Consider the following 144,179-nt stretch of genomic DNA (forward strand, 5'->3'; position numbering starts at 1 on the left):
TTTTTAAATTCTTCTTTTCATTTCCCATGTGGTCTTGTTGTTTTACAACTTCTGGGTTGCACTTGGCAAACATTTATTAAAGACGAAAAAACATTAACCAATTACATTTAAAACTTTCATTTTCATGTTCAAGAATTATGTTCACTGTTATAGTTTAGCACTTATGAAATTCTGCATTTTATTTTTGAACTTCCCTTCATTTGGTTTCCTAGTCATATCTATTCCAAAAAATGCAAACTATTCATTCCTGCATTTACTACTCATTTTCTTAAAATCATCAAACTTCCTTAAATCTCCAACAAACTCATGTTAAACATGATTTAAAATTGTCATCCTGTCTGAAAATATTTAAAAAATTGATATTACCTCTGACTAACTGTTGTAGTATCTTTACACAAGTCTGAGCTAAGTAAAAACAATCTATTCCTTTATGTCTAGCTGTAGTAAAACATTCTTTAGTTATTTCTTAATTTTCAAGAATGAAATCGTCAAAAATAACCACAGAATTATCTTCACATTCATCATTATTTTCAATAAAAGTAGCAATCTCATTATGCTTATCCTCAATTTTTCACAGATTTTTTATAAATCCTCGATTTTTCAATTGATCTAAAGTTTTTGAATAAACATACAAATGAATTTTTTATCCCGGTTTAACCATCTTGGATCTAGAATATAACAGTCAATTATTGAAGTCTTTTTCCACAACTGTTTGGTCCTATGATTGCACATTGAATAGAATTTGGATACTGTGATTATATTGTGACTTCCCAGGAAGTCTTAGTTTGGTTCCCAATCGATTTTCATTTATTTATATAAATTTTATTAGTATAAATGAGTTGCCCTTTTCAGTTAAGTGGTAAGCCATCTGTTCTCAAAAAAGTTTGATTGTACGTATATGAGATGGCTATAATAATGTTACACTAGTCAGTTTTTATACAGCTTTGTAAACTCCAAATATTACATAAAATTAATAATAAACTTTAGTGCTCTGGAGAAATAATATAAATTACTATTGGTCAATATAGCTTGAAAAATTTGAAAAAATTAATTAATTCAAAAAGGCTAATATAAACATTAAAGCAGATGAAATTTTGAACAGAATAATTAATTAGAGTGATGTAAAATTATACATGGATATAAATGATAGTAGTAGAAACATTTTTTAATTTAATGATCAAATTGCTGAATCTAAAAAAAAGTGTCACTAATGATGTTTGCAAAATTATTCTATTCGAATTAATCAACTTATAGCATAGCTGATTTAATGCCAGTAAAACATACTGATCATTTTCATCTAGAAAGAATTATTATTGCTTCATTCAAGCCTAATGCAGAATTTGCTGGACCACTAATTCATGAACCACATTACCCTGTACATACACCAATTTTTGATGCTATACAGGATTTAGAACTGATGAAAATGATAGACTGATTGACTGCAATGGAGCTACTGTGACCATTGTTTTATAAATGTCATAATAAATTTTTTGCTTATTAAATCATGAACAAAATCGAGAGTTTTCAGTTTTAATCATTCTTTGTGAATGAAAAGACTAGAAATAACTTAAATCTCCCCAACAAGAGCATGGAGATTAATATAGATGTTGGAGATGGTTGGATGCATGCTAATCATGCTCAACTGCACATGAGCTTTAGTATTATTGGAAATGATAGTTCAGATTATCCAACTTGTGATAGAATATACAATAATTGACAACTTTGTAACAAGTTGTCACCATAAAGAAAGGAAAAAATATTTTATCTACAATGGAACATCGATTTATTTCTTCCTCACCTCTTATGCAGTTAACTTTCTCTCTAGCAAATGAATTAACTACAGTAGCACATATTTTTAATACTGGGAAAATAAAGAAGTAAAAAAGAATGAAGTACTTTATCCATTAGAATTATTCAGTGGATTTTTTAAAGATTGCAAATAAGTACTGGGGGAAGGAGATTGGACTATAATATATATGTGGTCATTGAGTGCTGGAGTTGCTATTTTTAGATGGGCTGATCGTAATCAAGCTAGAGTTGAAGATGCAACCACACTTCCTAAGGAACGAAAAACTGTTGTAGAATAGATGGAAGCTCATGTTCCAGTCGTTAAATTAAAACTAGAATCTTTACTCGAAATAGAACAAGAAAGAGTGAAAATCTGAAAATTCCCATTTCTTTCTTTGGACTACAAACCAAATAGGTTGCTGGATTACATGGAAAAAAATTTTCAGTTATACACTCCTGGAAATTGAAATAAGAACACCGTGAATTCATTGTCCCAGGAAGGGGAAACTTTATTGACACATTCCTGGGGTCAGATACATCACATGATCACACTGACAGAACCACAGGCACATAGACACAGGCAACAGAGCATGCACAATGTCGGCACTAGTACAGTGTATATCCACCTTTCGCAGCAATGCAGGCTGCTATTCTCCCATGGAGACGATCGTAGAGATGCTGGATGTAGTCCTGTGGAACGGCTTGCCATGCCATTTCCACCTGGCGCCTCAGTTGGACCAGCGTTCGTGCTGGACGTGCAGACCGCGTGAGACGACGCTTCATCCAGTCCCAAACATGCTCAATGGGGGACAGATCCGGAGATCTTGCTGGCCAGGGTAGTTGACTTACACCTTCTAGAGCACGTTGGGTGGCACGGGATACATGCGGACGTGCATTGTCCTGTTGGAACAGCAAGTTCCCTTGCCGGTCTAGGAATGGTAGAACGATGGGTTCGATGACGGTTTGGATGTACCGTGCACTATTCAGTGTCCCCTCGACGATCACCAGTGGTGTACGGCCAGTGTAGGAGATCGCTCCCCACACCATGATGCCGGGTGTTGGCCCTGTGTGCCTCGGTCGTATGCAGTCCTGATTGTGGCGCTCACCTGCATGGCGCCAAACACGCATACGACCATCATTGGCACCAAGGCAGAAGCGACTCTCATCGCTGAAGACGACACGTCTCCATTCGTCCCTCCATTCACGCCTGTCGCGACACCACTGGAGGCGGGCTGCACGATGTTGGGGCGTGAGCGGAAGACAGCCTAACGGTGTGTGGGACCGTAGCCCAGCTTCATGGAGACGGTTGCGAATGGTCCTCGCCGATACCCCAGGAGCAACAGTGTCCCTAATTTGCTGGGAAGTGGCGGTGCGGTCCCCTACGGCACTGCGTAGGATCCTACGGTCTTGGCGTGCATCCGTGCGTCACTGCGGTCCGGTCCCAGGTCGACGGGCACGTGCACCTTCCGCCGACCACTGGCGACAACATCGATGTACTGTGGAGACCTCACGCCTCACGTGTTGAGCAATTCGGCGGTACGTCCACCCGGCCTCCCGCATGCCCACTATACGCCCTCGCTCAAAGTCCGTCAACTGCACATACGGTTCACGTCCACGCTGTCGCGGCATGCTACCAGTGTTAAAGACTGCGATGGAGCTTCGTATGCCACGGCAAACTGGCTGACACTGACGGCGGCGGTGCACAAATGCTGCGCAGCTAGCGCCATTCGACGGCCAACACCGCGGTTCCTGGTGTGTCCGCTGTGCCGCGCGTGTGATCATTGCTTGTACAGCCCTCTTGCAGTGTCCGTAGCAAGTATGGTGGGTCTGACACACCGGTGTCAATGTGTTCTTTTTTCCATTTCCAGGAGTGTATATCATTAATTTATTGATTGATTTATTTGATTGATTTATTGATCCACCTTTAAACATTTTTCATGCAATTGACATTGACATTTTACATACATTACATAATTACAAAATAAGTCATACATTTTTAACATTCTGAATGAGTAAATATGTTTTATACTGCACATGTTTAGTAGTCATTAAACATAAATGTGTCGTGCAGAATGACAAAAGGAGATACTGTATGTGTAACAGAATACACATGCTAATAAAAACATGTTAACAAATATAAATGAGACAGGCTTAATAATGTTAACCATTGGGGAAAATGCATTATCTAAATAAAGCACAACACCATGGTACAATAACATTTTCAGAAGAACTTATGTAATAGGGTGGTCATGTCATACAGTACATTATGTAAATAAAGCACAACCGCATGATACAATAACATTTTCAGAAGTGTTCATGTAATATGGTGGTCATGTCATACAGCAGTTTTAATAGATTAGATCACTTTTATTACATACTTTAAATTCTTCTATTGTATAGAATGCTTTTTGTCCAAGCCACCTTGTTGTAATATTTTTGAAGACATTCAGTGATACACTGTGTGCTATAGGTGGTAGCATGTTAAATAACTGTATCCCTGTGTATGTGTAACTGTTTTGGTTTTTTTAGGCCTAGTAACTGGGATGTCCATCATCTGCCTTTGGCGTGTGTCATGGCTATGTACAGACTTGTGCAGTTTGTAGCTTTCTTGGCTTTCCTTTATGTGCACTAAGCAACTGAGAATAAACAGTGATGTAAGTGTCAGTATTTTTAACTCTTTGAAATAGTCTCTACATGATACATGTTTTCTCATTCCAGCAATACACCTAATGGCCTTTTTCTGCCAAAGAAAAATTCTTTTTGCCCCAGAGGCATTGCCCCATAACAGCACTGCATACGTGAGGTGGATATGAAAAAAGTCAAATATCTTCTGCTCTTGAACTTCTTAATTTTGAAATTGATCTCATGATATCACTTAACTGGATCTCTTTTCATTCACATACAGGAGAAATGTGTTCCATGTGTTGTAGGAAAGATACAGCTTCCTTTAGTTCCTGTTGATGTTTATTACTTGACTCAGCTGCAGCAGAGGAACTTACGTCACAAGCTTTAACGAAATAGGCATTGAATTCATCTGGTGTGATATTCACATTACAGTAATCACTTTTACAGTTCTTACCTCTCCCCAGTTCAGTCTTTACAACGTTCCATGCAGCTTTACATTTGTTGCCAGAATTATTAATGTAATTGTCATTGTCACACTTTGCTAACCTGATTTCTGGTCTGTATTTACTCTTTAACTTAATATAACTAGCTTTGTCTGCATCATGATTTTTATATTTATCATAATAAATCATAACCAATGCTCTTAACCAATTACTACAATTCTGCTGAATTTGATATGCCTTACTTTATTTTCGTTGTTTTCCAAACTAAACGAAATAATTGTCAGTTGATTGATTCTTCTTTATCTGATCATGTTAAACTACAGAATATATACTTTAAAAAATGGGCATAAACACGTTTTTCCTCAAGAAATGTGGAATCTAGATCCACTAAATAATTTCCTAAATGCATAAGGCGCTTTCCTAAATTTTTGGAGTCACTCAATTGATTATTGGTGGTAATGTAACACTCTTCAATTTCATTGAAAATTATTCTATATATGTCGTAAATATGTCTACAAGAAAGACTGTGTTAACCACTCAGAAAACAACAATGAAACTGTCTATCACTTTTAATGATAAAATTCCGAATGACACACTTGCATATATTGTAATGTATGGTAAAAAGAATTTGACATTTGATGCACAGTGCAGAATTTTAACTGAGGATTTGTAATAGCATTTTGAATTTTTAAAATCAGTTGAAAAATAAACAAAAAACAATCTATTAAACTGCTTCTCGATGCCCACAAGCGAGAGTTGTTGCTTAACTCCACTCTGTATGAAGCCTCAAGGCTGACTGAATGCTCGAGCTGGGAGCATCGAGTTTCATCTAAGTTTGAAGGTCGCACTCCTTGCTATCAAACCGCACCTTCCTGCAGAACGTGCCTGTTATCTCTCTCTCCATCTTATTCATGTGTATTTTGTGTACTGGACAACAGAAGCCTCTGATGTAAGTTCTATTTATATTAATACAGGAACATACTTCATTTCAAATGTAAATTATTCTTTTTTAATACTAATTTCAGTATTGTCACTGGCTTTTACATGTTGTTTGCAATTCGTCTCTTCCAAAAAAGAGATAATCTGAAAGAAAATAATTTATGTTTCATCCAAAATAAACAGATGAAAATGAGGAAATTAGAATCAACTTTGTCTCTTGAAAACTGACCATATATACAAACTGTTGATCTTTACTCTCTGAAACTCTGCATGAGTAAGTTGACTGAAGGCTGTGGCCATAGATGTGATGAAGTCTTAAATAAGCCAAATGTGGAAAGGGCTAGCCATTTGACAAAGCGTTTTCTTTCCTTGCCTGTGTACTTAATAACGACATGAAAAATACTGATGATCTTGCTGTTTGGTCACCTGCCCCAAATCAACCAACCAACCATCCAACGACCAAAAAAATGAAGAGGTTCAGTTAATTCTGAACTTAGTCTTTGTGATGCGTTGTGTAGACAGGGTCAGAGGCCTGAAACTCGGAAACGACCGGAAGGTGTTCGACAGGAAATGTTTTGCACATTTTAATTTGACTGTGTTAAGTGTAACAAGAAAAAAATGCTGTATAAAAGTTTTGAGTGAGTGTGTAAATATTAAACTGGATTCTTCAAATGCTTGTTCATGGAAAAGACTCCTAGTGCGATCAACCTGCCCATATACTACTACTATGAGTGTTGTACAATGCCTTTTGGACTGAATATTGCACCTGCCACTCTCCAGTGGTTATTTAATGGAGTTCTCCAGAGTCTAAAACCCAAAAAGTACATAGTCTGTTTCCAAGATGGTGTTTTCTAAAGACTGGATTAAGGATGCAGAATGACTAGAAAAGCGTTTGACAGGTTAAAAGCTGCATGCCTCACACTTAGCACCAACAGGTGTCATTTTGCTCACACACAGTTGAATTGCATGGAGCATATTATCTGCCAGAAGAGATTGAGGACCAATCACCATCGCACTTCTGCTGTACATGACTTTGCAGCTCCACAGACAGTTAAACAATTGCACTCATTAATTGGGTTGGTTAATTATTACCAAAAATTTGTGCAGGGGTTTGTGGGTAGTGAAAAACCACTGACTGCATAATTAAAGAAAGGTGTAACTTAGAGAAATTATTCAGCAACTGAGAAGGAATTACTATCAGAAAATACCTCATTAAATGAGCTTATACATCCTATGATTACTACTAACAATAATAAATTTAGCATTATCAGTTTCATGTGTCATCTCAGCCTTGCTTTATTTTTGTATAGTATGGTTAGAGTGATAAATCTACTTTTTATTCGTCATACATAGATTTTAGTGTCACAGAGTTTCATTAAAATATGTTGATGCTAATCATTTAGGTCCCAGTGATCTGTTTTCTTTTAATAAGCATGAGAAGATGAAACAATGAAAACAAAACGTGGAAGCAAGAAAATATACACTAGAAAAAGCAGTAAGCAATTTATAATCAAAGAAATACACCAGTTATACAGTTAAGTAACTGATTTTCAAATTCTGATATTTGAAGCCTCATGGTTATGGGGCATATATGTTATGAGTCACTTTGCTTTTAATGGCTTCAGCGATTTCCTTCAATCCTTCCTTATTCTCCTCTTCAAAGTGGGGTATGTTACTGTTACATCGTTGCAACCACTCCTTTATCTTTGGGTATGCATCAAGTACTACTCCCATTGCCTGCAAAACAGAAAGTAGCTATGTCACTATGCCTTAACAACCAACATATTGTTATAATATTTGTAAAATTGAAACAAAAATGTTACAGTGGTTTTTTGTTGCAGAAAATCTTTACAATACATTTCCAAGCTGTTGCAATGGTTTATTAATTCCGATGCACTGACTAATAATTCATTTAGAGAAGAAACTAAAATTTCATTTTCTTCTCAACTGAATTAGATTTACTAAATGAAATCAATGGAGATGAAATCAGTGAATTGTGAGTACATGAGACAATAGCAGTGAAATAGAATCAGAAATCTTTCAGTAATTAAAAGTAAATTGCTTTCCTTTTTTCAAATTTTGCTTTATGTTACACTGAGGTTGCTGAAAGTCATTTCTTAAATAACCAAGTTTCATTTACAGCCAGTCATTTGTTTAACTAGCAACTTAATTTAAATTTAATTTCGAAATTTTGTATTTCAGATTTTTTTGTCGTGAACTGTAGTGTTGTGGAAAATCATGAATACCTATGGCTGCCACGTGAGTGATTATTTGCTTAATTTTGTTTGCCACTACCTTTCCTAGGATTTTGGATAGTCATTGCCCTAGTGGGCTGGCGATCATTTCATTATCCTTTCTTCTGCTAATCAGAATTTTTTATATTAAATATTATGTTGTACCCATTTTTCCCCTCTGTGTGGTTGGTGAGCAATTGCAAAATTATCAGTAGTTAAATTAGGTTTAGAATACATTCTTCCTTCAATAGGATCTGTTGTACGCCTTCCTCCTACTAATCGGCGTTACTTTCCTTCGGTAACGATAGCCTCACTCATTGTGAAATGTCATTAGGTATATGCGATCAGGGTCATTTATATTGCAATCCGAGAAGCCGATTAGGAAGGGGGAGGTTACAGACGCAGTGTTCTCAGCAGCAACTGGGGCAATTTTCATTAAGTGAACAAACAATTACAGAATCAACACATCCTCTGAAAAAGGAGAAACTAACACTGAACTTTATTTATTGGTTGTAGCCCTTTCTGTGGAACTGCAGCAGTGTTCTGTAACATTGTGCTCAAAATCTTTCACAGCAATATTGATTGTGAATTACGTAATGTGACTGACTTTCAGAGCCAGACGGGGTGGCCGAGCGGTTCTAGGCGCTACAGTCTGGAACCGCGCGACCGCTTCGGTCGCAGGTTCTAATCCTGCCTCGGGCATGGATGTGTGTGATGTCCTTAGGTTGGTTAGGTTTAAGTAGTTCTAAGTTCTACAGGGACTGATGACCTCAGCAGTTAAGTCCCATAGTGCTCAGAGCCATTTGAACCATTTTTTTGGCTTTCAGATTCACTTCACTCCACTCGATTTCGTGTCGCTAATTGAAAGTGTACAAGGGTGTGCTGAAAAGCAATGCCTCCTTATTTCTTATTCGTCTCTCAATTCGGTTGAGATATTACGTATCATGCTTGGTCAAGTTTACCGCTTCGCTGCCTCAAATTGCAACTTTCTGCCGCAAGGGGGATACGAACTGTAGCATGTAACATGGCGGTGCGTGACGAACAATGACGGTGTGTAAGAAACAGCGTGCTGTAACCTAGTTGCTATCCGCAGAAAACGGGTCTCTGACTGAGAAGGATGGAATCAGTGTAAGGCGGTGATTGTATCGACATTAGTGATGTGTGAAGTTCGGTTCTTACATGCTTGTAATGAAGGAATCGGTGGAGCTAACCGCAATGTCTGTGACAGAGCTCGGAGTAATAATAGACGACCGCGTACGGCAGTTAGCGAGGCTCTTCGGAATCAGGTTGATGAACTAATCAGAGAAAATCATGGAATAACAGAGTTCTCAGGGAAGTGTGGCATATCACGAGACCATGTACAGAACTGCGGTACACAAAACATGCACGCATGGATATCCGGACATTGTATTGTTTTCCTTAACAACATAGGCACTGCAATATCGTATTTATCCGCCGATTCCAGGCAGCGACTCTGAATTAAAACGTCCTACCCTGTACGGGAGTTACATAACGAGTGTAGGAGTGCAGGTGATGTTGCAGGAACGACGATATATGGCACTTTTGAGTCGGGCCGTGAGTCGTGTGTGGATAGCCAAAGCGTAAAGCGGGAAATGCGGGTCCGAAACCCGGCAGGGCACAAATTTTCGTTGTTGTCATTCCCTTATATAGCAGATGGTTCTTCGTATTTGCAACTGCAAATACATTTCATGAATCTCTTTTGAATTTTTAGCGTGAGGCTGATGGGTTCTCTGACAAGAATGTGACAGATGATGAAAGCTGCATTCACCATTTTGACCCCGCAAACAAGAGAGCTCCTCCATAAAGGATCACCGACGCACATGAAATGTTTTCGCCTCCAGGATGACTATGTTGAGAAATAAATACGTAGACATGAAGAACGAGGATATAGAACGGCAATAAAGTTTGTTTTATTTAAAAAGCATTCAGAGATTTCACATAAAAAATTCAGAAGCATTACTGTTTAACACGACCTCGTAGTAATTGGGGAGTTGCACAGAAACAAGTTACTGCTGAAGCTAACAATAGCGATAAATTTAGTGTCCACGAATTCTAGAGTCACATACGAGGTGTATGAGAAAAATTATTAGACTGATCTCTTTTCTACCAAAGTTTTTATTTTTTCAAACAACAATGTTGTTCTCTCAAAGAAGCTCAGTTCGGCAGCTATACGCCGGTGGAGTCGTCTTTCCCCGTCTTGGTAGCAGCACTGAAAGGCTTCAGCTGGTAGAGCCTTTGACATGCAGGTCATAGTCTTTTGAATGTTCTCCAGAGTCCCACAATGATATCCTTTTACGACTTTTTCAATTTCTGGAAAAGAAGAACGTCACAATGACTCAGATCACGTGAATAGGGGGGCAGTGGTACAACAGCAGTGTCTTTTGACGCCAAAAATTCCTTGATGGAAGGACCCTGTGACAATGGGCGTTCTCATGATACAGCACCCACTTGCCTGCAATGTACTCATTTCATCCTTTTCTTGAGCCTATGAAGGACAGTTTTGTAAAACATTTGGTTGACAGGTTGTCCTGGAGGAACGAATTATGTATGCACGATACCCCTACAGTCAAAACAGCAAATGAACATTTGCTTTCATCTTTGATTTGCTCATTCGAGCTAATCCTCAATTCACCACTTTGTCTCAGGATCGTATTCAAAAATCCAGGTTTCATCACTTTTGATCACACGACTGAAGCATTCATGGCCATTGGTACTCCTCTCAAGAAGATCAACGTACACATTTCTTCAACTGTCCATCTGCTCAGTGAGGTTTTACTGCAGCTTTTTGGCATAAACCTTTCGTATGTGCGAAACTTCCATCAAAATTTGATGTACGGCGAAAGTGTTTAACTGGTCACCCATCATCCTTTTTCTTAAACGTCGGTCTGATCTCACAAGAGCTCGCATACATTCGACGTTTTCGTCGCTTTTTGAAGTTGAAGGTCTCCCTGAGAGAGGTTCATCTTCATCGTGTTCTCGGCCTTCCAAATTGATTTCAAACGTCGCACTCGCGGATTCCCCAAGTTTAACACAAAACTTGATAGCATAACGTTGCTCTAAATTCCGCAGTCCCTTTTTCGTAACACGCAACAAAAACACAGCTTCCCTGATGGCGCTCTCAAAAATCACGTGATGGCTATACAGAGCTGAAACTCGGACTGAACATTTAGAAGGGATGAACACACAGATGTAAGCAAGTAGATCAACACAGCGTTGCCAGATCGCTCGCAGTGGTTCTGAATCTCATTACTTCTCTCACACACCTCTTATTTTGTATCATTATACGATGGTTGCCCTGAAAGTAAGGCATTGCATTTTTTTTTCTGAGCTGAAAACAATGCTACGAATGCGAAACATCACGTAGGTATCATTTGAAGTCTCCTGAGTGAGCGCGCCAAGTTTCCGTCACTTCCGACAGATAGCGTAGCTGCAGGACAGTTTCAAAATGGTGTCTGTAGGTGATGTACGTTACAAGCAATCTCTCACTGCAGAGAAAGAAACTGTGGGGAATATTCACAAACGCTGGTGCAAAGTCTATGGAGCGTCTGCTGTTGACAGAAGTACAGTTAGTCGCTGGTCACGGCGGGTGAGATCATCAGAAGGCGGTTCGGCGGACCTCCACGGTTTGCAGCAGTCGGGGAGACCATCCGGGGCTCTCGCACCTGATATGTTGCAGCGAGATGATATTGTCATTCGCCATTAAGGGACGCCATTCCTTGAAGACATCTTGAGGACGATGAGGAGGTGATTCACTCAGTGAAGCACTGGCTCCGCCACTAGGACAAGGGTTGGCACCGTCAGGGCATACACGCCGTTGTTTCGCGCTGGAGGAAGGCCATAGAACGGGATGAAGATTACGTGGAAAAATAGTGTGTGTAGACAAAGCATAATTTTTTCGTGTGTATAATTCCCATTATGTTCAATAAAGATTGTTGAAGGAAGAACATGCGGTGCATTACTTTCTGGGCGACCCTCGTACTTGCAAAAGAAATAAATGCAAGCTCACTGATAATGCTACTACAGTGGTGAAACATATTTGGGTTCCAACAAACAAAATTGTGTTCTTTCAAAAGAACGGTCCCTCCAAATCATTAGTTATCTTTCTCCGCTAATGTGTCGACTTTCCAGGCGCACCGCCATGGTTTTATCACCACAGATCAACGCCCGTAGGAAACCAGAATCAGCTCACCTGCAGAGTGGCCGTAGTCACAGCGCAGGCGATGTCGGCCACCGTGACGTGGTCTCCAGCCACCCATCCAGTGGGCTCCAGGTACTTCTCCAGGATACCCAGTGCCTCGTATATTGCAGCTTTCTTGTCCGGTTCCACGTCAGTTTTTCCCAGGAACATCAAAGGGGCCTGCAAAACACGACATGATGACATTTGAGGAAATCTTATTAACTGCAAGATGCGTTAAGAAATACAGAATACTGCGTTTGGCAAAACGGGGGAACAGTTAGTAATTTCTTTGCCGTAACATCAAAAATCTACCGACAGGTTATTATGAATCCATTTCTGACAACTGAACTGCTGACTTGATAACTATGATGTCTGGTGATACGTTTGCACTGTAAATCATTTTGAAATAACGTGTCTTAAAAACTTCGAGCATCAAACGACTAGTTATGTCATTCCACTTGAAGTTTTCTTATTTATATAACAGCTATATGTGTAAACTGAAACTGAGTGCTCGAATGCTACGTTGTTTACAGCGTAACACTGTGCTTTTGCGTCATCGTGCAATTTCTCTAATTGCGTGTGTAACTTTTCTGTGTACGTCTATTATGACGAAGGTTCCCAACAATATATTTAAACCGGTTCATTTCGTATTGTATCAGTTTCTTCTTCTCCTGTTTTCGCAGTTCTTGCGTTGTAGTACAACGCACTCCTGTTCCCAAAAGTTACAGTATCAAACATTTCCTCCAAAATTCTGGAGAAATTTTTGTCATCAGTGGATCTTTTTAGTTAAAAAGAACTTCTGTGTTGACTTTTATGGGTACATTAGTTTACATCTTGCGTAAACTTAGTTCCTTAAGAAAATAATTATTTTAAATAGTTTTTATCTCATCTAGCCTCCAGGTGAGATTGTGTATTTTAATGCGTGTTCCTGTTTTGCCGCATGTCGTAGTGGTATTATTTTGTAAATTTCTGCAAATGTTTTATTAGTCTGCATGAATCGATAAATGCTAATATGAATGTTTTGTATGAAAATTTTGTACCTGTATGCTACCATGTCCAGAGTTAACCGCACAAGTCATTCGAAAGAGTTTTCAGCGAAATAGTTGAAAGACTTTTTTATCGTGTCTGGCTCTCTCGGAAGTGTGGAATCTTTTTTTAGAGAAAATTTAAATACACACATCAAAAAAAGCTTTGTGCCACCCCAGTTCCCAGAACTCCTGAAGATAGACGTTAACTGTGGATATTGTTTCACAGACGCATTCCCTTTGACTGTTCAGAGATGTCACTAAGCCCGCCCGAAGGTGTGAACAACCATGCATAAGCAGCGCCTATTAGACGGAGTGGGTCCGACAGCCGATCAGTTCCTGTCATTCCACCAGGAAGGAGGTACACGGCTCGTGTTGTCTGTAGTTCAAAAATGCTTAGATGACCAATACCGTGGTTCGGTCGCGTCCACATTGTTACATTGTGCCACGAAGGGCTCTCAACAAGGGATGTGTCCAAGCGTCTCGGAGTGAAATGAAACGCGTACGTTTCATGGGCAGCGATGGCGAGCCACAGAATCTCTGACCAGAGAGCATGTAGTTAGTGCAGTTGCGCTCGACTCGCAGTAGCGAACAGGTCTGTCGGTAGTGGTAGCCCAGTGCAGTTGCGAGCTGGTGGTTGCGAGTAGCGCGTCGGAGATGACGCAGTCGCGGTCAAGATGCGAGAGAGTTTAGTTGTGTGTGAGGAGTCGACGGGCGTCGACATCGCACTCTGGTCATGATTCAGGACGAGGTATATTTTTATTAAATAACGTATTCAAGCAGCATTGCGCTCATCAGATAAACTAATGTATATTTATTGTAATTAACTTTCAAGAATCGCCCCAATAATAATTTTGATTTCAAAGCAATTTTAAAAAAAAAATCATTTGATTCCCTTGCATTTCCTTAAAGAAAATTTTCAGTTAAATTAAAAAAAAATTATTATTGCGATGCATTTCCTCCAAGCTGTGGCGCAGAATAAGAGCAGATACAGTTTTACTAAGGTAAGAAATCAGTTTAATTAATGAACAGGGCCTAAAGATCGACATTTCGGTCTATTTGTGTTTTCATTGTCACTGAGATTTTATTATCATTGAAATGACTTTCATTTTTTGTGCGCAAGTTACATTTGGGTCAGATTGCTAGTTCAGATTTATTGCCACTTCTATTAATATGTTTCTGGGGAGCTTACACTTAGCTCTAGGTCCATTTACATTTGAAAACCATCTTATAAAATATTGCGGGGAGGTTACACTTGGCGACCCTGCCAGGATCGTATTTCGTTGAGAATCTTCTGAAACGTAGCCAGATATCTGCTCTTATTTGCTTAAATATAATTAGAACTTGGCGCAACGCTTTTACTAATTTTGTGACCTTCTTTCCTCAGATCATCGGCAATTCGTTGCTCTGTTGTATTTGTGTGTTGCTTTTGCATTGTGCTTATTTCTTTAGTGAATAATTGTGACTATTGTAAAAATGCCGCGAAAGACTGTGAATAGTGTATCGCGAGGTATTTTGAACGAAATAACCGACTTAAACAACTTTACCGATAGTACTTGTGACACGCAGTATAATGATGACAATCCTGCGTTCACTGACAATCAGTGCGTTCCGACCATTAATAATGATGTAGACCTTAATGATGAACGAACGAACTCGGTTATGTCCTCTGTTGATTTGACGACAATTGATGACGCGGGGCGCACTATTGTAATGAGCGCTGCCCAGCACAATACACCCGGTTTGGAAAGTTCAAGTAACGTACAGACAAATTTGTCTAATGAAAATGAACAGGATACACAAAGTACGACGGATTTATTTAATTCCGAAATAGTGTCTGACAGTGTACATCCGACTGACAAACCTTTTTGTAAATCTCAGAATAACCAAATGGTTACTGAAAGCGAGACAATTCCAGATTCACCATTAAACAGCACAGAGAATAGAAATGCTAATTTTGTGTCGGATCCAATTAGGGCATTATTGCTACAAATTCTTGAATCTAACAAACAACAGAGTGAAGATTTCAAACAACAACTTAGTGAACAGGCCAGACAACAGAATGAAAAATTAGACAATCTTAATGAAAAACAAGACAAACAGAGTAAAAAATTATATAATAATAATGAAGATCTCAAACAACTTAGTGAGCAGAACAAACAGTTAAATGAGAAATTAGACAACAATTCCAGGCAGCTTAGTGAACAAATTAGAGCCGTTGCTGCGCAGTGCCATGACACTAAGGAACAGTTACGCGAGGAAATTGAAGCTTGTTCAAGAAAAAGTAGCGAAGAAATTAGGTCTGTTGCTCAAGAATTAAGGGAAATGCAAACAGCCACAACAGAAACACTTAGAGCGGAAATCAGTACAGTCGCTAAACAATGCTCTGAAAAAGCTACACAATTACGCGACGAGTTTAAAGCGATGACAGCAGAACTTTCGCGCACAATGGATGAAAAGATTGATGCGAAATTCGACCAACAGAACACACAGATTAACGAACGTCTTAGTTTTCACATACAAAACAGTGATACGCGTTTCCGCAAATTTATTGAGGATCAAAATAAAGTCAAACGTCAAGTCATGGAAACAATCACTGCACAGAGACAAGAAGACAAACGTAAGTTGTTTGCGAAAGCAAAAACATACGTGGACAACAATATTGCTACAGTATCGGACAAAATTAATACCATTGAACAATTGAACACCGAATTACGTGATGAGATTTCTGACCTTAAATCGAAAACAGACACATACACAACCGATTTTCAAACAGTGACCGACAGACTCGAACAATTAGAACTAACACAGGATTCCGATGTAATTCAAGCTGACGTTAAAAAACTGAACGAAACTACACGTAAATTGCAAAAACAGATTAATGCTACTGACACTAAAACTGATGATCAGGTAAAAATACTGACTGAAAAATGTGATGAACTGGCCAGTCGTATTGACGTCATCGAAAGTACTAATGACAATAAATCAGACGATACTTCACCGGTTTCATTTAAGCAAACACCTGAATTTCAAAATTTACAGCAGACAATTAATGAGATTGATTCATCTAATAACACGTTGCGTAGAAAATTGTCAAGTTTACAGCAAGAAGTAAAAGAGATAAAAAATATTTCAGTTAATAACACATTACAGCAGACGCCACTTTTCCAACATTTGCCAGACTCACGCAGCGCATATAATTTGGGTAATCTACAGAGAGTACGGGACTTAGATTCCGAACAACCACAGTTCAACAGATTTTCTTGCAATCCTGATCCTGTTCCATCACACAGACGATAATTTTGATTACAAACATTTTCTGTCAGAAAGAAAGTTTAAAGTGTTTAAAAACGACAGAACACAGATTCACCCACTGGATTGGATACAACAATTTAGCTTTGCTTTTCCACCGGCTTGGCCCGTAACACACAAACTTGAATTTATTTGCAGTTTTTTGGAAGGCGAACCGGCAACTCGTATGAGGCCGATAGCGAGACAATGTTATTCAGTAGAAGAGTTTCAGAATGCGTTTCTGTCAGCGTACTGGTCGAAGACGACACAGCGCGGAATTAAAGATCAATTAATTAGTTTGCCAAATTATGAGAATTCAAATTTTCCGACTGTAACGCAGTTTTTTGAGCACATGGTCCAACAAAACCAGTACCTAAGTGAACCGTACAGTGAATCTGCACTTATTCAATTATGTATCTCTAAGTTACCACGATCATTAAGAGTGTCACTTTTAACCGGTCAGCAAAAAGAAAATATTTCAGCATTCAGAGATCTGTTACAGCTCTTGGAAGTACAACAATCTGATTATTCCTTTGTAAACAAAAACTTTTCGTATAATAACCAAGGTCAACAAACTTACAGTAATTATGATCAGGGACGTAATTTCAATAGGCAAAGTAACAGACGCTTTAGGAACGACAACTACCAGAACTTAAATCACAGACAAAATTTTGACTATCAATATCGTCAAAATTTTCAGCAACAGGAACCACCTTTTAGTAACAATAGACGTTTTCCACCGCAACAGCATGAAAGTCATCCGGTTAGCATACCTAACCAACAATGTAATGCACAAGGTCAACCAGACTTTAATGTTTCGCCGCGTGCACGCATAGTCCCAGATCCAACAAACAGTAACGCACGGCAGCAAAGGAACAACTACGTACAGAAAACACAGTATTTCAATTCCTATCGCAATGCACCGTATAGGAATGACTATAACGACAGACGTAAAAATAATGAGGACAATTTTCAGCGTACATCTAACAACAGTCGGTCATACCAACAGCAGAATTATCCACAAGAACCTATTCTCATGAATGAACCCGACAGTAGGTATCATCCAGAGCGTAATACGTCTGGAAGAAGTAATAGAACGGTCCAAATAGTAGAAATGCCACAACATCCTCCTGATAATAATAACACGTCAGATAGAATCTGACTAGATACTGTACAGGTCGCATCTTCCAATAATACAAGCACTAGTTTTGACACTCAAAATGTTATTCACGAAAATGTTATTACTTCCGACGACATCCGAGACACACTCTTGCAGGAAAGACCAGTTATTCAGAAAACTATTTCACATCCTGTCATCGAAATTAAAATTGGTTCATCGAAATTTTCAGCAGTAATTGATTCCGGATCACCTATGTCAGTAATAAATGAAGAAACTTTTAACGAGTGTAACAAAGAGAATACCTATCCCACATTACCATTAGGCAAAACGAAAGTGAAAGGAGCAGTATCAAGTAAAGGAGTAGACGTTAAATTACAGACTCATTTATCATTTTGTATTGCAGGTCATACTTTTCACTCAAATTTTTGGATTGTTCCTTTATTGACAACAGACGTAATTTTAGGTACTAATTTTCTCGTACAACACGACGCAGTGGTTGATTTTCAAAATTCTTATTTAATGTTGAAGGACGAAAATGTACAATTGGCTTTAGAATTTCAGCATTCCTTATCTGCAGAAGAACAAACAATTAATCGCACAGAGGTCATTTCCGCAACACGTAACATAGACTGTAATTCCGCATTGTTCACGGATACGTACGTACATAACTATAATACTCCTGACGAAGCTGACTACGACGTAATGCAGATGATTTCCGATAAAGTTAAACAAAGCAGTGCAAATACAGATGACGAACGAACGCAATTGCACAAAATTCTTTTACAGCAAGCTCCAGTTTTTGACAACATTCCTGGTACTATGTCCGGCTTTATGTATGAATTTCAAGTCAAACAGCACGACACATTTAAATCTAAGCATTATCCTATTCCGTATATTCATAGAGAACAAGTTAAAAAAGAGTTGCAGGATATGCTTGACCAAGGTATTATTGAACCGGCAGTTAGTCCGTACATAAACCCGCTACATATTGTTAAGAAAAAAGATGGCTCACTTCGCCTTGTACTTGATTCACGCCACATTAATGGCATTATTATTAATGAAACAGATCGACCACAGACTTTAGAGGAATTTTGGCAAATTCAACTTCATCCGAATTGCAGAAAGTACACAGCTTTTCTCTGTTTTGGTGACTGTTATCAATTTTGTAAATTACCGTTCGGCTTAACTATTTCCTCTGCAGCTTTTATTCACGGTTTGAACACAATACTTCCGACAGAACTTAAAGACAGAATTACGACGTACGTAGATGACATTCTTATTGCAGAAGCTAACTGGTCTGAACACAATATGATTCCTGAACGACTGTTGCAAACTTTTCGTGCACAAGGACTTACAGTTAATCTCAGTAAATCGCATTTTGGTAAAACTTCTATAAAATTTCTTGGACACGTAATTTCAGCAGAAGGCATTGCGCCTGATCCAGAAAAACTTCAAGCTCTACGTGACATTACTGTTCCTACTACAAAGAAACAATTACGCAGTTTTTTGGGCTTAATTAACTTTTTTCGCAAATTTATTCATCACTCTGCTTTAGACACACCTAGATTATGCCAATTAACAGGTAAAAATACTATTTGGTCATGGGATAAGCAAGCACATTCTGAATTTATGAACCTGAAACATGCTTTGTTGAATGCTCCACTTTTATCGCACCCAGATCTTACTCGAAATTTCTCCCTTGCCACCGACAGTTCTAACACCGCTTTAGGCGTACACATTTTTCAGGAAATTGAAGAAGATGGCTCTACAGTAATCAAAAACATCGCATTTGCAAGTCGCATTTTGTCACCTGTTGAACGAAATTATTCCGTCACAGAATTGGAAACGTTATGTGTTGTATGGGCTTTTACGAGATTTCGACACTTTCTTTATGGCAGACACACGACCGTTTACACGGATCATAGAGCTATACAATTTTTACTTTCGGCTAAATTTACACACGACAGGTTAAGTAGATTGAAACTTTATTTACAGGAATTTAATTTTACGATTGTTCACATTCCCGGCACACAAAATGTTATAGCAGACGCACTATCTCGTTCTCTCAGCAACAATCAGCAAGACGTCGCAACCAACTTCTGCAAAGCAAATTTCAGCGTAATGTACATCCAACAAGTTGCATTTGAAAATTTTATTTCATCGTCATTACAGGACATAGCACAAGAGCAAAGTAAAGACAATGTGTGGAAAGAAATTAAACACCTTTGGCAAGATAAGAATAATGTTACGATTAGGAACCACTACTCTGTACGCAATGACATTCTATTTCGCCGCTCTCATCCAGACAGCAACAATTGGTTACTATGCATTCCTGACGAACTGGTTAATAAATTAATATGGTACAGTCATTTAAGTTACGCACATTACGGAGCCAGCAAATGTTTTCTTATACTGAGACAGAACTGTTATTTTGCCAACATGGAAAAACGTATACGACGAGTTTTAGCGTCATGTAAAATTTGCCAGAAAGCTAAGTCAGACGCAACTTCACATATTCCTCCATTATATCCCATTGTACCTGTTAAATTAAGACATATGGCCGCAGTAGACATTTTTGGTCCAATTCCGAGAACTAACAGAGGTTTTTGCTACATCTTTGTCGCTGTTGAACTCACTTCAAAATTTGTTACTTTCACTCCGTTACGCAAAGCTACTGCCAAAACTGTTTCGAAAGCATTTGTAAAACATTTTCTATTTCATGTAGGGCATGTGATGAGAGTAATTTCCGATAATGGATCACAATTTCGTTCTGCTATATGGACACGCATGTTACGGGCTAGAAACATTTCTCCGATCTATATATCCAAGTACCATGCTTCTTCGAACCCTTGTGAACGACTAATGAAAGAAATTGGTAAACTGTGTAAAATATACTGCCACAAAAGACACATTAATTGGGACACACACATATTCTCATTCCAAGAGGTAATTAATTCCATTCCAAATGAATCCACTATGCTATCTCCGTATGTTATACTGAAAAACGTTGAACCACCTAACAAAATCACAGAATTAGTAAACTTCCCGACATCTCGTCGACTAAGACACCACGAAATAATTGACATTGCGCTGAACAACATCAAACGTGCCGCAGAGCGCCGGAGAAGACAGCAAAAACAGGTTTGTAGACGCCGAGACTTTCACATTGGACAGAAGATATTAGTACGTACACACTATTTATCCAGCAAATTAAAAGGTAAGTGTAGTAAATTTGAACTTCTATACGCAGGTCCATATCGGATTCGCAGTATTCCTCACCCCAATGTTGTACACGTCGAAACTCTTAAGAACCAGAAAATCGAAAGGAAACCACCACTTATCCAACATAAAACCCTTTATTGAGTGAACATACTTTACGATTTATCACGCTGTAATGCTATTTGGTAATTTTTATGAACATTTCTGCAATTATATTCACATGACTAATTATTGATGATTATCATATTTTTTCTTAGCAAGTGCCCGCAAGGTAAGGTTAGCAGGTCGCTTTTCTTGTCGTTACACATCAGACCGTGCACATTTTTTCAGATGAACTTACACATTTTATGACCACTTATGCAATTATAATTATATGACTAATTACTGATGATGATTATCGTATTTTTTCTTGGCAAGTGCCCGGCAAGGTAAGATTAGCAGGTCGCTTTTCTTGTCGTTACATATCTGACTGTGCACATTTTTTTCAGAGACACTTACGTATTTTATGAATAATTATGCAATGTTATCTAATGACATGTTAATTTCGTTACATTTTTTCTCCATTAAAAGTCTTTAATTCTCGCCTCTATTAACTAAACTACATACAAGCTGAACACAACGAACGTCACATTTTGTCTTACTTATATATGTATGACTGTTTTTCTGTTCTGTTTGTATGCACTGTGAAACAGTTAAAGTATAACACACCAGCTGACTTTGACATTTTTTGCCCTATGATATCTCAAAATCGTGACTATTTTACATTTCTTTTTTTCTGCTGCATTGTGATATTCTCTGTACATTCTTGCCTTTGAACACTGTCTATGCTTTTGACATATTACGTTTTTCTGTCATATTATGCTGTATGCTTAATTGTGTCACCATTAACCAGTCATTATTTAATCGGTATATGATTTAAATGCAAGACATTAATCTTTGTTCATCAATTTCAGAAAGAAATGATGCGTAAAGCAAATAAATCAAACAGAAAAGAGAATTTCACCTACGGAATAAATGAAAGAAGATGCAATAACTTTATGAGGGAGAGTAAATGGATCAGGATTAACAAGCATTAACAAGAATATACTATACACATCGTAGAATAGCAGTCTTAATTAATTTTTTCTTTCAGAATACAAGGCGATTGATGCAAGCTGTCAGACAGAACTACACATCTTAGTTTTTAGTGATGAAATATGCTAGAGATAAGGAATAGTTGTGTAATGAATAATGAAGTGGTTTTTGCAGATAATAATGAATGCTGATGAATAATGATGAAGAATATGCTACTATGAATAATGAAGGTTTTTCTTTACAGGTGATGAAGATAATGGAATTATGATGATATGGCTAATGAAGTTTTTCTTTACAGATGAGGATAATGTTGAAGTTATGTATTTATGCTATGTAGTTATTTAAGTATTTGTTGCAGTTTGCTTTGACAGCAGGTGTTATATTGCATAGTAGGATGACTGAAGGTTTTGGAAAGGACAGCTATGGAACACATTTTTATACACATTTCACTACCTGTTAATTCGAAGTTCACTACTTTTCAGCATAGTCTGCGTTTCTTCTTTCAGCTCAATAATCCATTTTGTATTTTTTCCAGGAGAAGCCTTTCATGATACTTACTAAACTTGTTACTTATTAAGCCTATACTAGTACTTGCATTTTATTTTACCCATTTGTGTCTATCATTTACAAATATGATCACATATACTGCCTTGTGTCACAACCTTGCTACAGCTGACTCATGACGAATGATGTTACACATTTTTCATTTACAGGAACAACCTAGAAGCAATTTTTTCTTTTTTTCTTCTTGCTTTCCCTTATAATTACCCAAAGCAATGCATTGCTAGCACAAAAACAAAATGTATTACCAGTCCCAAATAATGATACCAGTTTCAGAAAATTCTGAATAATACTGATCAGCTCTGAATAGTATGTCACTTCGTTAATGACTTCTTAATGATACAAAAAAAATAATAATAATAATGCTTTGTAACCGGCTAATAACTGCCACTGTTTATTGTAATGAGACTACTTATAATGCCCATGATTATTAATGCTATGATTGTAATTAACTGATTTTTAATAATGACTTCTTAATGATCTGAATAATACTGAATGATGAACAATGTTTTATACTATTCGATACTTGCTGGCCACTGAGTGCCAATAATTAATGTAACTAACTAAATTAGCTCTTGTTTTCAATAATGACTTTTCATGTTTTAGTAACTGGCCACTGAGTGCCAATAATTAATGTAACTAAATGAATTAGCTCTTGTTTTCAATAATGACTTCATGTTTTAGTAACTGGCCACTGAGTGCCAATAATTAATATAACTAAATGATTTATGACCTTTCATGTTCTGTAAATGGCCAATGAGTGCCAATAATTAGTGTCACTAAACGAATTATGTTATTAATTATGACATTAATTAGCTCTTGTTTGCAATAATGATTTTTCATGTTTTAGTAACTGGCCACTGAGTGCCGATAAATAATGTAATTAAATGAATTATGAGTTTTCATATTTTGGTAACTGGCCAATGAGTGCCAATAATTTATATAATACAATGTATTATGTTAATGCTAGGCCAATAATTGACACTCCTTTTCAATGAAGACTTCTGATGAACATTATTCTGTCATACTAAATATGGTTTGTAACTGGCCAAGGACTGCCGCTGTTTATTGTAATACGACTACCCATGATGGCAATAATTTAATTTTATGAACATTACTCTGTAATACTAAATACATGGTACAGAAATGTTCAATAACTAGGCTATGAATGCCGCAAACTACTAATGTAACTACTAATCAAGACTTGTCTGTTACTTAATGTCCTTCACCTTCTGACCTAACTACCTGGAATTACTGTAATATCCATTTGTCTTGTCCATCCTCATGATCATGGAGCACTATATTTGGTTTTTGCACTAATTCTACGTTGGTGTTGCCTTGTAAGAGCGTGGTGTTGACACGACATGCTGTCCACCACCGTGAGCGATGGAGACGTTATTATGGTACCACTGTTTGGTGTACCTGATGTACTGCCTAAATGATAACATGGAAGATTACTACGACATTTCAGTGTCTTGGTTACGCTGATAAATACTTCTGGGAAAAGAACTTCAAATTGTGTCACTTGGTGTTGCACTTTGTGGAAAGATATGGACTTTCAGTGCAGCCACGTGCAATCTAAAGTGCTACAACCATGATGCAATCCTTCCCTTTCCTATCCTAATAGTGAAAATCATTTTTCAGCTAACATCATTTATGTTCACGGACTATACGTTTTTTTTTTCGATTTGTTGAACTCCAGTGCAAGTACACTTATGTCACTTGTCGACATGATTTTTTTGCCATTATGTTTATTTGTTGTGAAAATACTAAAGACATTTTTCGATTTGTTCTGAAGTGCAGTATATGTGCACTCTTGTCATCTATATTGTATATACTTTTTGTGATGTGATGATTTTTTTACCCTTGCGTTTATTTGTTATGAAAATGTTCAAAAGTTTTCAGTGCATGTGCACTTATGTGTTAATATGTTTTCTACTGAACTTCAGTGCCTGTGCACTTTTCTCATTTTTTCAATATGATTTGTGCTTATTCTGTATACCTTTTATGATTTCGTACTTCAGTGCGTATGCACTTATGTCATTTGTTACTCATTGTATATACATTTCGCCATATGCTGATATGTTCTGAACTGCAGTGCATGTGCACTCATGTCACTTGTCAACATGCTATTTTGCCATTCTATTTATTTGTTCTGAAAATGCTACAGAATCTTACAGTGCGTGTGCACTTTGTTATCTATCAAATAATTTGTATATACATTTTTCTGATTTACTAATATGTTTTGTACTTATATTTTGTCTTGTCTGAAATGTTTTGTACTCGGTGCATGTGCACCACATTTAACTCATATACTATATCTGAATATTCTGTAAATTGTAAAGTTGATTAATTAAAGGAAAAATTTTGCCGCGATTGGCAAGTCCAAATGACTCACCATCGCTGCCAAATTTTTGCCCCCCCAGTGGAGGGTTATGAAACGCGTACGTTTCATGGGCAGCGATGGCGAGCCACAGAATCTCTGACCAGAGAGCATGTAGTTAGTGCAGTTGCGCTCGACTCGCAGTAGCGAACAGCAGTCTGTCGTTAGTGGTAGCCCAGTGCAGTTGCGAGCTGGTGGTTGCAAGTAGCGCGTCGGAGATGACGCAGTCGCGGTCAAGATGCGAGAGAGTTTAGTTGTGTGTGAGGAGTCGACGGGCGTCGACATCGCACTCTGGTCATGATTCAGGACGAGGTATATTTTTATTAAATAACGTATTCAAGCAGCATTGCGCTCATCAGATAATCTAATGTATATTTATTGTAATTAACTTTCAAGAATCGCCCCAATAATAATTTTGATTTCAAAGCAATTTTTTACAAAAAAAAAATCATTTGATTCCCTTGCATTTCCTTAAAGAAAATTTTCAGTTAAATTAAAAAAAAAATTATTATTGCGATGCATTTCCTCCAAGCTGTGGCGCAGAATAAGAGCAGATAGTTTTACTAAGGTAAGGATTTCAGTTTAATTAATGAACAGGGCCTAAAGATCGACATTTCGGTCTATTTGTGTTTTCATTGTCACTGAGATTTTATTATCATTGAAATGACTTTCATTTTTTGTGCGCAAGTTACATTTGGGTCAGATTGCTAGTTAAGATTTATTGCCACTTCTATTAATATGTTTCTGGGGAGCTTACACTTAGCTCTAGGTCCATTTACATTTGAAAACCATCTTATAAAATATTGCGGGGAGGTTACAGAAACAAAGCGACTTTGTTCGGACGTGGAGGAGATACAGAGAGACAGGAACTGTGATGACATGCCTCGCTCAGGTCGCCCAAGGGCTACTACTGCAGTGGAGGACCGTTACCTACAGATTATGGCTCGGAGGAACCCTGACAGCAACGCCATCATGTTGAATAATGCCGTTCGTGCAGCCACAGGACGTCGTGTTACGACTAAAAATTCACTCCCTACGTCCAAGGCTGAGGTCCATCTTTGCAACCACGATACCATGTAGCGCCGTACAGTTGGACCCAACAACATGCCGAATGGGCCGCTCAGGATTGGCACCACGTTCTCTTCACCAATGAGTGTCGCATATGCCTTCAACCAGACAATCGTCGGATACGTGTTTGGAGGCAACCCGGTCAGGCTGAACGCCTTAGACATACCGTCCAGCGAGTGCAGCAAGGTGGAAATTTCCTGCTGTTTTGGGATGGCATTACGTGGGGCCGACGGACGCCGCTGTTGGTCATGGAAGGCGCCGTAACGGCTGTACGATACGTGAATGCCATCCTCCGACCGATAGTGCAACCATATCGGCAGCATATTGGCGAAGCATTCGTCTTCACGGCCGACAATTGGCGCCCCCATCGTGCATATTTTGTGAATAACTTCCTTCAGAATAACGACATCGCTCGAATAGAGTGGCCAACATGTTCTCCAGACATGAACACTTCGATCATGTCTGGGATAGATTGAAAAGGGCTGTTTATGGACGACGTGACCCACCAACCACTCTGAGGGATCTACGCCGAATCGCCGTTGAGGAGTGGGACAATCTGGATCAACAGTGCCTTGATGAACTTGTGGATAGTATGCCACGACGAATACAGGCATGCATCAATGCAAGAGGACGTGCTACTGGGTATTAGAGATACCGGTGTGTACAGAAATCTGGACCACCACCTCTGAAGTTCTCGCTGTATGATGGTACAACATTTAATGTGTGGTTTTCATGAGAAATAAAAATGGCAAAAAATGGTTCAAATGGCTCTGAGCACTATGCGACTTAACTTCTGAGGTCATCAGTCGCCTAGAACTTAGAACTAATTAACCTAACTAACCTAAGGACATCACACACATCCATGCCCGAGGCAGGATTCGAACCTGCGACCGTAACGGTCGCTCGGCTCCAGACTGTAGCGCCCAGAACCGCACGGCCACTCCGGCCGGCGTAAAAAGGGCAGAAATGATGTTTATGTTGAGCTCTATTTCAATTTTCTGTACAGGTTCCGGAACTCTCGGAACCGAGGTGATGCAAAAGGTTTTTTGATGGGTGTAGTTTACAATGCAAGAACACCTAAGGCGGTTAAATTGTCGTCAAGCTGTGGAGAAAGTATATCGATAAACATATAAAGTTTATGTTGAAAATAACACCAAGCTACACGAAAGTATATACACTGAAGAGCCAAAGAAACTGGTACACCTGCCTAATATCGAGTAGGGCCCCCACGAGCACGCAGAAGCGTGGACTCGACTAATGTTTGAAGTAGTATTTGAGGGAATTGACACCATGAATCCTGCAGGGCTCTCCATAAATCCGTAAGAGTACGAGGGGTGGAGATCTCTTGTGAATAGCACGTTGCAAGTCATCTCAGATATGCTCAATAATGATCATGTCTGGGGAGTTTGGTGGCCAGCGGAAGTGTTTAAACTCAGAAGAGTGTTCCTGGAGCCATTCTGTAGCAATTCTGGATGTGTGGAGTGTCGCATTGTCCTGCTGGAATTTGTCCAAGTCTGTCAGAATGAAAATGGACTTGAATAGATGCAGGTGATCAGACAGGATGCTTACGTACATCATTACAGAGCCTCCACCAGCTAGAAGTCTCCTGCCGACATGCAGGGTCCATGAATTCATGAGGGTGTCTCAATAGCCGTACACGTCCATCCGCCCGATACAATTTAAAAAGACTCGTCCGACCAGGCAAGATGGTTCCAGTCATCAACAGTCCAATATCGGTGTTGACGGGTCCAGCCGGGGCGTAAAGCTTTGTGTCATGCAGTCATCAAGAGTACACGAGTGGGCCTCCGGCTCCAAAAGTCTATATCGATGATGTTTCGTTGAATGGCTCGCACGCTGAAAAAAAAGTTCAAATGGTTCTGAGCACTATGGGACTTAACATCTGAGGTCATCAGTCCCCTAGAACTTAGAACTACGTAAACCTAACTAACCTAAGGACATCACACACATCATGCCCGAGGCAGGATTCGAACCTGCGACCGTAGCGGTCGCGCGGTTCCAGACTGAAGCGCCTAGAACCGCTCAGCCACCACGGCAGGCCGCACTCTGACACTTGTTGATGACCCAGCACTGAAATCTGCAGCAATTTGCGGAAGGGTTGCATTCCTCTCACGTTGAACGACTCTCTTCAGCCGGCCGCGGTGGTCTAGCGGTTCTAGGCGCTCAGTCCGGAACCGCGCGGCTGCTACGGTCGCAGGTTCGAATCCTGCCTCGGGCATGGATGTGTGTGATGTCCTTAGGTTAGTTAGGTTTAAGTAGTTCTAAGTTCTAGGGGACTGATGACCACCGATGTTAAGTCCCATAGTGCTCAGAGCCATTTGACTCTCTTCAGTCGTCGTTGGTCCAGTTCTTGCAGAATCTTTTTCCGGCAGCAGCGACGTCGGAGACTGGATATTTTACCGGATTCCTGATATTAACTGTACACTCGTGAAATGGTCGCACGGGAAAATCCCCACTTCATCACTACCTCGGAGATGGTGTGCCCTGTCGCTCGTGCGCCGACTATAACACCACGTTCAAACTCACTTAAATCTTGATAACCTGCCATTGTAGCAGCAGTAACCTATCTAACAACTGAGCCAAACACTTTTTGGCTCATATAGGCGCTGCCAATCTCAGGGCCGTGTTCTGCTTGTTTACATAGCGCTGTATTTGAATACCCATGCCTATTCCAGTTTCTTTGGCGCTTCAGTGTATATTGGACCAAAGTTATTTGACATAAATGGTGAGGAATTTCGCCTTGGCAGTTATTTACCGTAAGGGTAGAGTGATATAATATATATTTTTTCTTGTCACACTGAACTTCGTTCTCTCCAGTACTTAGAGGCTACGGTTGCGCATTTTCTGGAGCAATTTCTTTGTGAATGAGTCATATACATTCTCTTCCTGCTTTTTATTATCCCTGATACCTTTCGGAGTCGAGTAATGCTCTTTTCACAACAATTACCGCAAACTTTATGTCACTTTGGCGTCACGTACAATACTGACGACCGCATGATCAGCTGTTGACTTTGTTACAAGGAAGAATATGAATATTATTGCTCCTGCATTCATTCGCAGCAATTCAATCTGTCCTCTTAGGTTCTTGCCTAACCGCACACTCGGAAGACGGCACATATTCCGAAATGTCCGCAGCTCGTAGTCTAGTGGCTAGCGTTGCTGCCTCTGGATCACGAGGTCCCGGGTTCGGGATTTTCTCTGCTCGGGGAATGGGTGTTTGTGTTGTCCTCATCATTTCATCATGATTTGAAACGTGGCGAGATTGGACTGTGTAGAGATTGGGAGTTTGTACGGACGCTGATAACCGCGCAGTTGAGCGCCCCACAAATCAAACATCATCATCATAGTCGGAAATATGCAGCCAAATATTTCTGGAAGGAAGAATATGAATTTCGTTGTTGCTCGATTCAGTCGCAGCAATTTAAGCTGTCCTCTTAGGTTCCCGCCTAACCAAATGCTCGGAAATCGCTAAGTATTTATTTCATCCTTCGTTCTCAGATCAGACTGAATGTAAATAACATCCAACATTGCAGAACATACTTGTATTACATTCATAAGAAAGTAGCAGAGCATGTTGAGAACGCTAACATGAAAAAAAAAAAAAAAAAGAAATGAATGCATGCAATGGGATGCGAACCAACAACTTTCGATTCCAGCAACCACAACGGTATTCGTTCCCCTTGCACTTAACCACGCCATGTTTATCCCCGTCTTGGTTATCATATTTTATCTTGAAGGCTTGTATCGTTGATACGTTATAAAGTGACATTTAATGATGTTGTGTTTCCGATAAATTTTCAATTCTCCGTTACATTGAAACGGCATACTGCAAATTATAAAACAGGTGTGTTTCATTATTAATTTGTAAATTATTGATGACAATAACTCACTCCTAAGAGAGAACTCTTATATGAAAGCGTTAATCGTCGATAAATCATTACGTGACATTTTATTGTAGCAATAATTGTAAGATATCGTTCCAAGGATGACGTGTTTTTATAAATCTCCGGTACGCGCGCATGAGATCTTGAGAGAGGTGGGTATCGAATGCTAAGGAAAGCAGATAGCCGATCATGCCGTCGTCGATATTGTGTGTGCCGTCAAAATGACGTCACATTTGCGGGAATTGTTGCGAAAGGAGTGTTACCCTTCAGAGTCGTTAATGTTGCTCATTACTTTGTTACCTAGAATCGTGAACGGCTGAAACATGGAGGTAAAATAGGAAGGGTGTCCGTACGTCACGAGCTTGAAGCTGATGTCCAGTATCTTAACTAGCCCAAAACATCAGGTTCACCGCGGTGAACCTTCTCCGTGACGTCACTGAGACGTGCCCATGCGAAGTTTCGACAGTGTTGGGTGCATTGATTGTGTGGGGACGTGGCTGTTTCATCAAAAATACCAGCTTGCGTTGTTTACGCGTGTACCAATCGATCCTATCGTAATCTAAAGCTTAAAGGAATCACATTTCATTCTTAAGTGGAGCAATTCAAGCAATATTTTCTTTTGTATACATGAATTATTGTTTAACTATTTACTTTTATTGTAGTGGTTTTATTTCTGTCATCTGACTTTATATTTGCCTTACTTTACTCAGTGTCCATTCTTTTCTTTCCTGAGTTTTTATTTGCCTTCGAAATCACAAATGCTCCTACATCCGAGCCACACAGTATCAACGGCCCCGACCCCGCAAAACACAGGGCTACGTAACCGCGGATTGTTTGGGCACCATCTGCTGCCCTAAATCCCTGTCGCCTATAATTATTCAAATTGTTCACATTTCCTCTCCTTTCAAAAAGGATTCTGACTAGAACAGCCGGAAACAGCTGTCATGTGTGCGTGAGTTTTTTCACAGGTTATTTATTCACTCATGAAGGTTGCTGTAAATCTACTGCACCTCAACAGGAACAATGATATAAACGATTACAATACTAGAAGAAAAAATGACATTCATTACGCCACATTAAGGTAGTCTGTAGCATGAACAGGGGTTCACAATGATTCAACCAAAAGTTTTGATTACTGACCCATTGATATAACACGCCTGATACATAGCAGAGTAGCATGAGACATACTTATAAAAAAATTGATGTCAATATAATTATAATGACTCGTTCCATATAATTATGATTTATCGTGCAAATGATACATGGAACATAAAACTAAGTAACTAACGATTTGTATATCACAAAGCATGTATAGACACATATTCTTTGAAAACCACAAAATGAAATTCAAAAGTAAAATCGAGCAGTTGATCAAAGTAGATGTACATTCAAATTGTGCTATGTCTGGTTAGTCCTGAAAAACTGACAGTTACTGGCGAGAAATATTCTGGGAGAAGCAAATAGGCTACTGTTGGAAAGGTAGGCCTACATCTTATACAGGTTAGGCTATCATTACTAATGATGTCACATACATGTTAAAGCAAAATATCTATTTTAAGAGGTCTTAAGCATTTATGGTCTTTATACGACCCATCTTCCACAAAATGGAAACCACTGAAAATCAAAAATGTTTTATTTGCAACAGCTAGCTACAACTTCCAGCTCTTATCTACATAGTCGCCGCTCCGAGTTAGATATCTGTCGTTGCGTTGTAGGAACTTTCCAATACCATCATCATACAAGGCAACCGCTAGTGCTGTCCACCAATTCTCTACACTGGTCTGCAGCTCGTTGTCTGTGCCTAAATGTTGTCTTCACAGCCAGCGGTATATGTGAGCAGAGATGAAACTCAGAGAGAGCCAATTAAAGGTTGTATTGTGGTGATCAAACACTTCCCATCAGAAACGCTGCAAGAGCATCTTCATTGCCCCTGCAGTATGCGGCTGAAAACTGTCTTGAAGAAGAAAATGCAAGACAGTTATGTTATGTGGGCTGCATAGCTTCAGGCAAAAATTCTCTCTGGGCCCTCGTATGACACTATTTTCTAGGCACCTTTATGTGCTCAGAAATGAAAAGAGCGACGCAACGCGATCGGCGGGCGTACTAGAGACACTGCCCAACACATCTGTGAAAAGCATTGTGTTTTCACAGTGGTTTCCATTTCACGACCGATCGGAAATTACTTTCCTAATAGCCCTCTTCAAAAAAACATGCAGCATGCAAAAGGCGTTTTCCTTTTGAACTACTGTAATTTGCTTTACTGTGTTTCTTAATAAGTGCACCTTAGTGGCATTCTGAGACTTATATTTCAAATAGATTGGCTACTCGCACTTCGTCTTATAATCAGAGGTTGCATGTTTTCGTCTTCCAAAAATCTAATGTGCTGCTTGAACAGCTTCGAGGGACACGTTAACGAGAGAATCACAGAAACAGGTTTGAGGAAATCCCACTCGCCGGCACATTAAAATAATCCAGGAAGGGATTAAACTGCACAATTTTGAGTGAGATGGCATGACCAATTATACAGTACGTCACCTATACCGTTTTGTAACGACTCGTCGCTAAAATGAGAAACTTTCACGGAGATTTTGCACCACGAGGGTATCTTTGCAGGGTTATAATCACCAGTGAGGGGTTTCAGATGGATATGGCACACCATAAGAATCTTGTGGGTTCTCTTCGTCTCCGAAATGAGGCAGCTATCAAGGCTAGAGGTGGTGGTGCAAGGTATTAGCATCGTGACTCAGAGGATGTCCGCTATGCACGAAGGTAAAGATCAGTTAAATGTTGCTCGTAATCGAGACTGAGAGAGTCTTATAAATAATTATCCTAAGTGCAGTAACTACGTCAAAACAGTAACAAAGCTGACAAAAATATCTACTACACGCAGTACTGTCGGCTAATTAACGAACGATTTCAGACAATTCACGTTTAGACAGCCCATGAACTAACTTATAGTTAACTCAGTGTAGTGTCCCATGCATCAGTTGACAGTGATGAGCTTGCGAGGAAATTCTCAGGAAGATCGCATGTTGTTAATGTTGTGGTCGACTGCCACGCCAACGGCCAAAAGAAGGTCTGACAACATTCCATTTATGTCCCACGCCCAACAGTTCCAGTCTCTCTCCCTCTATTCATCCATCCATTCCCCCCCCCCCTCCGCCCCCAGCTAATTCTATTGCTCACGATGTATAATCAGTTATTACAATCATACAATGTAGGCTTTGACGGCCGGTACTGGCTTCACTTGAAACTTCCGGGCCGTGGTCGATGTACAAAACTTTCTCCTAACGTTTCATCTCCGACAGCGGGAGACGTCTTCAGACGTAAAGCGGCGAATTCTGCGACCATAATTCGAGGGAGCACCGAATATATACGCTGTGTAGAGGGCACCACAGTCCATCACACGACGTCGGCTAAGACATTATATCTGGTATTGCCAACTTTTTCGATTGAAAGTAATCAATCGTCATTTTTACGGTTGTAACGTTGAAATCCAAATTTTATCTAATTTACTACTTTCCTCTTTTCTGTTAAAATTATTACGGTGTTTATAAATCTCTATAGCTCTTCTACAAATGCGTGCATGATAATGCGATGTTTTCTATATGACGCTCGTCTCAAAGAATTTTATTTCGTGATCACCCTCTGGGTAAACATGTTTCGCTACGGCTGATTTATCCGTATCTCCCAGGCGGCAATTTCTTTTGTGTTCAATCAGACTGGAGTTAACACTTCTTTTCGTGGTACCAAAATAAGCCACTCCACAAGTACGTAGACCAAGGCCTATAAGCCGGAAAGTTTCAAGTGGAGTTATTACAATGACATAATTCGAAACGTTTATAGTTGTGTAATTGCGTGTTGGAAGTGGTTGCAAAGATACTCACAGTAGTGGCTCTCAGACGAGGGAAAAGCGTGGTCGCGTCGAAGTAAAGTCGTTGGTCCACCAACACCCTCTTGGCAGGATCCTTCGGGTACAGAGAGTCGTCCTTCCCGTACTTGGACACAAGGTACGTGGCGATTGCGTGGCTGCCGCAAGTAAAGGCGTCATCAGCACTATGATATTAAAAGTGGCAAGTAGAAATGCATTGCGGTTCGGGACAGAGTATGAATGTTGGGAACATTTTGGAATTGTCTCTAAGCTGATACAGAAGGATACTTTCTTTAAATTTAATTTAATCAGGCATAGCTTAAGCACATACTATTCTATCATTGATGAAATTCTTAATGGTCTTGCCAATTTAAGCACATACATGTATTTTTCTTGCTTTATGTAGAATACAATAATAAAACATCATTACAGTAATTCATTTCTGACAGCTAGTGTGGCAGTGTGTTAATTGACAGCAACGTTACACTCATACTTCCTAAAAACAAAAAGGAACGTGACGTGATGCTAAGTGAATACCATTTTTACGCGAATATGATGTGTATGGGTCTTTGTCCTTCGGCACAAGCAGAACAAATTTTTATTATTTTGAGCGAAATCTAATGGAGTCCCCCAGTGGTAATGCCAGCAGAATTCCGATTTTATCTTGTATGTGCTTTGAAGGATAGTGATGGAGTTCCATTGGCGGTCAGGTCATCGACACTGTATCTTGCACAAGAACTGAGGTGAGTGGATGAGTTAGTTTGCCTACTCAAGAGCACTGGGGTCCATTTTTCTGGTGCGCATCGCCACTGCAAGAAAAATTCCCACCTGCCAGGAACGTCAAAAACCACATTACATACTGCAATATATGTCCTACCATAAATGATTTTGGGTTAAACGTCTCTCCATGTCACATTTGCACTTCACCGGGAGTGTAGATGTGTAGAGAGCCGACAGACTTAAGGGTTGGCATGTATTCTAAAGTTACTACTTAGGTGGGAAATTAACTAACAGAACTGTGTTGTAGTGTTCATTGCGGAAGATAAATTATTGGTTAATCTTAATAATGTGAATTACAACAACACGAAATGGCTATATGAAACATTATAAAAGGAGAAGATGAAAAATTAAAATCTATAGTATTAAAAGACGTCCAGTCAAAAAATTGAGATGTTCTGGACTGCACGTATTACTTGAGTAGAAATGGCATACATACTGCGTGCGTACGTCTGTGTGTGTGTGTGTATGTGTGTGTGTGTGTGTGTGTGTGTGTAGGGCGCCCTTTCCAAATTAGCCCGAGAGGAACGTAATTGAAAATCATTTAGGTAGTGTCGCTAGCTGATCAAAAAAGATGAGCCAGCCACTCTGATAACACATTAAAAACCTCGCCCTAATTTTGCAAAAAAAGAACTGGACCAACGACGACTGAAGAGAGTCAAATGGCTCTGAGCACTATGGGACTTAACATCGGTGGTCATCAGTCCCCTAGACTTAGAACTACGTAAACCTAATTATCCTAACGACATCACACACATCCATGCCCGAGGCAGGATTCGAACCTGCGACCGTAGCAGCAGCGCGGTTCAGGACTGAAGCGCCTAGAACCGCTCGGCCACAGTGGCAGGCCTAATTTTGCAGGGAAAAAGTCAGACATTCCAGGGAGTCTTAAAAGTCGTATAACATACATCTCATCGTCTGCTGAAATAGAGGGTGGATTAGCTGGTAAACTAATTTCTGCCCTCTTGTCAGAATATAAAATACACTCTAAAACGAAGAAGAAGCCACACCACAAAGGAATTACCCGAATGGGACGGAAACTGGTAGATGTAATGTACATGTACAGAGAAACAAACGTTTAAAATTTCAGAAAAGTTCGATGATATATTGAAGAAGAAGAGCTTCCCTAACTGATTAAGTCAGTAATGCGTTGGTCCACCTTTGGCCGTTATGCAAGCAGTTATTCGGCTTGGTATTGATTGACAGAGTTGTTGGATGGCCTCCTGTGGTATATCGTGCAAAATTCCGTTAAACTGACGCGTTAGAGAGTAGAAACCCTCACCGTTTATGGACGTACATTATCTTGCTGAAATGGTAAGCCCAGGATGACTTGCGATGAAGGGCGTATCGTCATGCTGTGTTGGTGCCGCGGATGACAACGAGAGGAGTACTGGTTGTCAGACCGTATGGTGGACAACAGTCAGGTTATTCCACCACTGTCCAGGAGCTTCTCGAGAAATATGTTCGGCCTGAAATCTCATTGACTGGAATATAATTGTCTTCAGTGATGAGCCCCTCTTCGAACTGAGCCCCAATGATCAGCGATGACGCGCCTGGAGACGGACAGCGGAGAGAAGCGGGATACCAACCTAGCTGTGGCCTGATAACTAGGAGTGGTTGTCTTAGGGGTCATAGCAGGACCCCTCCGTCATCCGCGGCACCGTTACAGCACAGCGATACGTCGATGATATTCTACGTCTCTTTCTGCTGCCCTTCATGGCTAGCGGACCTGGGCTTACATTCCAACAAAATAATGCATGGCCACATACGGTGAGAGTTTCTGCTGCTAGTCTTCATGCTTGCCAAATCCTACCTTGGCCAGCAAGGTTAACTGGGAATGTTTGGAGAATTATGGGCAAGTCCTCCAACCAGCTCGGGATTCTGACGATATAACGTGCCAATTGGACAGAATTCGGAACGATATCCCTGAGGAGGACATCCAAAAACTCTACCAATCAATGCCAGGCCGAATAACTGCTTGCATAAGGGCCTGGAGTGGACTAACGCGTGGTTGATCTGCTCAATTTGAGAAGCTCTATCTCTTGAATAAATCAACCAATTTTTCAGGAATTGTAATTTTTTTTTCCCTGACAGTGTACGTTTATCTATGATGTGTACTGAAATCTGTACGTCACCATCAACGCATGTTGGAGAGTTTTCCGTCCAGAACATGAATCCATGTGTCATCAGACTATGCCCTATCCGAAGTGGAGTGAGAAGTACTTCATGTCCCCTTAGTGGCCGGAAGGAGTTACTCCACAGCCTAGTAGTTGGTTTCACCAGTCGCAAATTATTGTCCCTCACTTCCAGTCACTCTTCTTCGCATGGATACATACCCCTGCTTAAAATACGAGGGCACAGCACGTAGGGGGCAGCACAATGATCCACTTGACTTAGATTCGACGTGTCCATGGATGCAACATCCGCCAGTTCATTTTTGTCAATCTGCTTGTGCTCTGCTACCCGTGAGAAGCCCCGTCCTTTGCAGGCGATGAACAGACCTGGGTGTTACGGACTTATTTGTCTCCTGAGTACATTCGTTAAATACATTTAAGGGCACTCTGGGAGTCGGAGCAAACTTGAAATTTGCTGGTATTAACACTTTCCTCTTGATCCAGTAGGCTTAAGATTGCATGTAACTCTGCGTTAAAGTGCTAAATTGTTTTGGGAAGCGAATCTCAAGGACGTGATAAGGGTAAATCGTTGAACAGCCAAGAGAATCCCCTGCTTAGTCCTGTCTCTGAATACAGGTACGTGGTTGTGGACTTCCCTTAAAATTTAATCAAGAATCGAATTAAAAACGTAAGCAGTAGTGCAGTCTCTCCTCTACTCCCTCCTTTTCTTTTTGAGTCATCACCTTCTGACTGGCTTGATGTGCCGGCCACGAATTCCTTTCCTGTGCCAACCTTTTCATCTCAGAGCAGCACTCGCAACCTACGTCCTCAATAATTTGCTGGATGCAGTCTAATCTGTCTTTTTCTACAGATTTTACCCTCTACAGCTCCTTCTGATACCGTGGAAGCTATGTTCCGATGTCTTAACAGATGTCTTATCTTCCTATCCCTTCTTCTTCTCGGTGTTCTCCATATATTCCTTTCCTCGCAGATTATCAGGAGAACCTTTACATTCTTTGTGGTGTCACCGCCAGACACCACACTTGCTAGGTGGTAGCTTAAATAGGCCGCGGTCCATTAGTACATGTCGGACCCGCGTGTCGCCACTGTCAGGATCGCAGACCGAGCGCCACCACAAGGCAGGTCTCGAGAGACGTACTAGCACTCGCCCCAGTTGTACGGACGACATTGCTAGCGACTACACGTACGAAGCCTTTCTCTCAATTGCCGAGAGACAGTTAGAATAGCCTTCAGCTAAGTCCATGGCTACGACCTAGCAAGGCGCATTAACCATATCTGGAGAGAGTCTCACTTGTATTATCAAGAGAAATGTACCACAATGAATTAAAGTTAAGTATACGAGAAGCTCCGTTCTTTTCTTTATAGATTTCATCACGTATCCTGTTTCAGACCTCACTCCATCCTTCGTGAGTTAGCGCGTGCATCTTGGCCGCCTCTTTCAATTAGTGTACGTAGTGTTGGCAAGTCTGCTGACACTACAATTTTGGCGACGAGAGTACAAAGGGTCTTGTTCTTTCTACTTGCTTACATTTACGTGTCATGGCTTCGCCAGATGTACTGTCCGAATTTTATCGCTTGCAGAATCAGCAGACGCAGGCGTTCTTGGATGCCCTTGGACAGCTCGTCCAGGGTCAACGTGCACTGCAACACGATGCGGCCACCGCCGCTTCACCGCTACCGCAGCCACAACATGCAGTTGCACCCCCGTTTCGTAGCTTTGATGCAGCCATTGAAACGTGGACGGAGTGGTCACGCCAATTTGGATTCCATCTCGCCGCCTACAGAATTCAAGGTAATGAGCGGCAGCCGTTTTTGCTTTCGTGTGTAGGTGTGTCCACCTACCGTGTGATAGTGAAATTGTTTCCCCGCCGTGACGTAGCAACTCTATCCTATGAAGAAATTTTGTCAGCATTAGACGCCTATTTCAAAGAAACAGTTAATGTAGTTGCAAAAAGGTATACGTTCTTTCGTACAAAACGTACGGCCGGTCAGACTAATAGGGAGTGGGTTGCAACATTGCAAGGACTTACTAGGGATTGTGCTTTTGAGTGTGAATGTGGACTCCCTTATTCAGATACTATGGTGCGTGATGTAATTGCACAGAATGTTTCTGATGTTCGCATACGGGAACAGATTTTGAAACTAGTTAATCCCTCCCTTCAACAAGTGATAGACATATTAGATCGGCAAGACACACTTGACTTTGCTCAGGAATCATTTGAAACTTCGCCAGCCGTGTGTCACATTAACCGGCCCGCCGGGCGCGCTGCACGGACCGCTAAACTGCCCTCGCGCACGTCTGTGCAGCTGCGGCCTAGCTCTCAAACACGTGTGCCGCGTAGGCAAGCAAATGCAGTGAAATCATGCCCGCGGTGTGCAACTAGACATTCGCGTGACAATTGCCCGTCACGCCAAGCTATTTGCTTTTACTGTCATAAGAAAGGACATGTTCAAAGTGTTTGCCAGAAAAAGCTCAGATCAGACAATCACAACCATTCCCGGCCCTTTGCTTCGCGCCGGAATAGAATCAAGGACACTCAGGCTCGGGAACCTTCGCCCATGGACATTCATGTAGTTAGTGCCACTCCGCCCAGTGTTCCTCTCGCTAACAGTGACTGTGTTCGTCCCACAAAGAGTGTGCGTCGACGTCGACGCAAATCCCGTCACGTCGCACGTGATTCTGTACCAGTGTCTGTTCACGTTGCACAAAACAGTCGCTCTTGTCGTCAGCAGGACAGTAAACTTTTTGTCGACTTGGACTTTGAAGGCAAAGTGATACCCTTCCAGCTCGATACCGGAACTGCAGTTTCATTGCTCAATCACGACACGTACAAACAACTGGGCAAACCTCCGTTGCGTGCCGCAAATGTTAAGTTAAATAGTTATTCCGGACAAGCTTTCCCTGTATTAGGACAGTGCACTCTTCTTGCCACATACAAGGGACAAACAAAACTTGTGTCTTTTTACGTCCTTCGTTCTTCTTCTGCAGTGAACTTGTTTGGTTTAGATTTATTTCAATTGTTTAACTTGTCTATCGTCAATCAGGTCCTATCAGTGAATCAGACTGTGCCTTCAGCCTTTGTTTCTAGTCTATGTGACGAATTTGCAGACATTTTTGCACCGGGCCTTGGTTGCGCTAAGAACTATGAAGCTCATTTGGAACTGAAAGTAAACGCGCAACCGAAATTTTTCGGAGCGCACAATGTTCCCCACGCATTGCGTGATGAGGTCGCAAGAACTTTACACGATTTAGAATCACAAGGTGTCATTGAACGTGTGCAAGCTTCTCTCTGGGCATCACCCTTAGTAATTTTGCCAAAACCTTCCGGAAAACTGAGACTTTGTGTGGACTTCAAAGCTACAGTGAATCCACAACTGGTGATAGCCACTTATCCATTACCCCGCCCGGAAGATCTTTTTGACAAACTGTGCCCGGGTAAATACTTTTCGAAGTTGGACCTAGCAGATGCGTACTTGCAATTGCCGGTGGACGAAGAATACCGGCGTGTATTGGTGGTTAACACGCATCTTGGATTGTACCGATTCAAAAGATTGCCATTCGGGTGTGCATCCGCCCCTGCTTTGTTTCAGCAATATTTACAAACTGTTTGTGCGTCGGTCCCTACTGCTGCGAACTATCTGGACGATATTGTGATCTCCGGAAGGACAGCAGCCGAACATTTAGAAAATCTACGAACATTATTTCAGGTATTGCGACAAAATGGTCTTTGCTTGCGGAAGGACAAATGTGTGTTTTTTGCTCGTGACTTACCGTATCTGGGACATGTCATCAATGCCCAAGGCATACATCCGAGTCCAGAGCACCTCCGTGCCATACAGGACTTACCTTCGCCGCAGACTTTGAAGCAGCTACAGAGTGTGCTGGGAAAAATCAACTATTATCATCGCTTTCTGCGCAATGCCTCTTCCATTTCAGCTCCGCTTCATCGCTTACGCCGTAAAGGTGTTCCGTTCGTCTGGACGACGGAATGCGAAAGCGCCTTTCGCCAGTTGAAATCGGCGTTGCTTTCAAATACTTGCCTTACGCCATTCGATCCCCGGAAACCCCTTTTGTTGATGGTAGATGCATCGGATTTCGGGATCGGTGCTGTGCTTGCGCACAAGGTTGGATCGCATGATCGCCCTATTGCCTTTGCGTCAAAATTGCTCTCTTCTGCGCAACGAAATTATTCACAGATCGAGAAAGAAGCTTTAGCTCTCGTGTTTGGTGTTACTAAGTTCCATGATTTCTTGTATGGTCGTCATTTTACCATCATCACAGACCACAAACCTTTGACATCGCTTTTTCATCCGAACAAGCCTGTTCCTCCCCGTACAGCGCAGAAATTCATTCGCTGGTCTATTTTCCTCTCGCAGTACTGCTACGATATCTTGTATCGGTCCACTGCTAAGCATGGAAACGCTGATGCGTTGTCCCGTTTGCCTGTTGCTGAGGATATAGCATTCGATTCTTCCGAACTTGCTTGCATGTTCATTGATTCGGAAACCGATGCTGTGGTCGACTCGTTTCCGATTGATTTTCGTCGTGTAGCTACAGCCACAGCTGCTGACCCTGTCCTTGCTACTGTTTTGCGTTTTGTTGCTACGCAATGGCCCTTGTCAAAGTCACGGATCGAGGATCCGTTGGTTCGCCGATTTTTTGCTCACAAGGAGAGACTTTTTGTACGACGTGGTGTTTTGTTGTTGCGTTCTGATAATGATCAGTCCCGAGTCGTGGTCCCACGTTCGTTACAGTCCTCTGTCTTACAGCTTCTTCACCAAGGACATTGGGGTATAGTGCGCACGAAACAACTTGCTCGTCAGCACTGTATTTGGTTCGGAATCGATGCTGCGATTACGAATATGTGCTCTTCTTGCATGGCGTGTGCCGAACAACAATCCGCACCGCCGCGGAAATTCTTTGCATGGCCACAAGCCACTTCCCCTTGGCAACGCTTGCACATAGATTTTGCTGGCCCATTCTGGAATGCTCGATGGTTGGTTGTGGTCGATTCTTTCAGTAATTTTCCTTTTGTTGTCCGGATGTCTTCCACGACGTCTTCTGCCACCATACAAGCGTTATCCGCTATTTTTTGCGTTGAAGGTCTTCCGCAGACTATTGTTTCCGACAATGGTCCACAATTCATGTCCGCAGAATTTCAGTCATTCTGCAAGGCCAATGGTATTCAACATCTGACATCCGCGCCGTTTTCGCCTCAGTCAAACGGTGCCGCTGAACGACTGGTCCGGACTTTCAAGTCACAGATGTTGAAGTTGAAAGAGTCGCATTCTCGGGAGGACGCGTTATTGCTCTTTTTGTCCTCGTATCGCTCTCAGCCCCGCAATTGTCGCTCGCCGGCTGAGTTGCTCCACGGTAGTCCTCATCGATCCTTCATGTCTTTGCTGCATCCGCCGCATCAGGTTCCTGTGCAGCGGCAGACTCCTGCTTTTGCTCCTGGCGACGTTGTCTTCTATCGCCACTATCGAGGTTCACGGCGTTGGCTCGCAGGGCGCATTCTTCGCTGCCTCGGCCGCGCGATGTATTTGGTTTTGGGGGCCTCTGGTGAGGTGCGTCGGCATCTCAATCAGCTGCGCCTCTGTCGTCGCCTGGGTTCTGCCGCTCCCCGTCTGCTTTCAGCGACGGTGCCGTCCGGTCAGCGTCCTGGGGACCCATCTACTGGCTCGCCTCATCCCCAGGTGTTACCGACGCTGCCTTCCATTTTGCCTCATGGCGACGCGCCGCCGCCGCCGCCTGTTCTCCCGCCTGCGCCGCCCGCAGTGGACGCTTAGCTGCTGCCGCCGGGCGCCTCCCTGGGTCACGCGCCGCCGGTAGCTTCCCGTGACCAGATGTCCTCCGCCATGGAACTCTTGCCCGCTCCGGACCAGATGTCGTCATCGCGCGTCGGATCCCCCGACGCAATGGAGGTCGACCCTTCGGCCCCTTCTGTCTCATTACGGGCGCATGCACCGCATGTTGACGTGCACCCTGGACTAGGTTTTCAGGCGTTTCCTAGCTCCCCTCGGACCGAATGGCAGGGTGCGGGTGGCACAGCCTCGCCTGTTGTTAGGCTCCCCACCCCATCGCATACGTCAACATGGGGTCCTCCCCACGGCGGGCGGAAGCCTTATCACACGACCGTTCGCCGATTTGCGGGGGAGGAATGTGGTGTCACCGCCAGACACCACACTTGCTAGGTGGTAGCTTAAATCGGCCGCAGTCCATTAGTACATGTCGGATCCGCGTGTCGCCACTGTCAGGATCGCAGACCGAGCGCCACCACAAGGCAGGTCTCGAGAGACGTACTAGCACTCGCCCCAGTTGTACGGACGACATTGCTAGCGACTACACGTACGAAGCCTTTCTCTCAATTGCCGAGAGACAGTTAGAATAGCCTTCAGCTAAGTCCATGGCTACGACCTAGCAAGGCGCATTAACCATATCTGGAGAGAGTCTCACTTGTATTATCAAGAGAAATGTACCACAATGAATTAAAGTTAAGTATACGAGAAGCTCCGTTCTTTTCTTTATAGCTTTCATCACGTATCCTGTTTCAGACTTAACGCCAGTCGGCGTGTGTGTACGCGTGCCTTTCGGTTACCCGTCACTGTGGACTGGCTGCCTTGTCAGTTCACTACATTCTTTATCTTATCAGTCCATAATTTCCATCACCCGCTAGCGGCTCCGTACCACGAATGCTCTCTGTCACTGCGGTATAGCAGGGCCGACGGCAGCAACTCAACGCACTTGCAGTTGGAGCCCCTTCGCTAATTCAGCATAGTCCCTGTTTAGTACAGCGGGTCTCAGATATTCTACACACCAACATAAGTTGTTGTTTTGTTGCCTCTTCCCCCAACTATTTTAGAAATTCTGATGGGATGTTATCTATCATGGGATGTTATCTATCCCTTCTGCATTATTTGATCTTAAGTCTTCTAAAGTTCTTTCAAATACTGATTCTAATACTGGATCCCCTGCCTGTTTCCTGTCGACTCCTGTTTCCTCTTCTTCACGTCACCAGAGAAGTCTTCCTCTCGTAGAGGCCTTCAATATGCTTTTTCTATCTCTCCGCTCTCTCCTCTGTATTTAACTGTGGAATTCCTATTGCGCTCCTTTGATTTACTAAGCTTAAAACCAGTTTCTTGCAGACACAGGCACAGGGGTCCGCCCTGTGTCAAAACTCAATTCCTTCACATGAATCCTGAACCTTAATCCTTTACGATACCACTGCAGTGTGAGAGCTATTTTATCCTGTCTTTTTACGTCTGCCTTTATTCTCGTTGCCAGGATTTCAGACGCAACAGTGGAGAAGAGGGAGTCATTGATTCCCACCGACAGGATGGTTCCTCATTGGAATCATCATTCAACACCTGTATCAGATATTCTGGTGGCTTTTCATTTATCGTTTTAAGTATTTGTTCATTCTTGTTGCGTTTGGCTTTCAGCGGCGATGTTGGTAGTGAGAGGAATTTGGCTTGCTGGTTGTTGTATGTTGTGATATTTTTTGTTTCTCAGTGCTTTAGTGGTCATATGTAACGTATTGCGAATACATAGAAAGAAGGATCCTTTATTGTATGATTATATGATAGCGGAACACACACTGGTAGCAGTTACTTCTGTAAAATATCTGGGAGTATGCGTGCGGAACGATTTGAAGTGGAATGATCATATAAAATTAATTGTTGGTAAGGCGGGTACCAGGTTGAGATTCATTGGGAGAGTCCTTAGAAAATGTAGTCCATCAACAAAGGAGGTGGCTTACAAAACACTCGTTCGACCTATACTTGAGTATTGCTCGACAGTGTGGGATCCGTACCAGATCGGGTTGACGGAGGAGATAGAGAAGATCCAAAGAAGAGCGGCGCGTTTCTTCACAGGGTTATTTGGTAACCGTGATAGCGTTACGGAGATGTTTAGCAAACTCAAGTGGCAGACTCTGCAAGAGAGGCGCTCTGCATCGCGGTGTAGCTTGCTCGCCAGGTTTCGAGAGGGTGCGTTTCTGGATAAGGTATCGAATATATTGCTTCCCCCTACTTATACCTCCCGAGGAGATCACGAATGTAAAATTAGAGAGATTCGAGCGCGCACGGAGGCTTTCAGACAGTCGTTCTTCCCGCGAACCATAGGCGACTGGAACAGAAAAGGGAGGTAATGACAGTGGCACGTAAAGTGCCCTCCGCCACACACCGTTGGGTGGCTGGCGGAGTATAAATGTAGATGTAGATATGGCAGACTATGGAACCAAAGGCCTCCTATTCGATTTGCAGTCAGTCACAGGATTTTCATCTAATGCGTATCTATCCTTGTTTTGTGATCTGGCAATGTTTGCTAATGTGAAAAATGGCGAGTTGCACTGTTTTCTAGAATAAACGTTAAGCTTTAGGTCCCCCTATAATCGGTTTGATAAGTCACTTGAAAGGCCTGAATAAAGGCAACCCTTACCACTTCCAATAGGACCATGCTCAGTAAAGCACTATGGTGTTCGTACCAGCCTTCGGTTGACAATGCCTTTACTTTCTTCTACTTTTCTTGTGGTGGAGGTATGTTTTGATGGCCTCTGTGTTTTGCGTAACTTTTTTCTTTTTTACCTGAGTGGAAGTAGTGGCTGATGTTTTGTATGACTTTATACACATCGGTATGGAGATGTAGGCTACAGAATGGTGTGGCAACTGTTGTCGTAGGAAAGCTGGACAGAAGTACAAATAACTAGCGAACAAGTTAACACAACAAACAGAAGATTTACTTTTATTTCTTCAAGTGTACAAGGACTCATTACAAATAATGTAGCAAGAAATAGAGTCTAGCTATCACAATGTCAACAAGGAGGAGACTCGCTATACTAACCGTAGATGATGGTGTCATAGTGATGAGGCTCCAACAGCAAGTGGGGAGAGTTGCTGGCTGTCCTATAACACAGTGATAGAGAGCAGTCGTGAGATGGAGCCGCTAGCGGCGTAGCGCAGTGGGCGTGCGCCATTGGGTCTGTCAGATTCTGCCTGGCCTCTATCAGCATCAAACGGAAACTTGCAATTCCATTGCAAACTGATGGCCGTACGGTGGTGCCGATGCATGATACCACAGTTGTCTTGCAAGTACACTCATAGGGGCATGTATCTGTGCTTATGCTGCTGGTCTGTCTGAGTGAGTATGGAGACCGTGACAACTTGCTTATTTATATATGTACTGTCTGTTATTCTGAACATGTCCAAAAGAACAAACACCACATAAATAATTAAGACGCAGACGACCATTGATCACTTCTGTGCAGATGTACACCACTCTCTAACTCTTATGGGAATCGGAGTAATGTTGTGACTAATGAGGATAATGAGCAATGGCCACTACATCTGTAGTTTGTGAATAAGCTGAGAATTTTGGCCTGACGGGAGACGTGCTAGCGTAGTCCGTTGAGTTGTAATGACCCCTGTGTCCGAATATGCCTGAGTATATTAAGGCAGAATTCTTAATTAATGCCATTAATTTCTTTATGTCTTGAATTGGTTTATTAACCACAGAGGCAAAGAATTTCGCCAGTGTAGGCAGCTTCAGTGACTTGTACAATTTTTATACCACAGCACAATGTACTATTTATTTTTATCGCTTGTAGTTTCTTCTTCTCATTAATTATTGTGCAGTATCGATTCCATGATGCATGATCACCAGAGCAACTGTCGCAGAATTCTGGAAGGGAGCAAGTGACTCTGGCTTCATTGGTTGCTTTGTCACATTTGCCACACCTTGCCTGCCCACTGCATGGCAACAGCTGTGTGCCCATATCGTTGACACTTAAAACAACATAGGAGTTATAAAATATGGCCCCACTTTCAGTCGAAAGAATTCTGCCTTAATATACCCAGGCATATTCGGCGAGTACAGAATTGTAATACAACCATCATTCTTTGGAACGTCGCCATTGATGTGGTTAACCATATTTTGTTTATCTGTTACTCCCCATACAATTCCACCAACATTTCCTTCATCGTTACATTCTTAATATCATGGAAGGAGACAAACCTTTCCTTCGGTGATGGGAAGCATACTGTTCTATCACAACAGAGAATCCATTTGATAGATTCCATAACGAAAGTTTGTCCCGAAATGCGGCAAAAAATCCAGAGTCTGTAACACCAATACTCCATAGATTTATGTGTATTCCGTGTAAGTTCCCTGCTGACGTTGTACACTAGTGTATCTGCATAGTCAAGATCTTTCCTTATGTAATATGTAATAATTATGTTATTATTTTACCGTTTTAAGAATTGTAATGTAACTGTACCTCCAATTTTGTATGTAATACTCTGTGAATGAGGTAATTTTTAAAAACTCTGTTTATTTTACTGGACCATACGTAGGGCAGCTGCATGTAAAACCTTTAGTAAAGCCCCGCCGTTACAGTAGTAGTTTGACTGGACGGGGGGTCAATTCTAGTGTCCGATTCCACCCGTCGTCTTTGACCAATGACGTAATGTGTGATGTTATTTTGTTTGTGCCATCGACTGTAGTTACGAACGTTAAATGATTTCTCTGGATTTCCTCGTTACGTGCGTATATTAAAAATTCGATGTATATTGTTTTGTTTTCATATAGTAATTTGTTTTCAGTATCTTTTGTTGATGAAAGTAGTCGTGCTTTATAAGATCTGGATTTCCCACGCAACTGCTATTCATTATGGATGAGTCAGTTGTGTTTATAGCGAAAATTCTCCTTGAGGAAACGACTGACCGTAACTCAACTATAAGATTTTTGCAATCATTGGGAATTATTGCAGAATTCTGCAAGTGCAGTGTTTGTGGAAATTATATGGTTTTGACAAAGGTTCCATCATCACGAACTTCCGACGAATACATGTGGAGGTGGAGAAAAAATAATACATAGAGATCTATACTCAGGGGGACCTGGTTCGATAGATCGAGGTTGAATTTAGAAGTAATAGAGTCATGTTAACCTACTATTTTTGCTATCAATATTCTTGAAAATATGTCATCCACGAAGCAGGGGTTTCGTGTGGCACTGTAGTCGACTGGTTTTCATTTTGTAGAGAAGTCTGTGGAGAATTTATAAGGTATAGGGGATCATTGATGGCTGGGGGGGAGGGGAGGGAGCGGGGGGCAGGGGTTTCAGTTGAAGTAGACGAGTCACATTTTGGAAAGAGAAAGTACGAAAGGGGGAATAAGGCTGCTGGGCTTTGGGTTTTTGGAGTAGTAGTTTCTGAGGGGACTGTGCTGATGTAGTAAATGTCGTACCAAATCGTACAAAGGAAGTGTTGACATCTTTAATAGAAGAATATGTTGAAGTAGGTTCCGTAGTCATGTCGGGTGGGTTTGCTTCGTACAAGGGGTTGGGTGAAAGGGGTTGTCATCATTTGGTCGCGAATCATAACATTCATTTTAAGGAGTACAAGACGGCGGCATGTACCAATTCTATTGAGGGGGCATTGAGGGGCTATAAAATCTGTTGTCGGACGGGGAAAGAGAAAGATTTCAGTGTTGCAAAGCCATTTGGATGAATACTGTTGGAGGAAGAGTATCCCTAAAGGTTGCTGTGTCTTGTGCCGGTGGTCTCATGTGATTGACTTGTGATATCATTTTTTTATTATTATTTTAAAATTTTGCTTGTGGGTGAGGGCGCGTGGTAGGGGAGAACTGATTTGGGTGGTGTCTCTTTCGTGCAGGACAGTTTGTGTTTCTTATTAATTTTTTGATTGGATTTTGCATATTTCGTTATAGTTTCACCTCCTAACATTATTATTTCTCGTTATGTCCTTATCCTCTGTTTTTGGCAGCCTCAATTTCTCACTCCTTTGGAAGTTCATATGTGGTAAGTTTCGTTTAATGTAGCCACTTTTATGTTTTCATTTTCGATGCTTTTGCTATACTGTTCTTAATTTTACTTTCATTCCTCATGTATCTGTTTCACTGAGTGTTGTTTTGGAGCTATTTGATGCGACTTTCGTGTAATACAGTTATCGGTTCCAAGGTTTGCTCATTTTTGCAGTTTATTTTATTTTATTTTTTGAGTGTGCAGTAATGTTTGTATGGATTTTTATTTTTGAAAGTCTAGCCGTATTCTGTAGTTCTCTAACAAGATCGTTTTTTAAGCAGGTTTCTCATATGTTATAAGAGTCTTGCGCTTGTAATTGCTCTTTGTACCACCGCGAAACAGCAATATTTGAATCGGTAACTAGAAGTGACCTCCTCTATAGGTTACTTCTAGTTACCGATTCCAGCTATTCGATGGTTTATTACTTAGATCCTTTTTTCGGTGCATGTGGAAAATATAATACAATATCTGCACTCGTAATTGCTCTCTGAAGTTGTGCGCAAAATTTAGTAATATTGGAATCGGTAACTGGAATTGACCTGTATATGAGGTCCATTCCAGCTACCGATTCAAACTATTCGATAGTTCATTCATTAGATCTTTTTTTTCTATTCGATGGTTCGTAAACTGGATCGTTTCTTTGGGTCTAGTGAAGCAAGCGATACAATCCGTCGGCTTTGACCCAATGACGTCATACATTACTCATAGATAATGATGTCTTCACTTTCAGCCACAGATAAAAAAACAATTCTGTGTTCCGGATAAGCGCTATCATAGTACATCAAAATAATTGAATGTGATTTTAAAAGAGATCGCTACATGTTGCTCAAAATATTCTTCGTGAGAATTTATTAAAATAATTGGTTGTTTGCAATTCATTCGGTACTTAATTCCACTCTTAGCGATATTGAGGTAATTTGGACTATTAGTGTCTTAATTTAGGACAATTTTTAGCATCTCATTTTCGTTTGTAGGTATGGATTTATCTGTTGCGATGAACCTACATGATTTGAAAGAGGCTATGGGCGTAGACATGTTGGCAACGATTTGTTTTTTACAAATGTGTCGTCTCGTTGCTGAGTATGTTCGATGTCGTGAGTGCGGCGGACATATGCGCCTCACAAGGGTATCTCGTCGCTGTACTCACTACTTATTCGTATGGCGCTGCAGCAAAGATCGGTTGTGGCGGTCCATTAGACGAGGGACGTGGTTCGAAAAATCTAAGCTCACCTTGAGAGACATTATGAAAATAACGTACTGTTGGTGTTTGAGATATCCTGTGTGGCTGTGTGTCCATGAGTGTCTTGCGAGTAAGCTTGCAGTTGTGGAGTGGTACTCTTTTTGTAGGGAAGTTTGTGGAGAAGACATGAAATATAGGGGGCCGTTGGGGGGGGGGGGGGGGCTGTTGTGGTCGAAATTGACGAGTCGCATTTTGGCAAAAGGAAGTACAACACGAGGGAACCTCCGGCGGGATTATGGATTTTGGGGGGGGGGGGGGGCTGTAGTTTCAGGTCAAGAGTATGAGAGTATGACTATGTAGTACCCAATCGAAGGAAGGAAGTTTGGGTCAGCTTAATTGGAGATCGCGTTGGAGAGGGCTCCATTGTAATTTCAGATGGTTTTTCTTCATATAGGGATTTAGGGGAAATGAGTTATTAGCATCTCGTAGTTAATCACAATATTGAGTTCAGATCATTATCCACAGGGGCTTGCACCAGTAGCATAGAGGGTTATTGGTCAGCTGTGAAATCTCTTGTAGGGAAGGGGAAACGCCGGATTTCCACACTTCAAAGTCACTTAGACGAATATTCATGGAGGCGTGGTATTCCCCACACATATTGCCCGTTTAAATGTTTTGTTAAACGTGTTGGGCAAATGTACCGTCCGAAATATGTTAGCTAATTTCACATTAGGATGGAGGTGGGGGGGGGGGTTTCGTTAGCAGTGTACATATATATAGGTCAACGGAAGTATGGGATACAATATTTTGTACGTAGCTCCTTCTGCCATCGGTAGTACTACTATCTACGTAAGAACAGACTATTAGTGGTAGCGTAGGCGAAAGAAACAACCATGTAAAATCTGTATCCCGTGCTTCAGTTGACCTATATAGTTCAACTGAACAACAGGATATTAATGCTAACGAAAACGAAGAAATCGACGTACGCTAAACTTGTATCCCGTTCTGCAGTTAACCAATAAAGTTCGAATGAGGTTCGAGATAACAGTCCATGTATATGTGACGCAAGGTATTCTATGCTATCAATATTTCCATCCATTTCTTCCCCTTCATTTTCCACAGAAATAATACGATACAAATACGCGATATCCTTAACGTGAAAATACTACTTGCCTAGATATATGTCAACTATCTTTTTCGTCTCTCGTATTTCTTTGTTTCCGTTACTGGTCAAAGCCGACGATTTGTATCCCGTGCTTCACTAGACCCGTTTTTTTCTAGCAGGTGTATCAAATGTAATAAGATTTTTCCGCTAGTAGTTGTTCTCGGATTTACTGCAAAACAGTTACAAACGTTCAACCTATCGCGGTTTCATTAATTAGATCGTTTTTCCAGGTTCTGTGTTAAATATAATACCATTTCTGCACTCGCAATTACTCTCTGAACTCTTACAGTAAAGTTAACAATATTGGAATCGGTAACTAGAATTGACCTCATATAGGTTTAATTTCTCCCCGCCCGAAACCCCAACTTCGCTGCGCTTCTCCCGTTTGAATCAATAATCAATAATAAAATTAACGTAATTTTGCAATAGGATGACTTCACCATCGTCTATACTGTAATACAGTTGTAGTGACCTATTTCTGACAATCGAGCCCTACAAGTGTACAGTGCTTCATAAACATTCCGTGAAGTGTTAATTTACGTGCAGTGATATAGTTATTCTTTGACTTAACTTTTGTTAGTTATTCCGTGCTGTTCATATCTACACAATTCAATCATGTGTGTAGTGTTAAGTTATTGCTAAATATATGTGGGAATAAGGGAATTGTTTTCTCCAACACCCACATTTGGTGACCCCGACGAACTACGTTAACATCCGCGTCGGCTTCAGCGTGTAACGAAGTTCCGCAACGTTCACGTTTGTAGCTTCCGCGCCAGCCGCGTCGCGCTCGTTTAAGCACGATAATGACCGATTCGCCAGTCTCAATTCAACCTGAAGCCAGCAGTGCAATTAACAGGGTGACGATAAAATCTCCACCATTCTGGTTACATAATCCTCTATTGTGGTTTGCCCAGTTAGAAAGCCAGTTCGTCCTCGCACAAATATCGGCGGACGAAACTAAGTACAGCTATGTGGTTGCAGCACTTACAGAAGAAGTACAAGATATCCTAGCCGCACCACCGGAAACCGACCGTTATGCATCCATTAAAAACGCATTAATAACGCGTTTGTCACAATCAGAGGAAAAACGGCTAGAGAAGCTACTGCGCACTGAAGAACTCGGAGATCGCACTCCGTCACAACTCTTACGACGTTTGCGCACACTGGCAAGTAACACTGTAACTGATGATGTACTACGAAATATATGGTTGTCTCGGTTGCCGCCAGATACTCAAAAAATTCTCACGGCATGTGCAGGCGATTTAAACGCACTGGCACAAACGGCCGACAGGTTAATTGAAATGTATCCCACATCAAGTGTCTCAACATTAACGCCACAACAAGAAAATTCGCCTACATGACGCTAGTCTCCCTACAATCACAACTGGCTGAGTTAACCGCACAGGTAGCTGCATTACAAACAACGCACAACCGCCAACGGCCACGCCGCCGACGGTCACGAAGTCGCAATCGATCACCATCACTACAGAACTTATGCTGGTACCACAAGAGATTTGGTAATGATGCACGAAAGTGTACGCCACCTTGCAAGTGGAAACATGAAGCAGACACCGTAGCAGCGATAACTTCCAGTGCAAACACTCGCCGACTTTTTGTGACAGACCGCGAAACAAAACTACAGTTTCTCGTCGATACAGACGCAGAAGTGTCCGTATATCCAGCAAACCGCCTATCACGCCGGAGCTGCGACGACTGTTATCTATTCGTCGCCACTGATTCCAAAATTAGAACATACGGTCGAGTAACACCATTCCTTACCTTGGGGCTACGCCGTGTGTTTGAATGGCAATTTACAGTGGCAGATGTATCACAGCCTATTATCGGAGCAGATTTTTTGTCCTTCTACGACTTACTGCCAGATCTGCGACGTCAGCGACTAATAGATTTGACTACTAGTGTGCATACAACAGGAGAAGTCCGTTGTACCACACCACTAGAGGTACGCACAGTCACAGGCGACACACCATATATACGATTACTGAAAGGATACCCCGAGATCACACAGCAATCGCCTACTCTCCCACCAGTCAAGCATACAACCGTCCACCACGTTTTGACCACGCCAGGGATTGCCAACTCACGCTCGGCGTTTAACGGCCGAAAAGCTAAAGGTGGTAAAGCAGGAATTTCGCAGCATGCTGTCACAAGTTATCTGCAGAGTTTTTAGTAGCAGATGGACATCCTCAATTCACATCGTGCCTAAAAAGAAGAATGGATGGCGCCCCTGCGGTGACTAACGCCAAATCAATGCAAGGACCATTCCAGACCGGTACCCAGTTCCATTTATAGAAGATTTTTCTGCAAATGTTCACGGTAAGACTATATTTTCTACCAATGATCTAGTTCGAGCTTGCTATCAGATCCCTATAGCTGCAGAAGACATTCCTAAAACAGCAGTGACAACACCATTCGGTCTGTTTGAATTCACCCGAATGCTATTCGGACTATGTAATGCCGCCCAGACGTTCCGACGTTTTATGGATGAGGTTACAAGAGATTTAGATTTTTGTTATGTGTATATAGATGATTTATTGGTGATGTCTGCATCGGAAGAGGAGCACTTACAGCATTTGGCACAAGTGTTTGACCGCCTACGCACCCATGGACTAGTAATTAATCCTGCCAAGTGTGTTTTTGGTGAGAAAGAGGTCCACTTTCTAGGATATTTGGTGAATGCACAGGGTATTCGACCGCCACACAGTAAAGTAGAGGCCATAAACAAATACCCCCGCCCTGTCACAGTCAGAGAATTACGACGATTCATTGGAGTAGTGAATTTCTACCAACGCTTCATTCGCAATCATGCACTGATAACTGCACCATTGAATGAACTACTTAAAGGCGCACCTAAACCTAACCACAGTGTGCATTGTACTATCGAGGCGGACACCGCGTTTCACGCTATAAAAAAAGTTATAGCAGAGGCCGCGCAGTTAGCACACCCGGTCGCGCATGCTCCACTCGCTCTCATGGTTGATGCTTCGTCCACTGCCATTGGTGCCGTACTTCAGCAACAACTTGATCAGTTATGGCAGCCCATTGCATTCTATAGTCATAAGTTGTCACCATCTCAGCAACGTTCGCAACATATAACCGTGAGCTGTACGCCACTTATGCGGCAGTAAAAAATTTCAGACATGCATTAGAAGGGCGACAGTTCACGATTTACACAGATCATAAACAGCTTACCTATGCCTTTAAGGTAAAGCCAGAGAAAGCATCGCCCAGGCAGCTGCGACACTTAGATTATATCAGGCAGTTCACGACCAGCATTGTGTATGTGGAAGGGAAGCTAAATGTTCCAGCTGATGCACATTCTCGCATAGAAGCAGTGTCCACAGTAGCAGATGACATCGCACAGGTGGAAGCAGTGAGAAAGTCCATTGATTACGACGCCCTCGCGCATGCGCAACAATGTGATAGTGAGTTGCGTGATCTATTGCAACAAGAGAAAGGATTGAAGCTACAGCTCGTGACGTTTCCTGAAGCAAGCATTGAGTTGTACTGTGACGTAGCAAGAGGAAAGATACGTCCATTTGTGCCACAACAATTCAGAACACAGACAATTGCATCAGTGCACAATCTGTCACACCCAGGGGTAAGAGCCAAACTCAGATTGGTCAAACAAAAATTTGTATGGCCATGTATGCACACAGCCTGTAAAACATTTGTGAAGCAATGCTTGGCGTGCCAGAGGAATAAAATAACACAGCACGTCAGGGCACCATTAGGCACATTTCTTCCACCAAATCAGCGTTTTGACCATGTGCATGTTGACATCATCGGCCCACTCTCGACATCGGAAGGCTACAGTTATTGCCTCACGGAGATTGACAGATTTACTAGGTGGCCTGAGGCATTTCCAATGAAGGACATCACTGCAGAAACTATAGCTCAAACATTTTTTCGTGGTTGGATTGCCCGGTTTGGAGTTCAACTGAGAATTACAACTCATCAAGGACGACAATTTGAAGCCTACGTTTTCAAAGCATTGGCTACGTTATTAGGTACGAAACGCATACGCACCACGGCATACCACCCCGCATCAAATGGCATGGTTGAGCGTCTTCATCGACAGTTACAGGCAGCACTGAGATGTCACGCAACACCGAATTGGACAGAGACACTACCTATCGTACGTTTGGGTCTACGAACGTCATTCAGAAGTGATCTGAAAGCAGCAGTAGCAGAACTGGTGTATGGACAAACGTTATGCCTACCTGGAGAAATTCTGCACAGCATGGCAGATGATACAATCACAGCCTCAGAATTCGCCACAAGATTAAGAGAGCATATACGCCAATTGAGACCAACAATGCCTAGAAACCAGCTTGGAAGACACTCGTTCGTTTTCGCGGAGCTAGACAAGTGCACGCGTGTATTCTTACGCAATGATACTGTGCGTAAACCACTGCAGCCACCATATGACGGACCATATCTGGTAGTCAGTAGGGATACCAATACTTTCCGCGTAATGATTAACGGTACACCCACCACAGTTGCAGTGGACCGTATCAAGCCTGCATTTCTGGACGCAACAGACACCACAGCTACCACTGAACATAAACCAGAGAAGACAGGAGAAGCTACAATATGTGTTCGTGTACCCCATGAACACCACAACGCTCAGCGAACACCAGCCACTGCAACACCAAGGCCGACGTCGAGGACTACTACACCACTCCCAGACATAACCACTGCCACACGTGACGCACCGCCCGGTTTCAAGAAAGAAGTAGTTACAAGAGCTGGACGGCGTGTGAAATTTAATCTGCGGTATGGCTAGCATTAAAGGGGGGAGTCATATAGTGACCTATTTCTGACAATCGATCCCTACAAGTGTACAGTGCTTCATAAACACTCCGTGAAGTGTTAATTTACGTGCAGTGATATAGTTATTCTTTGACTTAACTTTTGTTAGTTATTCCGTGCTGTTCATGTCTACACAATTCATTCATGTGTGTAGTGTTAAGTTATTGCTAAATATATGTGGGAATAAAGGAATTATTTTCTCCAACACTCACACAGTTTATGGTTCTCTGTGCCCCTCCACTTGCTTAAATTATGATAATAATTCTAATTAGACACAAATTTTTTACACTCCTGTTATTTATTTCGGTTATCTTCAACTCGTTTGCATGTAATTCGTGCGTAAATAATAATCGCGTTAAATGTATTATTTTATCGCATGCTGTATTTGTTTCTTTACGAGTATGATCCGTTCCCTTCATAGATTGCCGATATGCAGCATCTTTGCCTTACGTATGACGTCATTGGTCAAAGCCGACGAGTAGAATCGGACACTAGAGTTTATCCGTGGATAATTTGGATGTATAAATTGAGAGAAGCAGAGCTTTCGAACATGAAAATTAGCCTCGGATGGGATGTAAAGTGGCCTATCGATCATGCTATCATTATTGGCCCTGTTTGGTTAAATTTACGACGCCAAGAAGAGTTATATCAGTGTGTGGCTAACATCAAGAACCATAGTGGCTTTACCATGAATTTTATAGCCATGGTAATTTGGCACAAGCGCTACCATCTTCAGCAGAATTGTTATCTAAATGGACCAGGTATGTATTCAATAGCGAGTTTACATGAAACTTCTAAATTACATGTACACACCCGTGATTAACCCCAGTCACATTTTCAGACAGAGTCCTTTCCAAGTGTTAATTCCGGGTACCTTTTTTTTTTTATTAAACTGAAACCTTTTTTAGTTTTATGTGCTTAGTTTTCTGTATAGTAGTAAATGATTCACTCCACATAATTTTTCATCTTAAAGTTTCCCAAAGTGTGTTCATAGAGAAAGCTTTTCATTAAATAAAAAGCTGCCATCAAAATAATCAATGACAAAAATGTGAAGTACTTATAGCTGTTTACAGGTAAAAGTCATAAAAAGACAGTAGTATTATTTCACTTTGAATAGGTTTGTAAATTTGTAATTGTTTGTTTCTTTGTATGTATCGTTTCAAAGTAGTTTTTCAAGTTGTGTAGTCATTTACAAAGCCAGTTTGACTTGGAGTCCAGTGAGTGAGTAGTTGCTATGTCCCTTTTCAAACAATGTTGCATTATTCATTGTATTAACGTTGTTACTAAAGATGTTCACCATTTTCTTAATTTTTTGTGTTACCGTTTACAGTTGATGGTAATTCTTCAAACCATACAATTTTAAAGGACCTCATAAGCTACTTAACTTATGTGATGAATGGAAGTAAAGGCTCTTTCTGAGCAAGTGCAGCAACCAGCACAATCATTTATTCTACACCAAATTTCTGAAGCCCCCAGTAATCAGCGCTGTTTCAAAATCATTATCTTATTTGTGATAGTTAAAAGAATAGTAGTTCATGCTATTGCCCGTCAGACTATGTTAGTGGGTTCATATGCCCTTCTGCATGTCGCGTCCGGCCATCCTGATTTAGGTTTTCCGTGATTTCCCTAAATCGCTCCAGGCAAATGCCGGGATGGTTTCTTTCAAAGGGCACGGTCGACTTCCTTCCCTGTCCTTCCCTAATCCGATGAGACCGATGACCTCGTTGTCTGGTCTCCTTCCCCAAACCAACCAAAACCTTCTGCATGTATTCATTACGCTGCATAGTAGTTTTTGCCAATAGCAAGTGTTATTGTGAGATAGTGAGTACTGCTGCATTTGTTAGCCATTCTGTGTTCTGTGTATGGGTTAGCTCTTGTGTTGTTTCCTAGGGCAAGTTGCAGTATGATATTGAAAGTAACTGTGTTAGAAGAGTTTGGTATCAAGTAAGGTTAGTTTTCTTAGGTGAAGTTTATTTCCGCTTTGCCATAAAACTTGACACCGTAGTGTCTAATTAGGCTAATTATATGTATACATGTTCACAGGTTACTTCAGAATTAGTAGAACGTCAGTTCAAAACCCTTTAGCTTTGCAGCTTCTACTGTTTTACTTACGTCTCGATTTCGAAATTTTAGTCCGATTCCTTGTCATTAGGTACCCTTCAAATGGTTCAAATGGTTCTGAGCACTATGGAACTTAACTTCTGAGATCATCAGTCCCCGAGAACTTAGAACTAGCCGGCCGGAGTGGCCGTGCGGTTCAAGGCGCTACCGTCAGGAACCGAGCGACCGCTACGGTCGCAGGTTCGAATCCTGCCTCGGGCATGGATGTGTGTGACGCCCTTAGGTTAGTTAGGTTTAATTAGTTCTAAGTTCTAGGCGACTGATGACCTCAGAAGTTAAGTCGCATAGTGCTCAGAGCCATTTGAACCATTTTGAACTTAGAACTACTTAAACCTAATTAACCTAAGGACATCACGCAGGATTCGAACCTGCGACCGTAGCGGTCGCGCGGTTCCAGACTGTAGCGCCTAGAACCGCTCGGCCACCACGGCCGGCAGGTACCATTCACAGAAGGTTACTTGATCGGCAATTACCAATTTGGTAAGGGCCGGTAATGTTAAAGGTCTGGTCGTGTATAAAGTACACAAGTGGCATGACACAATCAGTACCTTTACGCTAGTCAGAGTTGGTAATACACTACTGGCCATTAAAATTGCTACACCAAGAAGAAATGCAGATGATAAACGGGTATTCATTGGACAAATATATTATACTAGAACTGACATGTGATTACATTTTCACGCACTTTGGGTGCATAGATCCTGAGAAATCAGTACCCAGAACAACCACCTCCGGCCGTAATAACGGCCTCGATACGCCTGGGCATTGAGTCAAACAGACCTTGGATGACGTGTACAGGTACAGCTGCCCATGCAGCTTCAACACGATACCACAGTTCATCAGGAGTAGTGACTGGTGTATTGTGACGAGCCAGTTGTTCGGCCACCATTGACCAGACGTTTTCACTTGGTGAGAGATCTGGAGAATGCGCTGGCCAGGGCAGCAGTCGAACATTTTCTGTATCCAGAAAGGCCCGTACAGGACCTGCAACATGCGGTCCTGTATTATCCTGCTGAAATGTAGGGTCCCGCAGGGATCGAATGAAGGGTAGAGCCACGGGTCGTAACATATCTGAAATGTAACGTGCACTGTTCAAAGTGTCGTCAATGCGAACAAGAGGCGACCGAGACGTGTAACCAATGGCACCCCGTACCATCACGCCGGGTGATAAGCTAGTACGAATACACGCTTCCAATGAGCGTTCACCGCAATGTCGCCAAATATGGATGCGACCATCGTGATGCAGTAAACAGAACCTGGATTGATTCGAAAAAATGACGTTTTGCCATTCGTGCACCGAGGTTCGTCGTTGAGTACACCATAGCGGGCTCTCCTGTCTGTGATGCAGCGTCAAGGGTAACCGCAGCCATGGTCTCCGAGCTGATAGTCCATGCTGCTGCAAACGTCGTCGAACCGATCGTGCAGATGGTTGTTGCGTTGCAAACGTCCCCATCTGTTGACTCAGGGATCGAGACGTGGCTGCACGATCCGTTACAGCCATGCGGATAAGATGCCTATCATCTCGACTGCTAGTGATACGAGGCCGTTGGGATCCGGCACGGCATTCCGTATTACCCTCCTCGACTCAGCGATTCCATATTCTGCTAACATTCATTGGATCTCGACCAACGCGAGCAGCAATGTCGCCATACGATAAACCGCAATCGCGGTAGGCTACAATCCGACGTTTACCAATGTCTGAAACGTGATGGTACGCATTTCTCCTCCTTGGTGTAGCAATTTTAATGGCCAGTAGTGTATTATCGATGACAGTACCACGAAAGCGGAGTTAAAGAAGCACAGGTTTCCGAAATACCATCACTAAAAAATACGAAGTAAATATTTTAGTATCAGAATGAAGAACAGCTACCAACATATGTAACTTAGAAGTGGATACCCTCGGTGTAGCGAAGCAGCTTAAATCACTTAATAAAGGCAGGTCTTTCGGCACAGCCAGCATAGCAATTAGGTCAGAGGAGCGCTACCGACAGGGGAACTCACATTCAGTGCATATTTCTAGATTTCCAAAATAGTTTTGACACAGTTCCTCACAGGAGGTTTCTAATCAGATCACGTAGCTGTGGAGTATGGCAGTTGCGCGACTGAATTCGTGATTTCCTGTCAAAAATGTCACAGTTTGTAACACATCTACATCTACATCGACACTCTGCAAATCATACTTAAGTGCCTGGCAGAGAGTTCATCGAACAACCATCACAATAATTCTCAGTTATTCCACTCTCGAACAGCCCGCGGAAGAAACGAATACCTATATCTTTCCGTGCAAGATCTAATTTCCCTTATTTTATTATAATGATCGTCCCTCCCTGCGAAGGTCGGTGGCAACAAAATATTTTCGCATTCAGAGGAAAAAGCTGGAGATGGAAATTTCGTGAGAAGATACCATGGCAACGAGTAGCACCTTTGTTTTAATGGGGTCCACCCCAAATCATGTGTCATGTCCATGACATTCTCTCCCCTATTTCTCGATAATACAAAACATAGTGCTCTTCTTTGAACTTTCTCGATATAGTCCGTTAGTCCCACCTGGTAAGGATCCCACACCGCCGGCCGAAGTGGCCGTGCGGTTAAAGGCGCTGCAGTCTGGAACCGCAAGACCGCTACGGTCGCAGGTTCGAATCCTGCCTCGGGCATGGATGTTTGTGATGTCCTTAGGTTAGTTAGGTTTAACTAGTTCTAAGTTCTAGGGGACTAATGACCTCAGCAGTTGAGTCCCATAGTGCTCAGAGCCATTTTTGATCCCACACCGCGCAGCAGTATTCTAAAAGAGAAAGGACAAGTGTAGTGCAGGCAGTCTCTTTAGCAGATCTGTGGCATCTTCTAAGTGTTCTGACAAGACAATGCAGTCATTGGTTCGCTTTGTCGACAGTATTTTCTGTGTCTTCTTTCCAATTTACGTTATTCGTAATTGTAATTCCTAGGTATTTAGCAGAATTTATGGCATTTGTATGTGATTGATTTATCGTGTAACCGAAGTTAAACGGATTCCGTTTATCACTCATGTGTATTGCCTCACACCCTCCATTATTTAGGGTCAATTGCCTATTTTCGCACTATACAGATATCTTATCTAAATCGTTCTGTAATTCGTTTTGATCTCCTGATGACTCTACTAGACGATAGACGGCAGCATCATCTGCAAGCAACCTAAGACGGCTGCTCAGATTCTCCTAAATCGTTTATGTAGATAAGGAACAGCAGAAGGCCTATAGTGCTACCTTGGGGAACACCAGAAATCACTTTTTTTACCCGATGACTTTCCGTCAATTACTTCGGACTGTGATCTCTCTGACAGGAAATCACGAATCCTGTCGCATACCTGACACGATATTACATAAACCTGTAATTTGATTACAAGCCGCTTGTGAGGTACGGTGTCAAAAGCCTCCTGGGAATCTACAAATACGGATCAACTTGAAATCCCTTGTCTATAGCACTCAACACTTGGTGTCAGTAAAGAGCTAGTTGTCTTGCGTTTTCTAAATCCGTGTTAAAAATGTGCCAATAGACCGTTCTCTTCAATTAATTCATAATGTTCGAACACAATATATATTCCAGAATCGTGCTGCATGTTGACGTTTATGATATGGGCCTGCAATTTAGTGGATTACTGCTATTGCCTTTCCTGAATATTGGTGTGACCTGTGCGGCTTTCCAGTACGGATGAAGTACAGAGCTACTGCATCAGCGTACTCTGAAAGGAACCTAATTGGTATATAGTCTGGACCGAAAGATTTGCTTTTATTAAGTTATTTATGTTGCTGTCGAAAAAGGACCACAGATCGATTCCATATTCCTAGATTTCCAGGCTTTTGATACCGTTCCTCACAAGCGACTATTAATCAAATTGCATGCATATGAAGTATCGTCTCAGTTGTGTGACTGGATACGTGATTTCCTCTCAGTGACGTCACAGTTCGTAGTGATAGAAGGTAAATCATAGAGTAGAACGGAAGTGATATCTGGCGTTCTGCAAGTTAATGTCATAGGCCCTCTGCTGTTCCAGAGTTGCATAAATGATCTAGGTGATAATTTGAGTAGCCCCCTTAGATTGTTTGCAGATAACACTGTCATTTACCGTCTAGTAAAATCATCAGACGATCAAATCCAATTACAGAATGATCTAGAGAGAATTTCTGTATCGTGCGAAAAGTGGCAATTAACACTAAACAAAGAAAAGTGCAAGGTCATCCACATGGGCGCTAAAAGAAATACGATAGATTTTTGGTATACGATAAATCGCACAAATCTAAGGGCTGTCAATTCGACTAAATACCTAGGAATTACAATTACAAGTAACTTAAATTGTAAAGACCACATATATAATATTGTGGGGAGGGCGAAACAAAGACTGCGCTTTGTTGGCAGAACACTTAGAAGATGCGACAAACCCACTAAGGAGACAGCCTACATTCCTCTGCTGGAATATTGCTGCGCGGGGTGGAATCCTTACCAGGTAGGATTGACGGAGGACATCGAAAAATTGCAAAGAAGGACAGCCCGTTACGTGTTATCGCGCAATAGGGGTGAGTGTGTCACTGATATAAGCGAGTTGGGATGGCAGTCACTTAAACAAAGGCGGTTTTCTTTGCGGCGAGATCTATTTACGAAATTTCAATCACCAACTTTCTCTTTCGAATGCGAAAATATTTTGTTGACACCTACATAGGGAGAAATGATCATCATAATAAAATAAGAGAAATCAGAGCTCGAGCGGAAATATTTAGGTGTTTCTTTTTCCCACGCGCCATTCGAGAGTGGAATGGTAGAGAAGTAGTATGAAAATGGTTCGATGAACCTGCTGCCAGGCACTTAAGTGTGAATTGCAGAGTAACTATGTAGATGTAGATGTAGATTATTTGTTGCTAAGGAGCCAAGTGTGTTTTCACAACTGTTTAATATTTGAGAGGGCTCATGAACTAATGGTTCGAAATAATTGTAAGAGAATAAGTTTAGTACAATTTTGGATGCTGTTTGATGCGTACCTCCGGATTTAAACATGTATTTTGGCCAACATATCAAGGGTAAATTGACGTCACCGCCAATTGTATGAGTCGGGTAGGTGTTTGAAATAAGATAAATACTTTCTTTCAATATTTCAGCAATTGAATCATCTGAGTTAGGATTTCGGTAAAAGGGTCCAATTATTATTTTTTTCCGGTTGCCAAGAATGGCTTATAACTCACAGGAACTATCTACTTAAATTTCGCTACAAGATAAGCTACTACTAATATCAGCAAGGACGCCATCGCCAACTGTGTTTAGTCTACCTTTCCGAACACCGTTAGGTCCAACGTAAAAATTTTGGCTGAACTTGTCTCCAGATTTGAGCATCAGTGCTTTCTACCAACGCTTGGAGCTCTAGTACTTTGCCAACACAACTATGACAATTTACAACTGTTATACCGGTGGTTCCTAGATCTACGTTCTTACTGAGTTCTACATGCTCCGTTTGAGATTGAAGCCCTTGTTGAGTTTCGCGAGACCCTCTGACCTAACAAACCGCCTAGTCCATACCACACAGCCCTCGCTAGCCGCCTCCTGCTTGTAATGGACTCATGATCTCTTTAGCGGTACTCGAAACCCCACCACCATATGTCGCAAGTCGCGGAATCTGCAGCCTACGCGGTCGCAGAACCGTCTGAGCCTCTGATTCAGACCGTCCATTCGGCTCTGTACCAGAGGTCCGCATTCGGTCCTGTCCATCTCGCAAGCAAGACTGGCAGCCTTTATCACTTCTGGATAGCCGCTCAAAACCAGAGAGTACCTCTTCCGATCCAAAGCGACACACGTCATTGGTACCAAAGTCAGCCACCACCTGCAGATGGCTGCAGCTTGTGCACTTCATGGCATCTAGGAGGATTCGTTCCACGTCTGGAATGACTCCACCCGGCATGCACATTGGCTTTCTTCTTCTTCCCCTCCTTGGCAGAGACGTCCCTAAGGGGCCCCATAAAGCACCTAAAATTGGAGCTCCCAACTACGAAAAATCGCACCCTCTGTGACCGCCCGGATCTTGCATTCTGAGAAGTTTACTCTCAAACAAGACAAGCGACTGCATCTGGCTGGGGGACAGAGGCAGCCACAGTAAGTGACGGAAAATCATCGGGTAAAACAGAACCAATATCTGGCGTTCTCAAATGACGTGTTATAGGCCTTTCCTGTTCCTAATCTACATTAACGATTTACGAGACAATCTCAGCAGCACTCAAATTGTTTCCAGATGATTCTGTCGTTTAGGGTCGAGTAAAGTCATGAGAAGATGAAAACCAATTGCAAAATGATTTAGACAAGATATCTGCATGGTGCGAAAAGTGCCAACTGACCCTAAACACCAAAAAGTGTTATAAAGAAGCACCGTAATAAAATAAGAGAAATCAGTGCTCTCGCGAAACGGTTTAAGTATTTGTTTTTTCCCTGTGCAGTTTTGAGAGTGGAACAGTGGAAGAATAGTATTAATCTGATTCGATAAACCCTCTGCCGAGCTCTTAAGTATGAACCATTTGGGTGTAGACGTAGGTTTAGATGTAGATGTTTCATATAAGCAGCTGGTCGGATTGTAAGCCGTTTCACTGATTTTAGCGGTGTAGTTATACATTCTAGAGCTTTCTGAATATATTGACACACAATTTCGAATATCCCTTCTTCTTTTCAATAACTGTAAATACATTTTGATATAAATGAATCCTGTCATTGTGCATATTTTTCGTAATTATTGTTGGCTGGTCTGGATGACTACCCTGCCGCGCTGTCTTTGGTGGTTGGGTGGTAGATACAACCAGTGGATGTGACACTAGTAGCCATGGAAATAGGTGTCCACCAAGAGAAAGCCCCGTTTTGCTGTATAAGCCTTATACACTCCTGGAAATGGAAAAAAGAACACATTGACACCGGTGTGTCAGACCCACCATACTTGCTCCGGACACTGCGAGAGGGCTGTACAAGCAATGATCACACGCACGGCACAGCGGACACACCAGGAACCGCGGTGTTGGCCGTCGAATGGCGCTAGCTGCGCAGCATTTGTGCACCGCCGCCGTCAGTGTCAGCCAGTTTGCCGTGGCATACGGAGCTCCATCGCAGTCTTTAACACTGGTAGCATGCCGCGACAGCGTGGACGTGAACCGTATGTGCAGTTGACGGACTTTGAGCGAGGGCGTATAGTGGGCATGCGGGAGGCCGGGTGGACGTACCGCCGAATTGCTCAACACGTGGGGCGTGAGGTCTCCACAGTACATCGATGTTGTCGCCAGTGGTCGGCGGAAGGTGCACGTGCCCGTCGACCTGGGACCGGACCGCAGCGACGCACGGATGCACGCCAAGACCGTAGGATCCTACGCAGTGCCATAGGGGACCGCACCGCCACTTCCCAGCAAATTAGGGACACTGGTGCTCCTGGGGTATCGGCGAGGACCATTCGCAACCGTCTCCATGAAGCTGGGCTACGGTCCCGCACACCGTTAGGCCGTCTTCCGCTCACGCCCCAACATCGTGCAGCCCGCCTCCAGTGGTGTCGCGACAGGCGTGAATGGAGGGACGAATGGAGACGTGTCGTCTTCAGCGATGAGAGTCGCTTCTGCCTTGGTGCCAATGATGGTCGTATGCGTGTTTGGCGCCGTGCAGGTGAGCGCCACAATCAGGACTGCATACGACCGAGGCACACAGGGCCAACACCCGGCATCATGGTGTGGGGAGCGATCTCCTACACTGGCCGTACACCACTGGTGATCGTCGAGGGGACACTGAATAGTGCACGGTACATCCAAACCGTCAGCGAACCCATCGTTCTACCATTCCTCGACCGGCAAGGGAACTTGCTGTTCCAACAGGACAATGCACGACCGCATGTATCCCGTGCCACCCAACGTGCTCTAGAAGGTGTAAGTCAACTACCCTGGCAGCAAGATCTCCGGATCTGTCCCCCATTGAGCATGTTTGGGACTGGATGAAGCGTCGTCTCACGCGGTCTGCACGTCCAGCACGAACGCTGGTCCAACTGAGGCGCCAGGTGGAAATGGCATGGCAAGCCGTTCCACAGGACTACATCCAGCATCTCTACGATCGTCTCCATGGGAGAATAGCAGCCTGCATTGCTGCGAAAGGTGGATATACACTGTACTAGTGCCGACATTGTGCATGCTCTGTTGCCTGTGTCTATGTGCCTGTGGTTCTGTCAGTGTGATCATGTGATATATCTGACCCCAGGAATGTGTCAATGAAGTTTCCCCTTCCTGGGACAATGAATTCACGGTGTTCTTATTTCAATTTCCAGGAGTGTATAACTGAGGTGCGGCAGGTTAGTTACAGGATGCCCACTAACTGCTCTTTCGTCTCAGCAGCCATCCATCACATCGACACGTAGCACACCCAGAGGTTGAGGAGTTTATTCTAGAAATCTGTACTATCTTCGCGATACAGGCGGTTTAGCCAAGGTTTCCGTCCTCAGTGACACGCAACGTTCCACTGTCGCGTCTCAAGAGTGCTCGCTGAAGCCTGCCCAGAATGTACGGTTACAAAGGACTGCCAGCGCTCGCCAGTCCACTGCTAAACTCCAGATTTTCCAAACCCGTACCCAGCAACGTAACCGAGCTTCCTAATTTGATCATTTGGCGCGATTCACAATACACGTACGGCTTGTCGAATACCATAGACGCAATGAGCAACGTCCATTTCCCCTACGAACAAGTGCAAGATCCGATAATAATATTATTAGATGGCATTTTACCACTTACATTACACAAGCCCTTACGTAACGGAGGAAATATCACCCCACTGGATTATGTACAGGAACTGATGATATTCCACACTGTCTGAGGAGGTAGGTCCCAGCTGGATAAAGGGATATTGCGGCATTAAGGGAAACTAAGTTGATATTTTAGTTGAGTTCGTTAGCGTCGATAATGAAAATAGGCTACACCGCAATTTCAGCTATTTTTTACGAAGGGAAGCTTAAGCACAAATATACGCTTTGCTTGCAGCGTGACACTGGTATGACAGTTTTTCATCTTCCACGAGTTTTTGAAATATGTATGAGCATTCGTGGCGGCTTCCATAAACATCTGACGACAATGACGACGACGACAACAACAACGACGACGACAGTGAAGAATTAAACAGCTTAACCAGGATATCGGAATTGCTAATGAAGAAAGACACGGACTGGGTCACTTGATATATTTTATTCAGTTTAACTGAATCTTTGCCACGTCGACTAGCTGAGCTTCGCTGTACGGACCTGAGGAAGACCTGCAACGAAGGCCGAAACCGTTTAGCATGATAAACCACACCAAGTGACGAAGACTGTGTCTTTATTCATAGGCATTTCAGTAGGTGTGTGAAACACAGCACAAAGCATAGCTGCAGATAGTGTCGAGGCCTAACTACACAAGACTGAGCACGTCTGCTTCATATCTCTTCACTCTGTTGTTTACAGCATTTATCCTGGACTCTAGCTGACTGTTATAATAATGCGACTCGGCATTATAGTTTCAGAATAGAAAGAATCTTATTCACTATAGAAATTATCATTGAACAAAATATTCTTACCTATGCCATATGATTAAACCATTGTCGTCCAGAGACGGTATTATGTGCTCTGGATTCATCTGAAACGAGGGGATTTGGTCACAACTCGCAGTCACAGTTACTCTTACATAATACGAAATTAGATATTTCATCCGTGCAGTAGAAGATACAGATTATACTAAAAAAAATTTAAATTAGTCATTCCTGAACATACATTATTCGTTACATTATAAAATTTACTCATTCTCAGAGCTCTGAGCTACCAGTGGTTTACAATACAGTATTTGTTTTGTTCGTGTGAGTAATCTCTGCAATGCATGGAAAAATTACTCGGAGACAGAATATATAGACATAAAGACAAACGTAAATATCAAGACACATGATGATTATGTCAATTTGGAATGACATAACCAACTTAAGTAGCAATATATGGCGAATCATTTCTCGGCTGGATAGAGTTTTGTCCCGCTTACTAGTTCCTGAATTCTGTAGAGTTGTTCTAACATTCAGAATCAAACTGTTGCTTGTAATAAGGCAAGGTGGAATTACCCGCGTCGTTCTTATACCACTCTTGAAGCCAATATTATAGTTTTCTTTTCTTATCTTTTTTTTCCAATAGTAGTACACATGCAATAATTACACGAAGTAATTTCCTATTCAAGCGACATTTCATTTTTCACTGTGTGATTAGTCTACTGCGTTAATATTCAAAATGTAATGACTTCATATTTCACTAATTAATAATTTCTGTAATAATACGCGCGTCTATAAATTGGCGTGGCGCGGAAAGTGTACATCAGTTCATGTCCACTGGTCAAAAGATGAATGTCTGGTGACGTCCGTGTTTAAAATGCACTGCTACTATGTGTCAGTTTGGTACATTTCAGAGTGAGTATCCAACGTGTACACTTATTCTGTTGATGTTGTTGTGCCACCTCTGAAAGGACTCAACAGTTTTCGAGTTTGTGTAACTTCACATAAAAGTTTTCCGAGTATCGTACCGCGTCATAATGAAAGAAACTACAGTGAAGAAACCGATGTGCTTTAGCCGTGAAGAGGCGCTTATATTTTGTCATTGCCGCTCTCTGAGCATGACGTTATGTCATAGCTTTAAAAGGTGGTAGTTACATTGGCCATTTGAGGCGGAAGGCGCAGGAACTTAGGTTGCTACTGTGGAGGGAATGGAATAAGTTATCTGTTGCTTTTTGCATTGTTTGCTGTGACTGGTGCTCATTGGCGAATGAGGCGAGGCCTCGTGTATTCCTTCTGCTGGCCGCAGGAGGAAGTTACTCGCCGGTAGCGCTAGCGTCACGTGGTGTTGGTGCGGCCTTGTGGATGCCTAGGGTTAGCAGCCAGGATGGGGCAAGCCTGTATCCGTCCTCTCCTTTCATGCTGTTGGATACAAGCTCGCTCCATCCTGGCTGCCAGCCTTCAGTGTCAAAGAGACCGCACAAACAACACGTGACGCGAGGGCTACCGGCGAGTAACTGCCTCCTGCGTCCAGCAGAAGGAAAACACGAGCCCTCGCTGATGAGCACCAGACATAGCAAACAATGCAAGAAGCAATTGACATCAGCTAATCCCCACTCCCCCCACCGTAGCAAGTTCCCATTTCTTCCGCCTCAAATGACCAATGATAATAACGATCTTCTTTTTTATTTTATTTATTTATTTATTTATTTATTGTTCCGTGGGACCAAATTAAGGAGAAGTCTCCATGGTCATGGAACGAGTCAATACATGAAATTATAACACGATATTAGAAACAGATAAAATGAAATATAAAAAAACATATTCAGGTGGCAAGTCGTAAGTTTAAATAAAGAAAATCAACAATGTAACACTGGAATTTGCTTAATTTTTTAGCTCTTCCAGGAGCTCCTCGACAGAATAGAAGGAATGAGCCATGAGGAAACTCTTCAGTTTAGACTTAAAAGAGTTTGGGCTACTGCTAAGATTTTTGAGTTCTTGTGGTAGCTTATTCAAAATGGATGCAGCAGAATACTGCACTCCTTTCTGCACAAGAGTCAAGGAAGTGCATTCCACATGCAGATTTGATTTCTGCCTAGTATTAACTGAGTGAAAGCTGCTAACTCTTGGGAATAGGCTAATATTGCTAACAACAAACCACATTAAAGAAAATATATACTGTGAGGGCAATGTCAGAATTCCCAGACTATTGAATAGGGGTCGACAAGACGTTCTTTGAATCAGAAGAATTACCCCAAAAAATAGTACCATACGACATAAGTGTATGAAAATATGCGAAGTAGACTACTTTTCGTGTTGAAGTGTCACTTATTTCAGATACTGTTCTAATGGTAAATAAAGCAGCATTTAGTTTCTGAACAAGATCCTGGACATGGGCTTTCCACAACAGCTTACTATCTATCCGAACGCCTAGGAACTTGAACTGTTCTGTCTCGCTTATAATATGCCCATTCTGTCTGATCAAAATATCGGTTCTTGTTGAATTGTGAGTTAGAAACTGTAAAAACTGAGTCTTACTGTGATTTAGCATCAAATTGTTTTCCACAAGCCACGAACTTATTTCATGAACTACATTATTTGTTACTGTTTCAATATTACACACAAGATCCTTCACTATCAAGCTGGTGTCATCAGCAAACAGAAATATTTTTGAATCACCTGTAATACTAGAAGGCATATCATTTACATAAATAAGAAACAGCAGTGGCCCCAGCACCGACCCTTGGGGAATGCCCCACTTAACAGTGCCCCATTGGGACTGAACATCACTACCACTCTCAATATTGCGGAGAATTACCTTCTGCTTTCTGTTCTTAAAGAAAGAGGCGAACCAATTGTAAGCTACTCCCCTTACTCCATAATGGTCCAACTTCTGCAGTAATATTTTGTGGTCAACACACTCAAAAGCCTTCGTTAAGTCAAAGAAAACACCTAGCGTTCGCAACCTTTTATTTAATCCGTCCAAAACCTCACAGAGAAAGGAGACTATTGCATTTTCAGTTGTTAAGCCTTTTCTAAAACCAAACTTTACATTTGACAGCAAATTATGTGAATTTAAATGCTCCAGTAACTTTGTATATACAACCCTCTCGATAACTTTAGCAAACACCGATGGCATAGAGATAGGTCTATAATTGTCAACATTATCCCTGTCTCCCTTTTTGTAAAGTGGCTTCACTACCGAGTACTTTAATCGGTCAGGAAACCGACCACTCCTAAAGGAAAAGTTACAGATATGGCTAAGTACTGGGCTAACATACATAGAACAATACTTCAGTATTCTGCTAGATACCCCGTCATATCCATGAGAGTTCTTGGTCTTTAGTGATTTAATTATTAACTCAATCTCCCTCTTGTCAGTATCATGGAGGAGCATGTCAGGTAACAGTCTCGGAACACTTTTTTTCTAAGAGCGCTATATGATTCCCTGTTGAGACTAGAGATGGAGATGTCATTTTGATTTTTGTAAGTTATCGATGTGAACGTCAGAGACAGAGAGCTAGTTATATTACTGTTAAACAATCTTTGGTCTTGTTGTGGCACAGGCTTTGCCTCTGCGCAGCTTGACTCGGTCTTCGTTGAAGTGTTGTAGATGATGGACGTCGGTTGGTTGATTGGTCTGGGGGAGGGGACCAAACGGCGTGGTCATCGGTCCCATCGGATTAGGGGAGGATGAGAAAGGAAGTCGGCCGTGCCCTTTCAAAGGAACCATCCCGGCATTTGCCTGAAGCGATTTAGGGAAATCACGGAAAACCTAAATCGGGATGGTCGCAAGCTGGTTTGAACCGTCGTCCTCCCAAATGCGAGTTGGAGGTATTCAGTCGTATTGTTACCTTGTGATGGTATCTGTTAGATGAAGAAAGTTTTATTGTAAAGGACAGCAAGAATGAATATGAAGTATATATTAGCAACAATTAATCCTGATTTAATAACGAGCATCAAAACCGATCAGCGATTAGTGAACACAGGGTTGTCGCAGAGAGACTGAATATTATAAGCCCCAAATCCTCCAAAAATAAGCGAAAAATATGCCTATTCAAAAAAGCAGATAAAAATCCACTTGACGCCTTCCTGAGAGACAATCTACACCCATTACAAATTAATAATACAAGTGTAGACCAGATGCGGCTTGAATTCAGAGAAATAGTATCGGCAGCAATTGAGAGATTTACACCAAAAAATTAACAAACGACGGAGCTGATCCTCCTTGGTACACAAAACGGGTTAGCACACTGTTGCAGAAACAACGAAACAAACATGCCAAATTTAAACAGACGCAAAATCACCAAGGTTGGCGATCTTTCACAGAAGCTCGAAATTTAGCGCGGACTTCAATGCGATATGCTTATAACAGTTTCCACAACGAAACTTTGTCTCGAAACCTGGCAGAAAATCCAAAGATATTCTGGTCGTATGTGAAGTATGTTAGTGGCAAGAAACAATCAATGCCTTCTCTGCGCGATAGCAATGGAGATACTATTGAATACAGTGCTGCCAAAGCAGATTTACTAAATACAGCCTTCCGAAATGCATTCACAAAAGAACACGAAGTAAATATTCCAATATTCCAGAATTCGAATCAAGAACAGAAGTAAATATCCTCAGAGTAGTGAAGCAACTTAAATCACTCAATAAAAGCAAGTCTTCTGGTCCAGACTGTATACCAATTAGGTTCCTTTCGGAGTATGCTGATGCATTAGCTCCATACTTAACGATCATATACAACCGTTCGCTCGACGGAAGCCCCGTACCCAAAGACTGGAACGTTGCACGGGTTACACCAATATTCAAGAAAAGTAGTAGGAGTAATCCACTAAATTACAGGCCCATATCGTTAACGTCAATACGCAGCAGGGTTTTGGAACATATATTGTGTTCAAATATTATTAATTACCTCGAAGAAAACGGTCTATTGACACACAATCAACATGGGTTAAGAAAACATCGTTCCTGTGAAACACAACTAGCTCTTTATTCACATGAAGTGTTGAGTGTTACTGACAAGGGATTTCTGAATTTCCGGAAGACTTTTGACACCGTACCACACAAGCGGCTTGTAGTGAAATTACATGCTTATGGAATATCGTCTCAGTTATGTGACTGGATTTGTGATTTCCTGTCAGAGAAGTCACAGTTCGTAGTAACTGACGGTAAGTCATCGAGTAAAACAGAAGTGATTTCTGGCGTTCCCCAAGGTAGTGTTATAGGCCCTTTGCTGTTCTTTATCTATATAAACGATTTGAGAGACACTCTGAGCAGCCGTCTTAGGTTGTTTGCAGATGACGCTGTCGTTTATCGACTAATAAAGTCATCAGAAGATCAAAACAACTTGCAAAACGATTTAGATAAGATATGTGAATGGTGCGAAAATTGGCAGTTGACCCTAAATAACGAAAAGTGTGAGGTCATCCACATGAGTGCTAAACGGAACTCTTCGGTTACGCGATAAATCAGTCAAATCTAAAGGCCGTAAATTCAATTAAATAATTAGGAATTACAATTACGAACAACTTAAATTGGAAGGAACGCATAGAAAATGTCGTGGGGAAGGCTAACCAAAGACTGCGTTTCATTGGTAGGACACTTAGAAAATGTAACAGATCTACTAAGGAGGCTGCTGCGCTACACTTGTCCGTCCTCTTTTAGAATACTGCTGCGTGGTGTGGGATTCTTACCAGATAGGACTGACGGAGTACATCGAAAAAGTTCAAATAAAGTCAGCACGTTTTGTATTATCGCGAAATGTGGGAGAGAGTCACAGGAATGATACAGGATTTGGGCTGGACATCATTAAAAGAAAAGCGTTTTTCGTTGCGACGGAATCTTCTCACGAAATTCCAATCACCTCTGAACCCTCTGCAACATACATGCATCCACCATCGCTGAAGAGGCATGCACGCGAGCTATTAGGTGTTGTACATCTATGGGTGGAGTACTATAAACGTGTTCCTTTGACTATCCCCACAAATGAAAATCTAGTAGATTAAGGTCTCGGGAACGTGGTGGCCAGAACATTGGACCTCCATCACCAATAAATTTCCCTGGTAACGCTTCATTTAATTAGTTATGCATGTCCATTCCAAAGTGTGGTGCTGCACCATCATGCTGAAACTATAGCTATCGGTTAATGCCACGTGGAACGTTTGCTAATGTGTCAGGCAAAGTATTGCAAAGAAACATACAATACAACTTATCCATCATTAGGTGAGGACCCAAAAGCACGCCTCCTAAGATTCCAGTCCACAGGTTTATGCCAAAGTGTGCTTGAAAGCCACGCTCACAGATGGCATTCGGGGTTTGTTCCAACCAATAACGGCTCTTGTGAATGTTGAAAATGTCTTCAAGAGTGAAGCTAGTTTTGTCAATCCAAATTACGTCATTTATAAAATGTTCATTATCTTCCACTTGGTGCAAGAGCCGTTCCCAAAACTACTCCTAGAATGTGATCTAATGGCCACTGATGTTGAGTTAACGTGTAATAATACGAATGCAGTTCTTCGTCGCGTATCACTTCAAGGACCAGTCTTTGAGATATCCGGAACTGTCTTGCAGTACGATGTGTGCTTCGCCGAGGTGACTGGTGAACTGTGTCAAGAATCGCGTCCTCTGTTCGTGAAATACGACTAGTACTTGGACTACCTCTGTCCATTATTTATGGATGAAGATTACCAGTTCACCGAAGGTGTTGCTCCAGATCACGAAAAATTTACGCAGTAGGAAAGCGCCTTTTTGGGTACTGTGCAGCGTACACTCGAGCAGCAGAAGTAGCAGTTTGGTTATCAGATGAATTCAGCATTACAGCTTATTGACTTATTCATCGTTTGTGTACTCCATTTGGAATCCGCTATATGAACTTGGCGGCACCACTTACGTTTGTGCACTGCGCAGTTAGTACACACATACATGCAGTTTAATGGATCCCACTGTCATTTGATAGGCTACTGTCATGAGACAAAATGATGACCTGCTTATAAACTACGAGACCTAGTGATGAGGTGTCTAAAAATAAAAAAGGAACCTGACCAGGATTCGAACCAAAACTCCATTGTGGATGTATGTAGGATGTCCCAACAGTCTACTGTATGAGCTAAGGTGACCAGTAAGGCAATGTGCAGTGATACAGGTTCCTCTGTACATTAACATGTGCTGCACGATGTGACACTGTTGCAAGTTCCTCGTTTTCATAAATGTGTTTTCAAAATGCACCTGATCTTCTTTTGCTAGATAAACTTTTGTTTTCAGTGTGTTTGAGGAATCGTAAGCCGACCTCCAGGTGCGGCATTTTTTTTCTTCTCCGTATATAAAGGTCTCATCTCACAACTGGCACAAATAATAGCTATGTTGCAGGAAGTCCAATAGATTTTATTTTCAAGTCAATAGAACCTCCATAAGGATTACAACACAAACGGTTCTTGACACAAATCCCGAAATTAGAAAATTCCGCTAAAACTGATTGTTGATTAGAAGCATCATCTGTAACTTCACTTACATTGTTTGATTACTTTTTTATGCACTACAGGGTGTGTCCATTTCACTCTTTCCAACACTACAAATGTTAGAACTTTCACTGTCAGCAGCTGATGAAACGGAACCACTTACACAAAAGGTGTCTGTAAACCGATTCCCACCGAACTTACGCTCTTTAACTAATGCTGCACACCTAGGCATCGTAGAAACTATGACACTCAGCACTAAAAGTAACAAGACAGATAAACTCCGAATAAGGCACAAACGATACTCAAGACTCAAAACACTAACTCACAGATCAAAAACTGAACTGTAAACACAGCTGGTTGCTATGACAGTGACACCAAGCGAAAGGTAAGAGTTTCTACAACAGAAGAGTGAAATCCACAGCCTCCTATATGTAACGTTTCCAAAAATGCGAAGGGTTGAATATGAACACACCATAAGTTGAGTAGTTTTCCTGAGCTCACACACAATTTTCAGAAATTAAATAAAAATATTTCGAACTAGAATTTCTTAACAAATTTTGCAGTATTTTAACTATAAAATTTCAAATTATTTTATAGGTTTAACAACTGTAAATGCGATTTTTTACCATTTTTGCGACATTGACTCCTCTGAAGTACATACATAACATTTGTCCCCACGTATAGCAAAGATACTACCAACAACTTTATTACACTACCCATTTATATTGGTAATGTATACATTATAGCAATGTGAACCTCACAGCTGGCATGCATCAGACATACTTCTCTGTTCATGGGCTAAGGAACAGGAATACCCACATGCTTCATTTCCGAGGTCTAATACATGTAATGTTTTTTGCAGAGCTTAGCTGCGTATACTTAATAACAGTAATGTCAACAATTTCATCGCAAGAGATATGGAATCCATATTTAAAACCTTGTTTGTAGCTTCATATTGTACAATTATAGAACTGCATAAAACATGTCTAAAAAATACTTAAGCGAGCATCTGCGTTACAAACATGAAAGTGAACCCAGTCCAGGTTATACTGGCCACCACCTTACCTTAACAAAGTCTTCACTGAGGTGTTCCTTCGCGAAGAGGTTGACGATTTTGATGGTGACGTCAAGCCCAAGAGCCTTAGCGGTGCACAGAGCTGTTCTGCAAGGCGGGCTGACACGAAAATGGTACAGAACTATCGGCATCTTCTCAAGCTGCGTCTGAAAACAGATGTAAGAAGTAACACCATTATTTTAAAGATTAATTACTGTAGAAAGGTGTGCTCCTCCTACTGAATGGGGTATCCTCCAGTATTATCCTCACTCACTGACTCTAAACTTCCTTCCTATCTTCATAATTTTAGTATTGTTCTGAAACATTAAATATGAAACAGCCATTTCATCTTTTCTTTGGAACCAAAATAGCGAGACACTGCTAATAAGCCGTTTCTTAAATTTCTGTCTTAATCTTTGTGGCAGACCTGGGGATTTTTTATGTTGAGAAAAGACTAATTCATGTGAGCAATCTTGCTTCGACTTTGCAGATTTCTAGAATTCTCGGCGCCATCTAATCCACAGAAGTGTACCCGAAAACTTATATTACTCTCAACACTTGAAACGCGTATGTATTCAGTACAGCGATGGCGAGGCATGACAGAAGCTCTGACCAGAGAGTTATTTATCGTTGCTAGTCTGCGCTTGACCGCGCGAGAGTTCAGTTGCATGTAGGGAGTCGGTAGTTGCAGTTGCGAGAGAGTAGTTGTACGTAGCGAGTTGCTAGTTGCACTCAGTCAGTGCTAGTAGCGCGCGAGAGAGAGTCGGAGTTGTGTGAGGAGTCGGCGGGCGTCGACATGGCCCTCTGGTCAAGATTCAGGACGAGGTATATTTTTTAAATAAGGTAATGAAGCAGCATTGCGCACATCTGAGAATGTAATGCATCTTTACTGTAATTAATTTGTTCAAGAATCGCCCCAATAATGATTTTGTTTTCAAAGCAATTTTTTAAGAAAACAATCATTTGAATTGAAAGAAAGTTTCCCATGCATTTCCTTAAAGAAAATTTTCACTTAAATTCAAAGAATATTTGCGATGCATTTCCTCCAAGCTATGGCGAAAAATAAGAGCAGATGCAGTTTTACTGAGGTAAGAATTTGAGTTTGATTAGTGAACAGGGCCTAAGATCGACATTTCGGTCTATTTGCGTTTTCATTGTCACTGAGATTTCATTTTTATTGAATTGACTTTCATTTTTATGGGGAGCTTACACTTGGCTCAGATTGCTAGTTCTCATTTATCGGTCTATTTACGTTTTCATTGTCACTGAGATTTCATTTTTTATTGAATTGACTTACATTACTGTGGGGAGGTTACGCTTGGCGACCCTGCCAGGATCGTATTTGTTTGGGAATCTTCTAAGAAACAGTCAGATATCTGCTCTTATTTGCTTAAATATAATTAGCATTTGGCGCATCGCTTTTACTAATTTTATGACTTTCTTTCCTGAGATCATCGGCAATTCGTTGCTCTGTTGTATTTGTGTGTTGCTTTTTGAATTTGTGCTTATTTCATTTGTGAATAATTGTGACTACTGTAAAAATGCCACGAAAGACTATGAATAGTGTATCGTGAGGTATTATGAATGAAATTACTGACTTAAACAACGTGACCCATAGTAATTGTGACACGCAGTGTAATGATGACAATCCTGTGTTCACTGACAATCAATGCATTCCGGCCACTAATGATGATTCTTATCTTACTGATGAACAAACGAACTCAATTGTCTCCTGTGTTAATTTGACGACAATTGATGATGCAGGGCGCACTATTGTAATGAGCGTTGCCCAGCTTAACACACCCGGTTTGGAAAGTTCAAGTAACGTACAGACAAATTTTTCTAATGAAAATGGACAGTGTACTGAAATTACGAAGGATACATTTAATTCCGAAATAGCGACGCACAGTGGACATTTGATAAGCAGACCTTTTTGTGAGTCACAGAATATCCAAATGGATACACAAAACGTGACAATTGCAGATACACCATCAAACAGCACAGATAATAGAAATGCTAATTTTGGCTCGGATCCAATTATGGCAATGTTGCTACAATTTAGGGAAGATTTCAAACAACAGAGTGAAAAACAAGACAACCTTAGAAAAAAATTAGACAATAATAATGAAAAACAAGACAGTCTTAAATAAGATCTCAAACAACAACTTAGTGAACAGAACAAACAGTTAAATGAAAAATTAGACAACAATTCCAGACAGCTTAGTGAACAGATCAAACAGCTTAATGAAAAACATGACAGCCTTAATAAAAAATTAGACAACAATTCTAGACAGCTTAGCGAGCAGATTACAGCCATTGCCGCGCAGTGTCATGATACTAAGGTACAGTTACGCGAGGAAATTGAGGCTTGTTCAAGAAAAAGTAGCGAAGAAATTAGATCTGTTGCGCAAGAATTAAGGGAAATGCAAACAGCTGCAACAGAAACACTTAGAGACGAAATTAGCGGAGTCGCTAAACAATGCTCTGAAAAATCAACACAATTGCGCGACGAATTTAAATTAATGACGGCAGAACTTTCGCGTACAATGGACGCAAAGATAGACGCGAAATTCGACCAACAGAACTCTCAAATTGACGAACGTTTTAATCTTCACATACAAAACAGTGATACGCGTTTCTGCAAATTTATTCAGGATCAAAATAAAGTAAAACGTCAAGTAATGGAAACAATCACTGCACAGAGACAAGTAGACAAACGTAAAAAGTTTGCGAAAGCAAAAACATACGTAGACAACAATATTGCTACAGTGTCCGACAAAATTAATACCATCGAACAGTTGAACGCAGAATTACGTGATGAAATTTCTGATCTTAAATCAAAAACAGATACACACACAGTAGATATTCAAACAGTGACAGACAGATTCGAACAATTAGAACTAACACAGGATTGCGATGTCATCAAAGCTGACGTTAAAAAACTGAACGAAACTACACGTAAATTGCAAAAACAGATTAATGCTTCTGACAGTAAAAACGATGATCAGGCAAAAATACTGACTGAAAAATATGATGAATTGGCCAGTCGTATTGACGTCATTGAAAGTAATAATGACAGCAAATCAGACGATACTTCACCGGTTTCATTTAATCAAACACCTGAATTTCAAAATTTACAGCAGACAGTTAATGAGATCGATTCATCTAATAACACCTTACGCAGAAAATTGTCATGTTTACAGCAAGAAGTAACAGAGATGAAAAATATTTCAGTTAATAACATATCACAACAGACGCCACTTTGTGAACATTTGTCAGACTCACGCAGTGCGTATAATTTAGGTAATCAACAGAGAGTACACGACTTAGATTCCGAACAGACGCAGACAAATAGATTCTCTTACAATCATAAACCTGTTTCAACATACAGAGACGATAATTTTGATTACAAACATTTTCTGTCAGTGAGAAAATTTAAAGTGTTTAAAAATGACAGAACACAGATTCATCTGCTAGATTGGATACAACAATTTAGCTTTGCTTTTCCACCAACTTGGCCCGTAACACACAAACTTGAATTTATTTGCAGTTTTTTGGAAGGCGAACCGGCAACTCGTATGAGACCGATCGCGAGACAATGTTATTCAGTAGAAGAATTTCAGAATGCTTTTCTGCCAGCGTATTGGTCGAAGACGACACAGTGCGGAATTAAAGATCAGTTAATTAGCTTACCAAATTATGAGAACTCAAATTTTCCTAGTGTGACGCAATTTTTTGTGCACATGGTGCAACAAAACCAGTATTTAAGTGAACCTTATAGTGAATCTGCACTCATTCAATTATGTATCTCTAAATTACCACGATCATTAAGAGTGTCACTTCTAACAGGTCAGCAAAAAGAAAATATTTCGGCATTCAGGGATCTGCTGCAGCTTTTAGAAGTGCAGCAATCAGATTATTCTTTCGTAAACAAAAATTTTTCATATAACAACCAAGGCCAACAGACGTACAGCAATTATGATCAGACACGTAATTTCAATAGGAAAGGTAACAGACGCTTTAGGAACGACAAGCACCAGAACTTTAATAGCAGACAAAATTTTGATTATCAATATCGTCAAAATTTTCAGCAACAGGAGCCACATTTTAGTAACAATAGAGGTTTTTCACAACAACAGCATCAAAACCAGTCGGTTAGCATACCTAATCAACAATGTAATACACAATGTCAACCTAACTTTAATGTTTTGCCGCGTGGACGTATAGTCCCTGATACAACAAATAGTAACGCACGGCAGCAAAGGAACGACTACGTACAGAAAACACAGAATTTCAATTCCTATCGCAATGCACCGTATAGGAATGACTATTACGACAGACGTAAAAATAATGAGGACAATTTTCAGCGTACATATAATAACAGTCGGACTTACCAACAGCAAAATCATCCGCAAGAACATATTCTCATGAATGAACCCGACAGTAGGTATCATCCAGAGCGTAACACGTCTGGAAGAAGTAATAGAACAGTTCAAATAGTGGAAATGCCACAGAATCCCCCTGATAATAATAACACGTCAGATAGAATCTGACTAGACACTGTACAGGTCGCATCTTCCAGTAACACAAGCACTACCTTTGACACGCAGAATATTGTTCACGAAAATGTAATTACTTTTGACGACATACGAGATACTGTCTCCCATCGCTCATGCGCCGACTGTAATACCATGTTCAAACTCAATTAAATCTGATGCCGGCCGGGGTGGCCGAGCGGTTCTAGGCGCTACAGTCTGGAACTGCGCGACCGCTACGGTCGCAGGTTCGAATCCTGTCTCGGGCATGGATGTGTGTGATGTCCTTAGGTTAGTTAGGTTTAAGTAGTTCTAAGTTCTAGGGGACTGATGACCTTAGAAATTAAGTCCCATAGTGCTCAGAGCCATTTGAACCATTTTAAATCTTGATAACCTGCCATTGTAGCAGCAGTATCCGATCTAACAACTGCGCCAGACAATTGTCTTGTATAGGCGTTGCCGACCGCAGCGCCGTATTCTGCCTGTTTACATATCTCTGTATGTGAGTACACATGCCTCTTCCAGTTTCTTTGATGCTTGAGGGTATAACCACTGTATGTACTGCCACTGCCAAGACTACAGTAGGAGACCGAGCGAGGTGCCGCAGTGGCTAGCACACTGGACTCGCATTCGGGAGGACGACGGTTCAATCCCGCGTCCGGCCATCCTGATTTAGGTTTTCCGTGATTTCCCTAAATCGCTCCAGGCAAATGCCGGGATGGTTCCTTTGAAAGGGCACGGCCGACTTCCTTCCCCGTCCTTCCCTAATCCGATGAGACCGATGACGTCGCTGTCTGGTCTTCCCGAAACAACCCAACCCAACTACAGTAGGAGAACAGACACGTCAATGATCAAACGGAAAATAAATAATTTTGTGAAATGAAGCTGGTGCACGAGGGAGATTTGAACCCGTATTTTCCTCTTGGAGGGCCAACACCATGACCATACAACCACGACTCCGTGATGCGAGCAATTCACTCGATGTGGCACATCTTAGACTTGGACCGCTCGCTTTCTATTTTACTTCTTTTTTCACAGTTCGGTATACCTTCATCCTGTTTTAACTATGATCCGTGTTCAGTTTTTGATGAGGACTTTCCCTTGTTAGTCTCACAATAGCAAATAGAAACTGTTGGAAAAAGTCACAAACACAAATATAACGGAACTAAGACGTTCATTAAAGTACGCTTTACCTCATATATTATCAGACAATGGGAAGACACTGCTTAATTCAGTCATATTCAGCAGAACTGTGTCGCTGCTCCTAGTGGCAGATATTATTAGGTCTTCGACGCACGCTCTGTATCATACGTTTCACATGATGCACTACCTTTCGCCAGTCGTCTGGTGTCACCTTTCAATTGTCTCCTTCAACAGGCGTTCCATTTTGGTCACCGTAATTTTTTTTTATGTTCTGCAGCAGTATGACTGAGCCCACAGTAGTTCTATTGCGCCGAAATGTGATGTTAGATAGGTTCCTTTCCTTATGTGACACAGGTTCTAATAATTCTGCCCTTATCAAGTTACTGTCAAGCTGTAACTTACGTTTCTCGAGCCAACAAACGAACTCATTTTTCTTCGTTGACTACGTGGGCGCCATATCTTGTACAAGCGTATGAAATGGAGCAATCTGAGTTTTTCGTTAGGTTTCGAAACTCAGTGTCCTCAAACCATTTCACAACACTACTGTGGTTCATTTCTTTTTGGTAGTCGGAGGTCTTTGAAATGAACAACAGCAGACAATTAGAAGTGAAACGTTTTGAATTTTCGGCATGCGCTAAAATTATAATTTTGCCTCTGCCGATCGTAGCTGCCTTACTACCGCTGATGGTATCATCTGTCCAACCTTTTTTAAACTACACTCCTGGAAATTGAAATAAGAACACCGTGAATTCATTGTCCCAGGAAGGGGAAACTTTATTGACACATTCCTGGGGTCAGATACATCACATGATCACACTGACAGAACCACAGGCACATAGACACAGGCAACAGAGCATGCACAATGTCGGCACTAGTACAGTGTATATCCACCTTTCGCAGCAATGCAGGCTGCTATTCTCCCATGGAGACGATCGTAGAGATGCTGGATGTAGTCCTGTGGAACGGCTTGCCATGCCATTTCCACCTGGCGCCTCAGTTGGACCAGCGTTCGTGCTGGACGTGCAGACCGCGTGAGACGACGCTTCATCCAGTCCCAAACATGCTCAATGGGGGACAGATCCGGAGATCTTGCTGGCCAGGGTAGTTGACTTACACCTTCTAGAGCACGTTGGGTGGCACGGGATACATGCGGACGTGCATTGTCCCGTTGGAACAGCAAGTTCCCTTGCCGGTCTAGGAATGGTAGAACGATGGGTTCGATGACGGTTTGGATGTACCGTGCACTATTCAGTGTCCCCTCGACGATCACCAGTGGTGTACGGCCAGTGTAGGAGATCGCTCCCCACACCATGATGCCGGGTGTGGGCCCTGTGTGCCTCGGTCGTATGCAGTCCTGATTGTGGCGCTCACCTGCACGGCGCCAAACACGCATACGACCATCATTGGCACCAAGGCAGAAGCGACTCTCATCGCTGAAGGCGACACGTCTCCATTCGTCCCTCCATTCACGCCTGTCGCGACACCACTGGAGGCGGGCTGCACGATGTTGGGGCGTGAGCGGAAGACGGCCTAACGGTGTGCGGGACCGTAGCCCAGCTTCATGGAGACGGTTGCGAATGGTCCTCGCCGATACCCCAGGAGCAACAGTGTCCCTAATTTGCTGGGAAGTGGCGGTGTGGTCCCCTACGGCACTGCGTAGGATTCTACGGTCTTGGCGTGCATCCGTGCGTCGCTGCGGTCCGGTCCCAGGTCGAGAGGCACGTGCACCTTCCGCCGACCACTGGCGACAACATCGATGTACTGTGGAGACCTCACGCCCCACGTGTTGAGCAATTCGGCGGTACGTCCACCCGGCCTCCCGCATGCCCACTATACGCCCTCGCTCAAAGTCCGTCAACTGCACATACGGTTCACGTCCACGCTGTCGCAGCATGCTACCAGTGTTAAAGACTGCGATGGAGCTCCGTATGCCACGGCAAACTGGCTGACACTGACGGCGGCGGTGCACAAATGCTGCGCAGCTAGCGCCATTCGACGGCAAACACCGCGGTTCCTGGTGTGTCCGCTGTGCCGTGCGTGTGATCATTGCTTGTACAGCCCTCTCGCAGTGTCCGGAGCAAGTATGGTGGGTCTGACACACCGGTGTCAATGTGTTCTTTTTTCCATTTCCAGGAGTGTATGTCCCACATTCATACATGTTTCATCAAGTCAAACGATATCTTCAAAATTTTTCTCACTAATTCTCTAAGAAAGCGGCATCGCCAGGTGCAACATCTTGGCGTTCAATTAATACCTTGTGGCCAGAAATGGATTTATGGCGGAATCCTAACTTTTTCACGACTTGTAACAAGGAACATTTCCTACCTTGAAATAGGTCCGCTACTACAAGGGTAGCATGCAGCTTCTTGAGGGTCGGATCCCCCTTACTTGAATAATATGCGTAAATCTGATTATGAACCGCATCTTGCTGAAAAAGACTCGGCAGACATCTTGCTGAAAAAGATTCGCCAGACTCTTCTTTCGCGAATTTCTCCTTGCACATTCTTATCACTGATCGTTCGCCGGCCGCGGTGGTCTCGCGGTTCTAGGCGTGCAGTCCGGAACCGTGGGACTGCTACAGTCGCAGGTTCGAATCCTGCCTCGGGCATGGATGTGTGTGATGTCCTTAGGTTAGTTAGGTTTAAGTAGTTCTAAGTTCTAGGGGACTGATGACCATAGATGTTAAGTCCCATAGTGATCAGAGCCATTTGAACCACTGATCGTTCGCTTTCTAGAGCAGCTGCAGTTTGCTCCACCACTTTATCCAAAAGAAGTAGAGGCGATCCTGCATCCCTCTGTCTGAAAATACTCCCTCAAGAAACACACGAATTCACACGACTGACCGACATAATTACACCATGTCCGACATTTACTGAAAGTTTTCTAGGCGTGCGCTGCCTCCGTCTACCCCTCTTTGGACTACATTCGTCACACATCGCAAGGCACGAAAGGGGACGAGAGCGACCGCGGGGCAGAAGCCTCACCGGCACGGACGCTACAACCTAGACAAACAGCTACAGGGGGACTGACACAGCACTTCTGCCCACATCAGGAAGAAAATGTGCTTACTAGAAGCCAAGCGCTGATTTGCAGACTGTCGCCAATCACTGCAAGTTGGCTAGCCCATCAATAGCTCCCCCCCCCCCCTTCCCCTGCGGGCCCAGGGGTTACAATAGGCCTGAGGTATTCCTGTCTGTCGTAAGAGGTGACTAAAAGGAGTCGGTCTCCCCTTCTCTGTTTGCGGATGACTTCTGCATTTCGTATTGCTCCTCCAGTACTGGTTTTGCTGAGCACCACCTACAGGGAGCCATTCACAAGGTGCAGTCATGGGCTCTAGCTCACAGCTTCTAGTTCCAAGCCATGAATTCACGTGTCATGCGTTTCTGTCAGCATCGTATCGTTCATCTGGAACCTGAACTTTATCTTAATCACGATACACTCACTGTAGTGGAGCTTATCGATTCTTGGGACTGGTTTTCGCTGCCTGATCGACTTGGCTACCTCTTCTTCGTCAGCTTAAGCGGGAGTGCTGGCAGCACCTCAATGCTCTGCTGCCTGAGCAACACCAACTGAGGTGCAGATCGGTCTGCGCTGCTGCAGCTCTACAGAGCCCTTGTTCAATGCCAGCTTGACTATGGGAGTCTGGTTTACGTTCGGCGGCGTCCTCAGCATTGCGTTTCCTCGATCCAGTGCACCACTGTGGCGTTCGCCTAGCGATGGGAGCTTTTAGAACGAGTCCAGTGGCCAATGTTCTGGTGGAAGCCAGAGTCACTCCACTGCGGATCTGACGTGCACAACTGCTCCCCAATTATGTTGCATACATTCGTAATTCTTCTGAGCATCCGAATTCCCATCTCCTTTTCCCACTCATGGCAGTTCATCTCCCCCATCGGCAGCCCAGGTCAGGGTTCACGATTGCGGTTCGTGTGTGATCCCTTCTCTCCGAACTGGACTCCTTCCCTTTACTACCTCTACTTGAGGTCCATTCACGTACACCTCCATGTTGTACACCTCGGCTGAAGCTTCGTCTGGACCTTTTGCATGGACCTAAAGACTCCATTAACCCCGATGCTTTCCGCTGTCACTTCCTCTCGATTCTTGACGTGTCCCAAGGCTCTGAAGTTGTTTACACCGACGGCTCGATGGCCTATTTCCACAAACGCCATATTGAACAGCATCTCCTGCCAACTGGCTGCAGTGTATTCACTGCAGAGCTTGTGGCCATATCTCGTGCACTTTATCTTAATGTATTGGAAACATACCGATTCTTAGGAATGGTTTTCGATGCCCGATTGACTTGGCTACCTCACCTTCGCTAGCTTAAGCGGGAGTGCTGGCAGCACCTCAGTGCTCTGCTGCCTGAGCAACACCAACTAGGGTGCAGATCGTTCTACGTTGCTGCAGCTCTACAGAGCCCTCATTCAATCCTGCCTTGACTATGGGAGTCTGGTTTACGGTTCAACGGCGCCCTCAGCGTTGCATTTCCTCGACTCAGTGCACCACTGTGGCATTCGCCTAGCGACGGGAGCTTTTAGTACGAGTCTGGTGACCTGTTCTGGTGAGTCGTTTCTTCTCTGTTCTGACTCACTGAGCAGCTTACAAGCTATCGACCAGTGCTACCCTCGACATCCCTTGGTAGCGAACATACAGGAGTTCATCTCTGCCCTGGAACATTCCAGTCGTTCAATGGTGTTTGTGTGGACCCCAGGACACGTCGTAATCGCAGGCAACGAACTTGCTGACAGGATGGCCAAACAGGCTATGCGGAAACCGCTCCTGGAGATGGGCATCTCTGAAACTGACTTGTGTTCTGTCTTACGCAGCAAGGTTTTTCGGGTTTGGGAGACGGAGTGGCATAACAGTAAGCACAACTAACTGCATGTCATTAAGGAGACTGCGAACGTGTGGAAGCCTTCCCTGCAGGCTTCTCACAGGGTATCAGTTGTCCTTTGTCGACTCTGCGTTGGCCATACGTGGCTCACACATAGTTACCTCCTCCGTAGCGAGGACCCACGTCAGTATCGCTGTGGCTCCCAAATGACAGTCGTCCACCTCTTGCTGGACTGCCCACTTTTAGCCACTCTGAGGCGGAGTTTTAACGTTCGCAGCACTCTACCTTCGGTGTTGGGCGACAACGCCTCAACAGCAGCTTTAGTTTTACGTTTTATTCATGAGGATGGGTTTTATCATTTTAGCTGAGTTTTAGCGCATGTCCTTTGTTCTCTGTGTCCTCCACCCTAGAGCTTTTAAGCTGGAAGTTTTAATGTGTTGCAGAGCGGCTGGCTTCTGCTTTTTTTTTTGCCATGGTCAGCCAGCCAGGGTAATCTGGTTTCTTGTTTTTAATCTCCTCTCCCTGTTTCTTTTGTCTTTCTGTGGTTTTCTTGTCCTGTTTTGTCCATTGTAGTGTTTGTTCTCCTTCTGTCGTTCTTCTTATTCTTCCTTTCTCCTGTTATTGTGCCATACCTCTTCTTTGTTTTCTTCTTTCCCTTGGATAATTGTTCTACTGGGAACAAGGGAAGAATGACCTCACAGTTTGATCCTTTCCACCCCCCCCCCCTTTTTTAACCATCCAACCAAACATCAATAGCTTCTTTTTTAACCCTCTTCTCTTTCGTCATGACTAGCCTATTACAATATATTCTAGAACCAATAAATTTCACAGATATCATGTGTTGACACCTATCATCTGCGATGGAACAACCTTTCCTCCAAGAAAACCGGTCTTGCCGTGAGGGAGACTGTTGTTTTTACAGTTTATAATGAAAGTATTTTACACAGTGACGTGGTACAGTAACCACAAGAATTCTAATCATCACGACACTGGCTGTGGAAGCCTACGTAGTAATGACTATGAATAATACGAGGGTTGGAACTTAAATAGCGGCAACTATTTATTCACAACCGATACAAAAGAGTTACACGTTTGTACCTCTTACTATCCTCAGAAGTAATCACCAGCGTTGTGTAGAACCCGTTGCCAGCGATATGGAAGGCGTAGTATACCGTTAGCAGAGCCTCTTCTGTTGGTGGTGCGAATGGAACGTTTTTTTGTGATAAAAAAAACTGGTGCACGAGGGAGACTACGAATAATACGAGGATTGGAACTTAAACAGTGGCAACTATTTATTCACGACCGATACAAAGAGTTAAATGTTTGCACCTGTTACTAACCTCCAGAGTAGTCAACAGCGTTGCGTAGAAACCGTTGCCAGCGATGTGGAAGGCATAGTATTCCGTTAGCAGAGACTGTTCTGTTGATGGTGGAAATGGAGCAGTCTACTGCCTGTCTAATCTCTGGAACAGTTCTGCAGCGAATTCCACGAAGTGTTACCTTCATCTTTGGAATCAAGTCAAAGTCACAAGGACTTAAATCCGGGGAGTATGGTGGACGTTACAGTACTTCCCAGTCCCATCGACCGAACAGAGCAGCCACAGCTTGTGCTGTATGCGCCCGCGCATTGTCGTGCAAAATGATGGGAGGGTTGCGCAGAAAGTGTCGCTGCATCTTTCGCAGAAGTGGTCGCAGGTGATGCTCCAAAAACGAGCAGTAATACTGGGCACTGACGGTCTGCCGTGGAGGAACGTAATGCCTTAGGATAACACCATCACAGTCGTACACAAGAATCACCATAACTTTCACCATACTGGGGCTTTGGCGCACTTTACACTTTCGCGGCGACCTATAATGACCCCATTCGTTGGATTGGCGTTTCACTTTTGGCTCGTACGATGTGGCCCATGTCTCATCCAGTGTTACGATACGGCCTAAGAAAGCCTCTCCTTCGCGGTCACAGCGGTCCAAGTGCGTCTGAGTAGCGTCGTAACGCATACATTTCTTCCGTCAATCGTGATGCAAATTTTCGCATGCCCAGGCGATCCTTCAGGATGCGAAGCACAGTCGTAGCGCTAATCTGGTTTCGTGGGCGAGCTCACGAATCGCATGGCGCCGATCAATGTCCACTAATGCGGCAACAGCATGCACTTCTTCTTCATACATGCTAGGACGACCTGCCCGATTCATGTCTGCCACAGTTTGCCGACTTTCGTTGAATCTTTACCCAACGTGCCACTGTTCTGTACGGCAATACTGATTCCCCGCACGCCTCATGAAGACCTTGATGACGCTGTCGTGCTGTACGACCTCCGGCACATTCAATCTTGATCCAACTCCGTTGTTTCTGTTTCGAAAACATGGTGACACCATTACGTTAGACAGCTTGCTCACAAGTGGCTGTGTTTCCCTGTACTGTGCACACGCCGATGACATGGAACGGGAGAGTCCCTTTGCTCGGAGGTTAGGTAGGTATGTCAACAACGTGTGCTATAAGCGGCAATAGTAGATCCCATTGCATAGTGTCTCCACAGTAGGGTTCCAACCTACGGATGTTGTGTTTCAATATTATCAATTACCTCGAGAAAGTCTGTTGACACACAGTCGACACAGATTTAGGAATCATCGTTCTTGTGAAACACCATTACTGTAGCTCTTTACTCACACGAAGTGTGGAGTGCTACCCAAAGGGATTTCAAATTGATTCCGTATTTCCAGCTTTACGGAAGGCTTTGACATCGTACCTCACAAGCAGCTTGTAATCACACCGCTTGCTTTTGGAATATCGTCTCAGTTACGGGACTGAATTCGTGATTACCTGTCAGAGAGGTCACAGTCCTTAGTAACTGACGGAAAGTCATCGAACAAAACATAAGTGATTTCTGGTGTTCCCCAAGGTAGTGTTATAGTCCCTCTGCTGTTCCTTATCGATATAAACGATTTAGGAGACAATCTGAACAGCCGTCTTAGGTTGTCTGCAGATGATGACGTCGTCTGTCGTCTAATAAAGTCATCAGAAGATCAGAACCAATTCTAAAACGATTTAGATAAGACATTAGCGTGGTGCGAAGAATGGTTAATGTCTTCACAAATTCATCCCCAGTATGTACACTAGCTACGCCGTTAATCAGTTCCATAGGAAAAGTGAAATTTTTTGCTGGTCTGAAAGCTAACAGGCGCCGTTTGATGCTTTAAAGCTGATTTTAAGTAACACACCTGTTCTAGCCATCTCAGATTTTAGGAGTATAATGCTGGGGTCACAGCAGTTTTGTTTCAGGAGCAAGAGGGATAGCAGCGGCTTATTGGTTAAACCTCTTGGTCTTCATCTGTTCTCGAAATGAAACTAACTGTAGGCTCTCGCTGCGTTATTTGGCTTAATGAAGTTTCGATTGTATCTCGAACATAAATGTTTCATATTGAAGACCGATAACCAAGCCCTCAGCTGGGTTTTGACGAGACCCCAAAAACCGGGAGGATAGCCCTTTGGGCATTCTACATGTCTGCATTTAAGTTTCCAATGAGGCATGTAAAAGACTCTGATAATCAACTGGCGGATACCTCAAAGTCGTATTTTAGAGTCTGAGCAAACGGTCACCGGCCGCTGTGGCCGAGCTGTTCTAGGCGCTTCAGTCCGGAGCCGCGCTGCTGCTACGGTCGCAGGTACAATCCTGCCTCGGGCATTGCTGTGTGTGATGTCCTTAGGTTAGTTAGCTTTTAAGTAGTTCTAAGTCTAGGCGACTGATGACCACAGATGTTAAGTCCCATAGTGCTTAGATCCATTTGCATTTTAGCAAAGTGTCGCTGAGGTACAAGGAACCGGAGAACAGGTTTTATCCAATGCTGCAATTTAACAGAGAGCCTTTCTCCATTCGAAAATTTACAGGAAGAACAGAATGGGGATGAGATCTTAGGGGGTATTAAGAGGCAGTTGAGGGAAGGAGACTCTAAATCCAGGCCAGAGTTGCAATTTTTGATTTTTTTATTCATTCAATGACTAGCTTTGGGCCGCAACCCATTTTCAAATCATTGTAACATAGTCAAAAATGGTATTTCCGAAGATATGAAAACCATGTCGAAAATGCGCAACGAACATTTACACAGCAGCGCAGCAGTATGTTGGAATTACGTCAATAAGTGGATTCCAAATCATTAAAAGATTCTTGTGCTATTGTACCCGCCATGACGGGAGACCAAAGAATTGTTTACCCATGCAGCTTGCAATGTCCATTAGACATTGTGTGGGGGGACACTGAGGGACCTACAAAACTGTTCCAAAAATTAAGGAGCATCCGACATTGCCCACGTTGGATTTTGACATGATAAGGTAACAATGTCCGGAAAGTACAGAGCCGGAGTCGAATCCGAATAACCGTAGAGATATTTTTAGTTCTAAGTGAAAACAGAAGCACATGAAAAACTTGTTCGTCGGCTATATGGGGCCACTTTCTTGGATCTTTAGCCGTTTTCTCTGCTTGTCCCCTAGCAGGTGAATGACCACTCGTATCTCCATTAAACATCAGGGAGGTCTATTTTCTTGCTTTGGTCCACTGAAGGTGCTGGTGACTGATAACGTCTCATCTGACATCTAGGGAGTTTCGCAGCTTTATTTTGGCAATGCGATATCTCATGTCACCATCGTTCCCTATTACCTGCAGTCCTCATTTATTCAGATGATCAACCGTAATTCAAAATCTGCCCTAATAAAATTTCATGACAAATCGCAAACTGCTTGGGAGAGACTTCTGTGCTGGCTCAACTTTTCCCTGAATTCGGCGGTCGCATAAGACCATTCCAGCAAGGTTGATGTTCACATATCTGCTTAATTCACCATTAGGAAATTAGTGGAATACGATTATTAGCTGCGGGAGAAAACTGAGGGGAGGTGCCCTGCCTCAGTGAAAGTTGGGGTTTTAGGTAGAGTCAAAAATCTTCATCTCAAAATTAAGGATGCCGAAAAAATTACTGAGAATCTATTGCGGCATTCTGTCGGTCCCTATGAAGTTGTGGAGGTCCTTGGACTAGTCACCTTTTGGGTACTAAGTACAACAATAAGCAAGTTAGCAAGGAATCATTTAAGCCAGATGAAAGACGTAAAGAGCTCAGACCCAGAAGGCCTCCCCCCCACCCCCAGCCCTCAGATTAGGGCTGGAAGGTTGAACCGTGCGCCTACTCTTATCTATACCTGATGAGAAAGGTCAAAGGCAGTGTTGCTGCACTGCGTCGCAATGGTCTTCGGCGCGGGCAGATAGGAGGCATACAAAGAGGAAAGTGAGGATTTTACGCCGCTTGACGGAAGGAGAAAGAAAAGAGGTCGTGCGCTAAAGCTTTTGTTTCGTGCGTGACCTGATGTGGAAGAGTGCAGAGGAAACATAAGTTGCAATGTACAGGTTGTACCCGCTGTTTACAAGAATACGGTGTACCATGATGGAGAGTTTTGTCGATCATTGTCGTCTGTCAGCGTGTTTGCCATTTGCATTTAAGATTTCTGTCAGATAAGGTTTAAACTTGGCTCAAGGTGACTGAGGCATAGTTCCTGCTGATTTACTGCAATCTTATCTGCACAACACGATTGTATTTCACTTGATGAGGCTTCATTCGATAATCTGATCCAGTGCATCTAGTTCTGTGTGTGACCTGTTTTGGCGATATTAGAAGTATTTCTGTAGAACATTGTTGGTGGTTCCAACCAGGTGCAATCAATTTTATTTATCGTATCTTTGGCGTCTAGACTATCAACGTCACTGTCTACGAGAGGAAAGTTAATTTCTCAGCTCTTCAGCGAACCACTGTTCTAAGATAAGAAAGATGGACGTTTTTCTTCGATCAATACACATAGTCAAATGTTTTCACTTTTGGTAATCGTTCCCTGCAAAGTGGATGTACAAAATACTCCATATGGTACACCAAACAATCTTGAACGTGGCTGCTGACGGCAACTGTCAGTAATAATCGATTAGTGAAGGAAACAGCCAATCAGCCACCATAAGTCTGTTTATTTAAACTTTACCTATGCTTCGATGTTACTATGCGTATCTTCTTCAGAATTACGTGTTACTGGTTACATTGATTAAAACATGTTACATGGATCACGAGCTAACCAGCTCAAGTCACTTCCAGTATTTCAAATTAAATGCCCTGTAACACTACGAGGATAAAATACATAGGGCTGTTGAACAACAATCTTTTCCCAGCCACCATAAATATTTTTTCCGTCAATTTGATTGATCTGATGGGACCGGAATGTACACTGAAGAGTGAAAGAATTTAGTACACCTGCCTAATATTGTGTACAGCCCCCGCGAGCACGCAGAAGCGTTGCGACACAACGTGGCATGGACTCGACTAATGTCTCAAGTACTGCTGGAGGGAACTGACACCATGAATCCTACAGGACTGTCGATCAACCCGTAAGAGTACAAGGAGGTGGAGATCTCTTCTGAAGTGCACGTTGCAATGCATCCCAGATATGCTCAGTAATGTTCATGTCTTTGGAGTTTGATGACCAGCGGAAGTGTTTAAACTCAGAAGAGTGTTCCTGGAGCCACTCTGTAGCAATGCTGGATTTGTGGGGAGTCGCATTGTCCTGCTGAAATCGTCAGAGTCTTTCGGAATGCACAACAGACATGAATGGATGCAGGTGATCAGACAGGATGCTTACGTACGTGTCACCTGTCAGAGTAGTATGCAGACGTATCAGGGTCTCATATCACTCCAGCTGCACACGCCCCATGCCAATATAGAGCCTCCACCACCTTGAACAGTTCCCTGCTGACGTGCGGGGTCCACTGTTCTCCATACCCCTACACGTCCATCCGCTCGATACAATTTGCGAGACTCCTCCGACCAGGCAACATGTTTACAGTTATGAACAGTCCAATGTGGGAGTTGACGGGCCCAGACGAGGCATAATGCTTTGTGTCGTGCAGTCATGAAGGGTACACGAGTGGGCCTTCGGCTCTGGAAGCCCATATCGATGATGTTTCGTTGAATGGTTCGCACGCTGACACTTGTTGATGACCCAGCATTGAAATCTGCAATTTGTGGATGGGTTGCACTTCTGTTACGTTGAACGATTCTCTTCAGTCTTCGTTGGTCCTGTTCTTGCAGGATCTTTTTCCGGCCGCAGTGATGTCGGAGATTTGATGTTTTACCGGATTCCTGATATTCACGGTACACTCGTGAAATGGTCGTACGGGAAAATCCCCACTTCATCGCTACCTCGGAGATGCTGTGTCCCATCGCTCGTGCGCCGTCTATAACACCACGTTCAAACTCACTTAAATCTTGATAACCTGTCTCTGTATTTTAAGACGCATGCCTATACCAGTTTCTTTGGAGCTTCAGTGTATTTGTATCCTGTGTCGATCTCTTCGTTTTACAAGGAAATGGTCTAATCCGGCATGTTGAAAAATGCCCTGAAATTTTTTATGTGAGAAGAATACACTGAAGCTGCTAAGACGCACTGAAAGTTGTGGTGTCACCGCCATACACCACACTTGCTAGGTGGTAGCCTTTAAATCGGCCGCGGTCCGTTAGTATACGTCGGACCCGCGTGTCGCCACTGTCAGTGATTGCAGACCGAGCGCCGCCACACGACAGGTCTAGAGAGACTTCCCAGTTGTACAGCCGACTTTGCTAGCGATGGTTCACTGACAAAATACGCTCTCATTTGCCGAGACGATAGTTAGCATAGCCTTCAGCTACGTCATTTGCTACGACCTAGCAAGGCGCCATTACCAGTTACTATTGATGCTGTAAAACATGTACCGTCAAGAGCGATGTTCACCAATTATGGATTAAAGTTAAGTATTCCAGCAGCTACGTCCTTTTTTTGCTAGTCTCACTTCCTTGTCCTGTTCCAGACCTCACGCCAGCCTGCGTGAGCTAAAACGCGTGCCTTTCGGCTTCCTCTCATAGTGGGTTTGCTGTCTTACCAATCCACAACAAAAGTATTTTTTAAAAAGTTGAGAATTGCCATATTCATAGCTCGCCCGGCAGCTGGAGAAATGTACTCCTTCTACTGGAGTTGTAGCGGCCAGCGCCTGCGCGATATGGCAGGCGCATATCCTTGGCTAATGGCGAACGGTAAGCAGATAACACGACACGGAGGGACTTATTTGTAAAGCAAATTTGTTTCCCTTGATGGTTGCTCTGAATCAATTGGCCACAGTCAATGTTCACTCAAATTTGCGCATCATTTAATATCTATAACAATTACCATCTGTGTTTGTGGTATCGTAGGTGTTAACAATGGAGATAAACTGAATTAATATTGATCTGATGTAATTACATTTTCCTGGAGACGTATTAATTCTCAGCTTTATCTTACTTTGAGTGTCTTCTTCAGAAGTACATAACGTTACTTGGTTACATCAATTACAAAATGTTACATTAATCATGAGCTAACCTGTCCAACTCGCAGGCAGTAATTAAAATTAAATATGCATTAACACGACGAGGGTAAAATACATGACTGTTGAACAAACATTATTGAATCAATATTAATTGTGATAATGCTTAATGTTAAGCAGTGTGCCAACTTTTGCTTCGTAAAATCTAACTGAAAACAGTGTAAATGGAAGAAAAGTTACACGAAGTTAAAATATGCGCCAAAATGAAATTCGCAGCAGTGTGAGAGAAAAAACAACAATATTGGTAAGATTTACTGTAGAACTGCTCGTGAGAGGCAGTGCATCACTACTGATGGAGAATTACGAGACCAAGTCCTCCGAATCGCAAGTGAAATGAATATTGCTGATTTCAAGGCTTATTCGAACTAGTTACGCAGACTCAAGAAATCATACAGTATGGCAAGTCCCAAAACTATTAATTTTAGTTAAAGTAAACGTGTAGAGGAAATGGCATTAATTCGTAGCTGAGGGGAAGATGAAGTGTGCGTATCTCCACGTTTCCAGGTTTCGTGAAAGAACTGTGAGCAAACCGCACTTTATCATCTCGAGCCGAAAAAGTCTGTCGTGCAACTGGTTAATGCTCTGACACATTCGTGTACAACAATGCCAGTGATAAGTAAGAGTGGATTACTGTTTCTGCAGCTTTATATCCGTCTTCAGAGCCCCAACGCAAGCTAGGACCAAAGATAAGACTGTTTAGTGGCAAAAATATGTTCGTCTGAACATTATTTTTAACGAAATTGTTGGACAAAATAACTTAGGATAGGTTCGTGTCATTTGAGGTTTAGTAGGGAAGAATATTCTTAAATTTCAGTTATTTGTTCATTAGCAGTTTACATCGGCACATTTTACAAATTTTGTATACTTGCCATGCAACACAATAAGCGGAGCAACGACCAGAACCAATTCTTACTCCGCCACAATTCTGTCTAAATAAGATTAGCAAGTATTTGAGGTGCCTGGATGCATTGATTTTTCTTTCGTCAGGTGTGCCTGGTGTAAGGAAACTGTTTTCATCATTCAAATGGCACTTCGCTTGTTTGTGACGACTCCGGTTAGTAAAGAAGGAATTGTTTCGTTGTTGGCAAACTGTACATTATTCAAAAATTATCATACGAATTGCGCTACAGGAAATATTATAAAATTATGTGTATTTAAGAAATCTCTCAAATTTCCCGTTGATGGACGTCTGTAACGTAACATCAAACTGCCACGATTTATCTTCGTCTGTTAGATACCTTCGTGAGAATTACATCTGCAACAGTTTAGCTGGCAGTATGAACAGCCACTTACTCAAAAAATGACACGTAGCATTTTTTGTATGGTTTAGGTGCATCAAAGTCGCGTGTGTCACCTTGGATATTTGAGCTGCGCCCTAGTGGCGGCCAATCGTGCGGGAAGGACTGTGCAAACCGTTGTCAAAAGCAGTTCCTCATGCAGCAAAAACGAGTAGCTTTTACTATTTTTAAAAATACTTGCAGTGCGTATTAGCAGCTAAAATTTTGACAGGGCATTTCATTCGTTGTATTCTTTAGGCATAAAAAGATCAGGGTTAGTTTCGAGGTGTCGGATTAGACAATTCCCTTGTTAGTATAGCGCTTACTCAGGATCCTCGGCTATTTAGTGTATAAATTATAATTTGTCTTCCCTACAATTTTTGCCTTCTACGGCTCCATCTTGTGGCAAGAAAGTTATTGTTAACGTCTTAAAAATGTCCTTTTATCCTATACCTTCTTCTAGTTAGGGTTTTTCACACCTTTTTTGTCGCAGTTTCCGCGGAGAACTTCATTTCTCATCGGCCCACTTAATTTTCAGCATATTTTTGCAACACCACATCTCAAGCACTTTGACATGCCTCTATTCCGTTTCTTTACACGTAGGTGTGAGAATAAGTAGAAGTCAGGGAGTGTTAAATCAGCTCGGCTGCTCCACCATGTGTACTTCAAATCCCTCTCTTCCCATCGTAACAAATTAGCTTTATTATGCAGGCGCACTGTCCAGAAGAAAGACAATTCTAATTTTCTGCAGACTGGAACTCATCCGAATAAGTTTTTCATACAGTTGAAACAGAAAACTTGGGTGCTGCACCGATCTGCTTTCGTTCCTCTATCGGTGTGCTAATGTACTGCGGCGCGGCCATTTCAGTGTGTACCAGGACTGCAGATTGCAAAACAAAAAATGTATTTTTTCGAGATAACAATAAATACTTCATTACAGTTCCTCGCATTTTCTCCAAATTTCTGCGCGTGACTACATTTTGGGTTGCCCTTTATGTTACTTTAAAGAAAAATGCCGACACGTTTTGGTTCGCCTTCCCATTTCTTAACTACTGAAAATGAAGAAGCAGATTCTTTATGAACCCTCACCATTTTTTGATGAATTCCCATTGGTTGTAAATGTCCGACACACAGTACTTTATGCCAGTAGATATTCCTGATCATTAATTCCAATTACACACACACACACAGAGAAAAGCGCCGTAGACAAAACTTCTTCACATATTAATTTGATACCTACATTATTGGGTAACATGCGCCAGTACAAGGTTAAAATGTCCCCGATGAACACCTTCTCTATATTTTTCGTCTTGTCCTCTTACTTACGCAACCGGTTTCTCATTTTCAGTCTGCGACCCTCTCACCGCCACAAGAACCTGTGGTTGTCATTGAGACTCGAACTTGATACGTCCGCAGCTGAGATCTCGAACCCGGAGGCGTTGTGTTGGCAAGTGAACACGAATGCAAAGGGGGAAAAAAACAAGTATCAAATACAAGGCCTTTGAGATTACATCTCAAGTCAGATGAAACGTGAATGACGGCCCGCTGACTCAATATTCGGCCACCACACTGCCTTTAAATCGCACTTTCTCTGGCCAAACGGCTAAAAATGACTGCTTTAGCTAACGGGAGAAAACATTTTGTTGGTGCATAACTTCTTTGCGTTATGTTTTGTATGCTAGTATTCCGGTTGCTATGGGTTTATTTATCGACTGTAATTTTTTGTTTGTAATTACTGTTGCTGTTTGAATTTACGTATTATCATGTGCCATTTTGAGACAGTGAATAGAGCTGTGGACGCTAGAAAATGGAGTGGCAAGTGGAGAAATAGGAACATTTTCGACGTATTCTTCTGTTTGAATTCAGCAGATGGTTGACAACATAGGAGGCAGCAAGAAAACTTTCTGTCGTGAATGGGGTAATGCCATTGGGCAGAGCACAGCAAGAAAGTGGTTTTCCAGTTTCAAGGAGGATCGTTTTGATATTGGTGACTCCACATTCAAGATGATCTTGGGGGTTTAATGAAGAGCGTTTAAATGCATTAATCCACAGCAATCCACGCCAGTGTATTCGAGAACTGACAGATGTTATGAACTGCGATCATTCCACCACCTTTGCACGCAATGGGGAAGGTTCAGAAATCTGGTTTATTGATACCGCATGCTCTAAGCCCAAATCACAAAAATAAGAGGGTGGGCATAATTTTGGAAGATCTATTGATGCATGATCAGGATCCAGAACCCGAATATTTCGTTTAAAAGTTTTCATAAATGCATTTTATATCTTTCACTTACTTCGTCATTAAAGTTTACTAAGTCTAATTGTCTTGAGAAACATTAGTAGTAAAAGTCGTTATAGTACTATTGAAGTACACTTCACTATAATTAAAAATATTACAAAAACTTGAGGTAATATACAAAGAGCTTAGGTACATAACATAGTTATGTGAGAAAGATTATTCACTATTTTCTTCGGAACCCTTCACACTTGGAACATATAACAGTTTTTTTGCTGTGTTTACCACATGTGTATCTCTTACAATTGTTGCAGTTTATTGTTATTTTGATTCACTTTGTTGTACTTTTCTCCTTTTGAACGGCTTTCACTAACGCAAAATGAAATCTATCTTTACCTCCATGAGCTTCCTTTGTACCTTAGTTCTGCTTGATTTTCCGTCCGAGAATACCCTCCATACTTGAAACTACAGGCTTTGGCAGTCCTGCAATATTTGTAGCCCTTTCTTCAATGTATGGTTTCGTGGCTGTAGCCCCAGTTCTTGAAGAAAAAGTCGTCGCTCATTAGGTTTTTTCTTATTCCAATCCGGGAAGTTTAACAAAAATATAGTGTATAACTATTTACCAAATGGCTCTGAGCACTATGGGACTGAACTTCTGAGGTCATCAGTCCCGTAGAAATTAGAATTACTTAAACCTAACTAACCTAAGGACATCACACACATCCATGCCCGAGGCAGGATTCGAACCTGTGACCGTAGCGGTCGCGCGGTTCCAGACTGTAGCGCCTAGAACCGCTCGGCCACTCCGGCCGGCTAACTAAAAATGGTTCAAATGGCTCTGAGCACTATGGGACTCAACTGCTGTGGTCATAAGTCCCCTAGAACTTAGAACTACTTAAACCTAACTAACCTAAGGATATCACACACATCCGTGCCCGAGGCAGGATTCGAACCTGCGACCGTAGCGGTCGTGCGGTTCCAGACTGAAGCGCCTTTAACCGCGCGGCCACTCCGGCCGGCTCGGCCGGCTAACTATTTACCGCTGCTATGTCCACAAGAGTATAGAAAACAGACAGCGGCCACCTTCTTGCAGCCCTCTTAGTTAAATGTTTCCTCACCATTTGATCTATCGTGTCAACGTCACCTTTAGTCTCATTATAATATTAATTTATAACTCTTTTCTCTTTTCCTCTTAGTGTCAATAGGTGAACCAATTGCGGCGTCATAATGTTGAGATGATAAAACAGCAGATTTCTTTTGGGGTTTTCACGGGGGATATCGAAAATAATTGTGATTGGTATATTTCCAGTACTAGTACCACTGAAAGCAAATTTACTAGATTATAATTCTCGTCTTGAGATATCTTTCAGTTCTTGAGGCATATGTTTCGTATTAGCTTGTAATGTTCCCACGAGAGTTAGCTTGTGATTCCTCTATAGATATTCGGCCTTACCAATTGAAGTGTAACATCTGTCTGTGGTGACATTCAGTCCTGGATTATGTATAGGAACCACCAAGCGTTTGACCACAGCTGCAGCGGAATTTGATTGTTGTGTACCATCATTTCTTTTCCCAACATAAGGCTCCGTACAGATAACATATCTGGTTTTAGCTGAGTATGCGTATAATTATACCGTATTTACCAGGTTTTTCCTTCATGAAGACCTGGAAGGGAAACCTGCCACGGAACGATGACAACATTTAATCAAAAACAGTGTGCATCCCAACAGAATAATATTTTAGCAGCAATTCATTCATCTTATCAAAAACTTCTGGTATTGCAGCAAACTTATGAAGTTTCCTGCGATCGCTTCGTGACCCTCTGTCACCAAATCTTACTATCTTAGTAAGCTGCTGGAATCTGGTTCGGCTCATGGTAGCAGTGTAAATAAATTTCCTGAAGTATAGGACCAAAAATCTGTGAAAGATGACTCACTATCGTTTTCCTTCCCCATAATAATAAGTAGCCCCGTATATGCCATGAAATCAAGTCTGTCTGTCTTGGGTATTTTCTGCCTCAATGCCTCTTCATTCGTATGCTTTATTATGATGTTGACAATTTCTGGAAACAAAAACTTTTCAAATGATTCTCTTATTGCTTTTACTTTACCTTCGTCTCTTATGCCTTCTCTTTCTGTCACTATGTTTTGTGCTGCTCGTCTTCTAATGTGAGGAGGTTTGGAGCTATAAATTTTTCCAGTGCTTGTAATATTCTTGTCACTAACCTCAGAGGCTGCGTCGTCATCAGTTTCAGGCGCCCAGAGGTCACCTTCAGTGTCTGTATGTACTCTGTCATTGTCCACATCCTCGCGCACAACGCATTCCTCTTCACGTTCACTCTCTACATCGTCAGTTTCATCAAATTCTATTTGAGAATCTGTAGATTCTTCTAAAATCTGTGACAGTTCTCTGTCAGTAAGTGACTGTCGATACATTATCAATTACAGTTGTGTCTAACACTGGACTAAGTGTCACTGAACGGGAAGCAAAAAAGAACGAAAGGGAAATGAATCACTGTTCAGGCCATTGTTGCTCCCAACCCAGAGAAATATAATGTCCATGTGTTCTAAGTTCTAAGGTCACGTAATGCTATTATTTATGGAGTAAGACGACAGTTGTGGGAAGTCGCATCTACCACCAAGGGGGGGGGGAGGGGGGGGGGGGAAGACTTTATGACCACCTCCCATAAAATTAAATTTTCCGATTAATCTTAAACGAAAAATGTAAAACAATCATAGCATTTGAAAGAAGACTTCATTAAAGACAATAAACATTTTTTACAAAATTTTGAAAAGTAAAGTACCTGTGTAGATTCAATATTTTCAGAAGGTAGGGATAAAGTACTCCCCCCCCCCCCCCCCCGAGTGTTAAAGACAAGGTGTACAGCAATAACCCCAAAACCACTGAAACCATTGGTGAGCTGAAAACAGCCATTCTGGAGGTCATCGACAGCATCGATGTTCCAACACTTCAGCGGGCCATGCAGAATTTCGCTGTTGATCTGCGACACATCATCGCGAATGATGGCAGGCATATCGAACGTGTCATAACCTAAATCCGAGTACCTGTACTGACGTTTACATGTTGAATAAAATGTGTGCACGCAATAGTTTGTAACTAATTTACGTTTTCTTCATATATTTCAATAATTGTCGCCCTGTAGCTACAGTATGCCATTTCTTCCTTTTCACTAGTTAGCAAAAGCCGAACTATGTTCCTATTCGTTGCGAGAGCTAACTTCGTTGTCAGAACCACGTTCCAGTTCAATCCAGTGTTGCATGCTTCAAGCAACCAGTTATCTGGCCGCACTGAAGTACGCTGGTATCGCACATAGCTTGTCTGTGCTAATGACGGTTTCTATGAGGTCTGACGAAATGCAAGTTAGGTGTCCCTACGGTGTGTCGACCAGTAGAACAGTAAAACGTAAATGTCGTATCACGCCAAGAAAATTAGAGTTCTGCCTTCCAAAAACGAGAGGAATTCTGAAGCTGCTTTTTTTGTCCAGATTTCTGAATGGGACTTCAGTCGTGATGAAAAGAAAACCACCGATATTTCGGACTTTTTTCTATTTCTTCTTTCGCATTCCAGCGAAACTATTAATCGAAAGGAAAATTTGGTAATTTGTGGTAAGTTCCTATGGGACCAAACTGCTGAGTTCATTGGTTCCCAGGCTTACACACTACTTAACCTAACTTAAACTAACTTACGCTAAGGACAAAACACACACACACACACACACACACACACACACACACACACACACGCGCGCGCGCGCGCGCCCGAGGGAGTACCCGAACCTCCTGTAGAAAGCTACGACAGAAAAAAAGTAATTTTTCACGCTTTTCGAAAAACAGTCGTTTCGTCGTTATAAAACATGCAGCATCTGAGAATTGGCGAATTTGACGCAATATTCTATTCCTTTCTCCTTCACTGTGATGACGTCCACCTCATCCACAACGATTCATCCAGACATTGCACTGACCTCCATTAACAAACGTAACTAATTATATGAATGCGTGGTGTCTGTTCTTTCGGACACGTCCGACTGATTGGCCTCGATGGGCAATGAATCCACCACACACCGTGCTGTTGCACAATTACTTTCGACCTACTGCGGGAATTTCAAACCGCGAGCATGGAAGACATGGCGGACTGCGGATATGTGGCATTGGTGGGAGTGTAGGCCGGCTGAGAGGTGCGCCAAAGTAGTCTGAGCAACTGTGATAGACACTGTGTCCGAGTGGCGCAGTGGTTAACGCGACTGCCTAGTAAGCAGGAGATCCTGGGTTTGAATCCTGGTCAGACATACAGTTTCACTCGTCGCCGGTAATTCTGCACGAAGTCCCGATACAGCTGACATCACTAGTTCCTTCCCTTCCCTTCCCTTTCCACCCCTCCGCCTTCAGTTTACATAATAAGAACGAAACAACGGTCAGCTGATGATTGGTGCCTGCAAGGAGCATCAACAATACGCGTCCCGGCAAAAGTACGCCGCGCGGGATTAGCCGAGCGATTTAAGGCGCTGCAGTCATGGACTGTGCGGCTGGTCCTGGCGGAGCTTCGAGTCCTACCTCGGGCAAGGCTGTGTGTGTTCGTCCTTATGATAATTTAGGTTAAGTAGTGTGTAAGCTTAGGGACTGATGATCTTGGCAGTTAAGTCCCATAAGATTTCACACACATTTGAACATTTTGCAAAAGTACGTGTTTGCGACACTAATGGAGCAACAAATTGTAGAGAATGAGTATCTGGTACGTAAACGAAAAACAGTGAACACTGGAAGAAATCACTGAATTGAAAAAAAAAAAAATTGTCGTTAACTACGTGATTAACGTAAATAATTGAATAATGGTGATATTTACTTACTAGTTAGGTTTTATGATAGTGTCTTTGATTTATTGGAAACATAATTCGATGCTCCACAAGTTTTCTCCTATAAAATTTTGCGTCCAAGTGGCTAGTTCTCAGGTGTCGCACGTTTTATTGCAGCAAATGACTGTCTTTCGAAAACTGAAAATAACAGTTTCCTCACGAAGTTTTTGTAACTAACCTCAGTCGATGCAGAATTTATTGCTCTTCAGTCTTAGTAACCTTGGAATTTCCGATTTAGCGTTTAGTTTCGCAGGAATTTTAAAAAATTGTCCTCAATTTTGGTGGTTTTCTTTCAATCATGGCTGAAGTTCCGATCAGAAATCGGGACAAACTCAGATTACTCATGTCAGAAGCCTACCTGAGTGATTAAAACAGTTTCTAGGATTCCAGTATCTTTTGGAACGCAACTCCATTTTTCGAGGTAATTGTACTAACTTATATGGTATTGTTGACTGGAATAGACCCTCCCCCCCCCCACCACCACCACCACCACTCCCACCATCCCCAAGGGTCGGTTCAGCTGCCTGTAAGGTGTTTTCCCTTCGCACACATTGGCCCCTTTCTTTGCGAAAACGAGATATGTGAGAGTTGTGTCATATGCGTATTCTGTGGTGGGTAAATAAATGTAATGGGTGCATATACAGGGTGCCCCAGAAATGTTGCAACAAACTTCGAGAGGTTGTAGAGTGTATCTTGTGGAACAAATCGAGGATAGGAACTCGTGACTCGAAACGTCGTCCAGCGACGCTACAGGGTGTCGAAATTACAGGCGCCGGCGCTCCACTGGGCAAACTCTTCGGTAATAAACGTGGCTTTGTACACTGACGGACCATAGGGGGTACGTCTCGCAATGTTGTTTGGTATTCAGTGATCGCAGCTAATTGCTACGATCACCAATGGAGAAGATGGAGCTAGCTGCTGTGTAGAAAGGCCTTATCTTCTGTGAATGAGATACTCTGTTGCTTCTGTGGATGACGTTCTCGGCCTTGGGATTCCACCTGCAGTTTATTTTCTCCTGAAACACTCTAAAATCTACATGCTTAGGAAATGAGGCCTATCTATGCAGCAGCTAGCTCCATCTTCTCCACTGGCGATCACGGCAATCTGTCACGATCATTGCAAAACAACATTGCGAGACGTCCCGCCTACGGTTCGTCATCGTACAAACTCACGTTTGCTGCCGTAGGGGTGACCTACAGGCATGTGCCGCCGCCAATAACTACGACGATAATTACACAGTTAATAATTGTCCTATAAAGCAACAATGACCTAGTCGTCAATTTTGGTCTGTTTTGCATTTTTTATTTGCTCAGTAGTATACTCTTTCGACAATTGTTGGCGGCCGCTGTGGCCAAGCGGTTCCTAGGCGCTTCAGTCTGGAACCGCCCGACCGCTACGGTTTAAGTAGTTCTAACTTCTAGGGGACTGATGACCTCAGATGTTAAGTCCCATAATGCTTAGAGCCATTTGAACCATTTTTCGACAATTGTTGCGAATGATTTCTAGTATCTAATAAAGCCACAGAGCGAATAACAAAGTTTTATGTGACCGCACTCGTGTTAGCGCAGGAGCAGGGTTCAAATTCAACGTCTCGGAACACTAGTTTATATTCTACAGCTACATCTACAATCTGCAAACCAATGTGAAGTGCATAGCGGAGGGTACATTCCATTGTACTAGTTAGGGTTTCTTCCCGTTCATTCACCTATCGAGCACGGAAAGAATGATCGTTTAAATTCCTCTTAGTGTGATGTAATTAATCTTGTTCCTCACGATCCCCATGTGATCGATAAGTAGGAGGCTGCAATGAATCATCCCTCATAGCACTTCTTGATGCTTTGCAGGTAGGCTTTCTCGACATAATTTACGTTTATCTTCAAGAGTTTGTCAGTTCTGTTTCTTCAGCATCTCTGCGAACACTCCCACGAGGGTCAAACAAACCTATGTCCGTAATATGAGAAAAAGTAGCACCGTAGCTGCATCTTGAGAATATCTTCATTCTATCAGACGACTAGTTTCGGCGGCACATTACCACCGTCCTCAGGCCCACCACTGCCAAAAAAGTACTTGATTTCCTTGGCGCACAAGGAAATCAAATACTCTTTTGGCAGTTGTAAGATCTGAGGATGGCGGCAATGTGACGCTGAAACTATTCGTATGACAGAATAAAGACATTCTCAAGATACAGCTGTGGTGGTACTTTTTCTCATATAAGTCATTAGCTGATATCCCTCCTCCATGCAAAAAGATGGACATCCATAAATTAAACCCACGACCGTTTGAGCTACCCTTCTCTGGATATGTTCAATATCCCCCATTAGTCACAACTAGTGCATGTCCCAACACACTTGAGCAATATGGGTCGCACGAGCGATTCGTAAGCAATTCCCTTTGTAGACTGACTGCATTTTCCCAGTATTCTACCAATAAACCGAAGTCTACCACCTCCTTTACCCATGACTGTGCCTATGTGATCATTGCTTTTCATATATGTACAAACTCTTACACCCAGTTATTTGTATGAGTTGGCCAATTCCGACTGTGACTCACTGATTATATAGGATACAACGATTTTTCGTTTTCTGGAGTGAACAGTTTTAGTTTTGGATTTGTTGAAGGTATTTTCGTTCTGTGGTTGCAAATACAAAAAATATGAGACTTCAATAATTCATTGTCGCCTTGAAAGAATTGCAATGATTTTTTCTTAAACGTTTTGAAAACACTGCCAACCTAATCTTCTTCCGAACTGTTTTCGAGGCCGTTCGCAGTTTGAACTGAAAGGCTCCTGTGCATCTCTCGATGGAACTGAATGACCTGCAACGTTATTCCCTTTTTAAAGCCAAAGCTTTTACATTAAAACTGTTCAGGACATCTACATTGTTCCTGTAGGTAGAGTTCCTACGTCTCTATAATTAGGTTGCAAAAGTACTTCAATATTTTGATCAACTCAATTGTTTGAAAAAGCTTTTATGATTATGGAACTACATAAATCACAAATTACGTGGTAACCTGAGTGCGCAAATCTGTTGAACTGTCTGCGTCTGTCCATATGCGGACTGTTTGTACCACATAAAAATTAAGTCTTCACCATGCAAATAATAAATAACACTGAAAATACACTCATGCTCATAAATTAAGTATAATGCTGATACGTGGTGAAATAACGCTGTGGTGAGCGGTTTGCGTCTTTAAATCACCTCGGGGTTTGACCATGCGGTGCATTTGACCTGCGGTCGTCGCCCGGTGGCGCTGGCAGCAGTCCACATATGCAGAGATGTATTGGTGCGTGTCAGAGTACGGTGCAGAGAGTAAGTGCGCAGACATTTTCAGACGTGCTAATGGTGACTGTGTGTTGGAAATGGCTCAAAGAACACATATTGATGACGTTATGAGGGGTAGAATACTAGGGCGACTGGAGGCTGTTCAAACACAGCAGGTTGTAGCAAAGGCCCTCCGTGTGCCACAAAGTGTGAACTCGAGATTATGGTAACGATTCCAGCAGACAGGAAATGTGTCCAGACGCTACAGTACGGGACGTCCACAGTGTACAACACCACAAGAAGACCGATATCTCACCATCAGTGCTCGCAGACGGCCATGAAGTACTGCAGGTAACTTTGTTCGGGACCTTACCGCAGCCACTGGAACAGTTGTCTCCAGACACACTCTACAGACGACTGAACAGACATGGTTTATTCGCCCGGAGACCTGCAAGGTGCATTCCACTGATCTCTGGTCACAGGAGAGCCCATAAAGCCTGTGTCAAAAACACAGTACATGGGCATTGGAACAGTGGTCCCAGGTTATGTTCATGGACGAGTACAGATATAGTCTGAACAGTGATTCTCGCCGGGTTTTCATCTGGCGTGAACCAGGAACCAGACACCAATCCCTTAATGTCGTTGAAATGGACCTGTATGGAGGTCATGGTTTGATGGTGTGGGGTGGGCTTATCATTGGTGCACGTACACCCCTGCATGTCTTTGACAGAGAAACTGTAACAGGCCAGGTGTGTCGAGACGTCATTTTGCCTTTTCAGGAGTGCAGTGGGTCCCACCTTCTTCCTGATGGAGCCGGCCGAAGTGGCCGTGCGGTTAAAGGCGCTGCAGTCTGGAACCGCAAGACCGCTACGGTCGCAGGTTCGAATCCTGCCTCGGGCATGGATGTTTGTGATGTCCTTAGGTTAGTTAGGTTTAACTAGTTCTAAGTTCTAGGGGACTAATGACCTCAGCAGTTGAGTCCCATAGTGCTCAGAGCCATTTTTCTTCCTGATGGATGATACACGGTGCCACCGAGCTGCCATCGTGGAGGAGTACCTTGAAACAGAAGATACCAGACGAATGGAGGGGCCTGCCCCTTCTCCAGACCTAAACCCCAACGAGCACGTCTGGGATGCTCTCGGTTGACGTATCGCTGCACATCTTCATACCCATAGGACACTTCAGGAGCTCCAACAGGCACTGGTGCAAGAATGGGAGGCTACACCCCAGAAGCTGCTCAACCACCTGGTCCAGAGTATGCCAACCCGTTTTGCGGCATGTGTACGTGTGCATGGTGATCATGTCCCATATTGATGTCGGGGTACATGCGCGGGAAACAGTGGTGTTTTGTAGCACATGTGTTTCGGGACGGTTTTCTCAACTTATCACCAATACCGTGGACTTACAGATCTGTGTCGTGTTTGTTCCCTATGTTCCTTTGCTATTAGCGCCAGTTTTGTGTAGTGCCACGTTGTGTGACACCACATTACGCCGGCCGCGGTGGTTCTAGGCGCTGCAGTCCGGAACCGCGGGACTGCTACGGTCGCAGGTTCGAATCCTGCCTCGGGCATGGATGTGTGTGATGTCCTTAGGTTAGTTAGGTTTAAGTAGTTCTAAGTTCTAGGGGACTGATGACCTAAGATGTTAAGTCCCATGGTGTTCAGAGCCATTTGAACCATTTTTTTTTGTGGCACCACATTCTGTAATTATTCTTAATTTATGAGCATGAGTATAATTAGCTTCGTTTGTGCTCTATATTGTTGACAAATAAAGTATACAATTAAGTCTTATGCATTGTGACTGTATTGCCGTCTAGATATCGCTCAGACATCATGGTGTGGAGGGGGGGGGGGGGGGAGTGTGCAGACAGGCTGAGCGCTGTGGCACACAAGCCAGGGTATGACTTGTGGACTGAATTTTTGGCCGCCCCTGCAACAGGTGATTTCGGTCTGCTTCCTAACTTAACAGAAGACCAAAACTTTTTAGAATCTTAAATCATATGGTTTGGTGAAATTTAACTTTGAAATTCATTAACTGCATGTCACTTTGCTCTCTCATCCTCACTTTGCTCTCTCATCTTCATTTTGACTTCATTCAGCCCTTGTACCAAAGTTAAAAATTGGTGCTTCAGAAACAACTTGAGCAAATACAGCTTTCACTGGGAAAAAAACACAAGGAAAGCTAAATGCGCCAGATAAGGTATGAAATACGGTTTTATTCTTGTTAAGTTGAAATAGGGATAAGTTTTGGTGAAAGCTTTCCAGCTAGTGAAAATCCTGTATCCTAGTGTTGCTTTCAGTGATACCTTTCGGTAGGGGATAGGTATTGTATGAGAGGGCCGCTTCAGTTGCATACAGACATCATATAAAACATTTCCCATTCCTAAATCAGTAACACGTGCCTTTCTAGTAGTCACACATCTGTCTTATGATCGGTATTGTAGCATCATAGAAAGGGCCAAAGAATCGTGATACAAAAAATAGGTTCACATGTTAAAAAAAAATCTGTAACAAGATACTTCATTACAGTGAATAGTATAGTTTGAAGCAGTTATGACAGTACACCAGACGAAAGGTTTTAGAAGAAGCTAAAGCAGAATGATCGAAAGTCAGGTGATAGAGATTTAATCATCATAATCCTTCAGCTGAATACGCGTATAATATCACAAATTGAATAAGTGCATTCATCTTGCTGGACACTTTAAATAAATGACAAAAACTACACTACTGGCCATTTAAATTGCTGCACCACAAAGATGATGTGCTACAGACGCGAAATTTAACCGACAGGAAGAAGATGCTGTGATATGCAAATGATCAGCTTTTCAGAGCATTCACACAAGGTTGGCGCCGGTGGCGACACCTACAACGTGCTGACATGAGGAAAGTTTTCAACCGATTTCTCATAAACAATCAGCAGTTGACCGGCGTTCCCTGGTGAAAAGTTGTTGTGATGTCTCGTGTAAGGAGGAGAAATGCGTACCATCACGTTTCCGACTTTGATAAATGGCGGATTGTAGCCTATCGCGATTGCGGTTTATCGTATCGCGACATTGCTGCTCGCGTTGGTCGATATCCAATTACTGTTAGCAGAATATGGAATCGGTGGGTTCAGGAGGGCAATACGGAACGCCGTGCTGGATTCCAACGGCCTCGTATCACTAGCAGTTGAGATGACAGGCATCTTATCCGCATAGCTGTAACGGATCGTGCAGCCATGTCTCGATCCCTGAGCCAACAGATGGGGACGTTTGCAAGACGACAACCATCTGCACGAACAGTTCGACGACGTTTGCAGCAGCATGGACTATAAGCTCGGAGACCATGGCTGCGGTTAGCCTTGACACTGCATCACAGACAGGAGCGCCTGCGATGGTGTACTCAACTACGAACCCGGGTGCACGAATGGCAATACGTCATTTATTCGGATGTATCCAGGTTCTGTTTATAGAATCATGATGGTCGCATCCATGTTTGGCGACATCGCAGTGAACGCACATTCGAAGCGTGTATCCGACATCGCCACACTGGCGTATCACCCGGCGTGATGGTATGGGGTGCCATTGGTCACACGTCTCGGTCACCTCTTGTTCGTATTGACGGCGCTTTGAACAGTGGACGTTACATTTCAGATGTTTTACGACCCGTGGCTCTACCCTTCACTTGATCCCTGCGAAACCCTACATTTCAGCAGGATAATGCACGACCGCATGTTGCAGGTCCGGTAGGGCCTTTCTGGATACAGAAAATGTTCGACTGCTGCCCTGGCCAGCACATTCTCCAGATCTCTCACCAATTGAAAACGCCTGGTCAGTGGTGGCCGAGCAACTGGCTCGTCACAATACGCCAGTCACTACTCTTGATGAACTGTGGTATCGTGTTGAAGCTGCATGGGCAGCTGTACCTGTACACGCCATCCAAGCTCTATTTGACTCAATACCCAGACGTATCAAGGCCGTTATTACGGCCAGAAGTGGTTGTTCTGGGTACTGATTTCTCAGGATCTATGCACCCAAATTGCGTGAAAATGTAATCACATGTCAGTTCTAGTATAATATATTTACAAAATTGTTGAGGCTTTTCGTGGCCACTTGTTGACAAACTGCCTATTGGCTTCTGTCTCGGGTTCTTCGGCCGACGTTCATCTAATGATTTTTCTGACGTTTCGCCAGCACGAGTGGCTGGCATTGTCAAAGCTTCACCCTCCATTGCCGGTGGTGAACTGGAGCCGAGCTCGCGGGCGCAGACTATATGTACCTGGCGCGCCAACGTCCGAAGGCTTCTCCGCGGTCATTTCCGGTGCGGTTCTCCTCTTGCTACCTGCGACGGTCGTTCGCTGCAGTACGGGAAGCCAGGATCCGTTGACCTTAAGGCTTTCCTCTTTCTTGTTCAAACTGTTCGCGTGTTTTTGTATTTCTACAGCTTCTCTGAACAAGCGCGTGTGATAGTGGTTCTCTACAGCCAGAACTTCCGTGTCGGCGAATTTTATTACGTGGTCGGTCTCATTCAGTGCGTGTTCTGCCACGGCCGATTTCTCCACCTGCCCCAACCTGCAATGTCGCTTATGCTCCTTGATCCTGGTGTTAATGGATCGTCCAGTCATCCCGACATAAACTTTTCCGCATGTGCATGGTATGCGGTATATTCCCGACATTGCAAGTGGGTCCCTTTTCTCCTTCGCCGATCTAAGACACTCTTTGATCTTCCTTGTCGGTTTGAAGATCGTCTTTACGCCATGTTTGCGCAATATACGGCCGATTCTGTCCGTCACTCTGGGAATGTATGGCAGAAAGGCCGTACCCGACATTTCTTTTTCTGGTTCCTTAATTCGCCGAGTGTTTGGCTCAGTTACACTTCTAATATAATTTGTGGAGTACCCATTGCTCCTCAGGACTGTTTCCAGGTGTTGCATTTCTCGTTTGAGGTGTTGCGGCTCACATATTCGTCCTGCTCTCGTTACGAGCGTACTAATCATGCCCCTTTTCTGGCTCGGGTGGTGGTTTGACAGTTTGTGCAGGTATCGGTCCGTGTGAGTCGGTTTTCGATACACGCTGTGTCCCAGGTTTTCGCCGTCCCTTGTGACCAGCACATCTAGAAATGGCAGTTTCTTGTCCTTTTCTACTTCCATGGTAAATGTTATGTTGGCATGGAGGCTGTTCAAGTGTCTTAGGAAGTCACCGATCTGTTCTTCACCATGGCTCCACACCACGAAAGTATCATCGACGTACCTGTACCACACCTTAGGTTTGCAAGTCGCCGAGTCCAGTGCCTGTGCTTCGAATTGTTCCATGAAGAAGTTGGCCACCACTGGACTGAGAGGACTACCCATCGTTAGCGCTCCTGGATCACCGACATATAAGCTGGCAAAACACTTGGCCTCTCTGCTCCAACCACACGTGGGGAAGACCGACACATACATTAAGGACTCAGGACATTTCATTGAGAAGCTGAAGAAACTGAAACTTGCACCAAACGACATCCTGGTCAGCTTTGATGTTGTTTCGTTATTTACGAAAGTGCCACTCAGTGACGCTCTGGAGCACATCGGTTCCATTTTCCCGCTAGACATCAGAAAGCTCTTCCATGCATGTCTCACCACGAGCTATTTCACGTGGAATGGCGACTTCTACGAACAGCTGGAAGGCGACTTGCAAACCTAAGGTGTGGTACAGGTACGTCGATGATACTTTCGTGGTGTGGAGCCATGGTGAAGAACAGATCGGTGACTTCCTAAGACACTTGAACAGCCTCCATGCCAACATAACATTTACCATGGAAGTAGAAAAGGACAAGAAACTGCCATTTCTAGATGTGCTGGTCACAAGGGACGGCGAAAACCTGGGACAGAGCGTGTATCGAAAACCGACTCACACGGACCGATACCTGCACAAACTGTCAAACCACCACCCGAGCCAGAAAAGGGGCATGATTAGTACGCTCGTAACGAGAGCAGGACGAATATGTGAGCCGCAACACCTCAAACGAGAAATGCAACACCTGGAAACAGTCCTGAGGAGCAATGGGTACTCCACAAATTATATTAGAAGTGTAACTGAGCCAAACACTCGGCGAAGTAAGGAACCAGAAAAAGAAATGTCGGGTACGGCCTTTCTGCCATACATTCCCAGAGTGACGGACAGAATCGGCCGTATATTGCGCAAACATGGCGTAAAGACGATCTTCAAACCGACAAGGAAGATCAAAGAGTGTCTTAGATCGGCGAAGGAAAAAAGAGACCCACTTGCAATGTCGGGAATATACCGCATACCATGCACATGCGGAAAAGTTTATGTCGGGATGACTGGACGATCCATTAACACCAGGATCAAGGAGCATAAGCGACATTGCAGGTTGGGGCAGGTGGAGAAATCGGCCGTGGCAGAACACGCACTGAATGAGACCGACCACGTAATAAAATTCGCCGACACGGAAGTTCTGGCTGTAGAGAACCACTATCACACGCGCTTGTTCAGAGAAGCTGTAGAAATACAAAAACACGCGAACAGTTTGAACAAGAAAGAGGAAAGCCTTAAGGTCAACGGATCCTGGCTTCCCGTACTGCAGCGAACGACCGTCGCAGGTAGCAAGAGGAGAACCGCACCGGAAATGACCGCGGAGAAGCCTTCGGACGTTGGCGCGCCAGGTACATATAGTCTGCGCCCGCGAGCTCGGCTCCAGTTCACCACCGGCAATGGAGGGTGAAGCTTTGACAATGCCAGCCACTCGTGCTGGCGAAACGTCAGAAAAATCATTAGATGAACGTCGGCCGAAGAACCCGAGACAGAAGCCAATAGGCAGTATAATATATTTGTCAAATGAATACCCGTTTATGATCTGCATTTCTTCTTTAATGGCCAGTGGTGTAAATCGTGGTAATAGTTATGAGGGTTCATCTAAGCCGTGTGTATTGGTAAAATCGGCTACAAGCGGTCAGGGGAAGCTAAGATGCTACAGTAACAGCGGCTGAGAAGCCAACTACTTAACGATGAGATGATTCTTCTCCATCGCAGCAAATACAGGTTGCTTTTAAGCAAACGAACTTCAAATAACAGAGGCCAGAGTGCTAGTAAGTCTTATTTACGGTCAGCTGGGGAAAATAGATAAACTCGCAGTAATCGCTGCTAACCACAACCTCGAAACGAGATCAAGTCTTCCCCATTAAAATCCTTCTGGGCATTCTACATCTACGTGATTACTCTGCTATTCACAATCAAGTGCCTGGCAGAGGGTTCAATGAACCATCGTCAAGCTGTCTCTCTACCGTTCCACTCTCGAACGGCACGCGGGAAAAACGAGCACTTAAATTTTTCTGTGCGAGCCCTGATTTCTCTTATTTTATCGTGATGATCATTTCTCCCTTTGTAGGTGGGCGCCAGCAAAATGTTTTCGCAATCGGTGGAGAAAACTGGTGATTGAAATTTCATGAGAAGATCCCGTCGCAACGAAAAACGCCTTTGTTTTAATGATTGCCACTCCGTTTCAAGTCTGTGGCACTATCGCCCCTATTTCGCGATAATACAAAACGAGCTGCCCTTCTTTGAACTTTTTCGATGTCATCCGTCAGTCCCACCTGATGCATGCCCCACACCGCACAGCAATACTCCAGAATAGGGCGGACAAGCGTGGTGTAAGCAGTCTCTTTAGTAGACCTGTAGCACCTTCTAAGCGTTCTGCCAGTGAATCGCAGTCTTTGGTTTGCTCTACCCACAATATTATCTATGTGATCGTTGCAATTTAGGTTATTTGTAATTGGAATGCCTAAGTATTTAGCTGAATTTACAGCGTTCTGATCCGACATGTTATAAAACACTAAAATAAATCAAAGTTTCGCTAGAGCTACAGCGGTCCTCTGAGGGCAAGGATTTTAACGACCTTTACACCGGACTTGGAAGCCTACATATTAATAAGCGCAAGTCTGCTGTCAGCTTGATCGCACCGCTCGACCCGCTAGCTTAAAACGGAGCAATCATATCCTAACGTCAGCACAATCAATAAATAATCTTATCACAATTACAGTAGTCCAGATTTTCTGTTTATCACCAGTCGGTTTGCTCGTTGGAAACACGTTCTGTAGCTCGTACTCTCCTACCATTTTTTGTTTCCTCCAAACTGACGCTATGCATACAGCTGGTATCAGCTTCAAGCGTTTGGTGTAGATGACCTCTGCAAACTTTAGCACTGAAGATAATATTACATATGAAACGTCCCCCTTTGAAAAATTATACAAGACTGTGCTTAAACTGACACACAATAGTTTTAGCGCAACGCAATCTGACTTTCAAAAATCCCTACAAAAGAATGGCCCTGACTAACATTAACCTATACCTTTCACAAATCACTTACCTCACAAAAATCTTCGTTACTCAAGCTACTGCAATACAGCGAGCGCCACTACTGCCAGCTAAATAAAAGATTCAAACTACTGAAGGCACTAACTACTGATAGGCATAGTTAGCAAATGAAAGATTTTTAATAGAGAACAAACAATGTATTTACCTTAATAGTGTTGAAAAATCATAATATACATAGCAGTTCATGACATCCAGTCTTACAAGTTTCCAAACTCCGCCATTTCTCTCCCCACATCCACCACTGCTGGCGGCTCACCTCCAACTGCGCAACGCTACGCGCTGTTCACATCCAGCTGCCCAACACTACAATGGCAGACAACAATGCAAACTAGCCACAGACTGCACACAGCACAGCCAGTGATTTTCGTACAGAGCGCTACGTAACGTTGCCAATAAGAAAACATGAACAGCCTACTTACACATATTCTATCATTGTGAAACGAGTACTATACCCAATATATTCCTGTTGAATTGTTCGATCCATAAGATTTCGTGAAACCCACAGCTTGTCCATAATTTACTGCCAGAATATTTCGCTCCAGAGTTTTTGACCAGCCTACACAACAGGTGTAAACCATTTCATACGTGAAGATAGAAGACTGAATTGCAAATGTCATGACAGCAACTTACGAACATTCGGCGTTTTCCCCAGGTTTCGTGGGAGTTAATAAACACATTGTGATGGAATATTTCACGAAACACGTTTTGTTGTTCTTTCTGTCTTCGTCATTGTTGTTGTTATTGCTATTCTTAGTGCAATTTCAACTATTCAGAGGCAATGAAAACGGGATGGCAACTGGAAGTGGTACTACGCTCATAATGTAATCTCAGTTGCTAAGTGACTTTACTGACAAGAGTAGTTGTGACCGGAAATTTACAATAGTGTCTGAATTCTTGTTTGTTTATATCACGTTTAAAACTAACACGTTGTGACAGAAAGGAAATTCAAAAAATATTATAATGTTAATATAACAAGTTTGGCAACGGCCTTGCCACAGTGGATACACCGGTTCCCGTGCGATCACCGAAGTTAAGCGCTGTCGGGCGTGGCCGGCGCTTGGATGGGTCACCATCCCGCCGCCACGTGCTGTTGCCATTTTTCGGGGTGCACTCAGCCTCGTGATGCCAATTGAGGAGCTACTCGACCGAATAGTAGCGGCTCCGGTCAAAGAAAACCGTCTTAACGACCGGGAGAGCGGTGTGCTGACCCCATGCCCCTCCTATCCGCATCCTCACCTGAGGATGATACGGCGGTCGGATGGTCCCGATGGGTCGCTTGCGGCCTGTAGACGGAGTTTAGTTAGTTAATATAACAAGTTTAGCATGAAGGGATAAACACAGTTTTGTACGATGACATTTTACAATATCTCGTGGTTTTTCCGCAGTCTCCCACATCAATGTAGGGAAATTCTGGGCCATTCCCCATGCCCAGCTTTTGATACGCGCCACACAAACATTTGTAACATTTGAACATGAGATTCCTCTAGACACAGACAGATGGGGTACACAGATTTCGTCCCGGGGAGAGTGGTGGTGTCATCAATATCAATTTATACTATGAAAGTAAGTATACATTGTGCGTGCCGCTAAAACTCAGAAATGAGGCCCGGTACGATCAAGGGAGTTATATGGTGTGCTAGTCCCGATTTTAGCTGAATGACGAGCTTTTGAAGACATAAGGGCTGGGAAGTTTCCCCCCTAGAAATTTCTAGAACATTCCGGAACATTCGAGGGTATTCTAGAGCATTCCACAACACTCCAGAATGTTCCAGAGTGTTTGGAAAAATCCCAGATCATTGTGGAACATTCCAGAACACTTTAGAATTTTGTGGAATGTTCTGGAACATTATGGACCATTCGAAGCCTTTTTGGTACATTCTGGAATTCACCACTTGTGTGGCTACCCTTTGGTGCTGATACATAAAGCAAGACCCATCGTGGGTTCGGACGTCAGTTTCTTATCAGTGAAGAAGGGAGGAACCAAAAAAGTAGTGCAGTGAGTGAATGGCAACGCACAAACGTAAAAGAGATCTTGCCAGGTCTGGAGCAAAACGGCGAAAACAAAAAGAATAGCGAAAAACCGAAACAGACGAAGACCTCGAAGCACATTTAAGTTCCCAACGAACGAGAATGAGCACTGTGAGAAGCACAGAAACCTAAGGATAACGAAATGAAAGACTGAAGAATCAAGAACCACGACACAATCTTATAATAAGACTTTGAACTCAAGACACCCATAAAAATATCACCCTGTGAGAAGCGTCGACGCGGACAAGTAATTGAACAACGATGATTGTCAGAAGCGGAACTTATAACTGGAAAGTACAAAGGACACACACTATTTACACCCAGAATACCACTGATCTCTACTGAGCTGCCATTCTAATTTAAAAGACTGCAATTTCCAGTCAAATTATCCTACACTTTTACAATTAACAATGCAGAACGACAAACTGTAAAATATTGCGGCACAACCTGAAAGACTCTTGCATCTCTCACGGCCAACTATTCGTAACTTCCTCTCGAGTAGGAAATTCGAAAAACTTGTACATACATTCCCCGGGTAACAAAATGAAAAATGTTGTTTATAAACAAGAATCCTAAATAGCTAGAATATGTTTCCAATAATTTTTTTACCTCTTATACTTTAAAGTTTATCTCTTTATTCCAACTAATCTGATACATCCCTGAGCGAAGCCGGGTACCCCAACTAGTATAATTATATAACAATGCCGCTCCGAAAGAGAAACGGTTAAAGGCAAAAATAAGAAGAAGAATATTCCACATTAATTGAAAGCGTACAAATGACTTACGTGACACGTAAATAACTCGGAAGGATGTAACAGCGTGGAGGTGTCCAAGCGGCCGTCTGGCAGCAGCGGCGAAGGAGCCGGGAAGGTCTGTGGTCCGCCTGGCGGAAACTCCCGTGTCTTGCCGACATAACACGAACAGCGCCTGCGCTTGCGACCACCCTTTGGAAAATTGCCCCGGCTCCAACGAACTCGTTGTCACTGTCTGCTATCACTACTGCCAAGGCCCTTGTAAATTACAGTAAGTTAATCGTCTAATGTTACTTGTGTAAGCGTACAAAGTACACTAGACACTGAGTCGTGGGTGTCCCCAATTTTTCAAATAATGGATAAGATTCTGAAATTCAATTTTTGGTGTTACTCATTTTGTGAGCTTCAAAATATGTCGTGCGCCAAAAACAAAATTCGAAAGCAGTATACAACAGCTGTTGCATCTCAGTCGTTGATACTTATCCACTTATTGTGTTGAAGGTAGATTACGTTGATACCTAAACGATGAAAGGCAGAATGTTGCTGTGCGGGTCGTGGGACATTCAAAGCTGTTTGAGATCCAAAGGTTTAGAATTAACAAGCGCAAGAGCATTTGTTCGCAGAATGCATACTTTTCATTGCTTTGTTAATTGTGTGTAATGGGTGTCCGTGCGTTCAACGTGATACTTGATAAATAGTTAAAGTTGCCAAAAAAGGGCTATCGACAAGTAATAATAAGTTAACGGATAAAAATTTTGCTGTTTGTTTATTACAGAAACCTACTGTCTGTTGTAACACAATACAAATAGTTTTTGAAATAAGGCACTGTACCTTTTAACGTCATTCAGTTCATCTTGAAATGAGCACAGTTACTATCAAATGCTTAAGACTTTAAGACCTCGCTGTATTAAATGTAAGCGTAGGCTTCCGCGGCCGTTGTCTTCTTCAATAAAACTCTTCAGGGTATCAGACCGCATCGTCATAATTTAAAATGCGCCAACGTTTCGGCCAGCGTTGCAGCTAGCCTTCATCAGGGCCTTACGTTAACTGCTAAATGAACACACTTGGTTCCCTAAATAGCTGCACGAGAAAACCGTGTCGTTACTTGATTGGCCGGCCGAAGTGGCCGCGCGGTTCTGGCGCTGCAGTCTGGAACCGCGAGACCGCTACGGTCGCAGGTTCGAATCCTGCCTCGGGCATGGATGTGTGTGATGTCCTTAGGTTAGTTAGGTTTAACTAGTTCTAAGTTCTAGGGGACTAATGACCTCAGCAGTTGAGTCCCATAGTGCTCAGAGCCATTTGAACCATTTTTTGTTACTTGATTGGCTGTAAAAGGAACATCCTAGAAGAACGCGTGGCACCTGATATATGTGAGCTTGTGCGCCACTGTCTGACGACCACCTATTTCAAGTGGAGAGGTCAATTTTATGAACAAACTGACGGTGTAGCTATGGGCTCACCCCTATCGCCTATCGCAGCAGAAATATTCATGGAGGCATTTGAGGAAACAGCCCTCCAGTCCGCACCATTACGTCCAAATTGTTGGCTTCGCTATGTCGATGATACTTTCGTCATCTGGCCCCACGGAGAAGAGGAGTTACAGAACTTCCACAAGCACCTTAATCAACAGCATAGGAAAATTCAGTTTACTATGGAAACAGAGAAGAATGGGGTGCTGCCTTTTCTCGACGTGGAAGTTTATCGAAAACCTGATGGTAAACTTGGCCACAAAGTGTACAGGAAACCAACCAATACGGACAGGTACCTTCACGCCTCCTCCCACCATCACCCCACGCAGAAGAAGTCCGCCCTGCACACGCTAACGAAGAGAGCGTACAGGATAAGCGACGAAGAACATCTAAAGACAGAACTTGAACGCCTCAGGTCCATCTTCGGAACTAATGGCTATGGGAAGCAGATAATAGACAGCACCATGTCGACAAGGGAGAAGACTAATAGGGAAGAGGAGAAGGAGGCACAGAGCATTGCTGTGTTACCATATGTACAAGGGGTCACCGAACGTATTGGCAAAATTCTACGAAAAGCCGACATCAAACCAATTTTCCGAAGCAGAAACAAAATATCAGACATGCTCGGTTCTACCAAGGATGCAGTTGACAAACTACACACAGCTGGCGTGTATGAAATTGGTTGTGCGTGTGGATTAGTCTACATAGCTGAGACGGGACGTCCGATTAGCACAAGGCTCTCGGAACATGAAAGATATATCCGCCTGAAACAACACACTAAGTCAGCAGTGGCGGAACACCGAGACGAGTGCGGGAAACCAATATTTTTTCAAGAAGCCCGCGTCCTGGCGAAACAGCCTCTCACTTTCAAAAGAAAGATTAGAGAGGCGATAGAAATAGCCTAAAGACCCGCCAACATGAATAGAGAGGACGGGTACAAGCTTCCGAGGTCTTGGCTGCCTGCAATAGCAGGGCTACGGAGCGGCGGCAGAGCCGTGGCGGCCCAAGCAGACACGCGGAGAGCCGCAGTAGTGGTCGCGAGCACACGCCGCAGCCGACTTCTGGACAGCATGGAAACAGTGTGACGTCACAGCCATCACCTGTTCGCTATTCGTCCGTCTCCTCCAATGGGGTGGATTAATATAAAGACCAATAGAAAACAGCTATTTCAGCCAATGACAGATAATAAAGGAAACACCAATAAAGCATACCTTTCACCCCTCCTCCTCCTCCTTTTACAGCCAATCAAGTAACGACACGGTTTTCTCGTGCAGCTATTTAGGGAACCAAGTGTGTTCATTTAGCAGTTAACGTAAGGCCCTGATGAAGGCTAGCTGCAACGCTGGCCGAAACGTTGGCGCATTTTAAATTATGACGATGCGGTCTGATACCCTGAAGAATTTTATTGAAGAACTCGCTGTATTACTTTTGAGGCACCACGGCAACACTTTTACTTATGAGTTATGCACAACAGCCAACGTTTCACAGAAACAGACATAGAATGCCTGAGCCGGTTTTCGAATAAAGGACGCCGCCATACCCTCCCCCTCTCCTATGAAATCGTCGACGACGTCATCGCATCTCCCTCCCCTATGACGTCATTGACGACATTATTGCATTCCGCCTCCCACCCTCCCTTGATATCACGTGCTATTGTCAGATTTCTCATGATAGGCCAATTTCCCTACGTAAAAAATGGCAGGAGAATCTAAAAATGGTGGGAAATTCAAAACTCCTATATTTCTCTATTTAAGTAGGTTCTCGTCCTAAGTATAAATTAGCAGGATATACAAGATAGTGCAATGTAATATTGATGTGAAATGCAAAAAGTTTGACAGCTGACCAAGGATACAGCTGTGACACCAGAATCCTAGATGGCGACCTCTGCGTGTTAGTCAAAGCAGAAGCAACCTCTCTGAACTTGCCTGCTATATACAGCTGACCTACTTTCGGCGGCATGAAAAACCACTTAACATGGTTTCCTCATGCAGGTACCAGGTGATTATATTAGGCTGGTGCATAAATTCGTAGCGTTTTTACTCTGCGTGTTGACATTCCCGTTGCTATGGTTTTATTAATCGAATGTTATTTTTATTTGTATTGTTGCTGTTTCAGTTTACATACTGTTATTTTGTCATTTGGAGATAGTGAGTGGAGCTATGGACGCTAGAAAGTGAAGTACCAAGAGGAGAAACTGGAACACTTCAAACATATTCTGCTGTTTGGATTCAGTATAAGGGTAACAGCAGCAGAGGTAGCCAGAAACATTTGCGTCAAGTATGAGGGTAATGCCACTGGACACGGCACAGCAAGAAATGGTTTTCTCTTTTTGAGGACACATTAGTGACCACGTTCAGGAACACCTTTGGGTTTTGATGATGATCGCTTAAACGCATTAATCCACAGCAGTCCACATCAGTATACTCGAGAATTGGCAAATGAGGTGAAGTGAGATCATTCCATCATCGTGCTACATTTGCACGCCATGCGAAGGTTAAAAAATCGGTTGTATGAGTATCGCATGCTGTTAAGTCAAAATCACAAAAATCAGCAGGTGGCCATATGTGCATCTCTTCTTGCTCGTCATCAGCTGGCTCGTGAACAACACCGACCATTCCTACCCCGTATCAGTGCTGGTGACGAGAAATGGTGTCTTTATGCTAACACAAGGAAAATAAAGGAACTGTTGAGCGCAAACAAAGCAACAACTCCCTGTAAAAAGACCTGCGCGCACCCACAAAAGATAATATTATGCCTCTGGTGGAACAGCGACGGTGTTGTGTCCTACGAATTCTTCCCCGAGGTGTAACCATCACTGGTGACGTTTATTGTCAAAACCTGAGACGCCTTGTTGAAGCAGTCCAAGAACAAGGACCAGGAAGATTGCGTGAATAGACACTATTTCACGATGACACCCACTCCCATTCTACTAGTCTGACAAAAAAATACGTGCTATACAAGAGTTGGGTTGTGTGGTCATTCTGCACCCAGCGAGTCACCTGATGTTGCCGACTCAAATTTTCACCTTTTGCTCTCCCTATCCAACTGCCTTTCCAGATGAAAATAATCTCCGAACGTGGCTCAACGCGTTCTTCGCCTGAAAACCATGTGATTCCTACAATCGCGGAATCGAAAGGTTACCCCAGCGTTGGCAGACTTGTAAATAGTGAAGGAGTATATACCGGGTGATCAAAAAGTCAGTATAAATTTGAAAACTGAATAAATCACAGAATAATGTAGATAGAGAGGTACAAATTGACACACATGCTTGGAATGACATGGGGTTTTATTAGAACCAAAAAATACAAAGGTTCAAAAAATGTCCGACAGATGTCGCTTCATCTGATCAGAATAGCAATAATTAGCATAACAAAAAAATGGTTCAAATGGCTCTGAGCACGATGGGACTCAACTGCTGAGGTCATTAGTCCCCTAGAACTTAGAACTAGTTAAACCTAACTAACCTAAGCACATCACAAACATCCATGCCCGAGGCAGGATTCGAACCTGCGACCGTAGCGGTCTTGCGGTTCCAGACTGCAGCGCCTTTAACCGCACGGCCACTTCGGCCGGCAATTAGCATAACAAAGCAAGACAAAGCAAAGATGATGTTCTTTACAGGAAATGCTCAATATGTCCACCATCGTTCTTCAACAATAGCTGTAGTCGAGGAATAATGTTGTGAACAGCACTGTAAAGCATGTGCGGAGTTATGGCGAGGCATTGGCGTCGGATGTTGTCTTTCAGCATCCCTAGAGATGTCGGTCGATCACGATACACTTGCGACTTCAGGTAACCCCAAAGCCAGTAATCGCGCGGACTGAGGTCTGGGGACCTGGGAGGCCAAGCATGACGAAAGTGGCGGCTGAGCACACGGTCATCACCAAACGACGCGCGCAAGAGATGTTTCACGCGTCATCCTGCATAAACATCGTACGTTCCAGCAGGTGTTTATCGGCGAGGCTTGGGATGATGCGATTCTCTAACATATCGGCGTACCTCTCACCCGTCACGGTAGCAGTTACAAAACCAGAATGTAACGTTCCCTGGCATTTTCACAGTTTATTTGTACCATATACGCCGCTCTGGGCAAGTTGTATATACATCGTAATTATTCAACAAAAATATTACTGAATGTGGTATAAAATACGTTTGTCATTTTTATTATGTTTTATTGTAATATTTCTCTGTATTTAGGATAGGAATTTTTCTGTATTTAATATGTGAATGTAAAATGTGTCAGTATTTGCGGTATCAGAGATATAAAAATTTGCCAGAAGAGAATAATTTACAAAGAAATGTTAATAGTCGGGAAATGCTATATAAGGACTAAACATTATGTATTCTTTGGTCTTCTCTGATGAGACGCGATTGAGGTTGGACGCTGTGAAGAGGCTTTTAACGAATGTGTAGAAGTCTTTTGTCTCCGTCTGGACTTAGCCGCCATTAGACGATGTGTTACGAATTAATGTGAGTTGAATTGTTGTTTGAGCTAAATATATCAGTATTTATCAAAAGTGTGAATTATTTATGTGAATTAGCTTGCCCACGTCATCTATAAAATTTCTTTAAGAATTTTCAGCATTTTTTAGCGGTGTTGCTGGGCTGTGCCGCGACCAACAATCGCAGATCTGAAGAGGCGGCACATTTAAAAAATTATCAAACCCGTAAATCGGGAACAGATGCATAAAAATCAATCGTGAATTAAGAAGTTGTTCTTTCTTTACAGTGATCCTGTGGCTGATAACATTTGAATTAATTATACGTTTGTGCATTCGTAGGCGGATAGTTAATGTTAGTTAACATTGAAATTTAAACAGTTTGGTTCCTTAAAATAACTCAAATGCATAGTGAAGTAGGTTTGATCAGTGATAAATGTCGGCTTGGCAATAATTACAACATTTTCTGCTGATAGAGATAATCTTGTGTTCTATGGCTATTGCCGGGATAAAATTCAGTAAAAATATTTAACAAAAAACCCACTGCATCAGGAAAGTGTATGCCAAGGCCGAATGATCTAAAGGACTCAATTCTCAACTAAATATTATTATCCAGTTAATATGAGTGCACGTAATATTTTTCTTTAAATGTACGTAATTCTTAAGAAAGTAAAATTTTTTATTACCACACGAAAACAAGAGAGTGGTTCTACAACAAAGTTCGCACGAAAGAAAATTAACTTAAAAGCAAAAAGAGAAAATTTATTATTCATTCGTTAACGAAATTTAAAATCAATTCCAAATATTTCGACGATTTCGTTAAATTTGGCGCCCAACGTGGGGCCCGAATATGCAGTGGCCACTAAATACCCGTGAGATTACTAGGGAATTAATATAGTCGAACTTTGTTGGAGAACATTTAATAATTTTCTATGTATTGTATGTATTTCATAACCAATATTGTGTGGTAATACCTGTGTATGATTTTTTGCATGAGAACACTATGTACCCAGAGGCAAGCTGAAGAAGAGAGCTCATTATTTCGAAAAATTAATTACCTACCACAATATCAGGGGGCAGCTGCACCCAAGATAGATCACCAAAAGGTAAAGCTACAGTGTAGTTGTCCTGTGGGTAGTAAAGTAGCCTCAGTGCAGTGTTCTCGGATCATTAGTGGTGTGCTTGTTGTTAGTACTTTGTTTTAAAATAACAGGACATTTAGGTAGTTAGTCATTGTAGTATATAGTAAGTGTGTATTAGTTAATGTCCATTTCTTGTGTGATTGTGTCAGTGAAACCTGAGTGTTAGGATATTTAGTTCAGATTTTATTTCTTTTGTTTACTATGGTTAGATTGCGTAGTCAGAAAGATATCAACATGGATAATGAGCAACAGTCAGTAAGTAGTGATACCGAGTTGGAAAGTGGGACACAAAGTAATGTTAGTGACGTAGTTCAGGAAGTACAATGTGAGAATCTGGGGGCAGAAGGGCAAGAAATGTTGCCACTGCCACCCAGTGATTCAGTTGATAGCGGAAATTCTGTGCAATCTGCAAGCACTGGACACGGACCAGAGAGTGGTGTGATGTCAGAAGTGCAATCATTAAGAGTTATGTTCGAGCGCATGCTCAATTTCCAAGCTGAATTTGTACATATGCAAGCAGAACGTGACCAGAGATTGGTAGCTGAATTTACATGTAAACAAGCAGAGCGTGATAGAGAGCGTGATGCTGAACAAGCAGAACGTGACCAGAGATTGGTAGCTGAATTTACATGTAAACAAGCAGAGCGTGATAGAGAGCGTGATGCTGAACAAGCAAAGCGTGACCAGAGATTGGTAGCTGAATTTGCATGTATGCAAGCAGAGCGCGATAGAGAACGTGATGCTAAACAAGCAGAGCGTGACCGACGCCTGCATGAGAGGGACTTGCAGTTGATGCAAACTTTAGAAGTTATGCAAAGTGACATAGTTAGTTTGAAACAAAAATATGAAACCATACCCAAAACAGTGCATGAATTAAGCGAAAGAGTAGACAGTATTCAAGTGGCTAACGCCAATATCGTAGAGGAAATCAGTGTCCTGACTAATAGGGTCGAACAACTAGAACTCGACACAACTCAAGTAATTGAGGACAAAGTGATCGAACAAGTGCACAAAGTAGAACGTAAATTCACAAAGGAATTAGATGAGAAAGTGCACGCCGCAATTGAGGCCAGGGAGGTGGACTCAACTGCGGATGTGCAAAATCTTAAAAGGATAGTGCAAAAGGACATTCCGCTGTGGCAGCGGAGTGTGGACCGCCGTCTTGCCGAAATGGAGCTAAGCTTGCGGCATGACGATGCGCAGGCGTATGTCACGCCAGCCAGGTCCAACAATGATAGGCATATAAATACTGCAGTAAAAAATTGCGACTGCGAGACAGAACAGGCAACCAATGTACTAAATATTATTATCCAGTTAATATGAGTGCACGTAATATTTTTCTTTAAATGTACGTAATTCTTAAGAAAGTAAAATTTTTTATTACCACACGAAAATAAGAGAGTGGTTCTACAACAAAGTTCGCACGAAAGAAAATTAACTTAAAAGCAAAAAGAGAAAATTTATTATTCATTCGTTAACGAAATTTAAAATCAATTCCAAATATTTCGACGATTTCGTTAAAAGAATCACGCATTTCCTCGAAGAAAAAACGCCCGATAACTGTAGATGTGGTAAATTCAACCCATACCGTGACTTTCTCGTCGTGGAATGGAGTTTTCACGACAGTTCTAGGATTTTTGGTAGCCCAAATTCTGCAGTTGTGAGCGTTGACAGACCCTCGGAGCGTGAAATGAGTTTCGTCGGTCCACAACACGTTACTCAACCAATCGTCATTTTCCGTCATCGTTTGAAACGCCCACACCGCAAATGCCCTCCGCTTCACTAAATCGCCAGGAAACAGTTCATGATGCCGATGGATTTTGTACGGATAGCATCGGAAGGTACGCCGAAGTGCCAACCAAACAGCAGTGTATTGAATGCCGGTGCGACGTGCGACTGCACGAGCGCTGACTTCCCCGTGCATAGACGAACCCGCTACAGTCTCCATTTCTTCCTGAACTGTCTCAGCAGCATTATACCTTGTGCTCGGTCGGCCACTACGGGGTATATCGTCTAAACAACCCGTGGCTTCGAACTTCGAAATCATTCTCGCCACAACTGCATTTGTCAACGGACCTTTACCCGTTCGAATCCCCTTCCTATGGCGATAGGATCGTAACGCTGAACTAGCACATTCCCCAATCTGATAATACAGCTTCACTAAAAGGTAACGTCAGGTAACGTCAACATGCTGCGACTGCTGGCGCATCTGATCCTCTCTCTCATTTTAGCTCCCTTTATACATGATTGTCATGCGCAGTCACTGAAGTTTTGCTGTCCAGCGCCATATGTCGGACATTTTGTGAACTTTTTTTTGTTCTAATAAAACCCCATGGCATTCCAAGCTTGTGTGTCAATTTTTACCTCTCTGTCTACATTATTCCATGGTTTATTAAGTTTTCAAATTTATACTGACTTTTTGATCACCCGGGATTATTATGTACTAAAGTCTCCGTCATGTGTATCTGTTGTGTTTTTTAAACTTATGGATGCTGCGAACTTATGATCTAACCTAACAATTATAGTGCAGTTACTCACAGAACTACAGTATGTGCTGTAATAATCGTATGGCAGCGAAACTTGATAGATACGCCGGTGCATTGAAAGACGTATACATTGCCGGCGATGGGCGAGGCATGGCAGAATCTCTGACCAGAGAGTAGTTTATCGTTAGCTGTTGCTATCTGCGCTTGACCGCGCGAGTCGACAGTAGTAGCGAGTCGACAGTAGTAGCTAGTCCGTGCTAGTCGGCGGGAGTCGGCATGCGTCGGCAGTGCGCTCTGCGCGCGACTCTGGTCAGCACTCTGGAGGATGAGAATTGTTGTAGAAGGTAAAGAAGCAGCCTTGCGCATAATTAATAATGTATGTTAATTGTAATTTAATTTGTTCAGAAAAAATGCCCCAATAATAATTTTTACAATATAAAGTAACCTTTTTTTAAAGAAAAACATTCATTTCAATTTAAAGAATATTTCCTATGCATTCCTTCCAAGAATCAAAAAAAAAAAAAAAACATATATACGCCAGCATTGCACGAAGCTGTGTCGATAAATATCTAAATAAGAGCAGAAATAGTTGCAGTTTTTATTGAGGTAAGAATTTTTGTTTTTTTTTATTCAGAATACAGGGCCGAAGGTCAGCGCTGCTGTCCTTATAAAATTTACCAGATATTATTATTTCTGTTGAGAGGTTACATTTGGTTCATGGTTCATTATTTAATCAATATTATTGTGTGGTTTTTGGTCAATTTTCATTTATCAATTTTGCGGGGAGTTTACACTTGGCTCCATTTATCATTTTCATTTTTTAACATTTTTGCGGGGAGGTTACACTTGGCGACCTCCGGCCAGGATCGTATTTCTTTGGGAATCTTCTGATAAGTAGTCATATATCTGCTCTTATTTACTTAAATGTAGTTTGCATCTGGCGCAACGCATTTACTAATTTGTCGCTCTTTCTTTCACAGATCATCGGCAATTTGTTGCTCTTTGTTATATTTGTGTTTGTTGCATTTTTGCATTGTCTTTGTTTCATTTGTGAATAATTTTGATTTGTGTAAAAATGCCGCGAAAAACTGTTAATAGTACATCGCGATGTGTAATGAGTGAAATAGCCGACTCGAATAATTTGACTGATAGTATTTGCGACACTCAGTGTAATGATGATAATCCCCTAATTGTAGACAATCAGTGCGTACCGACCACTAATATTGATTTTGATCCTAGTGATGAGCAAACAAACTCAGTTGTGTCCTCTGTTAATTTAAAGACAACTGATGACGCGGGACGTTCTGTTACAATGAACGCCGCCCAGCTTGACACAACCGGTTTGCAAAATTTACGTAATGAACAGACAAATTTTTCTAATGAAAATGAACAGTGTAATCAGAATACGTCAGATTTATTTAATTCCGGTGTAGTGACCAACAGTGCACATCCGATTGGCAAACCTTTTCAAGAATCACAGAATATCCAAATGAATACACAAAACGTGACAATTGCAGATACACCATCACACAGTACAGAGAATAGAGCCGCTAATTTTGGCTGGGATCAAATTGCTACAAATTAATGAATCGTGCAAACGACGTAATAAAAATCTCGAACAGTGGATTGAAAAACAAGACGACTTTCTCAAAAAACTTGATGAACAGAACAAACAACTTAGTGAACAGATTACAGCCGTTACCGTGCAACGTCATGATACTAAACAACAATTACGTGATGAAATTGAGGCTTGTGCTACGAACAGTAGTGAAGAAATTAGATCTGTTGCACAAGAATTAGGTAATAGACATGCAGGCATAACAGAATCACATGGAGATGAAATTAATGCAGTCACTGAACAATGTTCAGAAAACGCAACACAGATACGCGACGAGTTTAATTTAAAGTCACCAGAACTTTCACACACTCTGGATACGGAAGTCGATAAGAAATGTGAACAACAGAACAGCCAAATTGAGGAACGTATTAAAGTAACAGAAATGAAAATTGTTTCAGTCAATAACACGGCACAGCATACGCCACATTCCGAACATTTCTCACACTCACACAGCCAGTATAACTTAAGTAATTTACAGAGACTACGCGACTTAAAATCCGAAAAGACACAGACAAACAGATTCTTATGCAATCGTGAACCTGTTCACACATTCAGAGAAGATAACGTTGATTACGAGCAATTTTTATCCGTAAAAAAATCTAAGGTATTTAAAAATGACAGAGCACAGGTACACGCTTTGAACTGGATACGACAATTTATTTTTGTACTTTCACCGCCTTTACCTGTAACGCAGAAACTAGCTTTGAACTGGATACGTCGATTTATTTTTGTACTTTCACCGCCATTGCCTGTAATGCAGAAACTAGAATTGGCATGGATACAGCAATTTGCTTTTGAATTTTCACCGGCATTGCCTGTAACACAGAAGCTAAAATTTATTTGCAGCGCGTAATTGACCTCAGGGGATTCATTACGCTTTAATGAATATGTGCCGTATCGTGCACAGGGCCCCGAGCTGTAGTAGTGCTATTTCATCTTTAGTTTTCTGCACTGCTGCCTTCTCTTCTACTATCCTTTATATCTATTAAAACAGCTCTTCAACTATTGCTCTATCTAGATTAAGAATAAGTGTAAAGAAAACTTGATACGACAAGTTCTACCGAAAGTGACATTTATCATTAGACGCTCCAGAAATGACAACCATGAGAACTTTAATACCAGACAAAATTTAATCATCAGTATGTGTAAAATTATCAGCAACAGGAACCACATTTTGGTAACAATAGAGGTTTTTCTCCGCAACAGCAACAAAACCAACCGGTTAGTATACCTAACCAACAATGTAATGTACAAGGTCAACGTTCTAGGCGCGCAGTCCGGAACCGTGCGACTGCTACGGTCGCAGGTTCGAATCCTGCCTCGGGCATGGATGTGTGTGATGTCCTTAGGTTAGTTAGGTTTAAGTAGTTCTAAGTTCTAGGGGACTAATGACCACAGCAGTTGAGTCCCATAGTGCTCAGAGCCATTTGAACCATTTTACAAGGTCAACCAGGCTTTAATGTTTCGCCGCGTGCACGTATAGCGTCAGCTCCAACAAATAGTAACGCACAGCAACAAGGAAACCAGTACGTACAGAAGACACACTACTTCAATTCCTATCGCAATGCACCGTATAGCAATGACTATCACGACAGAAGTAAAAGTAATGAGCACAATTTTCAGCGTACATTTAATAACAGTCTATCTTATCAGCAGCAAGAACATCCGCCACAACATATTATCATGAATGAACCAGACAGTAGATATCAACCAGAACGTAAGACGTCAGGAAGAAATAACAGAACAGTACAAATAGTTGAAATGCCACAGCATCCTCCCGAAAATAATAACAGGTCAGATAGAATTTCACCAGATACAGTACAGGTTGCACACTCCAGTAACGCAAGCAATACTTTTGATACGCAGAATCTTGTTCACGAGAATGTTATTTGAAACATGCTTTGTTGAATGCACCACTTTTATCGCACCCAGATCTTACCAGAAATTTTTCTATTGCCACCGACAGTTCTAACACCGCTTTAGGCGTACATATTTTTCAGGAAATTGAAGAAGATGGTTGCACAGTAATTAAAAACATCGCTTTTGCAAGTCGCATTCCGTCACCTGCTGAACGTAATTATTCTGTTACAGAACTTGAAACATTATGTGTTGTATGGGCTTTTACCAGATTTAGGCATTTTCTTTATGGAAGACACACTACAGTTTACACAGATCATAGAGCGATACAATTTTTACTTCCCGCTAAATTTACACACGACAGATTAAGTAGATGGAAACTTTATTTGCAGGAATTTAATTTTACAATTGTTCACATTCCCGGCACACAAAATATTGTAGCAGACGCACTATCCCGTTCTCTCAGCAACAATCAGCAAGACATCGCAACCAACTTCTGCAAAGCAAATTTCAGCGTCATGTACATTCAACAAGTTGCATTTGAAAATTTCACATCGTCGTCATTACAAGACATAGCACAAGAGCAGAGTAAAGACTACGTGTGGAAAGAAATTAAACACCTTTGGCAAGTTAGGAATAATGCTACCATTAGAAACCATTACACTGTACGCAATAATATTCTGTTTCGCCGCTCTCACCCTGACAGCAACAATTGGTTATTATGCATTCCTGACGAACTTGTTAACAAATTAATCTGGTATACTCATTTAAGTTACGCACATTATGGAGCCAGAAAATGTTTTCTTATACTGAGACAGAACTGTTATTTTACCAACATGGAGAAACGTATTCGACGAGTTTTAGCGTCATGTAAAATCTGCCAGAAAGCTAAGTCAGATACGACTTCACATATTCCTCCATTACATCCCATTGTACCTGTTAAATTGAGACATATGGCCGCTGTAGACATTTTTGGTCCGATTCCCAGAACTAATAGAGGTTTTTGCTACATCTTTGTCGCTGCTGAACTCACTTCAAAATTTGTTACCTTCACTCCGTTACGCAAAGCTTCTGCTAAAACTGTTTCGAAAGCATTTGTAAAACATTTTCTATTCCATGTAGGGCATGTGTTGGAAGTAATTTCCGACAATGGACCACAGTTTCGATCTGCTATATGGACACGTATGTTACGAGCTAGAAACATTTCTCCGATATATATATCCAGGTACCATGCTTCTTCGAACCCTTGTGAACGATTAATGAAAGAAATTGGTAAACTGTGTAGAATATACTGCCATAAAAGACATATTGATTGGGACACACACATACTCTCATTCCAGGATGTAATTAATTCCATACCAAATGTATCTACTATGCTATCTCCGTCTGTTATACTGAAAAATGTTGAACCACCTAACAAAATTAAAGAATTAGTAACATTTCCTACATTTCGTCGACTACGACACCATGAAATAATTGACATTGCGCTGAACAACATCAAACGTGCCGCAGAGCGCCGGAGAAGACAGCAAAAACAGGTTTGTATACGCCGTGACTTTCACATTGGACAGAAGATATTAGTACGTACACACTATTTATCCAACAGAGGAAAGAGTAGATGCAGTAAATTTGAGCTTCTATACGCAGGTCGATATCGAATTCGCAGCATTCCTCACCCCAATGTAGTACACGCCGAAACTTTGAGAACCAGAAAAACCAAAGGGAACCACCACATCTCCAACGTCAAACCTTTTATTGAATGAACATACTTTATGATTTATCACACTGTAATGCCATTTCCTAATTTTTTTATGACCACTTATGCAATTATATTCACATGAACACTTACTGATGATTATCGTATTTTTTCTCGGCAAGTGCCCGGTAAGGTAAGGTTAGCAGGTCGCTTTTCTTGTCGTTACACATCAGACCGTGCTTATTTTTCCAGATGAACTTACACATTTTATGACCACTTACGCAATTATATTTATGTGACTACTTACTGATGATTGTCGTATTTTTTCTTGGCAAGTGCCCGGCAAGGTAAGGTTAGCAAGTCACTTTTCTTGTCGTTATACATCAGACCGTGCATATTTTCCATTTTTTTATGTATGTATGATTGTTTTCCTGTTTTGTTTGTATGCACTATGAAATATTTAAGATATAACAAACACCAGTTGACTTTGACATTTTTGCCTTATGATATCTCAACATCGTGACTATTTTACACTTTTTTTTTGCTGCTACATTGTGATACTCTGTGTACTTTTTTTTTTTTTTGCACCTGCACACTGTCTATGTTTTTGACATATTACGTTTTCTGTCATGCTATGCTGTATGCTCAATTACGTTACTATAAACCAGTTTTTATTTAGTAGGTATATGACTTAAATGCAAGAAATTAATCTTTGTTCATCATTTTCAGAAAGAAATAACGTGTAAAAGAAATAAATTAAACAGAAATGGGAATTTCACCTTCGGAATGAACGAAAGAAGATGCAGTACCTCGTGACGAAGAGTAAATGGATCAGAATTAACAAGCATTAACAAGAATATACTATACACATCGTAGAATAGCAGTCTTAACTAATTTTTTCTTTCAGAATACGAGGCAATTGATGCAGGCTGTCAGACAGAACTACACATCTTAGTTTTAGTGATGCAATATGCTAGAAATAAGGAATAGTTGTATAATGAATAATGAAGTGGCTTTTTTGCAGATGATAATGAATGGTGATGAATAATGATGAAGAATATGCTAATATGAATAATGAAGTTTTTCTTTACAGGTGATGATAATAATGGAGTTATGATGATATGGATAATGAAGTTTTTTCTTTGCAGATGAGGATAATGTTGAAGTTTATGTATTTATGCTGTGTAGTCATTTAAGTATTTTGCAGTTCGTTTTGGCAGTATGTCTTATGTCGCATGGTATGATGACTGAAGGTTTTGGAAAGGACAGCTAGAGAACATATATATTTTATACACATTTCTCTACCTGTTAATTCGAAGTTCACTACTTTTCAGCATAATATGCGTTTCTTCTTTCAGTTTAATAATCCATTTTGTATTTTTTGCAGGAGAAATTATTCATGAAATTAATGTGCTATAAGCAGTTGGTCATTAAACCTGTGTCATTTATGAATGTGATCACATATACTCTACTTGTTTCATAACCTTGCTACAGCTGACTCATGACGAATGACGTTACACATCTTCATTTGCAGCAATAACTCAAAAACAAATATTGTTATGCCCCAGTAATTAATTATCGATCTCAACGCAATGCATTGCTAGCACAAAACAAAGGGAGAGTTCTGAGTAACGTTTCTAGTCACAGACGTTGAATAATAGTTACAGATAAGTGCCACAGTATGTTACAGTATGTTACATTTTCAATATGTCCTATGTCACTGGAATGATCAGTTCTGAGTAATATGTTTTAAATGATGACTTCTGATGGTTTGTAACTGGCCAATGAGTGCCAATAATTATTTTAAATATGTCGTATGTCACTTGAATAATGAAAAATGTTTTGTACTATTCAATACTTGCTACATGTTTTGTAACTGGACAATGAGTGCCAATGTTCTCTGTAAACAGATCATTTATGAACATTATTCTGTAATACTTCATACATGGTACAGAAATGTTCAGTAACTGGGCGATGAATGCTACCAATTACTCAAATCAGTTGTTAGACTAGTGTAATTCTCAATGAAGACTAGTATGTGACTTAATGTCCTTCACCTTCTGACCTAATTACCAGGAATTACTGCAATATCCGTTTGTCCTGTCTATCCTCATGATCATGGAGCACTATATTTGGTTTCTGCACTAATTCTACGTTGGTGTACTTTACAAGAACGTGGTGTTGACACGACATGCTGTCCACCACCTTGAGCGATGAAAATATTATAATAGTCCCACTGTTTGGTGTACCTAATGTACTACCAAAATGATAACATGAATATTATTACGACAGTTCAGTGTCTTGGCTACACTGATTAATACTTCAAGGAAAAGAACTTCAGATTGTCTCACTTGGTGTTGTGCTTCTGCAGAAAGATATGGACTTTCAGTGCAGCTGCGTGCAACCTAAAGTGCTACAACCATGACGCAATCCTTCCCATTCCTTTCCTAGTTCTTGTAAAATGGTAAACACTTATACAATCCGTTTAAATTCTTGTAAAATGCCAAAGACTTCTACAGTGCGTGTGCACTTTATTTCACTCCTTGATATGTTTATTTGTTGTAAAAATGTTTAAAGACTTCTACAGTGCGTATGCACTTTGTTTCATTTTAGGGTAATCAGTTCTTGTAAAATACTAAAGATTTTTACAGTGTGTGCACTTCATTTCATTTGTTAATAAGATTAGTTGTCCTACAAATGCTAAAGACTTCCACAGTGCGTGTGCACTTTGATCCATTTTAGGGTAATCAGTTCTTTTAAAATACAAAAGATTTTTACAGTGTGTGCACTTCATTTCATATGTTAATAAGATTAGTTGTCCTAAATATGCTAAAGACTTCTACAGTGCGTGTGCACTTTATTTCACTCCTTGATATGTTTATTTGTTGTAAAAAAAATGCTAAAGAGTTTTACAGTGCGTGTGCACTTTATGCCATTTGTACTCATTACGTATACATTTTCTGATTCTCAGATATGTTCTGAACTACAGTGTGTGTGCACTTTCGTCATTTTGTTAACATGATTTGTATTCATTACGTATACATTTTTTTGTAATTTCCTGATATGTTCTGAACTACAGTGCGTGTGCACTTTATGTCATTTGTCGATATGATTTGTACTCATTATGTTTATTCATTGCATATACATTTTGGTGATTTGCTGATATGTTCTGAACTACAATGTGTGTGCACTTTTGTCATTTGTCAATATGATTTGTGCTCATTATGTTTATTTGTTGTAAAAATGCTAAAGAGTTTTACAGTGCGTGTGCACTTTTGCCATTTGTTAATATGATTTGTATTCATTGTGTATATATTTTCTGTACTCAGTGCATGTGCACTATATTTTACTTCATGTTCTGCACCTATATATCTGTATATATTCTGTGATTGTAAAGTTAGTTAATTAAGAAAAAATTTGTTGCTCATGGCAAGTCCAATTGACTCACCATCGCTGACAAATTTTTGCCCCCCCAGTGGAGGGTTATGAAAGACGTATACATTGCCGGCGATGGGCGAGGCATGACAGAATCTCTGACCAGAGAGTAGTTTATCGTTAGCTGTTGCTAGTCTGCGCTTGACCGCGCGAGTCGACAGTAGTAGCGAGTCGACAGTAGTAGCTAGTCCGTGCTAGTCCGTGTTAGTCGGCGGGAGTCGGCATGCGTCGGCAGTGCGCTCTGCGCGCGACTCTGGTCAGGACTCTGGAGGATGAGTATTGTTGTAGAAGGTAAAGAAGCAGCCTTGCGCATAATTAATAATGTATGTTAATTGTAATTTAATTTGTTCAGAAAATATGCCCCAATAATAATTTTTACAATATAAAGTAACCTTTTTTTATAGACAAACATTCATTTCAATTTAAAGAATATTTCCTATGCATTCCTTCCAAGAATCAAAAAAAATATATATATACGCCAGCATTGCACGAAGCTGTGTCGATAAATATCTAAATAAGAGCAGAAATAATTGCAGTTTTTATTGAGGTAAGAATTATTGTTTTTTTTATTCAGAATACAGGGCCGAAGGTCAGCGCTGCTGTCCTTATAAAATTTACCAGATATTATTATTTCTGTTGAGAGGTTACATTTGGTTCATGGTTCATTATTTAATCAATATTATTGTGTGGTTTTTGGTCAATTTTCATTTATCAATTTTGCGGGGAGTTTACGCTTGGCTCCATTTATCATTTTCATTTAACATTTTTGCGGGGAGGTTACAGCATTAACGCGGAACCGATTTCTGCTCGAGAAAAGTTAGTTCCAGTTTTGGCCAACAGCATCAAATCTAGCACTGTGCACTGTTCGTATGACAGTACCACATCCACACAGCCATCTGACAGGCCATAACGTGACTGAACAGTATGACTATCACGAAGAAAGACGGTGTGCTGTTAGTGGAACTGTTTTATGTGGACGGCAACAAGTACAGTGCCGCATTGAGAGAGTATCGCCGACTGAAAGGCCTGATGAGAGGCCTGATGTCATCAAATGGTTTAAAGAAAATTATGATTAAATTCGAAATCATTGGTGAGCCTCACGTGACACCCGGTAGAGGAAGGATCCTATCCTGGCGAACGTTACTGACGGGGTTGCTGTTGTAACTGACTTATGCAGCGTGTGCCCCAGGTAATGCTAGTGCTCGAGCAGTTTCAGGAGAATTGTCCATCCCGTGGTCAACGGTACAGAAAGCTTTGCGGTCTATATTACACTGGGACCTGCACAAAATGCACACAGTGCAGCAACTGAAACCTTACGGCCCGCAGCAACATTCTGTATTTGCTCTTCGTTTTCTGGCACGGATCAACCTTGATGAAATGTGACCGGGCAGTATTCTAAGGGGTGACGAGGCACAGTTTACACTACAGAATGCAGCGAATACGCAGAACTGCCGAATTTAGGGTAATGTTAAACCGCGTGTTATGTACAAAGAGCAACTGTACTCGTCGTATGTGACTGTGTGGAGTGAATTCACATGCTTCCTTATTCTCGTTCAATTCTTCTTTGAAGAAAATACACAGAGCACAACTGCGAGGAAACCATTGTGCTCAAGCAAAATGAAGCAACATCTTTTGTCACTCGCGCAGTGAAAGATATACTTAACGCATCCTTCTCCAGATGTTTTCCAGATGCATGGCCAGCGGGATCACCTGATCTGAGGGCTCTGGGGGATATTTACCAGGGACTCTTTCAGCGTCTAACTGATCTGAAGACCACTATACAGCAACATATTGTTCAGATTCCACCGGAGCTGCTGCGAGGAACTGTTGATCACGTCGTTTTATGGATGCAGTATATCGTCGACGTCGCTGGTGCTCATACTAAACAAACTGTGTAAGCGGCAGTTAATAATAAAATCAATATAATACATTTCTCACTTGTTTGACCTTTTATACCCATGTCTCGCTCCTAATTCATCACATGTAGAAAAATTTCGTTATAATTCGTCACATAGATAAACATTTCGATACGTCTTTCTGTCAGTTACAGCGCCAGATTAGCACCTAATGGCCAAAATTGGAAGTAATTTTTTCCAGCGTAAATCAGTTCCGCAATAAAACGTCAGCGTATCTTCCAAATTTCGCTGTCGTACGATAACTACTGCCCACGCTGGACTTCTGCGCGTAGTCGCACTTCAATTATAACTACTTGGTAGAAAGCTAGTATTTACGCAGATACGTAGGAACCTGCAAAACTATTTACAGCAGTCACGACTGTCAGTTCACTTGTTCTAAGTACAGAATTCAAGATGGTCTCTGGTTTTCTCCTGACCTCACACATACCACTTGTTGCAAGTTACAGTCCATTAGTGCTATGTGTAAACAGTTCTCATCTGATTTACAGTTTAAACGATTTTCATCGACAGTTTTGATCTTACTTGTCCAAACCCCACTTGCACTACGCTTAAACAGCTGCTGAGAAAGGATAGGCATCTTTATGTCTTTATTTGAACAACAGTCCAGGAGGTGGACCCACTGCTGACAAGCCGCCCGGTGTGACCGAGCGATTCTAGACGCTTCAGTCCGATACCGCGCGACAGTTACGGTGGCAGGTTCGAATCCTGCCTCGGGCATGGATATGTGTGATGTCCTTAGGTTAGTTAGGTTTAAGTAGTTCTGAGTTCTAGGGGACTGATGACGTCAGATGTTAAGTCCCATAGTGCTCAAAGCCATTTGAACCAGTGCTGATATTAGAATTCACTTGACCTAAATGCAAATACTGCTAGCCCACTTGTCAACTGTTTAAACAATTGCTCCTATTGGATCACAATTTAAACAGATTAGCGCATCCCAGATACATTAAATTTGAAATACAAGATATCACTTCACCTAAGTTTAAAATGATAAGAAAAATTAAAACAAATCACTGGAATCAAGTTTAAAATGGTGAGAAATTCAGTCATCCTAAGTTAATAATGGATGGAAGCCTGCTGGTTGTCAGAACTAGACCATTTGTGCTAACGTTAAAACTATGCACCATGCATGGTTGTCACTATTATGTGCAGTAGAAAAATGATAGGAACACTTACGTCTTTATTTAAACAAACATCTCCCTGCTGCAGTTTCCGGATGCATCAATACAAACCATAGTGCTACTGCTGCTGATGAGTCTCCAGCCGCCAACTGGACAGGACTTCGACTGTTGCGCTTTGCTCCGGGTGGCGGCCGCAGGATGCTATGCTGTTGTGCATGCTCCACAGGTGTCAGCCCAGGTCGGCTGCCCACATCTGACTCAGTGCCAATATGCTTGGAGCTCTCTGCACACTGAATGGCCTGGCGCATTCCCACGTCAGCGACGGCTTAGTATCCCAGACTGGCCGCTTTCTCCTACAGAGTACAAATCTGAAAAGGTTGGTACCGTGTCATCAGTTTATATGATTAGATGTATGTCAGTCTCCTGTTCTTCGATCATAGCTGTATACCTCGACGCAACCAGTTATGTGAGACCGCACTCTAATTTTATAACTGATTAGTTCAAATGTTCAGATGTGTGTGAAATCTTATGGGACTTAACTGCTAAGCTCATCAGTCCCTAAGCTTGCACACTACTTAACCTAAATTATCCTAAGGACAAACATACACATCCATGCCCGAGGGAGGACTCGAACCTCCGCCGGGACCAGCCGCACAGACAACGACTGCAGCGCCTAAGACCGCTAGGCTAATCCCGCGCGGCCATTCATCTCCTTCACAGCTATTTCCATTTCTTCCAGTGTAATTTGTCTTAATTCTGCTTACCAACTTCTCTCAAGTTTAAAATGGTGAGAAATTCTGCTTGTTGTCAGAACTAGAGCATTGGTGCTAACCTTAAAACTATGCAACGAGTATGGTTGTCACTATTATGTGCAGTATAAATATGATAGGAACACTTACGTCTTTATTCAAACAAACATCTCCCTTCTGCAGTCTTTAGATGCATCAATAACAAGCATAGTGCTGCTGAGTCTCCAGCCGCCAGATGGATAGGGATTCGACTGCATCACTTCGCTCAGCCGTGTGGCCGCCACAAGATGGTATAATGTTGTGCATGCTCCACAGGTGTCAGCCCAGGTCGGCTGCCCTCATATAACTCAGTGCCAATATGCTTCGAGCACGCTGCACCACACTGAATGGCTTGACGCAGTCCCACGTCAGCGACGGCTTCATGTCCCAGACTGGCCGCTTCCTCCTACATGGTACAAATCTGAAAAGGTTGGTACCGTGTCATCAGTTTATGATAAGATTAGATGTGTTCTCCGATCATGGCTGTATACCTCGACGTAACCAATTATGTAAGTCCGCACTCTAATTTTAGAACTCTAAATTTAGAATTTCGCTTGATGGGTGTCCACACAGAGAACTGAGACATGAGCCGGCACTACCAGGCACACTCGGTGCAGTGCCGTCGCAGTGTCTTTCTCTAGTATGTTGGGCCATGCAGCAGTGTACAGAAGTACACTTAAGGGGAGACTGCAGAACGATATACCGCTGTGAACGTACATTTTGCGTAAGGCCAGTGAAGACCGATTTATGAGTGGAACAGAACCGACAACACTGAATTTTGTGTTGAAATCAGTGAACATAGACCGACATCAATCATTTTTTGAAGTAAACCAGAGAATTCCTGCTTCAGATCTACTCCCTTACCAGTGAACATGTATACTGAAGAGTCAAATCTGGCTACTCGCTCGGCGAACGCCACATAACAACCATATCACAGAACTTTTACATCCCTAAGTTCCTGCTTCACTGCGCTTTTTTTTTCCACACGTACCATCAGTCGTCTCCTTACGATGTGTAAAGAGAAACAGCTGACATGTATACAACAAATCATCTAATTTTCACGCCAGTTTTATGCTGATTTCAACGAATATTGCTTCAAAACCATTGAAATTTATGGCTAAATAGGTGAATCGACACTGTTGCATTTTCATCTGGGCGATGCATAGCTGTTAAGATCCTAGCAGAGCATTTCTGATTTTGTTCCATATCCGTTGTCATGCTTACTTCATAGGTATTCCAAACAAATCTCTTTAATTCATCTTAGCAGTGTCTCCTATGTCATTTCCTTTACAGTACATGATATTTTCCAAGAACTGTTACAACAAATCTAAGTATTCCATCTCTCTCTCTTGCACTCTTCAAACTCAAAGAATGATTCCACTGCAACTGCGGAAAGTTTTCAGGAACATAATCGTAACGGTTTAATATGTTTTATGCAATTTCATATGTTGGTGATACTGAATCTCTCAAGTACATTACGTTTATCTTTGTAACTGGTGATAAACCATTCAATTCTCTTGAAATCTCGAGAATGATCCTGTACACAGTGTATTTCAAACATGCTTTTGGTTTAAGCTATGCCTATGGTAAGCTGTCACCTTGTTATTTGTCACAGTTGATCATCGTTTGCAATTACAAAAAATGTCTGTAATAGGTATACGTCTCACTGGACAACGCAGTGAAAGCGAACTCCTTGATAGAAGTAGAGATGTGCGGGACACCAGCATTTGAAACTTGAACATAACAGTATGTTACTGATATTTCACTAACATCGTGAACAGAAAAGAAAACTAAAGCACTCTGATCTCTCTCTCTCACTATAACTGTCAAGCACATGGTTACAGAAATTTGTGCATAATGGTGGTAGAATTTCACTAATTCCTATCGTTGACTTAGAATCGCTACAGCCATGAAACTGAACGATTCTTACGTCCAAATACTTTTAGTTTGTGACAGATAATGCTGGTTATATTTAATTTGGTGGTATTCTTTTAGAGATTTGAGAAGTTGAAAGGTTTATTCATGAAGGAACTCCCCCCCCCCCCCCCCGTTATTTATTTTACGTTGACATGTGGTTTGAGTTGTGCTTAGTGCCACTACTGGCAATAGGTATAGTATGGCAGTGTAAAAATTTTTGGGGTTTTTTAAAAAATAAAAAAATTTAAAAAGTCCTTAAGTGTTAACGTGTACAGAAGTACTACTCCGGTTGCTAGTCGTAATTACACACTGTTAGATGTTATATGCTGAGTATATTATTATTAAATTACATGTGAACTCATGGAGCACGTGACCATGCAGCGCCCCCTAGCGAGGGCGCTTCGCTGTTAGTTGACTAGTTTAGCGTCAGTATACGCTCTGCTTAAAGACTGCTTGTGTCGCAGTTAGTCATATGTTATTCGACACTTTCTTTGAATTGTCAAGGCTGTACGCCTGGTTGGCTAGGAAGGAGTTGAAGTTTGTGGTATGTAACTCATATGACCAGATCTCATTTTCTGTAACGTTGAGACGTGTTGTGTGCTGTTCACTTATGTTTTGTACTCTTTGGAACAGATGTCTGAAGATGGGTGTAATCCCGAGACGCGTAACATGTTCTAACTAATAAATGAGTCAATTGAACATCTCATGACTTTATTGCGATTGTACAGCATGGGTTGCCAATAATTAACATAAAAATGACCGCAGGCCTCAGACGGGATTTTATGTCCTGTATATCACAAATTACGTTAGGTCTGTTCTGTTGCTCGAGTGGCTGGGTGGTAGGCAGTTGGTGGCCAAAACCTGATGTCCAGTGTTGTATTCTGCTGGTGTTGAGCTGTGCCTCATTAGTGTGTCTGACGTCAAGGCTGCGCGGGGTGCAGACAGTTTTGTACCAGTTGTTATGGTGTGATAATCGTGTGATATACTTTTTTATGTGTCTGTTGTTCACTTACGCTTTTGACGTCAAACGATGTCTGCCTGGGAAAAATAACGCTTCCAGCTCTTCAAGGATACACATTTTTCCACTCGTGAGCGTTGTCGAATACTCAAAATGTCATGCTTCTCAAATGGCTATGCACTTGGTGTTTTAGGACCAACAGCTGTTATAGCTTCTTAAAGTTCAATATTAGCTGCACCCCTTATTGTTACTAATACGTCTTTGTTCCGACATACAGCATATACAAAATAATTTTTTCGTGAAATTTACTCCACATGTGGCATTCCTACAGTACATGTGTCAAAACACGGCTCTGGTCCTTGATATGTTTTCGGAAGAGAGTAAGGTCAAAGGCTGCCTGTTCCCATAGACCAGTACCAGCAGCACAATAGGCAAAATATCATGCAATTTTTCTGTGAGCTGCAATTTTCTGGATAGATGCATTATATTTTCTCATGCCAAAATGCGCCCTCTTTCAAGCTCACTGATTTGACGGTACGGTTCGCGCATACGTCTGTGAGGCATCCTGCACATCTACTTAAATCACACTGTTGACCTTGTACCCGAGGTCCGAAAGGGTTCAAATGCTTATAATTTCTGCAAGACATACTAATGCACGTGTCCTGTAAATATGAATGTCATTCGTTCAATGACTGTACGTAACCTTTGTGTGTAAAACTTCTGTCATTGCGTAATATATAGCACTGTAATCGACAAATGACACAGTTATTTCCACAATGGTATTATCTAGAGAAAAATTAACAAAAACATAAACACAGGCGTCTGTGGCAAAAACGACTCAGTTTTCGCAGTTTTCTCTGTATCGCTGTTTTGGAACATTCATTGATTGATTGTTTGACTTGATATCATTATGTGCACGTCGTTCCTCATTTCTTAAATAAATTCATTAATAACCTGAGAGCGTTATTAGCTAGAGTGCGGGCTACTACGATAGAAGAGAAAACTGAAAAGGTTTACATTTATGGAGAAAGTGACATTAATGTCGATAATGTTGTAACCCTTTATGGTCGTCATTTTCCAAACAGGGTCCCATCACGCACTTCTTTTTGTCGGGTTATTCGACAGTTCTCCACCGAGAGAAATGTTCAGCCATGGAAAAGGAACCGTCGGAGAACAGTTTCTCGAGAAAATAACGAAATTTCGATTTTAGCTGCAGTGACCCATAATTAAGACTCGGCAATTATGTCGCGAATCGGAAATTAGTCAGACTACTGTTTGCTGAATTTTGAGCCGTAGAAAATATCCGTTTCTTACTTCTTTCCATAAAGAAGTTTATGACAATAATTTCCAGAACTGGGTAACATTTTGCCTTTGATAAGTTCAGCAAATATAGAGAGAGCCCAATTTCTTTGCTCGAGTATTGTTCTCCGACAAATCGACCTTCACAAACCATAGTACGATTATTCGATACAACATACATTAATAGAATGTGGAAAACCTACATTGCACATCAGGGTCCGTGGAATGTGAATGACTGGTGAGGAATAATTTGTGACAGACTCATTGGTCCATTCGTTATCGATGCCACCTTAATTGTCGATAAATGTCGAACATTCTTGGAGGACGATCTTCGAGTATACCTGCAGACCTTACCTAGGACTTGCGACAGACAAACTGATTTCAACATGATGGCTGTCCAACGCAATATTCTGTAGCGGCTCGGGATGTATTAGATCGTGTGTGCGATGGTTGGTGGATCAGAAGAGACTATCCAGTGTTTTGACAGCAAGATCGCCAATCTTACTTCGCCTTACTTTTGTTTGTGGGGTTACCTGAAGAGTGAAATCATG

The 144,179-nt window shown here is 42.3% G+C and overlaps 1 protein-coding gene across 2 annotated transcripts; it reads right to left on the bottom strand.

The window, feature by feature from the left end:
• Positions 1–7,283: 7,283 nt before the first annotated feature.
• Positions 7,284–117,630, bottom strand: LOC126199325 (glutathione S-transferase D7-like). 2 transcript variants are annotated; one of them, XM_049936166.1, is made up of 6 exons: positions 117,524–117,630; positions 75,809–75,964; positions 67,338–67,396; positions 33,758–33,899; positions 12,240–12,407; positions 7,284–7,532 (listed from the first exon to the last, which is right to left on the bottom strand). In XM_049936166.1, the coding sequence occupies exons 2-6, from the start codon at positions 75,947–75,949 to the stop codon at positions 7,374–7,376; spliced, it is 669 nt and encodes a 222-aa protein (XP_049792123.1). In that variant the 5' UTR covers positions 75,950–75,964; positions 117,524–117,630; the 3' UTR covers positions 7,284–7,373. The 2 variants fall into 2 exon arrangements, with proteins under 2 accessions (XP_049792123.1, XP_049792124.1); XM_049936167.1 differs by lacking the exon at positions 117,524–117,630 and adding an exon at positions 114,856–114,878.
• Between the last annotated feature and the right edge of the window lie 26,549 nt (positions 117,631–144,179).

Source organism: Schistocerca nitens, chromosome 8, assembly GCF_023898315.1.
Source record: "Schistocerca nitens isolate TAMUIC-IGC-003100 chromosome 8, iqSchNite1.1, whole genome shotgun sequence".
Classification (NCBI taxonomy): domain Eukaryota; kingdom Metazoa; phylum Arthropoda; class Insecta; order Orthoptera; family Acrididae; genus Schistocerca; species Schistocerca nitens.

Excerpts from the sequence above, each read along its gene's own strand:
- LOC126199325 (XM_049936166.1), bottom strand. The coding sequence starts at position 75,949 with ATGCCGATAGTTCTGTACCATTTTCGTGTCAGCCCGCCTTGCAGAACA. Across the intron at positions 67,397-75,808 it reads TCAGTGAAGACTTTGTTAAG|ATGAATCCAGAGCACATAAT; the intron begins GTAAGGTGGTGG and ends CCCTCGTTTCAG. Across the intron at positions 7,533-12,239 it reads TGACTACGGCCACTCTGCAG|GCAATGGGAGTAGTACTTGA; the intron begins GTGAGCTGATTC and ends TCTGTTTTGCAG.